Raw genomic sequence first — 144,179 nt, 5'->3', positions numbered from 1 at the left:
TTGTCTCCAGGTTTTACAAGCTTTTCATGATGATGTGACAGCTGGCCACTTAGGCTTTCACAAGACTTACGACCGCATGAAGAGTCACTCTTTCTGGCCTAGCTTTTCACTTAGGTGGCCAAATACGACGGTTTGTGTGCATCATGCCAGCACCGAAAACGTACCACATCTCTTCCAGCAGGCCGTTGCAACCGCTATTGTGTCCGTCCACAACTTCCGAATTCATGGGAATTGACTTATACGGACTACTCACTCTTACTTTCACTGGTCAACGTCACATTCTTTCTGCCGTTGACCACAAATACTCGCTATGCGGAGACGGCAGGTCTTTCATCTGCTGCAACTTCTGAAGTCACCAATTTTATTCTGCGGGCCATAATATTACTACATGTAGGCTGCCGCAGCGCATATTGTCAATATGCGTGTGTGTCCGACGAAGAGAAAACAAGTCCCTTGCTGCTCGAGCTCGGAGCCAGACTGGCCAGTGCTGCAACCGCTCTTGCAAATATATTTTTCAAATATATTGTAAGAATTCATTGGACGTCATCCTCATCTGTCAATAACCATCATCAGTCTTCGCCCGTGCTTCTTCATGATTGGTGCCATTTTGCTGTTGCTTGAATAAAGCGTCAGCTGAACCCGTGGTATTTCAAGTGGTGGAGGTGCTTCCCAATCTTTTCGACCTCTCTACATCCAAAGCCAGCTCCTGGAGCTCCGTTCACGACGTCCCTTACGCCAGAAGAGCACCATGGCGCAAGAGCAAGCCCAACCGAACCACCCGCCGGCTCAACCACCCACCGCCAACCCTAGCCCGGTCAACAACCCTCCTCCGGAGCCTCCAATCTTCTCCGGTCTGCCTGGCGAAGATGTCGAAGACGGGCTCGACAACTATGACCGCGTAGGTGTCTACAACAACTGGAACGAGGCATCGAAATTAGCACGCGTCCAGTTTTACGTCTCTCAGGTTGCCAAGACGTGGTTCCTAAATCATGAGAGCGACTTCCGCGATTGGTCTTCCTTCAAAGACCAGCTCCGACGCATTTTCGGCACACCGGCCATCCGTTCAGAAGTTGCTCGGAAGAAATTGGCAGAACGTGTTCAACATTGCGGTGAGTCCTACACTTCCTATATTGAGGATGTGCTTGCACTTTGCCGCCGTGTCGACGACACCATGCCAGAAGGTGATCGTGTCCGGCACCTTTTGAAGGGTATCGGACCTACCGCTTTCAACGCCCTCGTCGCGCACAACCCTTCGACGGTTTCCGACGTCGTCTCTGTATGCCAGCGGCTTGATACCTTGCAGTCAATCCACCTGCGACCCCACTTCTCTGAGAACCCCCTGTAAACAGTATGGAGCTCCGATCTATCATTCGAACCATAATTCGTGAGGAACTGCAAGCCTACAGTTTACCTCCTTCTCACAACGTTCCCGCTTAACCCGCTTCGGGCGATCTGCGTGGCATTATTAGGGAAGAAATGTCAGCGTTTCAAAGCACCCACCGTGCTCCACCATGCACCCAACCCGCTTCGTATGCACAGATCGCTTCAATGCAACCCTCGCCGTCTCAAGTACCACCACCTGTGCCTGATCACGAACAGCTCGCACCTCTAGTCGCCCGTCCACCGAACCCTACCTACCATTCTTCCTGGCGGGCCCCAAGGCCTATTCGCTACTACTGCGGAATTCGAGGACACATTTCCCGGGTCTGTCGACGTCGGCAGCAAGATGAACGTCGTGGTTATGCCGCTTTTGAACAAGACGACACTTGTGCACGAGGTTACTACCGTTATGGCGACAGTCCTTCCAACCACCGATCCCCGTCTCCTATGCACATTTCCAATACGACCAACAATCGGTGGCTGCCCAGCGATCGGAAAACTAAACAGTGCAGTTTTTGGAGGGAAAACTGCATCGCGGCGAAATGTCACAAGTCCTCCTGAACGACCGTCAAGCATGTTATTGGTAACTGTGAAAGGTGTACGGGTGTTGGCTTTGGTGGACACGGGAGCAACTATTTCAGTTATGCGTGCCGACTTGTGTTCTCGATTGCGGAAAGTGAAGACACCCTACCTTGGATCATCTTTGGTTGGGGCCTATGGAGCAATAATTAGACCATCGGCCCAATGTACAGCGCGTGTCTTCATTGATGGTATTCGTCACCACATCACCTTCGCTGTCTTAATTTCATGTGCTCATGAACTAATTTTAGGTTGGGAATTTCTCTCATCAGCATCTGCATTAATTTCTTGCCGTCAACGTGTAGTCGAGATGACCGAGACCGATCACTGCAGCGAACGTGTCGACGAGAAACCATTGCGTTTTTTCACAGCTTCCAATACCACACTGCTCCCGGGTCAGGAGAAACTCATCGCCATCACTTCTCCGAATATTTCCAATGGTGACGTCCTTATCACCCCTTCCAGCCACTGTCTAGCTCGCGGCGTTGTAGTCCCCTCCAGCCTGGTGCGGTTCAAAGACAGTGCTGCAATAATCCTTGGCCTGAACCTTACCCCGGAGCCTGTCTTCCTACCTCAAGGTTCTGCATTGTCGTGTTATGTGGATACCAAACCAGTATCTTTGGTCTCTCTTGACGCCTTGACAGCTCAGCCACAACAGGCCCGGTCTGTTACTTCCTCCTCCTTTGCTCCCGGTATAAATCCTGACTTTTCGGCTTCTCAACGTGAGGCGTTGCTAAATTTGCTAACAAAAAACCAGGCCTCCTTCGACGCCAAGGCTTCGGCACTAGGACAGACCACAGTTGCGCATCATCGCATCGACACTGGAGGTCAGACTGTTTTACGCCGTCGTCCCTACCGAGTCTCCTTGGGCGAGCGCAAAATCATCGACGAGAACGTGACCGATATGCTAAAAAGAAAGATCATACGACCCTCTACCAGTTCTTTGTCATCACCCGTTGTCTTGGTACAAAATAAGGATGGATCGGCACGTTTTTGTGTTGATTACCGCGCGCTCAACAAGATTACCCGAAAGGATGTATATCCGATGCCTCGTATAGATGATGGATTTGACTCATTGCAAGGCGCCGAATACTTCTCCACCCTTGACCTTCGGTCCGGGTATTGGCAAGTACCAATGAACGAAGCAGAGAAAGAAAAGACCGCCTTTTCTACGCCGGACGGTCTTTACGAGTTTAACGTATAGCCAATCGGCCTATGTTGTGCTCCCGCCACATTTGAAAAGATGACCGACACTGTTCTTCGTGGCCTCAAGTGGAAAACGTGTCTGTGCTACCTCGATGATATTGTCGTGTTTTCTTCCACTTTTGCTGATCATCTGCAACGCCTAGATCAAGTGCTCACATGTCTCTCCAATGCTGGACTTCAGTTAAACACAAAGAAGTGCCATTTTGGCAACACAGCTATAAGAGTTCTAGGACATCTCGTTAGTAAAGATGGCATCCAGCCAGATCTGAACGAAATATCCGCAGTCCTCAACTTTCCGCGACCCTTTCGTACCAAAGAACTACGCAGTTTTTTTGAACTCGCATCGTACTTTTGCCGCTTCATTCGCAACTTTGCCACTATTGCCGCTCCTCTCCACAAGCTCCTTGCTAGTACCTGTTCCTTCTATTGGAATGATCAATGCGAAGCCTCGTTTTAAGAGCTCAAGCAGGCACTCACATCTCCACCGGTGCTTTGTTATTTCGATGAGAAGGCACCTACGATATTACACACTGAAGCTAGTGTACAAGGAATCGGTGCCGTACTCCTCCAGCGCGACCATGCCTTTCGCGAGAAAGTTGTCGCGTATGCAATCCGCACTCTGACCTCTGCAGAGAAGAGGTACTCGGTAACCGAACAAGAGTGCTTGGCTGTTGTCTGGTCCATACAAAAATTTCGTCCGTATCTACAAGGTCGACATTTTACTATTGTGACAGACCACCATGCTCTTTGCTGGTTGTCCACAATCAAAAACTTGTCGGGACGACTTGGCCGCTGGATTCTCCGGTTACAATCGTATGACTTCCACGTCATCTACAAGACTGGAAGACAACACCAAGATGCCGACGCTTTGTCACGATGCCCTTTGCCGCAGTCTTCGGCGCACGTCACATCCCCTTGTCAAATCGGCAATACGGAGGACGCCTCGTCGATATCATCGATTTCTTCTGTACCTTCTGTACCTTCTTCTGTACCGTAGTATTTAAATATTTGCAATGATGACTCGTTACTCACGTAACGTATTCGCGGGAGGTGGAACGTTTCCCGTCCTCACTACGCAACTCCGCAGTGGCCTCATCTTCCAAATTCCTGCCATGGCTTCCAGTGACAACGCGTCACCTTCTCCGTCTGCGACTTCTTCGACAACCTTTGTCGCGGTCACCACACCCTGTGATCCCGGGACTTTCTCTGCGCAACATGGCCTCGATGTCGACTGCTGGCTTCGCCTGTATGAACTAGTCAGTCGAACTCACCGCTGGGACCCAACTATGATACTCGCTAATGTTCTCTTCTACTTGGACGGAATCCCGCGTGTCTGGTGCGAAAAAAAATTGAGTCCGAACTCGCCAGCTGGGAAACGTTCAAGGAGAAGTTACGTGACGTCCTTGAGGGCCCAACAGGTCGCCACGCAGCTGCACGACAGGAGCTGTCTACTAGTGTCCAGTCGCCAACTGAATCGTATGTGTCCCAAATATAAGAAGTTCTCGCTCTTTGTCGGAAAGTGGACGACGCGATGTCTGAAGCATACAAGGTTGGTCGCGTTTGAATGGGAATCGCGGACGACGCTTTCAATTTGCTGGTCTAAACCAACTTCTCGACTATCGACCACATCATTGAGGAATGCCGCCGTTTCGAAACAGCGAAAGTCGTCGGGTGCGCCCTCCTTTTTTTGGTTTGCCAAACATGGCAGCTAGATCCACCTATTTCAATTCCGCCGCCTTAAAAGCTGCAAGTCCAGCCCTGCTGTAGCTCTCACCTTTGAAAAATGCTACGATGCCAACCACCACGGCGGTCTCTGTTATTGAGGCGGTAGTACGACAAGAATTCTCACACCTTGGATCCCTGTCGCCTGCCCCGTCTCTCGCCCCTCCTCCAGACCAATGCCAATCATTGCATCTCAAAGTGACTGATTCGTTCCTCCACGATCTCGCAACCCCGCGGAATGGCGGACTCTCGACGACAAACCAAACTGCTTCCGCTGCCACCGCATTGTACATGTCTCCCGCTACTGCCGTACCTCCTGGACGCCACCAAATAGGAATCTGTCTTTCGCACCTTATCGCCCATACGAACATCTTCGCCGGTATTCGCCCAGCCGTACGCATCCTGCTTTCGACACACCTAACAGCCGCCTTCCTGGTGGTTTTTCGTCCCCTCAACGCCGTCGTTCTCCATCGCCTCAGCCTCGCCGCCATCCCTCCCTGCCCAACTTTCCATCTTACCAGACGGAAAACTATACCGTGCAGCTCCTGGAGGTAGTGCTGCGTCGTCTCCATCTGAATCAAACCCTTCATTGAGGCTTCATATGAACAAGAACCTTATCAATGCGCACGTGGACGGTATTTCTCTGATGGCACTAGTCAATACTGGCGCTCACGTGTCCATAAGCACTGTTCATCTTTGTCGCCACTTTAGAAAAGTACTGATGCCTTTTGCTACAAAAGCTGTGCGTGTCACCGATGGTGGAACTGTTACTGTCATTGGAATGTGTACGGCTCGCATAAGCATCGCCGACCGCTACGTTCCTGTCGTATTCACGGTGCTCCATAACTATCCTCATGACCTCGTCTTAGAGACGGACTTTCTGTCAACCCATTCTGCTCTGATAGGCTGTTCCGTTGGTACTTTTTGCTTTGACCTTCCTCGTTAGCCGGATATTCAACCTGAACTTCAACATGGCCTCTGTGCCGCAGATTTCCTCTGCTTACCGCCTAAAGCCCTCAAATTCACCGTATTAACCATGACCTCACCCTTATTAGATGGGGATTACATCGTCACACCGATTCCCAATGTCCTACTGGCCCGTGACGTCACCGTTCCTCACTGCGTCGTAACTATAGCCGCCAACCAGATACGTTTCCTGTCATAAATTTTGGCCTCACGAAGCAAGTCCTCCCTGAAGGCATCTTAATCGCCACGTCGTGGTGCTTAGCCGATGACCACGTCACCACTTTCGCAGCTGACGTATGCACTAATCTTCCTTGTCGCCCACCCGATGTCACACGTCTCGACATGCCAATACGTCCCATGATCGCTACTGACCTCCCCCCAGCGCAATCAGCCACCCTGATTCACCTTTTAGCTTCCTACCACGACATCTTCGACCTTGACGATCAACCACTCGGCCAAACTTCGCTTGTTCAGCATCGCATCAACACAGGTGATGCTGCCCTTTTTCACCGTAGACCATATCACGTATCCGCATCGGAGCGCCAGGTTATTCAAGCCGAAATGAACAAGCTGTTAACTAAAGGCATAATTGAGCCCTCATCAAGCCCTTGGGCGTCGCCCGCCATCCTGTTTAAAAGAAGGACAACACATGGCATTTCGGTGTCAATTCTGCATCAATTTCTTTGTCAATTACCGGCATCTAAATTAAATTACGAAAAAGAACGTGTATCCTTTGCCCCGTATTTATGACGCTATCGGTTGTCTCCGTGGCACACGCTACTTTTCATCCATCGACCTTCACTCTGGGTATTGCCAGATAGATTGCCGTGAACGAGAGAGACCAAGAAAAGATCGCCTTCGTCTCTCCCAATGGCCTTTACTAATTCAAGTTTATGCCCTTCAGCCTATGCAACGCGCCAGCCACGCTCGAACGTATGATGGACTCTCTGCTATACGAGTTGAAATGGTCAACATGCCTGTGTTAGCTAGACGACGTCCTCGTATTTTCACCTACATTCGAGGCCATCTTTGAGCTTCTGTCAGCCGTTCTCAGCTTCTTCCTCAATGCTGGCTTCTAGTTGAACTCCTCAAAGTCTCACTTCGGCCGCCGACAGATTACAGTGTTGGGCCACCTTGTCGATGCTACTGGTGTGAGGCCGGATCCTGAGCAAATTGGGGCCGTCACGAGTTTCCCACTGCCCCGATCCGCCAAAGATGTCCGGAGCTTTGTGGGACTCTGTTTCTACTTCAGGCGGTTCATGGAACACTTGACACAATCGCTTACCTATCTGCTCAAGAAATGCGTCTTATTTTCGTGGGGTTCCACTCAAGCTGTAGCTTTTTCTCGCCTCATCACACTTTTGACGTCGCACCCTATTCTGGCCCACTTTGACCCATCCGCCCAAACTGAGGTCCGAACGGATGCCAGTGGTCACGGTATCTGAGCCCTTCTTGCCCAATGCCAACAGGTACACGACCGAGTTATCGCCTATGCTAGCCGCCTCCTTACGCCTGCAAAGCTTAACAATTCAATCATGGAGCGAGAATGCCTTGCTCTTGTCTGGATGGTGTCAAAGTTTCGTCCACATTTATATGGCACCTACTTCTCCATCGTCACCGACCACCACCCGCTCTGATGGCATTCATCCTTGAGAAATCCCACAGGTCGACGTGGTCGCTGGACTCAGTGACTGAAAGAATATAACTTTTCTGTCACATACAAATCTGGACGCCTGCATCAGGACGCTGATTGACTTTCTCGCAATCTCGTTGGTGAACCAGCCGGCGTACCTGACAACGACGCCTGCGTGTGCTCCACTTCCAAACTGACCCACATAGCCCACGAGCAACGCGGTGATGCAGCCTTACGGGCTATCATCGAGCGCTTGACCCTTCTCCATTGAACCGATCCCATCGTGCAATCGTACTCCAGAATGGTACATTATACCGGCAAAACTTCAGTCCAGACAGCCCACCTCTGCTGCTTGCTATACCGAAACACCTCCGCTCGGCTGTTCTCCGCAAACTTCACGACGTTCCTATGCCGGTCACCTCGGCGTGTCCTGCACGTACGACCGGATTCACCGTCGCTTGTATTGGCCAGGTCTCGCACGCTCCGTCAGATGATACGTCGCGGCATGTGAGGAACGTCAGCGCCGCAAAATCCCGTCGACGCTTCCGGATGGGCGCCTTCAACCACTCGACACTCCTTCTTACCTTTTCTTTTGTGTCATCTTGGGCTTACTCGGTCCTTTTCACCTGTCTTTTGCTGGCATTAGGTGGATAGCTGTGGCCACTGACTATGCCACACGCTACGCCATCACACGCGCCGTTCCAACAAGTTGTGCCACAGACGTCACCGATTTTCTTCTGCACGACGTGATCTTGCAACCTGGTGTTCCACGCGAGCTGCTCACGGACCGAGGCCGTACATTTCTATCGAGTCGTAGCGGACATCCTACGCTGATGTGCAACGAGCCACAATCTCACTACGTCATACCATCCGCAAACAAATGGCCTGACGGAGCGTCTGAACCGAACCCTAACTGACATGCTTTCAAAGTACGTGTCCTCAGACCACTCTGACTGGGGCCTAGCTCTACAATACGCGACATTTGCGTACAATGCATCACGCCATGACACAGCTGGTTACTCCCCATTTTCCTGTTGTTCGGCGGTGAACCCACATTGCCCCTCGATACAGTCATACCATTGTCAGCAGCTCCGACCACAGAATATGCCATGGACGCCATCAGCCGGGCCACCCACGCACGCGAAGCCACTTGTGCTCGCCTTCTGTCCTCCTAAGAAAACCAATGGCGTCGGTATGATCAACGACACCGCGATGTGCACTTTTCGCCCAGTGCGTTGGTTGTGCTATGGTCTCCGACCAGGCAGGTTGGCCTGTCTGATAAACTGCTCTCTCCGTACACAGGGCCATACAGAGTGCTTCGTGCGGTGACTCAAGTCACTTATGAAATCACTCCTGCTGCCTTGTCGTCTACATTCACCACTCGGGTCAGAAACATCGTACATGTCACACGCCTGAAGCAGTACCATTCGCCCAATGACGTTGACGTCTAGGTGCGCCGAGACGGAGCCTTTGCGGATGGGGCTTCTACTACAAGTAGGCTGCCGCAATGCCTATGTCTAATGTGCGTGTGTGCCCGACGAAGACGAAAACGGAGCCAGACTGGCCAGCGCTGCAACTGCTCTTGCAAACATATTCTCTAAAAATATTTGCAATACATTGACTCGTTACTCACGTAACAATATGGCGCCATGGCGCCCCGCGTGTGCTTCTCAGTGATCGTAGCAAGACACTTCTTTCTGAAGTCTTTGCTGAAGCCCTCCAGGCGTCTAACACCATTCAAAAGACCACATTAGCCCGCCCTCCGCAAACGAATTGTCTGACAGCGGGTTTTCGCCGAACTTTTTCCAACATGCTCTCAATGCATATTCAGCAAGATAAAAAAACTGGGACACAATACTTTTTTTGGTCATACTCACATAAAATACTGCCATAAACGTACAGCAAATTACAGCCCATTATTTGTCGTGTATGGCCACTCACCGACTTTCGCTCTGGACACCACATTTTTGTCTACGACCTCTGCTCCATCTTCGTCTCTACCAGAAGAGTATGCTGCTCGCACCACCCCTTGCCCTGCGATTGGCCGCGCCAACACCGTTACAATTCAGGACAAGACGATAGTCGGTATTGATGCTAAACGACGGGTTGTTACGTTTCACCACGGTGACTAAGTCCCTGTGTGGCCACCTGTTCGTGCACCTGAGCTCTGTGAAAAATTTTCTCACATGTATCTCGGTGCATACATTGTGCTGGAAAAAACTTGTGATGTCAACTATCACGTCACTTCTGTCAGCGCGGCTCCTGATCGTTATCGCCGCAGGACCGATATCACTCATGTATTTCGAATGAAACGATACATTCACCGTTGCACCCTCTCGAACTGTCTGCCCTCTTTTGCGAAAGGGAGGAAATAGTGTGAGTGCTGACTATTGGGTTTATTATCTTCATCTGTGTACCCCAAAACCATCGAATCATCGTCATCATTAGACGCGCGGTGTGCGCTGATTGTGTAGTGGCTAGAGCCTTTATACGGAATGTGGCTCGCGTGCCTGCTTTGAAAAATATAACAGTCGTTCGAACCTGACGTCGTATATATAAATATATATATATATATATATATATATATATATATATATATATATATATATATATATATATATACAGTATAAAAAGAGGTCGACAAACGTGCGAAAAAACACTACTTTTACTAACGTTTCGGCAGGTGGGCCTGCCTTCGTCGGAGTGAATCTACTGGTGTGATATTGATATTGATATAATATAATATTGATTCACTCCGACGAAGGCAGGCCCACCTGCCGAAACGTTAGTAAAAGTAGTGTTTTTTCGCACGTTTGTCGACCTCTTTTTATACTGCATTTGCCACCGGATCCATTGAATATCACCCCACCATATATATATATATATATATATATATATATATATATATATATATATATATATATATATATATATATATTCGAAAACGACGAATCATGGTAAAAAATCAGGGAAGAGATGATTGCCCCTTTTAACGACTACGACAATGACTTCCTCATTACCGACCATCTGCATACAACCACACTCGGCCGTCACAGTCCACGCTTATTTCTCAAGAAACGTGGTGTTCCACCAGGTTTCTCTTCACGAAAGTCGGCATTTCCAAAGTCGTGGCACCAACATACGACACGAGACGTCGCTCACCCTACTGATGCCTTTCATGCTTCGTCTCGCATACATGGTCCACCACCTGGTTTTCTACGACGCAGCTCTTCAAAGGCTCCTAACGGTCACTATTCGTGTCATAAGGACGCCTTGTTCATGGTAGACCAGCTGACACATGGGGAAAATACCAAACAACGCCAAGATGACTCAAAGAGTGAAAATCAGTCTTCACGCATTGGAGCAGCTTACTCCACATCTCGCAGACTTGGCCCGCCTCCTGGTTTTTAATCGCTTGGCTCTTTCGTCGCTCACAACGCGCACCTCACATCTAGCACGCTCACAATGGTCGGGATAGAGCTGCGGAGCTCGGAGAATACTCAGCCAAGCCCTCAACCTACCATCCAGATTCAGGTGTAAGAACCACTCGCAGCGAACAGCGAAAAAGAAGCCCCTGATGATGTATCTATCAACTCTGAAGATTACCTTCGTTACCCGAAATGCAGCACAACAGCCTTGAGACTACTACCTACCCACTCGACACCACATTCAGTTGCTCAGAAAGTCAGTGTCATGATCAAAAAGGGCTGCCACCTCAGGTCTTTTCGCAGCAACATCATCAATGCCAGCAAGTCCAAGAACAACAGAGATTCCAAGGGCTATACGAACAAGGAGGACGACGAATGGAATCATCTTCGGAAGAACACACGTGGTTTATGGAAAGCCGTTTACAAACGTGTCAACCAAACTGACGACATATTCAAGATTTCTCGCTCGAAACAAAGAAAGCATCGAATCTAGGATATTTTCCCAAGGGGCATCGAGTAAGCTTTCTCGAGTCGAGATCAAGACTCAGGCAACACGACATACAACGTCGAGAAAGGCGCCAAACCATACCCGCAAGGACGCAGAAATCACCGCACCAGCCTCGGTCAACAAGCACGCAAACGTGTGACGCTATGAATGGGTGACGTGGCCTGGCTCATACGCCATGTTTATTCCGTTCTCAACCACTTCTTCCTCCTCAGTTTCTACCAACCGTCGCTACCTTCTTACGTCACACACACACACACACACACACACACAAACACACATATATATATATATATATATATATATATATATATATATATATATATATATATATATATATATATATATATATATATATATATATCAGCCATTTCAGTCAGTTTGTTCAAATTTTATTTTCTTTATAATATCACTCTGACTTTTCGGCCATTTTTTTGTATGGTCTGGAAATTTCAGTATGTATGTCGTTCAAGAACAATTTGAAGCTTGTGTTATGTATTGATCTGTCAAATATATACCATGTTGTTTGATAAAGCCTTATATTTATAAATTGTACGTGGATTCTAGCGTTTTGGCTTTTAAACTGAGTTTTTAATATATTTGGTATACTATCTTCATGAAAACACACTTCTGGTTGGTCGTTTTTGTTCTTGCTTCCTATATGCCCTGTTTATCATGTTAAACTTCGTTAATAGCAATTGACTGCTATTTGCCATTGTATGCAGATTATTGATAATGGCAACTCACAATTAAGAGGTCCTCTTCACACTCTTGTAACTCCGGGACGTCCTTCTTAACTAATCGAAGTAGTTATTTGTGATAAAGAAAATAAATAAATAAGAAAACATCCTGCGTGGCTTTTTGTTGTCTCAGATTCGTGGAGGGAAAACTCAAGAACTGCTGTAAACCGTCTGATTAGCATATCTGTGTTTATATGCCAATACATGTTTTGAGACTTCTAACGGCAGCTCTAAAACTTCCCTATCAGTCCCAAACACGTTTGTTTTCTTCCATTTTCTTTTATTTTCGCAATTTATCAACTCTGAAGAGCGTAGCACAGTATCAGTATTCGCTCGCTGCCATGCAAGTATATCGGAAACATAACACTTAACTTCAAATAAATATTTCTGAGAAGTCTAAATGAAGAGTCCTCGGAAAGACGGTAGAGCCAGCAGCAATTTTTTTCTCGCAGTTGCATGATTCGGGAGCCTTACATGCTGATCTAGTGGCTGCTCCTGATCTCCTTAAGACGCTGACTAGACAGTGTCTGGCGACTGTAAAGAAAAAAAATGAAAGAAATAAACAGGCAGATAAGTAACCAAGCCTGTTCTTGTGAGTGCCACAAACGTCTTATTTACCCTTTTTGTTTATGCGAGCGTGATACTTCTAGAGTGGTGCGCGAAAACGTTGTTATCGGCCCCAGCGGTAAAAAAGCATTGGCACGCATATTGCGCTCTATTGTATCGCGGTAACTGCCACGGCTAAGCGGGCAATCCTTTAAAAAGAGCACGCACGTTCGGTGAGGCACAGATCGTCTGCCACACTGCCAACTGTTGCACAGCTACGTTCTCATCGGCAATCAGCTAAGATGAAGGTTCTTCTCGCTATCACCCTTGTCGCCATCCTAGGTGTGGCCAGCGGCACCCAGTTCTCCCTCTGCCGTAAGTGAATATTTTCATTACCACAATCTCAGAAGCCTACGCCGTGTACTTATTATTTATAGCGTGAGACAGCGAGAAAAAAACGTTTGTCAGACTCCGCGAAGATTGACAAGCGAAGTTACGCGAAGCATGTGGAGGGAAGGTGACCGTGCTGTAATTTTCTGTATTGTGCGACAAGTTTTGAAATGACACTAAATATACATACATATATTGCACGTACAGACGTATGTTGAACAACCGCAGATGTTTATCTAACCACCTGTTTGCACTTTCGCAACGATGCCATCAGGAACATGAGTATTAGCAACACCAGAAGAGATGAGCTCATATAAAGAGGTGGCGCTAGCGAGGATGGTAGCCCCGGACGCTGCGACATAAAGCAAATTCAGCAGATGGCATCCAACTACAATTGACGCTAACCTGACATGACGCTTGTATCAGAGGAGTAAATATGCAAGGTTCATAAATTTGATAGCCAGCAGTGAACAACTGACGTTTCACAAATTTCAGGGTCTATTTCTAAAGTAGTTCCGAGGCCTGGTGTGACTGTATGGTAGAATAACTGACTGCCACACAGGACTCTAAGATCAAATTTCTGCTGGGACGCTTATATACAGGGTGTCCCACATAACTTGAGCCATGAATTTCAAAGTAAAAGGCACTTACGATGTGAATTAAACCATACGCATATTACTAGCATTAGCCTGTAGGCATTCGGGCTATTTTTTATTTCTCTTCATAATAAATAATAATATTCCTTAATTACTCTTTTTAATTATGGGCTGGAAACCAAAATATGAACGCTGAGATGTAGAGCGCTTTCAGAAACAACCGACAAAATTGTTGCCTGTACGATAAGTCTCAGGCTGTTATTTTTTCCATGTTGTAAAGAAAGCCCGCGAAATGTGCAAAGAAGCTGTGTGACGGATCGCGAGCGCACTGCTACAGCGCTTACTTTACAACGCCGAAAAAATAATAGCGCTAGACGCATCGCACAGTAAATAATTTAGTCGTGCATTTCTAAAAGTGCTCTACATCTCAGTGTTCATATTTTGGGTTTCCAGCCCATAATTTAAAAATTAGGCAATTATGAATTAAAAATGATTAGTATGGGGAGAAATAAAAAAATAGCCTGAGTATGTACAGGTTAGTGCAAGTGGTACGCGTTTGGCTCAATTTGCCACTGAAGTGTTTTTCATATTGAAATTCTTGGCTCAAGTTGTGGAGGACAACCTGTATATTCTTTGCAATGTGGGGTTAACGCTGCCAGTGTCAGCATTTTCTTTATACTTACGCATCAAAACTATCCTTGTGTGTTCCGGCATAAAGTGTTTCACGGCGTACGCGACGGGATTGTAACATTATTCATGTGTTGACCAGGACGTCATATTTGTCAAACCATCTCATACCCCCGTACTATTCGTTCATGCCAAATTAAGGGAAGGAAGGGGTCTCAACAGTGCTCTGCTGTAAGCGGCTAATTAGATGGATGAATACGTAGATAGACACCAAAGGTTTTTGGTGTAACCAAAGAAAAGAAGGAGCTGTAAATTAGGAGCTGTAGAGCGATCTTATATAGGAAAGGACCCAATGTCACAAAATGACGCCGATCCTCCGCAACACACCCATTGATAACGTCATTGTACTGCTTTCGCTCAAGGTCACCGAAGGAAATTCTACCAACGGTTGTCGTGTTTTTTTTTTTACGAAAACAAAACTGGAAACGAAAGATATTATAAATGCTTGTAACAGCGAAAATTGAGGCATTTACGTAGGGTGGCACGAAGTGATGGTGAGCTTATCGAATGAGCAAAAATAATTGACACGTCGAGATTTACAGATTTTTGTTCATTCGGCTCAAACAGAGGCGGCAGCAATCAATGTTTGTGGAAGCAGAGACGCTAGACCACGTGGTCTGGCATGCCTTGAAAAATGCACAATTTTATAGACACGCTTATGGTAGCGTTCGGCAAAGATGCATTCAGTATAACGTCCTATTCTTGTGCCAACGGTTCCGGGCTTGATTTCTATTAGTGACAGTGTTCTCCTACCGACGGGGGCGAAGTATAATAATTATGGCGTATTAAAGCTTCCGTGCGCGTCAAGAAAGCCATGTGACAAAACGTGACTTAGATTGCCGCTTTACAGCTTTGCCAGGATACAGTTCGAGAACTTAAAACTTGTTGTGTTAGATTTTTGAAAGAATGTGAAGATGAAAGACGAAAAACTAAAGATTAGTCTCTTCGCAATGTCGTTGTTGCAAGTTGAAAGCAACACAAAAGAAAACAGCCATACCACGCAAACGTTGCAATAGGAACATTGTTATGTTGTGTACAGTTGGGAGATCTTCATGTATGTTAAAATAAAAAAATGTAAACCGTCGTGGTACAGTCTGTGTCACAATTTCATGCGTGTACATTGCACATAGTAATACTACCGAATTTAAATCGCTGCGAAGCTTTAGGAGTCGCATTCAATGTGTCCAATTCTTTCAGAGGCGCCATCTGAGCGAAGACATGAACTGGTGAACTGTGTGAAGACTCATCTTAACGAGCAGGTAAGTAAGCAGAGTGGCTTGAAATCTCCGCCGACGAACTTCGAGAAAAAAAAACAGTCATTAGTACGCAACGATTGTAAGGTTACTCTTACTTTATCTCAACTGGTACTCCTCTCCGGCAACCCACGCACCTATAAAATGGGAACAAACCACATAAGCTTGTTTCTGTTGCGGGGCAGCAAAAAGAAAGAAAGATCATTGTTAAAACAATATGAAGATGCGGAAGAGACACCCAAGCGGAAAATATACAAGCGGAAAGAGACACGCAAGCGGAAATAGACACACAAGTGAAACTTTATTTTTAAGCTCAAGAGAACGTTTGCAAAAAATAAGATCAAGGTTACAGAGACTACGCAAGAGATGAGGGGCAGAGGAGGAGAGTACCCAGAAGAGGTGAACCCAGGTCCGTAAAAACTTACGACGCACCACACGAGGCACAAACACAAGGCAATTTTGAGATAAAACAGTCCTTTTTGATCGAAGTTACAGACAGCAGAGTGACGAAAAACTGCGACTGCTTTTGGGTATCTTAACGCGAAAATCTCAAAACACGTCTGCTTATATAGGTTGCACACATCCAGCCAGAACCCTTGAATCTTGGACAGGTTTCGTTGGAGACTAGGACATGACTACTCCAACAGTAAATAACTTACTTAGGAAAAAATCAGCCCTTATTTTTCAGTATCTCTACTCTTAAGAGGCATAGAAATAACTGCACTAACGATTCGAGAAAAAGTGAAAAAAAAACGTTGCACAGGTCCATAAAATGGGTTATAGGGGAAGGAGAGTGAATCACTCTTCTGCGGGTGAATGTCGCACTTATTAGGTAGTGACCATAACTACCACGACACCACATTCTTCAACTTTACGAAGCCACAAGGTCACTTACAGACTCTTGCTTTTATTGTAAATAATCGACTGTCATGTTTTGTTTCATCTGAATTCGAGGAGATTGCAATGCGTCTTCATAGTCAACTTCGTGCTATGCGGTGTTGTAAACAGCCATAACGAGAACTTTAAAGGATTGTCAGTTTTAATGCCACTTTGGGTTAACATGAAAAGCCAAAAGAAAGGTAAATGAAACGGAAACAATATTTGTCATTATGGGTGACGTTGTCAATTGTAAAAAACGAAGGATGAGCCAAGTTCAAAACTGTTGAGTGTCTTCCAATGACATCTCTTTTTATTTATTCTACAGGCTTCCCAGAAGCTGAGTGAGGTGAAGCAGCGCCTTAACTGCGAAGACCTGGATTGCGTCTTCACGAAGATTTGTGAACTGAGCAGTGATACCCACGTAAGTATGCCTTAACTACGTTGAGAATTCATTCACCTGTATATAGATCACCTAGGCTGGCCACAATTGCTTATACTTCTTTTTGAAGTTTTTACTTGGAATAGTGTGTTGAACACGGTATGTTTACTCACAGCGACATCAACTCATAAAATGAGTGTACACGGCGGTATAGCTTGAAGTTACCCCACGGTGTATGAGGTGTGCATTCTTTCAGGTTAAGCATGCATGTTGATCATGTCGGTTTCCGTTCTTTCACTTTAAATCTTGAATACTAATTTCAAACTTCAGAATATTTACTTCTCACGAATATATAAGTATTCGTCATCGCAGGCACACCTTCAAAAATAATGGACTTCGACTCAGATAGGGTTACGCTAGTGAACATGTGAGTGGTAAAAGAGGCAAACGATCGAGGAAAAAAAAGCAGGAGATTTCTTGGTCACCAACATCACACAGCAGAGAAGCATTTCTACTTTCTCACACTGTTTCCGTAGAGATGAGTTTAGAGACAATCGAAATTGGAAGAGTCAGAAAATGTATACAAATGCGCCAGTAACTGTTCGTTTATTCAAAAGAAAGCCTGAATACATAAAGTTGCCACTTAACTCTTGCAGTTGATAACCCTTAGGTGCAAGCGTTTTACATATTGCATTTAAGTTCTCACCTGTGACGCTCAACTATAACGACAGAGCATAGTCAGAACGGCTGAATACAAATTTGTCTATATATGTATCTAACAAAAAGTTATTCCCTCAGAAATTTTATAAATCAAAACTAGAAGATGGTGCATATGATGAAGGAAATTCTGTTTGTTTCAGCTTCAGATATACAGGTCCGGACGTCGGCACATTTCTAGTGATGGCTGCCAATTAAATTCTATCTTGTCCCTCGGGACACTTACACCAGAACTCAGGGCTTTCGGCCTCTTGTTTCAAAAACAGAGCCTCGATGCAGAACCCATTCAAACTCTCTTAGCATTTCTTGGTAGATTTTTAAAGCAAAATGATGGTACAAGCAGCATAGGTCGAAGAATTAACACCGCATTTTTGTCTTAAATTTTTAGGACTGGTTTGTTTTTTGTCAGTGCACTAACCCAAACACTTCACATAGTTGGTGTTGATCCAGAGAAATCTTGATGTTCCCATTAGCAGGATTCTAGTTTTAATTATTCGTCAAACTTTGCTGCAGGCATTGAAATTTATAAAATAAAAAAATAGTCTAAAAGTGAACAAATATCCAGGCAATATGAAAAGATAAGCACGTATCTATTGCACTTTAGTCACTCGTTTAATAGTTTATTTATTATTATTATTATTTTGCAGCAAGAGCACGCCAACACATTCCTGCCGGTAAGTCAATACTGTTTCGCTGTTTCTTTTCAGATATAGTGAAAGAATGAACTAAAGAAAAATTTGTGGGAGACCCTGTAACTGCCAGACAGTCACAAGCAATGCAAAGCCCGAGCAGAGGAAACGAGGGTTGTTTTGCAGTGGCAGAATAATTGGATTTTTATTTTGACAGGTCGTGAAATTAAGTTTCAAAGATAGCATAAGTGGATACTAATTCTTCCAATGTAATTGCCACTCGCCTTTCTGTTTTAATTGCTACTGTTCATTTTTATTTCCTCTTCCTATTAGTTCAATTGAATGTGCCTTGTGAATTATTTGCTGAATACTGAATGAGAATTACAGAAAGGCGAGAAACTAAGAAAAACTTCCGCAATGACGAACATAAATGGCATTGATCTAATTCTCTCTTTGCTGTCTGATTCGCAAACATCCTGAGCCTGTCAATGGAAATGCAGCAGGCAGACGTGCTGCCATATGGAAGTTTCTTGGAATGCTAATATGTGAAGAGAGTGTGTTATCTGCATTGAGGCAGGTTCATTAGGTTGTTTTCAACTTTTTAGGACGACGTAAAGACGGACGTTCGTGCAGCTCTTACGCAATGCCGGCCAAGCAACTAAAGAGCAGCCCTCCAGCATCTCGAAAGCATGTCATCGAAGACCACGTAACCATCTACTAGTAGTAATAATGAATTGTATATTTCAAACGAAATAAAAAACGATGTCTTTTCTTAACTGCTGACCAACACGTTCCTTCATTCATTCATTTTTTTTCTATTCTTGCAGTTGACAATAGCGTGGGGATATAGTGGGATGTAAAACTTGGGCTTCTTGAATTTCCTATACTTACTTTGGCCTAATTAACTGTTATATCTCTAAGATATTTGGTGTAACAAATGAAGCGAGCCCTAAATGTACACTTCTTTTGTTCATTTTCAACAAGGGGATCGGTTTGGCAGACTTGGAGCCTTCAGATAGTATATAAGGTATTGCGCCACGTTACGGCTAAACATGGAGACAAAGGGTGTTCTGCAATCGCCGTCATGGGTACTAGCGGCGCTGCCTGACGCACTGTTTAATGCACATATATACTTCGTGAAGTGGTCGGAAGATTGTCGCCGTGGTAGCTGTAGCTCAGTTGGTAGAGCTTCAGACGCGTTATTTCAAGGTCGCAGGCTCGATCCCTGCCCAAGGCAAGTTATCTTTTCGTCCACTTTTCTTTCTTCACATTTACACTACAATTATTTCAAATAGCATACGCTATAATTTCCTTTATTCATAAGAAAGAGGACGACAAGGACTTGAAAAATTACAGGCCGATAAGCTTGATATCCGTCGTACTATTTACAAAGGTAATGCCTACCAGAATAAGACAATATTATAATTAAATTACCAAAGGATTAGGGAGGACTTTGTATAGACTACTCAACAATCGACCACATTCATACTATCAATCAGGTGATAGAGAAATGCTCAGAATATTGCCAACTACTATACATAGTCTTCATAGATTACGAGAAGCCATTTGAATTAGCAGAGATATTAGCAGTCATGCAGACACTGCGAAATCAGGACGTCAACAAAGCATATATAAACATCTTGGAAGAAATCTACAGAGGATCAACTGCCACCATGGTGCTCAATAAAGAAAGCGACAGAATACCAATACAGAAGAGTGTAAAAAAAGTGGATACGATCTGCTCAATGCTACATATCGCGTGCTTACAGACCTTTTCAGAAGCTTAGAATGAAGTGAGTTAAGAATACGAGTTGATAGAGGATACCTTAGTAACCTGCCCTTCGCTGGTGACTTTGCATTGCTGCGTAACTCAAGGTAGAAATTGAAAGTCATTATTACCGAATCGGGAGAGAAGTAAGGTAGGTCTCAAAATTATTCTGCAGAAAAAGAAAGTAATGTACAACAACCTCGGAACACCGCTTCGAGATAGGCAGCAGTGCACCTGAAGTTGTAAAAAACTGTGTCTATTTAGGACAGCTAACAACGGCGGAGCCGAACCACGACATTGATATAACTGGGAAGAATAAGACTGGGGTGGAGCCCATATTGCAAGCATTCTCAAAATATGAATAGTAGATTGCCACTATCCCTCAAGAGAAAGGTACAGAACCGCTGCATCCTACCGGTGCTCCCTTACAAAGCAGAAACCCGAAGGATTATAAGAACGTTCAACTCAAGTTGAGGATGACGCAGCGAGCAATAAAAAAGAAAATTATATGCACAACCTTATGAGACAAGAAGAGAACAGAGTGAATCGGGGAACAAACCGGGGTTAAAGATAGTTGAAATCAAGAAGAGTAAGTAGACATGGGTCGGGCATGTAGCACGTAGACAGGATATCCGCTGATCATTAAAGAAGCAGCGACACCAAATTTCGAACGCAAGATGAGGCGTTCGTTCAATTGCTTGGTACGCATGGGTTTCTTTATCAAAATATTCGGCTGGTCTTTCATGTTCACATGCAGAGCGCCAATCGTGACGAATTTTTGCTGCTGTTTTGACCTCTGATATGCCGTACCCACTCTTCCAAGGCTTCTGTTTGGATAAATTTTATGCTTCTCCCAACACTCCACTTTTTTTGCTCATATATATAAACTTATAGATTACCTTGTGTACTGTAAGCTAAAACACCATCAGTTCCTTCCTGAATGCAGTACATGTAGGGGTTTCAAAAACTCGGACTCTATCTTCCAGAGCTACGCAAGCAGCACTTGCAAAGGCGACAACATTGGTCACTTACTTTTTGTGGCTTTCTTACGATTGAGCAGCCAAGCAGCTGACCCAACGCATATGTTCTTACTTCTCCAAAGGTAGTGTCTTGACAATGTGTTTGAAGCGGCTTGCAAGCGAGCATGTCTGTTCACGTGATGGCAGAGGCGTTCGCGTTTCTCTTTGGTGTTGTTTTTTGTGAGTGAAGGACGTGGTGTCACACGAGTAAACGGTCTTTATCAGTGTTGGCTGTGAGAAAATGGTAGTCCGTGCATTTTGTCTTATCGCATCGTGCTTACTGCGAGAGTTACGAAACGCAGTGCGGAAGAGGGTCGTGTAAAGGACTGCTCACCTTCACGCAAGACAGAACTCGTTTCTCCATCTACACACTCTGGTTATTGCCCACCCTTGTGGACGCTTTGCAAAGATGAATATTCTCATTGCGCTCAACATTCTCGTCGTCCTGAACATGGTCAGGGCCACACATGTGCCCCTCTGCCGTAAGTGAGCATTGCCATTTAAACGCGATAGCATTCTGCTTCTTTCGCAGAAATTCAGGTGTCAGCGTTGGCGTCATTGGTTGCGAGCGGAAAATCATCTTCTCCGTGACAGAAACATCCAGAAAGATTGAAATAAATTGAATATTAAAAAGTTTTAGGCCCGGGCGTGAAGAGCGAACCCTTGTCATCTGCGTGGTAGCAGGCGTTAAGCAACAGAGACAGGATATTTGTTCAGTATTTCCAAAAAAAAACAATTTGAGATAAGTAAAGGTAGGGAGGTCTTAGTAACGCACCATCTTTTTCGAGGCAGAAGCATAGAATCATGCCAGACGTCAAAACATTCGAATTGAGTAACGAGGGACTGTTACAAAGGACCACCTGGTAAAGCGCTAAGACATAAGGTAGCAGCGTAGCCATGGACAAGGTGAAGAGCTGCGCAGGTTCGTGCGTTGCTCTACGGGTGCGTAGTGGGCCCTTGGCTTATTTGCAAAAGGAATACCAAGGGCGTAGCGGGAACCCTGCTGACGGTAGGCATATCATGATACTTTGAAACGGCCATTGTGACGCGCACAGTCGTTCGTTTTCTTACGGCACGCTTAAGGCATGCAGTCAGATCCGAATCCAGCTTATTCAGAAGGCGATGCTCACGAGACTCGATTACGCTATCGCCATCAGCACGCAAAACTCAAGTGTCCTCAAGTAAGTATTTCATGAACTTGAAAGCGAGTGCCCTGTGATGCGTGAGACGAAATTTCGAGGCAATAACGGCAGCCTACTTTACCAATTCAAGGGACACTGACCAGCCGAGATGACACATTGAATACATACGAATGAATCTGATCAAATAGATGTCGTACTTTCAATGCCAACTACGAAGGCCATATTTCGACGGATGCTGAGACTTGTTCTATTGCAGCGCAAGAACGAGAGTGCTGAAGGAAAGGCGTAACGTAAAGCAAGGCGAAGGACAGAAAGCAAAGAGGGACGATATAAGCGATTTCCCTTCCTGCCTTGCTTTACGTTATGCCTTTCATTCAGCTGTTTATTGTTAGCGCTGCAATTCATTTCAACATGTACTTTCACCAATCAGCCCAAATAACCAATCTGCTTCTTTGTACCAAGGCTGAAGTGCGCGCTGTGAACAGTGTTCGACCATGATGAATCGAGAGCCACCCATCGCACCTCACTGCGCTTTCGACTCGAGCAAGTGCAGCCTTGGTGGCCGGTTTCAAAAGCTAAAGCTAATTGTGGCGTTTTCGGAACGAGAACAGTTATCGTTGCTTCTAAGATGTTCTTATTCAAAGCATGATGCTTTGTGCCCCAGACCCTGACGTCTAAATCTAATTGCAGCAGATAATAGGATCCACCACATATGTTCCTAGTGATAAAGCACTATGCTGTAAATTAGAAAAGAGACGTCAGGGACATGAAAAAAATTGCCCGCAGCTTCCCTCGGGGGAACACTGAGGAGGATGCGGAGCATATAATTGGTTAACGGGGTGTTAAAGTGCGACTTACTTGGGTCGATGGCTAAATTGGTTAACGTGGTTGTGAAATGGGGTGTTAAATTGCGACTTACTTGGGTCGATGGCTAAATTGGTTAACGTGGTTGTAGGAGGGGGTGTTAAATGAGTGAACACGTACACACGTATGCGAAAGGGCGGCGCTGGTCGAAGGGACGTCGATCATTGTGTTTGTGGATTCGTTGGAATTCATTTCACCGCGACCTTGGACGTCGACGCGCCGTACAAACCAACCCACGAGCGGCAACTGAGCGAGCGAGCGCCGACCTTGAGTATATATACAGCTCGACGGCGCATGCACTGTCAGCTGTTGAATGTTCTCGAAGCGCGACGCCACATGCGCGTCCACTGGAGAATCAGGAGAATTGTAGATGTCGAACGTGGTGTGTAGAGGAGGAAGGGTGCACAGATGGTGGAGGAGTGAAGCACGCGCGGTGTGTAGAGGAGGAAGGGATGCACAGATGGTGGAAGAGTGGGCGACGGCGCGACGGCGCATGCGCGCGCGTCAGCTGTCGAATGTTCGAGAAGCGGTGCGGACGGCGCGGACGGCGCACTACAAGGCACGAGTATAAGATGCTTCCACATCTAAAATTGCAGGCCGATCAGCTTATTGTTCGTTGTGCACAACCTATCTACGTTGGTTATAAATCAGAGCTTGGCAAAACGAAACAAGATACTCCGGCAAGAAGCATTAGAGATAGATAGAAAATACTACCGCAATAATTCTATCCGATACTGCACTTTGCAATTGCATCCTAAAATACTTTGATACATTCGCAAACGTGTGGTTATAGACATGCATAATATTGTATTGAACGCCTATGCACAAAAATCTCTGCTGAAAATTACTTGAATGTGACCAATTTCGTTTAATAGTAATGAAATGTCTGCTAGTATGTCAAAAGTTTTGCCTTCTTGCTCGAAACACGTACTTTACTTCTGAAAGAACTTATTAGGGTTTGTATTAGGTAGCTGCCTAGCAGGAAAGCTGTTTATACACTTCGTTCAGAGCACTTCTTTTTGTCAATTTTGTGAATAATGAAAGTCGCGGCTCATCTTGATGAAAAGCTAGAGGTTGGCCATGAAACCATGAGTGCTTCGGTAAGAAGCCTTAGCACGATAGTGCAAATATAGGTGTGTGGTTTTACCTGGTTCATGAAGGACTATTTACGTAATATCTAATCACCGGTGTAAAGCAGCAACAACGTTAGTAGTGCCGTTTTTATGAGTGGGCACATGAAATTGCAAATATTTTTCATATTCTCTTTATCTGGTGGCCTAGATCGTCCGTTATCTGCATACTCACTATTGGGCGCACTATTTTTTTTTTCAACCAGAGCACTTTTGCAAGCCAGAATTTCCTCAGATCTCTTGTATTGTGACCTCGTCGGGGCTATGAAAAAGCAGCATTCTAGCGGTGACGAAACTCCTTATTGGGCTAAGTTGTAATTATGCAACTTCAGTGCGAGCAATGCGTGCGTAGAGGAAGTATTAGTTGTTGGTCGTCGGTAATGTGGTCATCGGCAGACAGGGGCATAGCCAGAAATGTTTTTCGGGGAAGGGGGGGGGGGTGTTCACACCAACCCGACATGGGAAACAGGGGGCTTCGACGCGACAATCGGTGGTAGTGTGAGCAAACTTAGTACATGTATATCAAAGTCATGAGACCCCCCCCCCCCTAATCCCTATGCGTGTGCTTGGAAAGAGTGTCAGTAAAAGTGAAAGCATTCACAGTAATTACAGTAAACGACTGGTACATTGACCATTTGGAGCAATAGGCTCTTGTCGCACCACTAAATGGACTATGGTCGGGGCGAAGTGCGTTTCACAAGCCAAGGACAGCTCTCCTTTAACACGAGTAATGATAGGCATACACAGCATGTTTTTGTACGTTCATAGTTGCATTTTGGTTTCCCTTACTTCGCTGAGCGAATAACTTTTTACGGTCGATGTTTGTAGCTGCTTACCTATGTAAGCAGCTACAAGAGGACCGCTCGGACATCATTTCGATAGAGACGTTTTTTGTTTCTCTTCTGTTCCTGCACCCCTGGTTTTTGTCCCCTAACCCTCCAATCAAACACACTTACAGCCTTAACACAATGGATGAATGTCTCTCTCCTCGACTCCCGGTTGGCTGCCGTTGAAAATACCAGGCACAGAGTCCTTCTTCCTCAGACCTTCCTCGAAGAACCACCGCCTCTCGTAGCCGCTCAAGTTTTTTCATTCTGGTTCCCAGACGGTTCCACGTCTGGCGTCGACGAGCTGAGGGAGCTCACTTCCCGGGTACGTGCCTGAAACGCTGAGCTGACAGGCCATCAGTATATTTGGCTTCTGTGTCAATGCCGCCGCTGCCGCTGGATTCGTATGCATACAGCGGTGCGCAAGTGCACCTTCCACCCTTGCAGCGGGGCTGGGCTCTTGTTTCCAGGGGCACTACCACTAAGCCCATTGGCGACGTGGGTCTTCGCGTCCTTCATGGTCGACAGACAGCCACCGTTCCATCAATTCGGTGATACAAGCCTCCCTCATGGCATGGGCTCACCGTCAGCAAGCCGCGTAACAATATGAAGGTATTCGGCGAACGCACAAAGTTCGAACCTAACACCTCCCCTCCAACTGTGTTGCACTCTATCTATGACATGCAACACAAACACAAACACACATTCACACATGTTCACTGGCTCGATACGTGAGGTACCAATCGTCACTCGTACGTCGTTAACACTGTCGCGCGCCTGCACCGACAAAGCACACAACGCCGTTACCTCGCTGTACCTTTTACGCGTCATTGTTGGGAGTCACCAACCGCGACATTGCGTTTGCATTAGCAATTAGAGACCCCTGTTTGCGTTCAATTTTCAGGCTATATATTTGCAGTGCCAACGTCCAGCATGTCAGCCTCGCGCTCTGCGGAGTGGTTAGAGTCCGAAATTTGAGCGGGTTATGATCGGTAATCACCTTGACCTTAGCGTCAAGCAGCCAAACGTCCAACTTCCGCCGGGCCGAAAGGATTGCATAAGCTACCTTTTCTATTGTGGCCCATTGGGTCTGATCCGGGCTAAGGTTCCTGCTCAGAAAAGCGATAGGGTGCTCCTTGCCCCCCAGATCATGCTGTGCCAGGCCCGCACCAACGGCAAAATCAGATGCATCTGTGGCGAGGATAAATTCCTTCCTCGAATCTGGGGCCTGCAATGCCGGCGCCTGCACTATACAGTTCTTCACTTTTTCAAAAGCTTCTTGCGCCTTTGTATTTCAAGGTAATTTCTGCGGAATACGTCGGCCAGTTAGATGGGTCAGAAGCATGCCCCGCCGTGGTGGTCTAGTGGCTAAGGTACTCGGCTGCTGACCCGCAGGTCACGGGTTCGAATTCCGGCTGCGGCGGCTGCATTTTCGATGGAGCCGGAAATGTTGTAGGCCCGTGTGCTCAGATTTGGGTGCACGTTAAAAAAACCCAGGTGGTCAAAATTTCCGGAGCCCTCCACTACGGCGTCTCTCATAATCATATGGTGGTTTTGGGACGTTAAACCCCACAAATCAATCAATGGGTCAGAGGCATAACGAAGTTCGAACCTCACAGCTCAATTTGTCGAGCATTCCTCATGCATTGACAGCTTTTGGTCAACATTTTCAAATTACTGCATACGTCGTAGCATCCTTGTGACATGATATAAGTAATTTTTGTGTATGTTATCCTACACGTGAGCAACACGATTTCGCACGCGTTATTTTTCGGGTAGACTTTCTCGCAACCTTGGTTGGAAGTGGCCCTGTGACTTTTGATTGCATTGAAGTACTGCAGTCGTAGAGGTTTTACCAGGCAATCTGCGAGGGCAAGGTAATCATTGTAGAGATATATGCACTTGGTCTCAATTGAAAATGTGCCTGGAACCAGACTACAACTACTCAAATAGTAATAGCTTCTTCGCTGCGTATATGCGCTAGAAATCTAAATACGCGCCAAAACGCGTATTGATCTCGTATATTTTTGTTTTCATATCTTTCGTCACTGTGCTGACTGAAACGATAGCGTTACTGCAAACTGTCTTCACTTGTTTGCAAGCGTGTAGCCATGATTCCCTTTTACGTCAGCAAATTCAGAACGGTACAGAATATTTCACCACCCAGCATCGATATGCCATGATTACATTCTCCTAACTAGTACGTGCATTCGTGTTTTCAGCACTTACAGTGGCGCGAACAGGAGCAGCCTCGTGCCACACAAAATCTCGACTCATCAGTTTACAATTGATGAAGGAATGAACTCTGGTCTCATTCAGAGCATAGTGCATCATTACCAATTTCTCAGAGCGCGTGAACTCCGACGAGAACTGCCAGTACATGCGACACCACGTGTTTACTTACGCGGTACTGTGCACCATCCGTGCCTGTCGGTTGTCTGTTTCGGGCATTTTGATGCGAGTCACTGAAACTTCACTGCTGGCATCAACTCGTTCGCGTTTATTCACGTTCGTGATATGGCATCACATCACAACGCCACAAAAACTACCGTCATCTGTAGGGGCAGCGGTGGGTGCGCAATTACAAATTCGAGACGTTTCGCGAAATAAGATACAGGGCAAGCGTGACCTCACCGGCACCTGAAGGCAACCGGAGGAAATGTATACGTGCTAATCTTCCTTCCAGTGCAGAAACGAGTGCTATAGCGTCTAAGGCGGAACTTTACCAGCCGACATGTATCGTCGCTAAAGTTCTCATTTCTAGCATTCAGTGTCACTGCCCAAACATCGCTGGGCGCGTTGCTTCCTAGCAATGCAAAGTCACTTCCTTCAAATATGCTGGCTACACAAATTGCTGGATAGTTCAATCAGCGCTCTTCTATGAGACTTGATGGCCGCGCCGAAACGCCGCAAGATAGCGCCTAATGATTATTTCTCCAAATACGACGTTTGTCCTAGTGACCACTCAACAACTGGCGAAAAGGCTACAACAGCCGCAGAAATGTTTCCCAGTTGTAGTTCTGCACTGCCTGAATACGACTCATGTGCCGAAAAAACTCCTGAAAACAGGTCGTAGCATGATGCATGCTCGAAAACCGCAATTGCTGGCAACGTCATTTGTCTTTACGTGTTTAACGGGCAAAAACGCCAAAAGTAAAAGACGATGAGACTAGCTATTTAATGAGCTGACTACATAAATGACGCCATAGAAACCAAGAGCTGACTATACCTTTCCCTCAGTTTGTAAGCACTAACTGAAGTTCTCACCTCTCTGGCTAGAAATGTTTTCCTGGCTGGTGTATTTCAAATATCAAGGAGCTTTCCGCAAGACATGTGCGCTTTTAAAAACGATAGTCTTTCTTTAGAACCTTCGATGCCGAAATTTTGGTCTGTCCGTCTGTGCATTTGTCTATTTGTCCACTCTTCACAACATCGGGTATTTGAAACGGCCGAACCCATCCGCAGCGCCCACCTATGTTGCTCAAGGTTTAGTGTTCATACTTGTGCAATCTTCGATTAAAAGGCAATTATTGCGCATGTCTGGGGCACCATAGCATTACGTATATATTTTGCATGTGCGCCTTTTACTAGAAAAGGCGTACATAGGTTTTTTTAAGGGCTGTAGCGCTTATCACACTGCGCTTACCATGCAGCGCTTGCAAGGAAAGGTGAGTGTTTCGAAAGCTTTGCTAAAACGAGATGGTGCTGGCACCTACCCGTCGCCTTGCGTTCTACACCTTATCACCTCTGAGATGGTTGCGCACACCCGTCTCAGAGCCATGCGCCTTGTTCTTGAAAAAAAAAACTGCCAGATGGCGTTCATGTCTCACATGTGACGTGACTTGATGCGATCGTTCGACCCGCTGCACGCTTAAGGCACTCTAACGCAGTGCCTCCACAATACCATTCACCGACTTTCTTGAGCAGAACATCAAATAAATGTTTTGTTCACTCTCTCCGCACCCAAGACTATCGTCTTTCGACGACATTTGTAGAATAAATGCAGATACGAGGCCAATTTTTTTTTTTCGAAAAGGAAAGGTCAGGCGAGAGGACTCACCATGTTTTTGGTGCCTTGGTCCTCTTTCCGTTCACGCGTTGAAAGAATGTCCTCAAAAATTTCCAAAGCCACGACGAGCGTGACCATCACAAGACTGCCGTTCTATTCGCATGTCAATCTTCGTATCAATTGAAAAAGATAATCCACACAATTCTGGTATGCCATGTGTCTCTTTACTGCGTGAAGCCCAAGCCTCATAAGCGCGAAAATGCACGCGACAGCGACGAGCGACCCGACGTAGATCGTCTTCGCGCGATCAGTCGCTAGCACAGGCAAACCTCATTCACGCGGCGGCTTCGGGGAGCGACCTTCACTGTTGCTGGCATAAGACAGTCTACTCGCACCAAGAAAACCGCGTAGTGAGCGGTATGCAATTTAAAAATACGATATATTGTTGTGTAATGGAACGGAAAGTGTTTACGAATGCCTTGCAGCACTTTTTTTATATGCACATGCGTAAACATTGCGTCATTTCTTGTTGCGCATACGTGACTCGGGCAGGGTCACATGCATCTATGTAGTTTTTGTCTTTTCCGGTTTTTCGCTATTGGCTGCTTGAGCCCAGCACTTCCGGGTGATGAGCGACGGTTTCCAAATCTGGAGAACCGAGCGATCACGCGAAAACGAGCACGCGACACGTCGCGCCAACGACCTGTTTCGTCACTCATAGCATCGCTCGTCGCTGTCGCGTGCATTTTCGCGCTTATGAGGTTTGCTTTTGAAACGTTGCTTGCAGAGTTGATTTCCCGTGCTCGTTTTCCGGGCTTTTTTCCCCATGTTTCGACACAATGTTATTAAGATCTAACAGACAATAATGCAAAAGAAAGTATAGGGGAAGTTATTAGACCAAATTGTAATATAAATGTGCAGAAAGAAGAGTGGGTGAAGAGATAACTTGCCATGAATAGGAACCGAACCAGCGATCTTCGACTACAGCGCATTCGATGCTCTACCACTGAGCTACTGCGGTGGCATCCTCCCAGCCATGTTATTGGGTATATAAACATGTGTGTGTGTGTGTGTGATTAAAACGTGGGAGTGTCAGACAGCGCCCTCAGTAGCCACGGCAGCGAGTGTGGCACACTCTTTATAAGCCTGTGTGGCGTCACGTAGCACGTGAACTTATTACGAGCTGGCAGCTGACCAATAGTCCCTTGTATACAACCTCACGGCACCAAGTTTGCCAGTGCAAGACCCTCGTTAATGAGTAAGAGAGAGAAGTGTATACTTAAGGGCTCGCTTTTCCATGTTTTGACACATAATAAGGAGATCTAACAGACAATAATGCAAAGGAAAGTACAGGGGAAGCTAATAGACCGAATGGTAATGCAAATGTAAAGAAAAAGAAGGTGAAAAGATAGCTTGGCGTGGGCAGGAACCGAACGTGCAATCTTCGAATAACGCGTCCAAGACTCTACCACTGAGCTACTACAGTGGCTATCCTCCCCGACACTTTAATGGGTATATATATGTAAATTTAAACGTGGGAGTTTCAGTCAGCGCCCTCATTAGCAACGGTGGAGAGTGTGGCCCACTCTTTATGAGCCTGTGTGGCGCGACGTATAGCACGTGAACCCTTTATCAAATATATATTTGTCATGTATTTTTTCAGCTGTATGTTTCTTGTTCAAGCGCTCTTTTTCCACACTGCTGAACAATAAAACTTCTACTTACTACAGTTGCCCACGCTGCATTTCTTATTACGTTGCTTTAAGTTTATTACCATCAGGTCGCGGCATCGAATCCCGGCTATGGCGGCTGCAGTTTCGATGAAGGCGAAAATGCTGTATGCCTGTGTCCTCAGATTTGGGTGCTCGTTAAAGAACCCCAAGTGGTCTAAGCTTTTGGACCCAGGCATCTACTACGGAATTTACCAAATCATGTGGCGGTTTTCCGACAGTAAACCCCCCATTTCAATCTATCTACCAGGTTTATGACCGCCATCGTCTTATTTATCACCTTAATTTACATAATGAGTGTGTTGGGTATTTCTAAGGTTTTGATTCGCCTGCACGTTTGCCTGTGTTGCACTTTCGTCATTAGATACTTAAGAGTACCTTTAGTCCTTCGGGCGCAGTAGAAAAATATCACTATATGGCACGCTCGCATACAAGCGAACTTCTGTGGATGAGCCAAATATTCTCTCACGCGTGCGTGTGCGTGTGCCTAGATGTTCGCAGAATGGGTAGGGTTCAATAGAAATATTTATCTCTTGCTTGAGTTTACCTCAGCACATATAAGCAGAGCCACACTATATTATGCTTGAACGTGGCCTCTCAGACCTTGGAACTGTGTCTGGCTTTTATGATTAAAAAGAATCTCTGCCTAGTGAAAATTATTGTAGTGATCGACTCCGGCGATATCTGTTCCGGTGGGTCCACGTATGACCACCGCTGCAGCATTAATCCATCGCCGAGCCAAATACAACGCTTGCGGCCGATATTCCTGCACAATATCTCACATAGTGCCAAAGCTTTCACAAATACCACGACACGTTTCCCCGTGTCCAGACACCACGCACTTTAAAAGCGCCCAGGGATGATATCGTGATAGCAGCACCGCAAATAGGACTGAATCAGTGTTGAACTGAAGTAACGTAGCAAATTGGCATAGTTGGAACATACGCATCGCGATCAGCGCACAAAAAGGACAAAGAAACAGTTTTTAAGAAAGGGGACGACACAAGCACTGAATCAGTGACCTAAATTTTTTGGCAGTTGCAATGTCAATGTGGGAGCAGAATTTCACGCGCCATATTTTTCTTTCAGAAAAGTCGGCCGATCGACGGCATATGCTAGTAACCTGCGTGAATGACAATGTGAATGAACAAGTAAGTGCTGTAAAAGTGTTGTGACTTGCACTGACGAATTGTAAACTTTACAGACCATTCCTAAAGAACGCCCGTACCGTACGTTCGCTTAATCACCACCAGTACTCACCTACAGCACATTTCACATTACTATAGAAAATGAAGCTTCTTTACATGCATGAGGGTTGTAAGAATGATCTATGATCGAGAGAGGCGTATACTATATCAAAACACAAAAGAATAAAACTTAGGCTACAACACTTTCCCGAGTCAATGAGTTGCACCCACGCTTTTCTGTGAAAGCGCACGTATACTTTGTAAAAGCCAGATGTACAGTTTTCATGAAGTTTCATGGCAACACTCAGCAACCTGAGTGGGACTAGTTTAATTGATGGAAACCGCAAAGTGCTGGGTGCTGTTGCCGAGGTAATACATTGGTGTGCTTACAGAGTGCGTCAGCATACATGAATAACATCTAGGCTGGAGAACTCCAATTAAGACCTTTCAGGACACGCTGCGTAGCATTCGACTTAAGCTTGCCGACTGGTGTACGGAAATTCGCTTGCTTTAGAATGTATGGACATATCATTTAAATGAACAGAATTTCATCGCTCGCTCAACACTCCCTCTGCCAAGCGCTTTACGTTTGTCGCTTTTCTTTTTTGCCATTGTCACTGCGGCGAGTAACGTCTGAATGTGACTACGTGATTTCGTCATGTCCTGTATTCAACCCCCAGACTTCCCAGAAGCTGACCGAGGTGAAGCAGGGCCTCAACTGCGAGGATTTGGACTGCGTATTCACGAGGATTTGTGACATGAGCCCAGACGGTCTCGTAAGTATGCCGGGATAACGTTCAACTGCTGCAAATTTGCTTTTATGAACTATGCTTACGAGGTCTCTGTGGCATGTAATGAAAGGTTTTCCAAATTGCTAACACCAACGTAGACGTGCTATCACGCTCAGCATGAGTCACATTGCAGGAGCGCTCGGCCAAGCACACTCTTCCCAGTGGCACCGATTGGGACGACTTTTCGGGGAAAGGTTTAGCTGTTCCAGTGTGTGCGCATTGCTTCAACTTGCGCTCACGTGTTCTTTTCGCCCTACCACGACATTATGTTCAAGACGATATTTGCCACCGTGACGTGACGCCTCAGATCCATTTTTTTTCTCTCGCTAAATAAATGGCTAACAGTTGGTGATGTAGACACAAAATTATCATAATTCAGGTGTACCCACGTAAAGCTATGTTAAGCACAGGTTCGTCTAGTTAGTTAACCATATCGAAGCTTAATTAAGCCCAAATAGACATGCTATAGCACAATAATCTAGACATAAGTATACGTGACTGGAAGATTATTATGCTTATTCGCGCAGATTGAGATTTTTATTGAGCTTAGTAGCGCCAAGCTCGGTAAGATGAGAGCCGAGCTTATTTTTAGTAACCCAATTAAAGTAACATAGCTGGTGATACTTATGCTAATTGACTAATTAATACCAGTGTCACACGGACACTTTTAATCACGATTACTGTCGATTCGAATTAACGATGATCCGGAATAAATGCTGCTACACGGTCACTCTTAATCGCGATCAGGTGCGATCGGGATCAAGACTCGCGATCCACGCGTCGTGATCTGGCTGAGAGATCGTGATTTTGTGTCATCTGCACCCCCTGGCCGAGCTTGTTGAAAACACAGTGAACAAAAAAATCGAGCATAGTTCAATCAAAACACTTTCAAATAGCAACAGGTTTATAAAAAGCCAGTTCTAAATTGTATAAATTGGAACAACATCTGAAAAATAGCATATTTTAAGATTCATATCAATTGCAAGTTGTTATGGGAGAAGCAGACGACAAGTAGACGACATATACAGTCGACCGTTGCCTTCCGCGCTTAGTTCAACTCTTACACTGTCGGAGCTGTTGGATAACCTTGAAGCAAACTAATTGAGTGTCGCAAGGCTTTCGGCTACGTCGCAACGTGCGCGCACTTTGTGGTCGAATAAAGATACCTTTGAAGTAATAGACCACTGGCAGGAGCGACTGGAAGACTTGAGGCGCCAGAAGTGAAACTCTGGAGCGTACAATGAGATTGACGCTTCGCTTCGACTGGACGGCTACAAGCGGGAGCCTTCACAAATAAAATCCAAGGTTAAGAATCTCACACTGCAATACAGGTAAGTGCAAGAAAAACTCCACCGTATGATGGATTTATGGAAATAACTCTTGTAATGGCACGCGAAGTTTTTTCCATTCGAGTGGTTACTGCACGAATAACATTGCTGATAAAAGGCTCCATATAACTATCATACGCCAAGCTTTGTCAGTGACATGTTTTACGAGACGCAAGTCTCTCCTGGTGCATTTCATCTGACCCAAGCTCGAACTGGCTTAGCTTAGACCGTGTAGCAGTGGTAATAAAGTTGATAACGATCAAGAAAGCCGATCCGGATCACTCTGATCGTGATTAAAAGTGCCCGTGCGACACCAATATAAGAGAACGGTGAGTTGGGTGCAACCTAACCGAATGCAAACCTCAAGTTTGAAAATTAGCCCACGGCAGATAATAAGATTAATTCATTTATAACTAAGCTTTTAGCTTTACTAAGAATGCAGTATAATGCAGAGCACGCGCAGACTATGCAAGCTCTGGCAAATAAAAGAGAAACGGATTTTTGCCGATTTTGATAGTTACGTAATTAACTACTTTTTGCTGTTGTTGCCAAACGGTGTCCAGCTAAATCTGATCGGTACGTAGCCAATAGCCTTTACTGACAATGTGATCACGGAAACACTTTGTGCATTGTCGTGCGAGTGCGCGTGTACCTTGTCAAGCCAAGGTGAGGAACTAGTTCTTCTTTGCCCATGGCTTGCACAATCTAGTGAAAGCTGGGCATATGCTTTTTTTTCTATTTCCTGTGTGTTTGCACTTACGTTGTCACTGTCATGTATTCACCCAAAACATGCTGTAAAAAAAGCGATACTCTAGCACAGCTTGTTAAGTCTGTCCTTTGAGCAACCTGGCACGATTCGAATACCCCGCGCGAATGTTGCTTTCCACATTTGCAGCACGCCCGTTTTTCAATATGAGTAAGACGTCTTTGACGCCGGTGCTCAGTGTTCAGCCGCAAATACGCTGTTTAGTTCGACAAAAAAAAATGACATAAAATCCACGAAGTGCATTGATGATGAGTGGGCGAAGCTCCAGGGGATCATTCGTATAACAGTGAATCCCCCGAACACTGCCCACTCGAAGATCAATATGAGTGTGTAGCATACACAATGTTGTTCTACTGAGCGTCATAAGGGTCAACTCCGCGAGGGCCTTTTGCGGGCTAGAACGATTTCATCATCGTTTTTCTCCATAGCAGAAAGAGAATGTGTGTTCTTGAACACGCTTGTTCTTTATCGTCATTAGCCTGATCGTCATGACGTATAGTGGATACCCTGCATGTGCTGTGTCGTTAAGGATGAAGAAGAATGTGTTCTTTTAGATATGAATTATTCGTTGAATAACTCATCACCATTAGAATAGAAACCTGCTACAAATATACTGTTGCTGAAGAAACAAGATGGAGGGTACATGGTAGGTAGCTACGGTCAATCGCCTTGACGTCAAATCTGGCGAAATTCATTGTGAGAATCATCCATACTCGAATCGATAGACTTATTTATCAGAGGTCAATCCTGAGCGCCTGCAAAATCGGGTTCAAGGGTGGATGTTTATTATTGAATGATCATGTTGATTTAGAGCGTCGTTATAGTTAGCACGGCAGCACAACAAATATATGGCTCCAGTTGCATTGGATATCAATACAGCATATGATACCGTACAGCACTGCATTATGTATGGATCTAGTGGACTTCGTACATAGTAAATAGGAGTCAGAAAATCCTTGTTGGCAAGAAGCTTTATTGTTTTCAAGGCTGCCTTTCATCGGCTGTATAATAAAACAAAAAAGGAGTACCGCAATGCTCAGTACTTTCACCGGTGCTATTTATTGTGCTAATTAGGCACCATTCCGGGTAACCGGGAAATCGCAACTTACGTGTAGGCTGACGACATTGCGTTCTTTGCAACGGCCGCCAACATGGAGACCTTATGTGACTGACTCAGCCTTATCCTAACACACCGGGGACTGGCTGGAGGACAATCACTTTTTACTGAATCCGAGTAAATGTGCCTTTCTAGTCTTCCCTTTGCAATACCCAATGCACATCATATTATGTTTCCATTTTGAGGACACACCATGGGTTAAGTACACGTTGGGGTAATTTATAATGCACTTTTTAACTGGTGACAAAACATCGAATACGTAGCTAAAAAAAAGGTCTACGTGCCGTCGGCATGTTGTGCAGGATAAAAAACTACCGAATAGGCATGAGAAGAAAACACTTGTACTGATATATTAAGCTTACGCTCAAGCTATTTCGGAATTTGGTCACGCGCTTTTCTCTGGTGCTCCATCCTACAAAATCAGACCTCTAATCTTTTTAGAACGAAAATCACTACGCCTATGTCTAAACCTTTCTAAAACGATTTTTAACAGCGCTTTATACACTATTATGGAGAGTCCCTTTTCTTTTGTGCAGATTGCGTATTTTGACCGTTAAGACATTCTTAAGAATTTACGCCTCACCACTACAGCAGTCAGATATATATATATATATATATATATATATATATATATATATATATATATATATATATATATATATATAGATATATATATCTTTCTCAGGCTTATTTTTTGGTGTTATATGGCCAAAATTTCATGCCCCACAAGTTATATTTTTACAACGTTCACTGGATCCGCTTAGTGTACGTACCTGCGAGATAACACCAACTAGCGATAACTCACAAAGTGTGGACATTTATTTTGACAAGATTTTTCATAATAACAGAAAGTTAAAATTATTCCCGCATCACACTCCAGATGATTTATTGCAAAAACATGCAGTGCGACAAGAAAAACGTAAATATTGCTACAGATGCATCACAGTGTAATGAAAAGTGAGGCGCTCGTATATTGACCCCGAACTTGAATCGGTCATATTGTGTCTGAATACTTGATTTCATACCCGTTTTTGTGGCTGAGTTTCTCGCAGTGGTGCTCGGCTTACAAAAATTAAACCCTGAAATTACATATGCTGTTTTAACTACAGATTGTCTGGCTCTTTGCGCTGAACCTTCTGCTGGTGCTGACTCGGGACATAATAAAAGAGTTTCATGCATTGATACTTCCCAATTTGACATAAGTTCTATTACTTTGGGCGCCTGGTTATACAAGTGTTGGAAAATTGCTAGCACGTCCACGATATGCGTCTGTCTTGTTGTGAACAGTGAAGAAGACGCCGATGTCGAAGCAGAAACTCTCGTGCTGTTTGGCCTGTGTGGCTTTTGTAGCCTTTGTGGCTCATGCTTTTCTTCAGTGTTAAGTAAAATATCTTTCTGTTACAACGTATTGTGTGCTTCAAGGACGCCTCAAAGACAACAAAGAGCTGCTCTTAAACAAAATGGCTTATTTTTCGGCGAAGTCATCAGTAGGCGGAGCAATTTTACCGTGTTTTCCACTGTCCACTGATGGGACGGCTGCGCTACTTCGCAGGCCCACATTATGGAAAGCTTTGGACAGGCCTGACAAATTCAACAGAATATCAGACTTAATAAAACCTGGCACGAATCATTTTGTGAAGCACGTAAACTAGAAGTGGCAATTACGACGCTGCGCTGTCAGGGGCCGAAACTGAATTTCTATGAACAAAACTCTGGTCAGGCTCTTTCTCCAATGTGCACTTTTCGTGGCGAGTTACAGTTACCTTTTTGACCTGTAAGAGATTTAACACAGCTCGAAGATTGAAGTTAGAAAGCATTTTGAGTGCTATTGAAATGAATTTATCCACGTCTGTGATTTTGTCTTTTGGAGCCACCATTTCTGGTTTTTCCACATCGAAGGTTTGTATGGAATTATCAGAATGAAACTAAAAGACTAACCAGGTTATCTTTATTGTTATTCTTTGTGTGGACATATGCGCAACTGTTATCTTATTTATTTAGGCTTTTTTGAAAGTCAGGATGTTGATCGAATTTATTATTACTAACAAAAACTATAGAGTTGCTACATTCCAGTCAGCACCTAACTTTCATTTTAATGTTAGTAATGTTTTTATTGTATAACCTCTGTTACTTTAAATCGTAATAACTTTTTGTAAAACCACTCAAATATAAACGAATCCCCCCCAGTCGGTATGAACCACAAGAGAAGGTCAACATCATGTGGTCTGGAACGCACTTTTTGCACCGTCATGGCTTATAGGGGGCACCTTGCAGGTGCTGTGCCGTGATGGCCGAAAGCGAATGCGTGGTCTGGAACGTGCTTGTTCTTCATTCTCGTCAGCGTAATGGTCATCGCCATGGCGTATCACGACAGACGGTAGACATGGCTCGACTCTAAAAAGCTTCGCCCCTAAAAGATAAACTCATAATATGGCACTACAATCATCGAAATGGTTCTCCTATTCCCGTTTCCATGTATATATTTTTCCAAACGTGGAAACGTTGCGAGCGAGCAAAACCAAAATCAGCCGCAAGCTGCCGAAGTGCGTTCGGAGCCCCACGAAGGATGCGGAGGCTCACCTTCATAATACCAATGTCAAGAAAAGTTGTCGCTCAGTATATACAAGCTTATGCCATGTTCTGTCAGTGTCCCTGTGTAGCCGAGTGGTAAAGATGCTTACCTTTGGAATTGTGGGTTCCCCGACCTAAATCCCACTGCCCCGTGAAGAATTATTTACTGCTTGCCCGCTTTTTTTCTAGGGTATCAGTGGCATGTAGTGTGATTCGGCCAATTCCTGCAGTGCATACCGGTTCATGGTGGCAGTAGTTGGGTGGCGAGAAACATCTTACGCCGAGCTAGAACATCATCACTGTTAAAAAAATGAACTGTAGTCAATTACACACACTGCAAATAAACACAGAACATCTTTCCAGAAAGTTGGCATTAAGTTAATGAAGTATTGGCCGCGAGCGCCTCCACTAGAGAGGCCAGCGCTGCGATCGCTTTGACGTCACAGATTGGATGCGTAGTTGTGGAATACGGCAACTTTGCTGTCGCGACAACACTTTCATCGTTCCCCATGGCTGCACTGGTTTTTAGTCATGATTTTACGATGCAAGTTGGACACGAGAGTGCCACCAGGGGCATCGATTCGTAGTTTGCTTGCCCGTATTATCAGGTCTTACCACTTCCTTAAGCGCTGAGCTTGAAAACAAAGAGAAGCACGCATGGCCACAGCAAAAGCCCAGGAAATGCGTACTTCTAGCATACAAAGTCAACCCAGCATCCAATGGGTGACGTCATCACGTAGGTTACGCCACGGTATGTCCTCGAAAGCAATGTGTTCCTGCAAGTGGTAGTAGTAGTAGAAAACTTTATTATGTACATAATCCAGACCGTCTATAACTCCAGTGCCCCGAAGAATATACGGGGTGGAGAACGAAGTCTGTCCGGCAGGGTGGTGCCCCTATTCCAGGGCCCCACTGGCGCGAGCCATCCGTTCAGCTCTGTGAATCAGTCGCAGCTGATCCACCAGGGCTGGGCTAGAAAGCAGCGCCTCCCATTCCTCCCATGTGCCATTGGAGTGAAGTTCTTCGTCGCGCTCTGCACACTTCCACGTGCAAGCTTGTCTGTTCCATCAGCATGCGTGTTTTCGCAGCGATGGGCTTCGCTTTGTTTAGCGTCCCTCATGAGCTTCGTGGTTTGCGCGCGATCCTAATTGTTGTCAGTCAGTCGTTTATTCACTTTATATTTATTGCATCATTGGTGAATGGAAGAGGCTTGGCCAGATGTTACGTACCATTTTCGTTTTTTGACATGCAAGAAAACTACACTCACTCGAAGTCGTACAGTTTCCTAGAAACTGTAGAAAAAGAAAAGCGTTGCTCAGTGGCATATATGCATTAGACCACCAGATTAAAACATAGAATTTCTTCCCTATTGATGATGATAGCATTCCAATTGTTAGAATTCGTGGTTGCATGAAAATAAACACGGAGATCTTTTGGCACTATTTACAATGCGAGTCTGTATTAGTAGCGTTAAACTGTTTTATTTTTGTTGCTGTTCAGCTTGTCGCATGCAATAATTTTTTACTGCCCTCACCACTATTTCCTGCGTGAAGAATGAGTGACGTAAACGTACTAACCAACCAACTAACTAACTAAGAAGCTAGGTAACAAAGTAGCTAACTAAACCCATTAACAAACTCACTAATCTTCTGACCAATAAATTGATGAAAGTTGTACACCGACCTAACATGCATCTTTCTTTTTTTTCAGCAACAACATGCAGACTCATTCCTTCCGGTAAGTGTACACGGTTTCAGTATTTGGCTTTCGTTTTGGTAAAACACAAAGCTCAACAAAATTTCTAGCACACTCTGATTTTACCTGCGAGGTGGTAGTGTTTAATTTGAGATAACAAACAATAAACGCATATAAACAATGCACAAAAGAATACTTGGCGTCTGAAAGATTATATATATATTTACTTGGGTTGTTAGCCAGAATGGTTGTTTAAATGTGCTCTGCAACATTTCTTCAAGTATACATCGAGAAGTTTGACTAAAGAAGTTTATTGCCTCAAAAATGACTACCGCAATCTTGTCTTTTCATTTAGAATTGGTCAAGTACGAGTATAGAGAGAGATAGAGAGATAGAAACAAGTTTACTCAAAACGGCAAGTTTCCGAGGAATTACATAGAAACAAGGTACTCTAACGCAGCGATGGCAGATATCTGCCCTAGATGGCAGATAAGAGTCCTTGGGCCCTAGCGGCATCTTCTGCATGCCTGATAACTTGTAGCTAGCTGGTCCTGGATGTTTGAGCTTAGCAGCATGGTCCCCCACTGCTGTGCGTTGAAATATTTGGTGTTTGGCCCTTTCAGGAAGTTAGGACAAGCCCAGATAATGTGTTTGAGGTCCACCCTCTGATTTCAGAGTATAAATTTGTCGGAGTAGAGATCTGAATAGCAATGACTGTAAGCAATATGGTTTTGGAAGGCGTTTGTTTGTAATAGGTACCATGCGGTCGCCTGCTGTTTATTTAATGAGAAATGTGGTGGAGGGTGATGCTGCCTCCCTAATCGATTGTGTTTAGTAATTTTATTGTATGAGACCATTCATGGAGTTTCAGAGATTTCCCGTGAGCCGCAATTGCTTTCTTGTCTCGTCCCGACGAGTGCACGCTTCAATCTAAGTAGCGACGGGTGGTACGGGAGAAGAAGGTACATCACGCACGCGTCGTGACCACCAGCATTCTCCACCTCCTTTTATTTTATTGCGATAGCAATAATATGGTCACTTTCGGATGAATTTCGCCGCCGGCGTCGGCGTCATGCACCGTATACGTACCTGTATATATGAAAACACAGGAAAGAAAAAAATTCAGAAAAAAAGACTCCGGCGTGCGCAATTTAACGTAGCACCTTCACGTCGTGAGCGTGAGGCTTTAACCACTCAACCACCGAGAGGTTTGCTTTTTCTTTATTGCCTTGCGTACGAAGACTGTTCACATTTAACATATTTACATATTGGTCAAAATACAAGTGCGTCACAAATTACACCCACAAAAATTATTTAAGTACCGTCAGCTCTTAGCTGACTATTGATCAATACTTGGGCATTCGTAACAATGGCTCAATGCGCACAGTCCAGTCTGGTGCGTCCCCTTGGCCCTTAAGCACTTCAAGAAATTGGCACACAGATTCGCAAAAATATTGGCGCACAGATAGCACTTCTACATCCACGTTTAGCGTTCAAGGTTCTCTACAATATGTCCCAAAAAAGACCCCGCTTCAGCAATCTATAAACACGTGTTCAATTGTTTCGGGTTTACTACACAAGTGGCAAAGTGTGCTCCATAGGACGAATTTTCCCATATCCTGAAACCACGTTTCAACTGGTAAGGTACAGGTATGCGATTTAAAGAAAAACGTTTTGACCGTTGGTGCTACAAGGGCATCTGCCCGTCGCTTTGCGTTCTACACCTTATCGCCTCCGAGAATGCACGCATATTTCTCCGCAGGCATGCAGGCCTTCCTTCGTTTTCGGAGATAACTGCCAGATGGCACTCGTGGCTAACGTGCCTTGATGCGCTCGTTCGCCTCTGCTGCACACTCAAGGGACTCTAACGCAGCGCCTCCGAAATACCATTCACCGATTTTCTTGCGCAGAACATCAAATAAATGTTTTGTTCAACTCTCTCCACACTCAAGACTATTGTCTTTCGACGACATTTGCAGATTACATGCAGATACGGGGCCAATTTTTTAACTGCATGAGACGGCTCCATCGCTGCCTTCGACGCCACTGCCCTCTCTCCTTCCTTTTCATCCATCAGCGATTCAGTGTGGTCGACATTTCTTGCTCGACTTGCTGCACTAGCGTAGGAACGAGTACAGTCCACCTGGTCATGCCCAAAAGCGCGACAACCAGTGCACCTGGGCACCCTGCAGTCGCGACGAATGTGTCCAGTGTTCCGGCAACCGAGGCACAGCGGCGCTCTTCCTGGCACGACCACCAGTGCCGTGCCGCTCCCGAGACGCATCTGGTGGGATATGCGATCCGTAGTAACGCCTTCTTTTAATAATAGCCAAACGAGTCTTGTAGTTGACTCAACTCCTTCGAAGCCTTCGTGTCTCCACTTGTCACTGATGACCTCCTTAACTTCATTGTACTCCCGTAAGGCACGCCATACAGTTTCTGCATTGACGTCAAAGGTTATCCAGTAAGCCTGAGATGAATCTCTTATCTCTCTGGGTCGACGACGAGGCAGGGCCGGTCTTTCACGGAGAGTAGGCCAGCGTACAGAAGCGTCTTCTCGGCCTCATCTGTCTTCATGTTAAGAAGCCAGACGTGCGACATTTGATAGGCTGCTATGGCGCTCACCTCTTCAATGATGTCTAGTTTTTTGAGCAGCTTTCGGAAGTCATTAATCCCGCACGGACGCCCTGCAATGTCGCAGTGCAGAACTAACGCGCGCCCGAGTCCTTCTTAAGAGGGCAATGGTGGCAGAGTTAAATGGTAGTCCCTGGGAATTGATGTGCACGAGAAACCGCGGCCAGCGTCAGCCGCTTTCACAGCTCTTGACGAGCCTGCCTTCCTGCATCCGTACGCTTCGGGGACCAGAGGCAGAATGACTCACCGAGAGGTACCTCCTTCAACGATCAAACGGCAAGCTATTTATATCTACCCCTTACCGCTGTTGGCCGGCATCTCGGACAAGAGGGGGGGGGGGACTATTGTGTTTTCAGCATTATCAGCAAGATGGCGCAATGAGAGCGTGGCGGCTCTACCACGCGTACTTTGGCCCATGGAGAGGTAGGTGTTGGACGATCTCTCGCGCACCCTCATCACCCGGTGGGGAGGATCATACGTCTTGGCTGGCGTTGAACTTGCACTGGAACAATTCTGTTCTAGTGACGGGTCGCGCAAAAGTGACTGCAATCGTTACACAGCCTCAGTTTGCGAAAAGGGTGCGCTTTTCAGACACAGCGATGTAACAACTGAGACGCTTATTCGCGTTCATCTGTACCTGAGAGTACGTTTCGTGCGTCATTTTGCGTGAGAAACGCGGGACACATTTCGATCTGCCTGCCATTCTGTGCATCACCTTCCAATTTGTTGCTATCGCATTATTGCTTCACCTCTGCGGCAAAGCTGTAACATTTTTGTTTGAACACGCGGCTTACTTTCAGTGTAATTGCGAGTGCGCGCGCGGACACCTGGTCTAAGTAATCTAGCGACACTCAAGTCAGCAAACAGCTGTGAATTTGGGCATATGGCGTTGTCATTTGGGTATTTGGTATCATTTGTAGAAAGAATAACGAAGTTTTTGTAGAAGACTTAGGCGAGTACCTTAGCCACTATATCACCACGGCGGGGTGCGCCCAAAGCTCATGATACTAAATTAACATTTACGGTTGATCGCTGAAGCCTTTGAAAGGTACGGATGAATTTCTGCAGTATGAGTCTTCCTATTTCATAGCTCTTTTCTTCTCAGACAATCTACTTCAGTTTAAAAGAAACATAATAAAAGCAGCAAAGTCAACTCATTGTGGGATTGTTCTTTAAAAACGCTAAAATACGCCACTACAAAATTACGTACAATTAATGATCACGTGCTTTATTCGCCACTTCTGTATCCAGGATGAGGTGAAAACCAACTTGCGTGCTGCTGTTACGAGGTGCGAAACGACCACCTAATGGATGCCTTTTCAACAACTCGCCAGAACCTTGTGCAAGACTGGAGCGACAACGAATAAAAGAAGGATATCAACCGCAGAACAACACAAAAAAATATTTCGGCTCCCCTGACGGTAGCCTTGCTCACTGCCTCACGAGCAGACCTATATCTGTGAGAAATGTTTCTTTCGCGATGCAATTGTACAATTGTACAAGGAATAAAAAACGATTCGAAATGCGCCTTCCGAACTCTGCTTCATAAGAGCAGACAAAAGGAATAAAATGGATAAGCTCGCACAAAGAGAAGATATACAGAAATGACAGCATACGTTACACTCTTTGTAGCATTCCAAGAGAAAAGTTTACTGGACACGTGGCAATAAATGTGGGATCAGCCTTTCAGGTTCAATTACTTTCACGTCCTCTGTGCATTCCTGCGTACCCACCCGCTTCATTGAAACTTTCTTTACCTGCTCGTGGCATTCCCCGGCTTCCGGAATCAGCACACATTTGATTGCTTGACGTTGTCTATTAGGGACACTGTCATAGCAAGTCAAGAAACGATAAAAAAAAATTTGTGATCTGGTGCTGCCAGTGACAATGATTTGAGACAATCTCGTGCCTTTACAGGCAAGAGGTGCCAAGTTTTGTCATGAATCTGAATCTTTTGCTCACTCTGCCCCAACAACAATACAATACGCAGTATCTTGACTGCGCAGGTCGCGATTTGGACGAGCCCCAGCTCTACATACTTGAGCGAAACCTCCGCTCACCGAGATGCAAAAAAAAGAATATAAGAGGGTCGTGTCTTGAATCGAAAGTTTACCACTCCAGATAGTATAAACCATTCATAGGAAGCTCTTGAATTTTTGTGGTATGGTGGTACACAGTGGCAACTAACGAGATTTATTAGCTTTATCTAAACTTTCTTAACTTGTGTGGCCTTGAAATACTTATGCGCCACTGCTCAAAAGGAAAACGAAATACAAAAAACGTGTTGTTTTCTCTAAAGCACAGCTGATTCAAGACTAAGCGGAATTCCTCCACTTCTAAGAAAATGAACAAAACCCCTGCGCAGGCGTGTACTTTGATTCTTGCCTGGTACTCTAAGAATGATCACGTAATGTGCTGTTCTAGAGCTGCTGAGCTGTTGTAATAGAGCTTTTCTAGAGGCTATAAAACAGTGGAAAAAACATGAAACAGGTTACGCAGATTTGGCCCGATAACAGCGTTCCGGGGACGGCCACTGTATCTATAATAAAAGTGGACGCCTCAGAGGGGAGCAATGTGGAATGCGAAAGAAAAAAAAATGGGCCGAATCTGCATGTTACACTGCAAATGTCGTCGAAAGACGATAGTCTTGCGTCTGGAGAGAGTGAGCAAACCGTTAATTTGATGTTCTGCGCAAGAAAATCGGTGAATGGTATTCTAGAGGCGCTGCGTTAGAGTGCCTCGAGCATGTAGTGAAGGTGAACGAGTGCATCGAGGCAAGTTAGACACGACCGCCATCTGGCAATTATCTTCGAAAACGAAGGCGTGCGCGCCCGCGGAGTAATATGTTCACCTGTCTCGGAGGTGATAAGGCGTAGAACGCAAAGCTACGGGCAAGTGCCGCCACTGTGTCGTCGTATCAAAGCGATGGAAACACTTACCTTTTGAGCATTGCGTTGCACTGTCAGCGTGGCGCGAGAAACGCTACAGTCCTTAAAGTTACTTGTGTGTGCCTCTTGTAGTATAAAGGCAGACATACAATACATCGACATGTTGTTATGGTGCCTCAGATATGCGCAATATTGCTTTTTTTAATTGACAAGCGCACAGCTATGAAGGCTAAACCTTGAGCATTATTGGTGGGTGCTGCGGATGGGGTTGGCCGTTTGGTTCCGTTTGAGGTATCGTTAAAGGCGGACGAACAAACGAATGTAGAGACAGACAGACAGACAGACAGACAGACAGACAGACAGACCAAAATTTTTTCATCGAAGGTCCCCAAGAAAGACTATCGTCTTTAAATAACAACAGAGGGAAAGAAAGAGAGAGAGAGAGCATTGTTTTAATGGGAAGCTGGAAAGTTTTGCCTGGTTTTTCACCTGACTGACTGAGAAACAGGGAGCAAGGCACGTCTACAATAAGAATCGCTTGTCCCCGAAAGGAAAAAGGCTCCTGAACGTTCTTTTGCAGAGTTGTTCCCTCTGACTGGGGCATACGCTTCTCCCCTTAAGTGCTCTAAATGTATTGACGGTATACAGCCAGGCTACCCTTGCTTTACGAACCCGCGTTGCACTTTGCAACATATGCTGTAGCAATTTCCTGCCCTGCGCGAAAGCCCCGGGTCTCCCTCAACGGAGGAAGACTGGCACTCTCTTCCCACTAGCAACGAGAAGGAAGACCAGCTACGGGCTATCCAGAGAGCCCATGGCATGGCCGAGGAGATGCATCGATCTTCCCGTCCTGTCGTGGGAGCAGCTCACCGATGTCACCCTTTAAGGAGGTACATCGTCGTCTCCGGATCAAATAAAGCTCTTGGCCTGCCCTCCTGTCGCTGCACACACGCCACCTTATCTCGATACCCGCCTCCTCTCGCTTCTTTTCTGTTTTTTCAGCACTTTCTCTCTTGCCCTCTTCAATATTGTGGGGAATCGTGGCAGCGAGTACGGTGACGATGGATGTCACGAAGAGATGCCGTGAACACATGCACGGTAATAAATGAGGTTCTTGTAAAACGTTCAAATGGTCTATTTTAACACCAAGTACGTGAAGCATTCGTAACGTTAATGAGTTCAAGTCGAACTGACCAAATGTCGGAAGCGATATTCCCCGCCCAACGAGTGCAGCATTGCTTTTCGTATGTTACAAGAATACAATACCTGCTGAACTTGTTCAGCGTACTTCAAAGTCTCAATGACAAATGAAACCACATGTACATACACAATCAGCCTTTACAATCAGCATAAATTTCACTTTCTACAGCTGAAATGAAAAAAAGTAGACAGTGGATGAAAGGAGCAACAAGGACAAGCTGTCATGCGCCATTTACCTTTTTGCGCTTGAGCTGTAAAAATATGGAATACCAACGAGCCCGCTCCCACACATTGCGTCAGTAAAGATCACACCACCCAGCTTCCCAATTTTCGATTGATTTGTGGGGTTTAACGTCCCAAAACCACCATATGATTAGGAGAGACGCCGTAGTGGAGGGCTCCGGAAATTTTGACCACCTGGGGTTCTTTAACGTGCACCCAAATCTGAGCACACGGGCCTACAACATTTCCGCCTCCATCGGAAATGCAGCCGCCGCAGCCGGGAGCTTCCCAATTTTCGAAAACGGTATTGAGAGTGCGCGTACGTCCTAATATTTTCCACAACTCGCCGGCGCATCTATGCCACGAAAGTCACAACAAAGAAGAATTCAAGGGTCTTTTATGCAATCCCTTAAGACGACTAAAGAGTGAAAGCTATCATTGTCTTTTTAGTCGATGTATTGTTCCTGCTTCACCAACCTTATCAAGCTTTCTGCACCTAGCGTAATTTTGCGTTACCACCATGATCACATTAGCTTTGACTAAGCTACTGTGACATAAGATGACGTAATCTTGTAACGTGACGCTATAGTGATATAATCCTCCCGTAACAAAATTTGGCAACGTAAGACGTCGTCGCGACGACATATGGCGACAAGAATACACAATTTTTTGAGTTACTCGTCCTCGACGATAAAGAATGCCTTCGGTACAATTGCACGTTTTATAAGGCATCTAAGGTTTTCGCGTAAAATGGGCAAGTGCCTTACCTAGCAAACGAAAACGTTTAAATCTCATGAAACTCTCACGTGTAAAAGCTTTCAGCTTGAACTAAAGCAGACTAACACGCCTATAGTTTTTGAAGACGATAGTCTTTCTTGGAGACCTTCGACGCAAAAATTTTGGGCTGTCTGTCTTTCTTCACATTTGTCTGTTTGTCACACCTTAAGGGTACCCTAAATGGCACCAAAGGGGCCAAAAGTTCTCCAACAAACGGCCGACCGCATCCGCAGTGCCCACCAATATTGCTCAAGATTCAGCGTTCATACTTGTGCGATTGCCATTTGAAAATCAATTATTGCGCATATATGAGGCACCATAACAACGCGTCAATATTGCTACATGTATGTATATTGATATTCTAGGGGGCGACGCGTGGTTGTGCCTGACGAGGAAGACAAAGAATTGTCTCCGCTCGATCGCTGGTGAACTGGGCACGCCATTACCGCTGGTTTTGAATATATCTAATTCCCAGCCTCGTCGTTACGGCGTCTCTTCTTTTCCGTAGCATATTTGGTGGAGGTGGAACGTTCCCCGTCTTCACCACGAAGCTTCGAAGTGGCCGCACCATTCAGTCTCCGGCCATGGCTATCAATGACAACAGCCTGTCAGCGTCTCCATCTGTAGCTCCAGCCACTACATACCTGACGATGCCGACCCCCCGTGATCCAGGTACATTCTCCGCACAACCTGGGCTCGACGTCGACTAATGGCTCCGTATGTACGAACGTGTTAGCCACACACACCGATGGGACCCTACCATGATGCTCGCCAACGTAATATTTTACTTGGACGGCACCCCACGTGTCTGGTTCGACGCCCATGAGACCAAGCTCACCAACTGGGATACCTTCAAGGAGCGACTACGCGACATCTTTGGGGACCCGTCCGGTCGCAAAATGGAAGCGCGAAAAGAACTCGCCACTCGTGTGCAGTCGTCAACAGAGTCGTATGTCTCGTACATACAGGATGTGCTCGCGTTGTGCCGAAAAGTTGACGAGCAAATGACAGAGAGTGACAAGGTGGGCCACATACTTAAGGGCATCGCGGACGACGCCTTCAATTTGCTCGTCTACAATAACGTCACGACCGTAGATATGACTATCAAGAAATGCCGTCGCTTCGAAATGGCCAAAAGCCGCCGTGTTCTGCCTCAATTTACGCGGCTACCAAACACGGCTGTTACATCCACTTGCACCAATCTCGGTGCCGCACCACCCATGCAGGACAGCGTGACACGAATAGTTCGACGGGAGCTTGAGGCGTCAAGTCCGGCATCATTTCCTCCACATCCGCACGACCATGGCGCCGCACAAATGCCTCCACCGGTCTCCCTTATTCAAGCCGTCATGAGGCAGGAAAATGCAAATCTTGGTTTTCCTGTGGCCTGCTCTGTCTCCCGACCCGTCTCCAGACCAATGACAACAAATGCACCACGCCATGACTTACACTTAATTCCGCAATCCCGCAATCCGGCGGAATGGAGAACTGCAGACGACAAGCCGATCTGCTTCCGCTGCCACCGAGTTGCCCATATCTCCCGCTACTGCCGCAGCACTTGGAAGCCCTCAAACTGGAGCCAATTTTCCTCCAATCGACCATACGAGGACTCCCGTCGGTATTCGCCCAGTCGTGTGTACCCTTCTTCCGACATCCCCAACAGCCGCTCCACTGCTCGTTCGCCGCCACCTCAACGCCGCCGTTCCCCATCGCCCCAACCACGCCGCTATCCGTCACCGGTCAACTGTGGATCCTCTCGGACGGAAAACTAGATCATGCAGCTCCGGGAGGTAGTGCTGCATCGCTTGCGAATGGTCCAAATCCTCCATTGACGCTCCTCACTGATACGAACTTGATTGAGGTGTATGTGGACGGTATTTCTTTGACGGCGTTACTCAATAGCGGAGCTCAAGTGTCCATAATGAGTACTCATCTGTGTCGCCTGCTCAAAAAAGTCCTCACGCCTGCAGCAACTAAAGCCCTCCGTGTCGCTGATGGTGGAACTGTGGCCATCACTGGAATGTGTAACGCTCGTGTTAGTATTGCCGGCCGCCATGTTCCCGTTTTATTTACGGTGCTTGAAAATTGCCCCCCCCCCCGACTTAATCTTCGGCATGGACTTCCTATCGACGCATTCTGCCCTCATCGATTGTGCCGCCGGTACTCTCTGCCTAGAACTTCCTCTTCTCTCGGATTCTCACCCTGAACTTCCGAACAGCTTGTGCACCACTGACTTCTTCCGGATACCGCCTAAAGCTCTCACATTCATCAAATTGACAACACCCTCTCCCGTGCTCGACGGTGATTATATTGTGACGCCGATTACGGATGTTCTCTTGGCGCGTGACATTACTGTCCCACACTCTGTCGTGAGCATGGCCTCTAAACGAACATATTTACCTGTTATCAATTTCGGTTTCATAAAACAAGTGCTACCCCAAGAAATTTCGGTCGCCAAACTAAGGCCCTTAACTGACGACCACGTCACCAGTTTTACGGCAGACGTATGTCCCGAGCACCCACATCACTCGCAGGATGTCACGTGCCTCGATGCGACCTTACGCTCCATGATCGCCCCGGACCTCTAACCTGAGAAGTGAATCATGCTATGCCGCCTTCTGGCTTCATACCGCGACATATTCGACATCGACCACCGTCCACTCGGCCAGACTTCACTCGTCAAGCACCGCATTAACACAGGTGATTCTCATCCCATTCATCAGTGACCATACCGGGTGTCTGCCACCAAGCGTAAAATAATTCAACAAGAAGTCATCAAGATGTTAGCCAAAGGAATTATCGAACCCTCTTCGAGCCCTTGGGCGTCCCCCGTTGTGCTCGTTGAAAAGAAAGATGGCACGTGGCGCTTCTACGTGGATTACCGTCATCTGAATAGAATCGCGAAAAAGGACGTTTACCCTTTACCCCGCATCGATGACGCTCTCGATTGTCTCCACGGCGCCCGATGCTTTTCCACAATAGACCTACGTTCCGGCTACTGGCAGATTGCTGTCGACGAAAAAGACCACGAGAAGACTGCATTTGTAACTCCAGACGGCCTATATATTCGTTCAAGGTTATGTCATTTGGGCTATGCAACGCCCCAACCACGTTCGAGCGCATGATGGACTCTCTGCTACAAGGGTTCTAAATGGTCAACATGTCTTTGTTATCTTGACGATGTCGTATATTCTCCAACATTTGAGACCCACCTTCAGCGTTTGTCAGCTATTCTCGACATATTCCACACTGCAGGCCTCCAATTGAACTCATCGAAGTGCCACTTCGGACGCCGGCAAATTACAGTGTTGGGCCACCTTGTTGACGGCTCTGGTGTGCAGCCGGACCCCGAGAAAATTCGTGCAGTCACCAGTTTTCCTGTACCCCAGTCAGCCAAAGACGTCCGGAGTTTTGCAGGACTTTGCTCCTATTTTAGAAGGTTTGTGAAAGATTTCGCAACCAACGCTCGACCCCTCACAGAGCTTCTAAAGAAAGACGTCACATTTACCTGGGGTACCGACCAAGCTGCTGCTTTTTCTCACCTAATCACGCTACTGAAAACTCCACTCATATTGGCTCACTTTGACCCATTCGCTCCGACGGAAGTTCGAACCGATGCTAGTGGTCACGGAATCGGAGCCGTGTTAGCCCAGCGCCAACGGGGACACGACCGAGTTGTCGCCAACACTAGCCGCCTCCTTACAGCTGCTAAGCGCAACTATTCTATTACGGAGCGTGAATGTCTTGCTCTTGTTTGGGCAGTCTCAAAGTTCTGCCCATATTTATATGGCACTAATTTCTCTGTGATAACTGACCATCATGCGCTATGTTGGTTTACGTCACTGAAGGATCCTACTGGCCGGCTCGGGCGCTGGGCTCTGCGACTCCAAGAGTATACCTTTACGGTGACGTACAAGTCCGGACGCCTACATCAGGACGAAGACTGCCTGTCGTGCTACCCTGTCGCTGAGTCGAGCACTATGCATGACACCGACACCGAGCCTTACGTCTTTTCCCTTTCGCTAATGACATGCATCGGTGACGAGCAGCGCTATGATGCATCCTTGCGTGCTATCATTGAGCGCCTCGAATCACCATCTTCCAGTCAGTCCGATCGCTCATTCGTGCTCCACGATTGTGTATTATACCACCAACGTTTTACGCCGGATGGACAGGCTCCGCTGCTTGTCATTCCGAAACACCTTCGCTCGGAAGTACATGAACTTCATGACCTTCCGACTGCTGGTCACCTTGGTGTGTCACGCACTTACGACCGAATACGCCGACGCTTCTACTTCCCAGGGCTTGCACGCTCAGTCAGAAGATACGTTGCGGCTTATGACAAATGTCAGCACCGCAAAACGCCATCGACACTTCCCACCGGACGCCTTCAACCACTTGATATTCCGTCAGAACCGTTCTTCCGCGTTGGTTTGGACCTCCTCGGCCCTTTTCCCTTGTCTTCCTCGGGTAAAAAGTGAATAGCCGTAGCCACCGACTACGCCACGCGTTATGCCATCACAAGAGCTCTCCCAACAAGCTGCGCCACAGATGTCGCCGACTTCCTCCTCAATGATGTGATTTTGCTACTCGGAGCCCCACGGCAGCTGCTTACAGACCGTGGCCGCACCTTTTTGTCGAAGGTCATAGCCGACATCTTGCAGTCCTGTAAAACGAGACACAAGCTGACTACGTTATACCACCCGCAAACCAATGGACTCATGGAGCGCCTAAATCGAACTCTTACAGACATGCTCGCTAAGTATGTTTCTACCAACCACACCGACTGGGATCTCGCGTTGCCGTACGTCCTATTTGCCTACAATTCTTCGCGCCATGACACTGCCGGGTACTCTCCATTTTTTCTGCTGTTTGGCCGAGAACCAACATTGCCTCTAGACACCGTCATACCGTCCCCTGGAGTACCGACCAGTGAATATGCCATGGACGCTATCACTCGGGCCACTCCCGCACGCGAAATCACCCGTACTCGCCTTCTGACCTCTCAAGGGAAGCAACGGCGCTTGTATGACCAACGACACCGCGACGTACACTTTCCGCCCGATTCTTTGGTACTGCTCTGGTTTCCGACCCGTCAAGTTGGCTTGTCAGAAAAACCGCTTACTCGCAACACAGGCCCATACCGAGTCCTTCGTGTGGTTACGCCTGTAACATATTGTCACAGGTAATGGGTGTGAGCCATCAACTGTAGGTGGAATCCCTTAAAAGTGAAGAAAGAAGAGGGCTTTTGCGTCCTGGTCTGAGGGCAAGCAAGATGTAGATTCGTCGCTGTCTGTTATTACGTTCACGGCACTGGTGGAGGTGCGGGGTAAATGCGCCTAAATGCGGTAAACACACCGAGCTACTTGGAGACAGCTATAGCTCCCACGACAAGAAGCAGTCACCGCCTGCGAGAACTATCTCCCGAATACGGTCCCCTCTCTCGAGACGAGATGGCAACTTCAACTAACAACCAGGCGAGTCAAACCAACGACGCCTATTCGTTTCTCCCGCATGTTTTTCATGCACCGCAAACACCACGTTCATTTCATGGAGACATTTATGAAGATGTTGACGGCTGGCTTGACCACTTCGATCGAGTTGCCAACATCAACGAATGGGATGAAGCTCGCAAGCTGCGGAGAGTTTACTTTGCGTTAGAAGACTCTGCCAAAACGTGGTACGAGAATCACGAGGGTTCCTTTGCGACGGGGCGTGAGTTCAGCCGACAGTTTCGTGATGCGTACCGCAGCACTGAAAGGAAAGAGAGAGTGGAGCAGGCTATCTCGTCTCGGAACCAACGACCGAAAGAGAGAGTTTCGATGTTTGTCGAGGACATGCTTCGACTCTTCAAGCGTGCTGACCCTGAAATGTCCGAGGAAAAGAGGGTGCGGCATTTAATGCGTGGGGTAAAAGAGCAGCTCTTCGCCGGACTCGTGCGCAATCCACCGACGACTGTGGCAGAGTTCATAAATGAGGCAACAACAGTGGAGCGTACTCTCCAGTATCGGTCGTCACAGTATGAACGCCATGACGTGACCCCTGCTGCATGCTTTATCGGGGCTGACAGCGAGAGGCATGCCCTCGCATAGTTCATAAGAAGCGTCGTGTGGGACGAGCTGCGCCATCTCTAAGCAGTGGGACCCCAACCACCCGTAAGTGCTCTCGCAAACTTAATCCGAAATGAGATCCGACAGGTGGTCACCCCACTCACGCCAACAAGGCCTGAGGCCCCTGTGCTGTCTTATGCGGCGGCTCTGCGATCTCCTGCACCACATGGCCCTGACCCCACCATGGGGACAATGGATCAGGCTAGCCATGGATTCCAGGACACATCTTCGACTCCGCCACCCGCCTCAAGGTTTCCGAGTGCATCAACTTATCGTCCGTCTGGATCGCGGCAGAACGCCACAAAGGCCAGCGTGTGGCGTACGTCAGATAACCGTCCACTCTGCTACCACTGTGGCGAAGCGGGTCACGTCTACCGTGATTGCCAGTACCACCAACTTGGTCTCCGTGGCTTTCACCCTGATGCTCGGTGTCCGCGTTACGGTGAGCGTCCGCGCGACATCGAAGCGTACCTTGCGGGCCAGCAAGCTCCTCGCCTTGGTCAACGCCCCTAATCACGATCACCATCACCTCGCCATCCCACGTCACCTAGCATTCCCTCGTCATCTTATGCTCCTTTCAGAGGCCGGTCACCAAGTCCCCACAGGGGAAACTAGAAACCGCGGCTCCTGGGGGTGAAGCCGCGTCCCAACGAACTGTCAAAGAGCCTCCTTCGACGCAAAAACCCGACGAAGACCGTTCCGACTTTCCAGTCGTTTCCGAAAGTCATAAGACTGTTTCCGCCGACATCACCGTACACGTCGATAATCACGTCGTCACTGCCCTCGCCGACACCGGTGCCGATTATTCGGTTATGAGCAGCGCCGTAGCATCCCAACTGAGGAAGGTAACTACCCCTTGGCAAAAACCGCCGTTGCGCACGGCAGGGGGCCACCTCCTCACGCTGACTGGAATCTGCACAGCCCGTGTTCGAGTCCGTGCTTCGACGCTCACAGGGTCTTTCCTCGTATTACCTGTGTGCTCCCGTCCACTCATTCTAGGGCTGGACTTTCTTCGCGAACACGGCGCAATTATTGACCTACGAGACTTGCAGGTGTCGTTCGAGGACCCGTTTCATCCTGAACTGGAAAACGCCCGCTCATCGAAGGCTGCCCTACGTGTATTCTCCGAATCTGTTACTCTGCCTCCCTGCAGCAGCCTTTTTATCAACATTGAATGTGACCAAGACGTCCCCGATGCTGTTATTGCAGAAGGAAACTTGTCCCTACTTTTTGCACAACAAATCTGCGTTGCCCAAAGTATTGTTCAGCCCAGTAGAAAGCAGGCTTGCCTATTAGTCACGAATTTCAGCGAGGAGTATCGCCATCTTACCAAACACACTGCGATCGCATACCTTGAGGATATTGCCGACGTCCCTGGTCCCGCAACATTATTTGCTCTATAGTCGTGCGATGATTCCGGCATGACATTTGCAAGCACTCTCGACGTAAACCAGGGTCTAACGTCTGCACAACGGGAACGTCTTTTGAAGCTACTCGACTCATTTCGGGACTGCTTCGCTACGACTTCAAAAGTTAACCAAACACCGCTTGCCAAGCATCGTATCATCACCGAGCCTACCGAGAGACCCACTCGACAGCATGCCTACAGAGTCTCGCAAAAAGAACAAGACGTTATACGCCAACAGGTCTAGCAGATGCTCAAGGACGATGTCATCCAACCATCGACCAGTCCCTGGGCGTCCCCTGTTGTGTTAGTAAAGAAAAAAGATGGTACTCGCGATTTTGCATCGACTACCGAAAGTTGAATAAGATCACGAAGAAAGACGTGTATCTCTTACCACGAATAGACGACTCGCTGGACCGCATTCACAATGCTCGCTACTTTTCTTCCATGAATCTACGCAGCGGCTATTGGCAAATATCTGTTGATGAGCGCGACCGCGAAAAGACCGCCTTCATTACTCCTGATGGACTCTACGAGTTCAAGGTCCTTCCCTTCGGCTGATGCTCGGCGCCAGCTACTTTTCAAAGAATGATGGACACGGTTCTTTCTGGGCTAAAGTGGCAATCCTGTCTTGTCTATCTTGACGATGTGGTTGTCTTCTTGGACACGTTTGAGCAGCACGTCCAGCACTTACAGGCAGTTCTTCAGGCGATTCGAACAGCTGGACTTTCTCTCAAACCTGAGAAATGCCACTTTGCATTCGAGGAACTGAAATTTCTTGGTCACGTAGTCAGCCATGCCGGTATACACCCAGACCCTGAGAAAACGAAAGCTGTTGCCACATTTTCTGTCCCAACGAACAAGCGCGACCTCTGCCGATTTCAGGGACTCTGCGCATATTACAGACCCTTCGTCAAAGGCTTTTCTAAAATCGCTGAACCGCTAAATGAACTTACGAAAGACGGCGTACCGTTTGTTTGGGGTCATGATCAGCATCACGCCTTTGACACGCTACGAAACCATCTCCAAGCCCCACCTGTACTCGGTCACTTTGACGATAACGCAGCCAAAGAGCTACACACGGATGCCAGCAACGTCGGACTTGGAGCTGTACTGGTTCAATGGCAAAATCGCGTAGAGCGCGTGTTTGCCTATGCAAGTCGAACACTATCATCTTCAGAGAAAAACTACTCTGCAACAGAAAAAGAATGCTTAGCCGTTGTTTGGGCTATAACAAAGTTTCGCCCTTATTTATACGGTCGACCATTCAGGGTAGTTGGCGACCACCATTCTTTATGCAGGCTCGCCAACCTCAAAGACCCTTCCGGTCGTCTAGCACGCTGGAGCCTTCGGCTGCAAGAATTTGACGTTGCAGTCATTCACAAGTCAGGACGCAAACACACTGATGCTGACTGTCTCTCACGTGCACCAATTGGAAGTACGAACGCGGACGTGGAAGAGGACGATACATTTCTTTCCTCTGTATCAACAACCGACTTGGCTCAACAACAACGCGACGACATGAAGCTAAGCCCGCTGATTGACTACCTCGAAGGCTGAAAACGCAGCCTTCCTCGAAACTTCGCACGTTCGCTAGCCTCGTTCTGCTTCACGGATGGAGTCCTCTATAAAAAAAAATTTCGATCATACCCAGGCTACTTACCTTCTGGTTGCGCCGACCTCGCTTCGGGACGATATTTTACATGCTTGTCACGACGAACCATCATCCGGACACCTTGGCTACACGCGCACATTGAAAAGAAATCGCCGCTCATACTACTGGCCCCGCTTCGCGAAGACAGTCAAGCAGTACGTCCGCACATGCCGCGACTGCCAACGCCGTATGACTCCACCTGTCCGACCAGCAGGACTACTACAGCCTATCGCCACGCCGAAGACACCATTTCATCAAATTGGCACTGACTTGCTCGGCTCATTTCGCACCTCTTCATCTGGAAACCAGTGAATTGTGGTAGCCACCAATTATTCAACGCGTTACAGGAAAACAAAGGCCCTGCCCAAAGCTACCGCAGCCGAAATCGCACAGTTTTTTGTCGCCAGCATCGTACTTCGTCAGGGAGCGCCAACTGTGATAATCACTGATCGTGGTACAGCTTTCACCGCAGAGATGCTTCAAGAAGTGCTGAGACTAAGTGGTACAGAACATCGGAAAACCACGGGTTATCACTCCCAAACAAATGGACTCACTGAACGGTTGAACAACACCATTGCATATATGCCGTCAATGTACGTGGCCGTTGATCACAAGAACTGAGATGATATACTCCCTTGCGTAATTTTTGCTTACAATACAGCAGTCCAAGAGAGTACAGGTTTCACCCCATTTCGCTTAGTTCATGGTCCAGAGGTCACTACAATGCTCGACGCAATGCTCCTTCCCAACAACTTAAGCATGTTCAACGCGAACGCCGCATTGTTCGCTCAACGCACCGAGGAGGCCCGTCAACTCGCCCGATGCCGCATTCAGGCTCGCCAAACTGCCGACGCACACCACTACAACCTTACACACCGAGAGGTTACCTTCCAACCAGACGATGAAGTTTGGGTGTGGACTTCCATCCGACAGCGTGGTCACTCTGAGAAGTTGCTTCGGCGCTACTTCGGCCCTTACAAAGTTCTGCGCCGACTCAGTGACGTTACGTATGAAGTTCTCACCTCAAGACGTTCCCGTCGGTTTCCACAAAGTGATGTGGTGCACGTGTCAAGACTCAAGCCATATTTCTCGCGTCATCCATCGAACGTGGACTAACTTACCATGCATTGACTATTTTTTGTCACTTTGGTTTCTTTTTGATTGTCTTGTGTACTAACTCCTTTCTTTATTGAGTACTTCTATGACACCAGGCCATTTTTTTTCCTTACCACGGAGTTGTTGGGTTCCATGGTAGCATCTTTTCTTTCTCATTTTTTTCTTAACGCTAATTACCAGCATCGAGCCGATGCTTTTCGAGGAGAGGGAGTAATATCACAGGTAATAGTTATGAGCCATCAACTGTAGGTGGAATCCCTTGGAAGTGAAAAAGAAGAGGGCTTTTGCGTCCTGGTCTGAGGGCAAGCAAGACGTCGATTCCTCGCTGTCTGTTATTACGTTCGCGGCAATATGAAATTGGTCCTGCCACCCCGTTGCCTTCATGTGCCCAACAGGCTACCGATATTGTACATGTTACGCACTTGAAGCCCTACAACTCTCCTAGTGACGTTGACATCTAAATGCGCCAAGACGGCGCTTGCGCTGCCGGAGGTTATGCTACATGCATGTATATTCATATTCTAGGGGGTGACGCGCGTGTGTGCCTGACGAGGAAGACGGAGAGTTGTCTCCGCTCGATCGCTGGTGAACCGGGCACGCCATTACCGCTGGTTTTAAATATATCTAATACCCAGCCTCGTCGTTACGGCGTCTCTTCTTTTCCGTAACAATATTATGTATGTGTATTTTTTGCTAGAAAAAGCATACATAAGTTATTATAGGGACCGTAGTGTTTCTCACGTGGCGCTGACCAGGCAACGCTCGCACAAAAAGGCAAGCGTTTCCATCGCTTTGCTAAGACGACACGGCGGTGGCACCTACCCTTCGCGTTGCGTTCTACACCTTATAGGGCGCGCGCGCTTTGTTTTCCAAAATAACTGCCAGATAGCGCTCATCTCTTACGTGTTACGTGACTTGATGCACCCGTTCGCCTCCGCTGCACGCTCGAGGCACTCTAACGCAGCGCCTCCGGATTACCATTCATCGATTTTCTCGCGCAGAACATCAAACGTTTTGTTCACTCTCTCCATGCGCAAGACTACAGTCTTTCGATTATATTTGCACTGTAACATGCAGATAAGGGGCCAAATTTTTTTTTTATTTTGAAAGTTTTCTTGGCTTCGTTACGCAACTTTAAACAACTGGTTATCCAGAACAAATGGGGCTAAACATATCGTTGTGCGGACAACATTTGTACATATCTTTAGTCCCACTTCATAACGTTTCGATTAATGAAAAAAATATAATCCATTAACATTACCTCTACGTACATAAGGTCTGCCAAATTTTAAAAATTACGAACGCCTTCGCTGTGACATAGACATTTATGATAGTCCTGGTTGAAACGGTAGCTGCTATTTTATATATAGCTGCGTGTTAGTGTTAATGCCGAAATCTTGAAAACATTTTTTCATGATGGGTAATCATACTGAAACGCACCACGTTGTGTAACTGTTCTTTACATGTTTGCAATAGCGCATTATCTCCCATGTACATAATTTTTGGCGCGTAGTAAACACTGAGGTTAAATTCAAAATATTTTGGAAGTTACACAGAAGAATTCATGGCCGGTACAAACACAGCAGTGTGTCTACTAATGTTATAAAACTTGTACAAATATAAAAGACGTTCAAATAAGTGACTCCCCAACAGAACTAATGCAGATGAATAAAATCCCTACTTTGGAATCTCGACGCAAAATGAATAGGCTAAAATTTCTTTTCCAATTATCACACGGGAATATCAGACTCGAAACATCGGCCTTCCTGACTCCGTTATCATCGCGTCCCACCAGGAATTACCATTCTGCAAAGTTCTCGCCTATCACAGCGCGCACTAACAATTTTAAGTATTCTTTTTTTCCGCGCACTATAACCGACTGGAATAACCTCCCGCATGAAATTCTTTCATCTGACAATATGCTGAAATCTATTGATCAAATGTTTGACTTGTAAAATTTTGTATTAATATTTTACAGTGTTTTCAAAATATTTTGTATTGTCTTGTTTATTGTTTTTACCTCGCTAAAGATTGTATAATTGTTTTAACGGCTCTGTAACACCCCCACTCCTGCTTGGGCCCATTTGTGGCCTGCTGTATTGTATAAATAAATAAATAAATAAGTATCGTAGTGTAACTGCCATGTGTCATACGGTAACGTTAAAATGTTTTTGGGGCGAAAATCCTCTCAGTCTAACCTTGTGCTGCGTGTGACATAACAGAGAGAAGAACAGGCCAGAAAAAAAAAGGTAGTCAGTATGTCTCGAACAATTTAATAAATGGCGCGCTGTCTCATACAGGTACGTAAAAACTGCAGTTCAGTTAGGATATTCTAGATGGCGATGTGCCGTTACTCTGCGATTGGCTGCTGCTCGTGTTGTGCCTGGGTGCGCGAGAAAGGAGTGTCTCACGCATCTTCCTGGATATTCGCCGTATATACGTGGCGGATCGTCGGTGGGACATGGCCAAAGCAGAGCTGAGGGAGCGTTGAAGACGCTTCCGCTCGGCTTTCTTGGCTCCCGTCTCATCGGTGTTACACGCGCGCCATCTGCATTCTCGTACGTGATCTGACGCATGAACATATGCACGAACGGATGTACACCTGGACCGATGGATGGACGAACGCTTCGCCCCACTTATCATCATTGGCTTCATGTATATGCTGCAATTTTTCATCAGGACTGCTTTTCGATGTAACCTGTTCTTTTCCTCAAGTATTAATAAAGACCCAGCTTGCTTGGTTTATTTATTAGGGCCCATTAAGTAATTTTGTAAATTGTTTCTGTTGTGTGATAAATGAAAGGAACTATACATTACGACTTTCTTAACATTACCTCACTCTACAATGCTCCGCTACAATGTCTTCTCAAGCATAAATACTATTGTTGCTGGGCTTGTTGCAAATGTCTTTTAGCGCAAGGTTTAGCCGGAAAACTACAACTGATAAAATTATGACAAATGAATTGAATTAATCGTGGTTACAACAACGTTTTCTATATATAATTCAGTAATAATATCTTCGTAACGTCCGCACTTGAAACCCTGCCCTTAGGGCAAGTGACACGTTACCGCAAACCCTCACTCACAATGCGGGTCTTCTGTATTCTAAAGATGCAATTAATGCGACTACTTATCACTGGCGTTTCATTTGCCAGCGTTCTCATTTTGTCAGTGAATTGATTTCTACGCGTCGGATTGATTCCTCGCAACTCGGAGGCGCTTATAATTTAGAGCTTGACTATGCGAATTCTTTAAGCGTGGTTTGGCTAGTGGCAATACTCTTGGTGGGCTGCAGTGTGCTCGCATGCCTCGGTGAGCTTGGTCTTGCTCTGCTGACGCGATGGGCATTCGCTGTCAGTCTGATGCACCGGCCCCATGCGCCTCTCTCTCGTGCTTCTTCAAAGCGCTGCTCCGTGCGTACTTTCGACCACACACACCACACGCGTGGTTCTTTTCGCCCGCATGGGTAACTAGGTGCTCTTTCAGGTGGTACCTCCGCGCGAATGTCTTTCCACATTCGGGACACCGGTGGTAGCATTCAGTGGGGTCCAAGTGCTTGAGCTTGTGGTCCGACAGTGCGGACGAGCTGCGGAAGCGTTGACCACAGACAGCGCACTCGTATGGTGTCTCCAAGGTGTGCGTGTTGAGGTGCGCATACAGCAGGTCCGAACGGCCGAATCCCCTCAGGCAGACCTGGCACACGTATGGCTTGTCGCCGGTGTGTGACCTTTCGTGCCTGGTGACCTTCGTCCTGTAATGATAAATGCGGTGCGTTTATTCGTATTGCACCTCATATCCGCTTTCCCGAATTCTTCACGCAGAGTTTGGAGACATCCAGAATGGAGGAGGAAGGAGGAAACGAGTTGCAAGCAGGGTGACAACGAACGCAGATCAAAGGCAGAGATCACTGGAATGCAAGCGCTGCCTCAACTCCTATGTTGCTCCTCTTTATCTGTTGTTATTTTCGCACTGCTTTCAAGTTTCGGAAGGCGTTGCTTTTTTTTCGTTTCTGGTTTGTTCTACTCATACACTTTATAACTAAGGGACTGTTTCTGTTCACAACAACGCATAGAACTGTTTATATTCTCAAGCAAGTTCTTTAGCAATAGCCAAACACTTGGAAGAATTATCATTATACACATTATTATAATTTGTGCAACACTGAAGCCTTTCCGAAGAATATCAATGGACTGCTACTGTAACAGCAATGACTGCAGCCTACCTGGGCCTCTTTAAAAGTCTTTAGGCACTGCCTCATGCTTAGCACTCTGCTGCCGCCTTTTGTGGTATTCATTTTATTATTGCATTAGACCAGCAGTTGTGAACTCTGAGTCACACCAGATTTCCTTATCTCGCAACATGCTTTTTAGGTCAAGCAGGAAATCAAGTTGTTAGATTAAGCTATATCGATACATTACAAATTAGTTATTGAAGGATCCCAGTTTAGTTCCATCGTCATCTGCAAGCTGCCGAAAGCACTCCTTCATGTTCCAGCTTCTTAAATTAGTGAAGCTAGAAAGAAGCATGTGAGCATTTTGAAGATTGTGAGTGAATGATAAACAACCACATTTATTTCAGATGCATGAGTGAATGATAAACAACCACATTTATTTCAGATGCACGACGAAAATTTTCGTACGTCCCGAAGCTTCCTAACGAAACCATTGTTACCCTTGCTAAGATTCCTGTCCGACATGGCAACTTGAGTGCACTTTGAAGGAGCGTACTTACGCCCACAAAGTGGCATTTTTGGCGGTGTGCTGCAACCCCAAAAAAGTGGAGGGTATTTTGGAAATGACGGCAGTGACAATTGGCGGACTTTAGCGCAACATATACTTGTTATTTTTGCGCCCGTGTCTCATCGTCGCACCACGTTGTCTTCGTAGAAGTAGCACCTGTAGCACATCAGCGCTAGTGTTTTGCAAGTGTACAATTGTTTTCTACTTCTCCAAAGCTCACAATTAGAATAATGACTGATGCTATGCGAAATAATCTTATGACCTTTCTATCTGATTTAGTGATGAAGCATCAGGAGAAGCTGTGATAATAATCAGAGTATTTCTTTTCCAACTTTTGAATATGCATTTTCTTCCATTATTGATCAATGGGCATGTGACTGCAACATTTGCTCGCTGTGTATAGTGTCTTTTCCTGGATGTGTAAGGAGAACTTTTATATAGGCTGTTTCATGTAATTCCAATTGAAGATGTGCTACGTTATCAGCGGAGGCCAACAATGTCTTGCTCATCTTCATCCTTCCGCGTGTTCGAACGCATATTATTGTGATAAGAATCTACATGCATCTAATATGCCAGTCCTGAGCTGACATATATTTGACCATAAATGGCTTTTGAACGCTTATCATGTATATATGCTTGAAAACAACGTATTCCATGTTTTAAAAACGTTTTAATTCAAGTGGTACCTATTTTTTACCTATACAAAGAGGGCCTTTCACCTAAAACAATTGCTATACTGTGTTGAGTTCCTCCAGTGCACTAGCATTTTACTTACTAACTTATTAACTAACTAACTAGCTAACCGACGACAGCTTACTAAATGCACTTTTTTATTGTTGTGTCGACACGAAGATGTATGGTGACATGTAAACAAAGCAAAAAAAATGGTGTACAGTGGTGGTCCATCAGAAGTATGCGAAATGGGAAAAGACTACTGGACACAAAAGTATAGCTAGAGCAAGGCCAAAGTTAAAGGATGAAACAGGCTTGAATAAGTAGAGAGCAGGAAACACTCAATGCAAAGACACAATAACTGGTACAGTCAAGAGAGGCACTCACCACACATACTTGTGTACTAAACAATTCCTATAAATCCTACGCATTGCGGGAATCGATTTGATTAGAAGATTTTCCAGATTTCAGATTTTTTATTTATACGAATACAAGAATGTTACATGTGTTTCGTAAACAAAAGGAGGTCTCAAAGTAAAGCAGTCCAAGAAGCTTACAGTTCCGCATCTTCGGCCTCTAAACCCTGCATTACAAGTAAGAAAGACGTCTTCGAGCAAAAATTGTTCTTTGGTGATCGTAAGCTCCCATGGAACATCGAGTACATTGCTGTATAAATGGCAGCTTCTTCCCCAACTCAACGTCGGCCCCCAAGAATAAGCGTGGGCACCTGTTTTATCGAAATAAAGCCCATTCTACGCTGTGTGCTCACCCACATCTTAAGCTGCGTTCGTTGAAGGTTATTTGTGAGGACAAGCAATGTTTTGATAAAGCTTGTCGGCTCGTAAAAGCAAACATGTAATGTTTATTAGTTTGTCACAGCACCTCAATCGTTGATGCCTCAAGTGAACTTTTCATGCTTACTAACGTCATCACAGGCAAGGAATGAATAACTTCTGCTTAGAACTCGTCTACTAGCTTGAACATAAAAATAATAGCTGTTACTCCTACGACTTCCAAAACGTGCGTATGTCAGATTCATTAGGCATTAGTTGACACATAACCGCCTCGGTGGAACAGTGGATACGATACTCAGCTGCTGACCTGAAGGTCACGGGACCAATTCTGGTCACGGTGGTCGAATTTCGATGGAGACTAACTGGTAGAGGCCCTTGTACTGTGTGATGCCAGTGCACATTAAATAACACTAGATGGCCCAAATTCCCGAAGTCCTCCACTACCACGTCTCTCGTATTCATCTCGTGATTTTCGGACGTGAAGCTCCAGACATTACGTCACATTGTCCTACACTGCGCAATCTTGTGCAAACCACAAGGAGGACACAACAGCAAAGTACATCAGTCTACTTGGTAGGATGAGGATAGCGGCATGACGTTAGGATTGTGATGACACCTGAGCCAGATGCATTAACACGACGACGTGCGCTGCTATGAATACAAGAATAAAAATGGCACTACCTCGTTTTGCACTTTATTCAGATGTGTCGCTAGACAGAAGACTGTTTACTGAACTGGCAAAACTAACCTGCACCGCTGGGGATTATTGAGAGCAGTAGTATGCGTCAGTTATGACTCAGGAAAGGGTAAAATGATTCTTCGTTAAAAAACAGAAGCCCTTACACTACCGGCGAAATGGAAGCAATCGTGGCTGGAGTGAATGCGTCTTGAATAATAATAATAATAATAATAATAATAATAATAATAATAATAATAATAATAATAATAATAATAATAATAATAATAATAATAATAATAATAATAATAATAATAATAATAATAATAATAATAATAATAATAATAATAATAATAATAATAACAATAATAATAATAATAATAATAATAATAATAATAATAATAATAATAATAATAATAATAATAATTATAATAATAATAATAATAATAATAATAATAATTTATGTTAATATAACACTATTATTATTCTATATTACTTTTACTTCCCAACGTAACGATATAATTATGAGAGAAGCCATAGTAGAGGGCTCCGGCAATTTTGACAATCTGGTGTTATTTTGTTTGCGCTGACATCGCACACAACACGTGCCTCTACCACTTTGTCTCCACCGAAATGCGACCGCATTGGTCAAGGTCGAACCCGTGACCTTCGGGTGAGCAGCCGCGTACCATATCCACTGTTCCACCATGACGAACCAAATAGGCCTTCGCCTCTCTCCTAAGGTATCCTTCGCCTCAGCGGACCCTTTCTACGCACCAGCTGCGAAAAAGGAAGAACACCTAAACGAAGTGTTACAGCCAGCGCGGAGATCATCAATCTCTTCCTTTCCTTTGGAGCGGAAATCCTTTCCAGATCTGCACAGCGATAAACTGGGTGGCATCAGATAGATCTCAGACTCCTTGAAACTAGCTCCATCCCGTCGCCGGCCAGTACAGTCCTGTATACGAACATTTGTCCCAACTGCCCAACTGCTCCCTCATTTCATATGGCGGTGCTCCCACTTGCACGTCTCAACAAGGAAGCATTACTTCAACGAGACGGACTTCTCAGAGTTCATCGCAAGTCCACACCTTGCGCAACAACTCGGGGTGGTCCAGGAACCCTGTCAAGCGACCAAGAAGCTTTGGTTCCTAACCCGTCGCGGACGCTGCCCTTGGTCTGTTTTTAGGACACGCCGAGGACCCTAATGAAGTTCTTCCCAGGACTTAAATAAAGTTCATCTGTCTGTCTGTATATCTTTGAAGCTTTCAGCACTCCGTGTGAGGCTGACTTCCATGGCTCCCGTCCATGTGTTCTCTTTCTCGTTTTTGTTCAACCCGTGGTGCAAGTATAGGGCACATACGTACAAAGGCTTTTCTTTCTTTTTGCGAACACACATAACCCTGACGATGACACAAGTAAGTCAATACAATCTTCCCTTAAAACCAGTTCAAACCTAACCTGTCCTTGCCGATGTATGGACAGTAGGAGCACTGCAACCTTTTCTTCCCACGAGGCGTTTCTAGGTGCTTGTACTGGCGTTCGGCATTCGCCTCCAAGGAGAAGAGACCCTTGCAATGATCGCTGCTCACGAACGGCCTACTCCTGGATTCATTTGTTGCTGAAAATTAGGAGAAGTGAGGCTGTTTTCAGCAATTATATTGGTGGAGATTTGTTACATTCTTGCACTAAACGCAGAGGAGAGGCGTGCGGTAGAACCTCGCCTCGACTTGCTCAGCATGGCATGAAACTTCGGAGCACTCGACTTGCTCACTCCACAAATGGCTCTTTCACTTTACAAGAAAAGACCCTTTTAACAATTTACGCATAAGTAAAAAAAAACAAAGTGTTCACTCAATTATGTTTATGGCATATTGGTACTAAATACTCTACATTGCGAAAGGGAAGCCAAATCATGAGCGAAAGTGCTATTTTTATCAAATGTTTTAGTTTTACACAACTCACCTGCTTTATTTCTTCTTACCGTGTTGCACTGCCCAGTGAATTCACATGTAAGCTCCATAATATAACTAAATTAGTCATGTGAAAATAAGCACTTGTTATCATAATAAACATTGAAAATATGTCATTTTGCGACATTGGTCAAAGTACGAGACAAGAATAATAAGCTGTCAACCGAATGAAAAACGTCGTCTTGAGGCTAAGTAAAAAAACATTTAAGAAATGAAAGCGATAATTTTAAACCTATTTTGCATAACACATTTTCATCCTTCAAGGAACACTAACTAAAAATTTTAAGCTCAATATGTGGCCTTCCCTTGGTAGCTTCCAATGCATGACTTTTTTCTTTGAGCGATGCTTCAATCGCGTCCGTAACGAGGAAGTACGGCCAGCGTACGAAGGCTCAAAGAGCCGTTCAGCACCCTGTGACATCGACAGTGCTGTGACGCGTTGAACGAGCCCATGACAACAGCCATGTTGTCTTAGTGGTGATGAGCTTGCAACGATAACGTCGACGATCTCGGTGTTCTCATCGTGGTGCAGACCGGTGTCAACACCTGGCAACGACTTCACTATCATGGTCGAACTTGGTTCGTCTCAGTACCTCGTCTTCGACATTATCGCGTGCCCATGTCATTCGTTCAGGCACAAAAGTTGCGTAAGCTATCGCACGCAATGGTTTATTCTCGATATAAGTACCAGAGAACGAACTCCGTGGATGCGCGTGATAACGTAGCCACGAGCGATACGTAGCAAGTGGGATGCAAACTGAATGCATTCGACCCGCCGGTCAGGCAGACTGGAAACAGAAGTTTACTAGTGAAACCGACGCGCGCTACAACTATCTCGAACTGCAGCAAGCGTATCATTTTCAACGCTCGGTGGCATTGACCTCAGTCTAAGCGAGCCGAGGACACGCGTTGGAGCGTTGAAGTTAAAGGTGCTGACAGCTGTTGATTGATTTGTGGGGTTTAACGTTCCAAAACCACCATTTGATTATGAGAGACGCCGTAGTGGAGGGCTCCGAAAATTTTGACCACCTGGGATTCTTTAACGTGCACCCAAATCTGAGTACACGGGCCTACAACATTTCCGCCTAGATCGGAAATGCAGCCGCCACAGCCGGGATCCGAACCATGCTGACAGCTGTACATCTGTTTCAATTACCGCAAGAAGCAATGTATGAGCCGCCCACAGCTCTCAAGTTCGTTCATAAGAGCTTTGAAGCAGAACTATCTATTCAATTTACATTTCCGGCGCACATGCCTCAGCGGTGGTGCATTCAATTGGCCTTAAGCGGCGAGAGGCTGGGCTGTTGTGACGTTGATGGGGACGTTGGGAAATCGCGCAAGCACGGACACCTATATCCTCAAAACACCGAAGATGCGCGGAGCGTCAGTGTGAAATAAAACTGCCGGAAGTCCACTAAAAACAATTATACGCGTACTTTTTTTTCTAGCAAAAGAAGTTGACGTGCGAGAAATGTTTGGTTTCACCAATACGCTGAGTCATGTCGCTGTTGGTTGTCGCAGCGGTAATACCTTCACGACTTTCATAGCCAAATTAAAATGTAATATATTAGTCGTTTTCATTGGACAAAAGTGTGCTCATGACCACTGATGAGAGAAGCCACTGTCGCATTCTGGCCGCAATTGAAACACATTTTTTTCGAGTGGTCGATTTTCTCTTTAACTATCTAATTAGTGTTGGTTATCATATTTCCTACGATGTATTGCAGTGCACACATCTGTCCTTTTTTTTTCATTCGTGTACTCAAGTCTACTTTTATAAGCTCCCACTAGGAGCATAAATGTTAGCACTAGTTCACTCAAGACTCCTTCCTCATATGTGTAACGTAGCGAAAACAACAGTAACCATAGAAATTAGGCTGACACAAAGTGTGCACTAAATCTTTCGTTAGCTTCTGAGGTTTAACAGTCCGAAATGCAATGATGTTAAGGTTTCATGCGCTAAAACTTGCGTACTATTGTCCATTGGCCATATCATCCAGTTTAACTGAATTCATAGCGAAATTTTCGCAAGGGTACTTTTGTTTGTAGCACGAGACGCGCATTTAGAGATGCGGATTTTCAACCAGCCGACTGTGCGAAATTGGGACGACACTTACCGAGCTCTACCGTAAATGCGTTGTTCTGGGAGGAGCTAGAGCTGGGACGTTTTGAGCTATCCAGGTCTTCATCTCTGTCCATTTCCAGGAAGCGTTCACGCTTTGTTTGTTTGTTAGTTGCTTGTAAGCACTGGCACATACCCACTCAGAGGGCTTGGCCATGAGAGCTTGTAGTAGCCTGTATGTGCTACACTGATTGAGAGACTATTATGAAACAACAAAAAAGAATAGCAAATTATCTTTCAAAAATAAAATAATAATAGACTAAAGATGAATTATTAAGAGAAAAAGAGAGCCAAAACTATATCAGAAAAGAGAAATTTTGAGTAGACCAGACAGTTCAGTTTACCTCATTCTATCGAAATTGAATGAATGTGGGAATTTTTTTCACGTTATCGATCATATCACGAGAATTCGTCAAGAATATATTTAAACAGGCGTTAAATTGACATGCGTTTAGATTCTTGAATAAAATTGGATACGCATGAAATACGTTTTTGTGGCAATGTCCCAAGCCGGAGGCGCCGAAAGTGAGAACATTATCTGCAGTCAAATTTACACCATTTATAGAAAGCGAAACAGCTAGAAGTATTTCCTAATTAATAAGTAGTTTCTACATGATATAAACTAATGTTCTATTGTTCCCGTTTCTTTGCAAAGTGGGCACAGGGAAAATATCGCCAGACCAGCTCTGTGTAAATAAAAGTTTAATGGAGGAACACGACAGGAAAGTTTGGTCAAAATAAGTTCTAACTTCCTAAATTGACGCCGCTGAAGTTTTGCAGGGATATCTCATGTGCTGACAGTCATTTCATTGAGTAATATTTTCTATATTATTCGTATAAATAGCTAATTTTGTATATCTCATCGACACTATGTATTCTCTTTCTGGGAGTACCAAGATCAGAGAATCATCAAGCGAAGCTTGGGCCAATGAATCGGCCATTTCATTCAATTGTATGCCACAGTGCCCTGGGACCCATACTAACTTAAGGAGCTTCGGTTAGCTTGGAACTAATGTGCGCAATGTCACTAGGGCTCTTGATTGTTCTGAAGCTGTGAGAGGAGTACACACCAAAGATAATCTGTAATGATGATTGCACTGTCTTTGTTTGAAGACAGTTTTCGAGGCGCCAAAATAATAGCCAAGAGCTCAGCTTCGAAAGCCGGAGTGAATTCTGCCAGTCTTACTGAGAGTGACCAACCGAGGTAATCAGAGAAAATGCCTACTGCTGCTTTTTCATGATTCATAGAAGCTTCTAGGGCTATTATGTTCTTTATTTCTGCATGAACTACGTAATCTTCTAACTCGTTATTCAGGAAACTTGAATATTGAAAGTTAGATTGTGGGGGACGTTTTTTATCATACTCTTTCGTAATATTGTGATTTATTGCTTTAGTTTCAAAACCAATCTGATGTCCACCTTTAGGCTTTTCAGTATTCTTTGTACAAAAACAATCTGGGGAGTACTAAAGCGTGGCCAATGAGAGAGAAAAAAAGCGTCGGGTCACTAATAAATGCATATTAGGGTCGTTTAGCCGATAAGCTGTAAAATTTCAAGAATGTTTGTATGGTTAGGATACGGAATCGGCAAAGACTACTTGGTATGCGAGCTTCCTGACACATTACAATAATATCGACGTACTTGGGGAGTCTCAAACACAAACGTATAGCGCTTCTCTCTCCAACGTGACTAAAGAGTTTGTTTTTTACGCAGGGTCATCCAAAAAAACTATGCCCCCAAGTTCTAGTATTGGGCACATGTACATTTTGTATATCATTATTAAGGTGTGTTTGCGTAACCCATATTTCTTGTTACTCAACCTGCGCAATAAGCCTGAAGGTTGTTGTGCCTTTACCACGATGTATGTGAGGGCTCCAGTTAAGTTTCTCATTATAAATAATGGCCAAGTATTTGATAGACTCCCCTTGTGGAATTGGTTCCTGCTTATGCAGTACAGAAATCTGAATAGAATCTGCTAGTGGAAACATCGATAGAACTTTTACTGATGTTTAGAGACAATTAAATTGGCTGCAAGCAAAGTTTGAGGGAACACATATATCTTTGCAACTTTTGATGGAAAGAATAAATGTCACTGCCTGCAGCGAAAATCGCGATATTGTGAGCATATATGTAGACAGTGATATCTCGTTCAATGGCAACCGAGCTCATCAGAACATTGAATACTAGCGTAAATAGGACAGCCCCTTGAGGAACTCCGAGTTTCTGTTTGAATTAAGATGAGTGGCATCCATCCGTTACACTCTAAAATGCTCTTGATTTTAGAAACTCTTCTACCCACTCAACAACATATCGCGGAAAGTTTAAGTCCTCTAACGCATTCTATAAAATTGAGGGCTCGACGCTGTCATAATCTTTAGCAATGCCTATTGCTCACCACGTAGTGCCGTCTTTTTCGGGCAAGCTGTATTCGGCTCTCAAAACCAGCATGAGCCGACCAAATTGAACACTCGCTACGAAAAACAATTTGGTTTGGCTTCAGTATTTGCTTCTCTCTCGGACTGTTTTTTTTAGGCATCAGCAGATACGACGAATACGATCTATTGAAGAAAGCGTCAATCGCTGTAGACAAGACTTTTGTCTTCTGTTGAATGACCACAAGCTATAGCGGTGCTCGGTTTTTGTTCTTTTTCACTATTAACTATGGCGCGCACCCACTTTAGGGGAGGGGGGGCTGACGAAGAATTAATGGTTTTATAAATAGTATGACTGAGGTTTTTTTTTTTCAATACAAGGCTTGTATCCACTCGGGGCCATTGGCCAAGTGTTCGAAGTTGAGAATAGTTAATTTTCTTCCTCGCGACTAGCTTCTACACTATCTAAGGAGAAACGATGTTTGAGGTTTCGAATGGGTGCCCTTCGATGACTCGAATTCTCGGCGGCAGTGCGAAGAAAGAGCTGTAGTCCAGTGGAGAGACACCTCATTGGAGCCTCAGGCGTCTGCCCAAGCCAAAGCCTGAACTTTCGCTTCTTATTTCACATTCAAACATCCTTCTTTCAACCATCGGTTGAACAAAAGGTCTCGACACAAGCCAATTACACGTTGGGACCCGCATCATCACAACCAATCGCAAAAACACTTTCAAGCCATTGGTGAAAACCACTTTACCAAATACGGTGGTGGTAGTGGTTAGAAGAGGAAGGCACCTAATTTCTGCCGCCCGGTCGGGAGCATGGCGCAGTGCCTTTACCAAACACGGCACGCGAAGGGACAGATTCTCCGCGTGTCACACTATCTCCCACGCCAGGCAGTGTATCGGACGACCTCCGTGCCATTCTCACGGTCGAGCTCCATCAGCCACTCATTAAACATCGCTTCGTAGAAGCCTCCTCCAGCGTGGAGAGTACCCCATCTGGCCCTGTGCGTTGACGAGGTGTGCACGCGACAGCGAGGTGCTCCGCCATCCTAACAACTTAGAAATGCGGCAGTTTGGGCTAGTTGGTATGATATAACGATAGTTATAGATCGAGAACACAATGACGACAAAGAGATGACAAAGAGAGATATCCTTCTTGTCTCTTTGTCCCCAATCTGTTCTCGTGCTCTAACTATCGTCTCGACGATAACTCGGGTGCGCTCATCCCTGTGCTTATACAGCGTCACTGTGTCCTTGAAAAGGGTCACACAGTTGCACTCAGTGCAGTGCTGACCAAGAAAACCATCTTTCCCGTTTCTAACATTGTTAGCGTGTTCTCTCAGTCGATCGTTCAAACAACTTCTGGTCGTTCTGACATAACAAGCACCGCAGAAAAGGGCGACCCTATAGGCAACTACCCGAGAGCTTGCCACATACCTGTTTCTATGCTTAACTCTACATTCATTTGATGACTGCGTTTCAGGGGGTTTGTAGGTTTGGCAAGACTGATTAATTTGAACGGTGCAGAGAACAGCACACGAACTCCCGCACGTTTTCCGATTTTCTTGAGCCTGTGTGATATCTGGTGTTTGTACGGGACAATGGCTATCCTTTCACGCTCTGTATTCGTGTTGCTCGGACCTTGTCTCTGCCCCTGCTCTGCCCTATTGGTCCGCAGGATAGCCTCAGCAACAGAAGCGGTAAACGCCTCAGGAAAACCCGAAGCCATAGGCCGGGACATTTGAGCTTTGAAGCACCCAGAGATGTTGTGAACGCATGACCTGTTCAAGGCATTCTCAAGACAGGTCCGCGCTATGCCTCGCTTTACTAACTTGTTGTGAGCGGAAGAAAAAGAAAGTACAAGTTTCTACGCACGTGGTTCCTAACACCAACAAGTATGCTGTGTGCTAAAAAAGCACTCGTGTCCTTCTTGTCTCTTTGTCCTCGTTCAATTTTTGCGCTATAACTTTAGTCATCCTAACAACAATCGGTAATGACGTATAGCGGGGCAGGATAGGCTCGTATCCATGCTGCAATCGTGTCTTGTTCAGCCCAGAGCCGTATATTCTCTTTTATAGGGCTCTGGGTCAGCCCAGTGGTCGCGTCCCGGCGACATTCTCAATGGCACACGTGCATGCCGACAATGACTTAAACTCGGACGGTGGCGCTTGGCCTGGTTCTTGCAAGACACTCTTCCGAGTAAGCTTACCCCTTCGAGAAAGTCCCGAATGGGGGCGACCTTGACGGCTCTCCTCGTGAGCCGTGTGAACGAAGGAGTCTCCTTCTTTCTCGTGCACGCGTCTTCCGCGTTGGCCTTCGCGGAACCGATCAGCTTCCTTAGTTGATGGTCGGGAACTGGCTCCACGTTCTGCATCAGCCACATTAATTGCACTATGCACAACACGCCACTAATGGTTGCCTCATACTAAATAGAATTTTTAAAATTTAAGTCCCAGCTGCCCTTTTGTTTTCTTCATCATAAGAATGACACCTGATAGAAAAAGTAAGAGATTATAGGTAATTTGGACGAATAATTGCACGAGGTTCAAACTTGTATACGTTACAAAAACAAGTAACCATTTAAAACGTCAATTATTCTCTTTGAAGTTGTAAATGATTACAGTGGTCAAAATTGATCAGTTGCAGAAATGTAATTACTTCAAAATAACTTTCCTTTAAAATGTTATCATCATAAGTTCATAACACAGTAAAAGAGTTCAGGCAGGTCACATATTTCTCGTAACTATAAGTGCGTAGAAGACTGGTTGCAAGACGGTTTCGCTTAAAAATAGGGTAATGAAACACCGAAAAGCAGTTACAAATAAATTTAGGCCACTCACCCCGAAAGTTACCCTTTTTGAAAACATTATGAATCATATTACAAAATTACGGGAAAATGCAACGGATTGCAAATAATTTATTACTTGTAGCGTGTTAAGTACAACTCTGCTTAAATTTTACAAGTTACATTTGCTCCAATATTGCATTTACCCCTCATCTGACAAAATGGTGGTTGGAAGGGGGGCGTAGGCGTAGTCCCTTCAGACAGGTGATGTACTCCTCGAGACTATATATGCGGTAAAAAACTGCTTACAACATGGTTTTGGGGAAAAAAAAGAGGATAGTAATCACGAGAAAGCAATTACAAGACAATGTAATAGATTCGCCTGGAAGGTTACAATTATGAAAACGTAATCAATGGTATTAAAAATCTACAAGGAAATATAAAGCGTTACAATTCGTTTATTGCTTCTAGAGCATTTTGTACAACTCCGATTATATTTTAGAAGTGAAATGTAGTGGACTAATGTATTTGAAGATTAGGTATTTTGAGTGACAATTATCAAGAATAATGCCTTCCAGGCGGACAACTTTGGGACACGGGATTCAACTTGAAACACGTGGTGTGATCATGATTATTTTGTGATATATTCTATTATTAGAGCCTTCCAACAGGGCCCATTTTGGACAAGTAATTGGCCTTAATTTACCTCATACCCTACACTCCACTTCATATATCAGGTGCAACGCTGTGGAAGCTTTGCAAAAAGTTCGGCCAGCAAAACCTATAAATCCGCGCGTTTCGTGGCGCTCCCGTGACATCCAATTAGTGCCGGTGCACCTTCGCGTTTCTTCGCACTTCCCTTTAGTGCGACTGGCGAACAATCGAAAGTGAGGTGAGCACAAAATAACGCAGGTACTGAACGACCTTCTGGTGTCCTAATCTGCGCTGACGCTGTAAGTCTAGGTCGCCGCCGTCGTCACGTACACAGAGTAGAGAGCCTGTATGTGACGTCACGGGAAACTAAGCTATACAGTCACATAATAACAGACGTTCGAAGGCCTTTTCGTTTGTAAGGCACATAAGATGTTCAATTACGTCTCGCCCTAACAACAAAAGAAAAACTAAGTTTTGTTGATGAGAGCATCGAACTACTTTTTGTTGAGAATGCATCGACTGCAAGAAGTCTCGCTAGCTTCTGCAACGTTGCACATGATGTGCGAAACAGAGTATAACTGTAAATAGGCGCGTAAGCCATACAACCGACCTGTTGCAGTGGAGGCAAACAGAACCAACGGGGAAGATCGATTCAGCCAGCAGAACTCCACACAATAATGCATGCGAAATCTGGCAAGGGTACTACCGCGAATACCACCGAAAAAGAGCAAACCACCAGCAGTTCATTAACACTAAGGAGGCTCCAGATGTCTTAGTTCTGCAAGAGACGGGAGGACCCGCAACAATTTCGTGGTACAAAACATACAGTGCTATTGACAAAAAAAACCCTTATTTGAAAGCGCGTTGAGTACACCACTTCGGCTCTTCGACAAACAAAACGCACGTCGTGAAAGCCAACACCTAGAAACATCGGGAGAATTCGAGAAGCCAACGCGGCTGCCACCGGCGCACGTCCGTCTGCCTAGTAGAACGTACTAGAAAGATCGCCGTGTTTCGTGGAAAAGGAGCGTTCGGGACTCTAATCGAGAGTTTTTGAACTAGCAGTATGATTGGTGAATATTTCAAAACCATAAGTATCGTATGATTTTGTATTGCATGGGATTGAACTTTGAGCGCGCTTGGATTGATTGCTCACGTTTTATTGAATATCATCTCAACTATAAGTTATATAGTGGATTAACTAGCCGAGTGCTCATGTATGTATGTACATGTGCAAGTAAATTTGTACTACCATAACTAAGAATATGTTTTGGTTCTGTTGTTAACGCTTGGGTCAGACTTGGTCTTTCGACCACAACCGGTGTTCGCTGACGCACTAAAGGGGTGTCTCCTCAATTGCCAATGCTTTCGTGTTGTGTTTCGGGGGGCCGATAGGTTGGACTTTAGAACCTGCTCGGCGATTGCCATCCCTGTCATGGGATTAGTGACAGATCAAGATCACCACACAAATTAAAGCTTCAGAAACATTGCCGCGAACAGATACACAATGTGTCCAGATACACGATGAGGAAATGAAGTACAAGTACTTTTAGTCTTTAAAAATGATTGAATCACTATAGTTCACAATTCCAATTCTTACCGTTGTTCTTGCCATATTTGCAACTAAATTTACTCTATGTAGACACCCATTTTTACAAAAGACCTAACATAGGGCAAGTTCATCGTACGTCACAATGACACGGCAGCGAAACCACACACAGATACAGTAAACAAGGTGCTTCATGTACGACTTTGTACCCTTTGAAAGTTGAAATTTTGCAGCAGTATTTTTCTTGTTATTTGCGGAGCCACGTTGAAGCAGATCGTGCAAGCTCCACCAGTTTTTCTTGTCTACGTCTTTGTTATGTTCTGAAAAAGACACATTGGAGCGCCGCAAAAATATTTAAAGATCATCCAGTGTAGTAGGTTATAGCATTTCGGTAGGATAGGACATTGAGATCGAGGCATCGTGTTTGAGGTGCCTCTGTTACTCAAGTAGGCAAAAGGACAAAACAAACGCTACGACACCGCGATATCAACAGAGACAGATATGAAGTGAAGTGAGGAAAGGCCAGGGGGTCATCCCGAGGAGCTCCCACTTCACTGTCCCACACCGAGTGTAAGGGGGAGCTGGAACACGTTTAGACCACACAAGAGCAGACGTGCTACGCCGCAACAAAAGCTCATTGAGATTGGCACACTTCAAGAAATCGGCCTCAGCCGGAACATCAGACCACTGCTGCAATCGACCACTGCAGAGATGGAAGGGAAGCACACAGGTATTCTTTCTGAAGGACTCTTACACGGAGAAAAGCGATGACAGGGCTGTCGCTGTGGAATTTGATAAAAATGCTTCAGAAAGATTAGATGACGATATTAATCCACTGTTTATAACTAATTAATAAACTGAACGCTGATTTCCAGTGTTTTGAGGCCTTAAAGGAGCCATGACAACCAGTTTTCGTCATAATCTGTGTCATGTGTGATAAAGGACACCTAACAGGTAAAGTTTTGTGTGGATTTTTTTTACTATAACTTGTAGCTATGCGCCTGATAATGCCGAAATTGAATCGTAAACATTCTAACGTACCATGTACTTAACGCTAGAGCCGTTAATTCAGAAAGATTTTGTGCCAGTTCAAAGCGCCCGCCTAAATGCTTGAAGAAACTACCACCCCACAGTTGAGAAGCGCCTGAGGCATTAAGCGCTGAAGCTTCGGCGACGATGAAACCGCCGTTTTTAAATAGGGATACCCGTGGATAGTAAAGAACGAAACAATGTGGGTGCTTTGAGCGTGTCGCTATCATAACCAGGGAAGACATTCCTGGTGGGAGCAGCGAAAACCACCTGGAGAGCAGCTAACAACTGAGCAACATGGGTGACGAACAATAGTCCTCGCCGGGTGCCAGTCGGAGTATTGTACGCGCCCAGCAAAAGTTCTCTGACGCCACAAATACTTGCTTAACTTCTGCACAGTCACATGGTGCCCCCCCCCCCACCTTCATCAAACGACATAAAATGTCTATTGAACCTAAATACTCACAGACGAGCACACACCCTTACTTCAAAACCAAATTGAAATATCTTATAGCTAGGCAACGCTTGCCGCTAGTAATTGGTCAGAAGTGACCCACCATTCATGCAGGACTATCAAAGAACACAAGCATCTCCAGTTCACGAATTTAGTCAGAGGTCCGTTAACCGTTGTGCGTTCACAAACAAGCTGCCGAAACTTTAGCGCATTTGGCAGAGCGCTCAATATACAAGCAAATTTTTTTTAATTTGCGAGCAGGCCTGTGAGTTGGCTAACATCGGTGCACTCGCGTACAGAGGCGTTACGAGCTAATTGCTGTGTGAGCGTGTGAAATCCAATAACCTTTTCTATTTCATGGCCATCTGTGCTTGAAAACCTGCTATTTCAACCCTTTTTAGGCTTTGCCGCTAAATTTAATGATATACAGGGGCTGAAACTTTGGTAGAACATGATGACTCCGCTCCATGAAACGCATGGCGTCACACATTCCATGCAAAATGGCGGTCGCCGGCAGTGCGCGAAGGTTTTAGCCGACGGCTTTTAGGGCTTATCTTGGTTTTAAGTACTCATGTACTGAGCAGCTTATATATAATGCCACCTTCTATTTACCAAGTTTTGTTATCGTACAAAACATTACACAATTCTCGGCACAAACCGCGCCTGCAGTTTTCGAGAAGATTCCTGACTGTAGTAGATCATTTCGATAAGATCACGCCTACTCTGCGAACTGCACAGATTATTCTGAAACCTACGCCAACGCCAGTGAAAACGCTAGAACATTCGACGGCAAGAGTATAAATGCCGACGCGCTTCACCGCTTGTCAGAAGTTGATCGATGGTCAACGCTCCATTCGCCGCTATCAGTCCAAGACTGCTACTGTAATCGGACTTTCCGTTTACCGGGCACAGGTTCGCCCAAATAAACAGTTAAATTCCAACACAAAGCCTCCTGTCTTTGGCCACGTCACGACCCCGTGACATCTGGTGGAGGTGCTGCTTTTTTGACGTTCCGGACGCCCCCTTCAAGCCGCGACCCCAGCCCAAGCGGCAAAGAAGACACGGACGCTAACCCTGAACAGCGAACAAGCCGCCGGCAGAGGGGACTACAACCAGAGTACGGGCCCCTTCTTGAAGCTGCCAGACAGACCCGGATCCCGACATCAACTACTGCAACCATGACCGCCCCCGTGCAGCCTGCACCACTCCTGCTCCGGCAACCCAAAGAGCCACCAACTTTCCGCGGTTCGCCACTGGAAGACCCAAAACGCTGGATCGAAAGGTTCGACCGCGTCGCCGCCTTCAATGACTGGACAGACGATGACAAGCTCCGGCATGTGTGTTTCGCCTTGGAAGATGCTGCTCAGACCTGGTTCGAGAATCAAGAGCGAAGCCTTACAAGTTGGGACGTCTTTCGTGCCAGGTTCCTCACCACTTTCGCAAGTGTGGTGCGCAAGGAGAAGGCGCAGCTCTTCTCGAAACCCGCAAGCAGATGTCAAACGAAAACTTGGCGCTATTCACGGAAGATATGATTAAACTTTTCTGCCACGCTGACTCCGACATGTCCCAGGAGAAGAAGGTTCGTCTGCTCATGCGAGGAGTAAAGCAGGAACTCTTCGCCGGGCTGATCAGAAACCCGCCAAAGACGGTCGCCGAATTCATTTTAGAAGCATCTACGATAGAGAAGACGCTCGAGATGCGCACGCGGCAATATAACCATAGCTTCTCGTCTACAAGCTACGCCGGCATTCAAGCGCTTGAAACCACTCACTTGCGTGAGACGATCCGAGCGATCGTGCAAGAAGAGCTGCGAAAATTACTTCCTTCAGCGCAGCCTCACGTGAAATCCATCGTGGACGTCGTACGCCAGAAGATCCAGCAATCGCTGGGCATTCGTCAGCCTCAGGAGCCTCAGCTGCAAGTCATGGGCTATGCTGCTGCAGCCCGCCGCCACGCCCCTCCTCCACGCACACGCCAAAACGCTGCCCCATCGCTCTTCCGTCGCCAGACGCCACCGCCGCCACCACCGCCACCACCCCCACCGACGTCCTACTGTTCATCGGCGGCCCAGCGCAGTGCGCCGAGGAAGACTGACGTCTGGCGCACCCCTGACCACCGCCCGCTCTGCTACCACTGCGGCGAGGCCGGGCACACATACCGCCGTTGCCAGTACCGACAGAAAGGACTGCGTGGCTTCGCCGTCAATGCACCACGTCTGGAGCCAGGAGAACGGCCACGTGACATCGCCGACTACCGGACAGGAACTCAGTGGACACTACGAAGCCCTTCCCGTTAACCGTCGCCCAGCCACCGCACGTCACCGCTCCACCGGCAGTACTCTGGCCCAACGCGGGGCCGGTCTCTTAGCCCGTATCCGGCAAACTAAGGGCAGCAACCGATCGAGGGGCGGTTGCTGTGAAACGAACTACCGAAGATCCTCCGACGATGACGACGCCGCAACGGAGCTTTCCGAACACAACGCCAACCAGGCAAAGCCCTGACGGCGAAACCTCACTTACCGAAGGTGACCTGACGACGCAACATGGAAGCAGCGGCACAAGCCGACGCAGCCGTGACCCGACGACACGTCCTAACTGTAATGCGAGACGGCGAACTAGCGACCTCGACGTTCTTATCGACGGCCACAGTGTGACCGCTCTCGTCAATTCTGGAGCCGACTACTCCGCCATCAGTGGGTCGATCGCCGCGAAGTTAAAGAAAGTTAGGACAGCTTGGAAAGGCCCTGAAATCCGCACAGCCGGAGGTCATCTCGTAACGCCTGCAGGAAGCTGCACAGCGAGAGTAACCATTAACGGCCGTATTTGTCCTACAGACTTCGTAGTCCTACAGCGTTACTCGAGAGATGTCATCCTTGGCATGGAACTCTTATGCCTTCATGGTGCTGTAATCAACCTAAAAACAACGTCGATAATGTTATCCACAGAAGAAGCACTACCGCCGCACACGCCGTCAGGAAACCATGCCTTGAATGTGCTGGAAGAACAAGTCACCATTCCGCCTAGCTCAAGCGTCATGATTTCATTCGATGCTCCTAAATCACCTGACTTGGAAGGCGTCGTTGAAGGCAGTCAGCATCTGTTGGTCACCCGAAATATTTGCGTCGCAAGAGGAATTGGAGGGCTGCGGGGAGGCAAAGCAACGGTTATGCTCACGAATTTCAGCAATGAGTACAAACATGTGAACAAAGGAACAACGGTCACATACACTGAAGAAATTGTCGAAGCCACCAGTGCTTTCGCCCTTGCCGATTCTGCGGAACCTGCTTAGAGGAACCAAGCCCCTCCCATAGCTTTCGATGTCAATCCCAGACTTCCGAACCATAAGCAAGAACAGCTCAAGGCCCTGCTCCTGCAATACGAAGATTGCTTTTCATCGTCATAGAAAATTCGGCAGACCCCAATCACGAAACATCGCATCATAACCGAAGAAAATGCCAGACCCCTCCGTCAGAGTCCGTACAGGGTTTCGACGCGAGAACGTGGGGCCATGAAGAGACAAGTTGATTATATGCTGCAGAATCACATTATCCAGCCGTTCAAGAGTCCATGGGCATCCCCCGTGGTGTTAGTGAAGAAAAAGAATGGGACCCTACATTTCTGCGTCGATCATCGCCGCCTGAACAAAATCACAAGAAAGGACGGGTATCCTCTCCCACGAATAGATGACGCGCTTTATCGGCTCCACAACGCCAAGTACTTTTCGTCAATGGACCTCAAGACTGTCTATTGGCAAATCGAAGTCGACGAAAGAGACCGAGAGAAGATGGCGTTTATAACACCGGACGGCCTCTTTGAGTTTAAGGTGATGCCCTTCGGTCTTTGCTCAGCGCCTGCAACTTTTCAACGCGTTATGGATACAGTACTGGCAGGGTTGAAGTGGCAGACTTGCCTTGTGTACTTCTACAACGTCGCTGTGTTTTACACGAGTTTCGACGAGAATCATCGGCGCCTTGAAGCTGTACTTCAAGCCATCAAAACGTCCGGACTCACACTGAAGCCAGAAAAGTGCAGATTTGCGTACGAGGAGCTCTTGTTTCTGGGGCACGTTATTAGCAAGTCTGGAGTTCGTCCCGATCCACGGAAAACGCCACCATCGCCGACTTCCCGCCACCCACTGACAAGAAGGCGGTGCGCCGATTTCTGTGCCTGTGCGCCTGTTATCGGTGGTTCATGAAAAACTTCGCCCGCATCGCCGATCCTCTCACTAACCTTACCAAGGCCGACGTGGAGTTCAAGTGGCAAACGCCGCAGGAACACGCTTTCCAGGAGCCTAAAAATCGCCTCCGTTACTTGCCCATTTCGACAAATTCGCCGAGACAGAAGTACACACTGACGCAAGCAGCGTAGGTCTTGGCGCCGTTCTTGTGCAGAGGGCTGACGGACTTGAAAGGGTTATTAGTTACGTCAGCCGATCGCTATCCAAAGCAGAAGCCAATTATTCCACAACAGAAAAGGATTGCCTCGCCATCATATGGGCTACGCTGAAATTGCGCCCCTATTTCTATGACAGGCCCTTCAAAGTTGTGAGCGACCACCACGCCTTGTGTTGGCTAGACACCTTGAAGGACCCTTCAAATCGTTTCGCACGATGGAGCCTGAGACTTCAAGAATATGACATTACTGTCATTTACAAGTCCGGCAAGAAACACTCCAACGCCGACTGTCTCTCTCGTACGCCTGTCGACCAACCACCACCCGACGACCCGGATGACGACTACTTCTTGGGAACGATAACTACCGACGACTTCCCTGAACGACAGCGGGCCGACCCGGATCTTAAGGCCCTAATAGAATACTGTCACGTGCGTCCCGCGAAAAAGACGAAGGCGACAGCGCATACACGCATCTGCACGCTTTAATGCAGAACACAACAACGAGAAAGATGAGGAACTCGCTCGCGCACGCGGTTAATAAAAAGACCGACCCTCTGCTCTTTTCTCAGCGTCTTCAAATACGACCTCTGTCTTCACGTCGCGACACTGGTGGAGGTGCTGGGGCCTGCAACCTTATGCAAGACAGCGTTGTTCGGGACGCACACCCAGTCAGGAGCCTCAACATCTTGTTACGACTCCAGTACAGCGATTCAGCCGGCGCCTACTAGGCCTAAGTCCAGAACACTTGACGGCATCTCCTGTTACCAACATGGCGGCCCCTTCCACATCTGCGAATCTTCCTCGGGCCCAGACGACTCATCCTTACCAGGTAACTTTTGAGACTCTTCGTGTTCCCGAAGTCTTCCGTGGTGAACCGTATGAAGATGTCGAGGACTGGCTCGACCAGTTCGAGCGAACCGCTGTGGTGAATCGTTGGAGCGTGCAAGAAAAACTTGGCCAGGCCTACTTCGCAATGGAAAATAGCGCTGGCACATGGTACGAGAACAGGGAGCCTACTTTCCAAACCTGGGACAATTTCTGCCAAAAGCTTCTCGAGACGTTCCTGAGTGCGGACCAACGGGATCTCGTACAACAGATGATTGAAGCCCGCATGCAAACAAAAGCGTCGCCATGTTCGCTGAGGATATGGCCCGTCTATTTCGCCGCACTGACCCTGACATGCCCGAGGCAAGAAAAGTTCGTCACCGGATGCGGGGAGTTAAGGAACCGCTTTTCGCCGGCCTTGTACGAAATCCGCCAACAACAGTGGATGAATTCATCAAAGAGGCGACTGTCATTGAGCGGGTGCTCCGCCAACGATGCCGCCACTTTGACCGCCTGCCCGACCAAACGCCTGTTGGTGCCATCGCTCAAAACGCTGCCGTTTCCGAAAACTCTTTACGGCAAATGATTAGACAAATCCTGCGGGAAGAGCTGCGGGCCCTCGGTCTTTCGTCTACCGAGCCCCCAGTTGCTTCTGTTGCAAAAATCGTGCGCCAGGAACTACGACAAGCCTTTCCATCACCGGCGCCACCACCCGAAAACCCGAAAAACCGCCCGAAAAAGACGAAGGCGACAATACCTTGAAGGCAGGACCGCCGAAGTCCCGAAGGTATTAAAGCGCGCACTTGCGTCATTCTTCCTGCGAAACGGTCTTCTACAAAAGAAAAACTTTTCACTGCTTCAAGCTAAGTACCTCCTTGTGATGCCTTCAGCTCTGCGACCAGAACTCCGGCGGGCCCTGCACGACGATCCGACGGCAGGGCACCTCGGTGTTTCTCGCACGCTGGCGAGGATACAAGAAAGGTACTGCTGGCCACGTCTTACCACCGACGTCACTCGTTATGTGAGAACATGCCGGGACTGTCAGCGACGCAAGACACCACCGACAAGGCCAGCGGGACTTCCGCCGCCAATTGAACCACCTTGCCGACCTTTCCAGCAGATTGCTATGGACCTACTGGGGCCGTTCCCGCGTCGGCTTTCGGAAACAAGTGGATCGTGGTAGCTACCGGCTACCTCACCCGCTACACCCAGACAAAAGCCCTTCCCAAAGGCAGTGCGTCCGAGGTAGCTAAGTTCTTCGTTGAAAATATCGTCCTACGTCACGGCGCCCCAGAGGTCCTTACCACCGACAGAGGAAGGGCATTTACTGCCGACTTAACTCAAGCGATCTTGGCATACAGCCAGACAAACCACCGCCGGACGACAGCGTACCACCCACAGACCATGGGCCTCACCGAGCGGTTTAACAAGACGATCGCCGACATGCTGGCAATGTACGTCGATGTCGAACACAAGACGTGGGACGCCATTCTTCCGTACGTGACCTTCGCATACAACACGGCGGTGCAGGAGACAACGCAGATATTGTAAGCACAATATTGACAACGTTTCACCTTCATCTTCTTCATCTGTATATAATCATCATCACAAAAAACGTCGTCGTCGTTCGAAGGGTTGATCAGGCGATTCGGCCTAATAAACGCCGTCGAGACTCCAACGCTGCTACTGTCTTACAGAGTGGTGGAGGTGCTTTGATCCCCAAGTCCTCTCCGACGTCACGTTCCCCTGGAGCTTCGTTCGGGTCGCCGCTTGCTTTCCCCGTCCGCTGTCATGGCTCAAGAACCGCTGCCCGGAACATCCAGCATCCCTGTCCAACAAACCATTCCTGCGTGGATCGTCAACGCCCGGCAGCGCGACCCGCCCATCTTCTGTGGTCTTCCACGCGACGACGTCGAGGTATGGCTAAAAGAATACGACATGACCAGTGTTTATAACCAATGGTGTGAGCCCCAAAAACTTCGTCACGTTGCCTTGTATCTGTCTGATGTCGCGAAAACGTGGTTTTTTAACCACGAGTGCAGCTTCCCGGATTGGCCTACTTTTGCTCAACAAGTCCATAGGATTTTTGGAAAACCGAACATCCATTCCGAAGTGTCGAAACGAAAGCTCGATTGGCGTGCCCAACTTTCCGGGGAGATGTACACTTCGTACATTGAAGACGTCCTTGCCCTTTGCCACCGCGTGAACTCGGCGATGAAAGAAGCTGCTCGTGTTCACCACATCATCAAAGGGATAGGCCATGTCGCGTTTAACGCTCTGGATGTTAAAAACTCCACCACCGTTGAGGACGTCATCACGACATGTCAGCATCTTGATGAACTTCAAGCCATTCGATTGCACCCAGACTACCCAGACGCCAGTGACAGCCGGCCTTCCTCGGATGCGGATTTGCGCGCGCTGATTCGCACTCTGATTCGCGAGGAACTTCAAGCGCAAGGGTTATCATGTACACCCGCCCCTCGGCCTCATTCTCAATCTGCTGTTCTGTGCGACATCATCAAAAATCAGCTCTCATCCATGGCTGGCGCTCTCCCATCGAACACTACGGCGCCACCAATACCACCCATGCCGTATGCGCAAGTCGCTGCCATGCCACCTGCCTTGGTTCAGCCCGCGCATCCTGTTCCTGCGCAGTCCAACGTAGCAGCATTTGCACCACACTCGCCTGTCCCAGCGCCAGTAGCAGCGCCTGTGACAGCTCCAGCACACTACGCCCCTTGGCGCTCGCCTCGCCCAATATGTTACTAGTGTGGCATTCGGGGCCATATTTCACAATTTTGCCGCAAGAGCCAGCAGGATGAATGCCGGGGCTACGATGTTTACGAAAGGGATTCGGAGCCATCCCCGAACCAGTACCAGCGGCGCCCTACGACACGTTCCTTCTCTCCGACTTCTCCTTTCGCCGCACCTCACCCCTGCTATCCCGGACGCCGCCGGTCCCCTTCACCTCTATGACGCTCAACATCTCCTCTGAGACTGGCTGTACCTACTTCTGACTACCACTCGGAAAACTAGCTGGTGCAGTTTTTGGAGGAAAAGCTGCATGGCTCGAACAAACACGAAGACCTCCAGAGGGCCCAGCCAACTTGTTATTAGTGTATGCGGAAGGGGTACCAGTTCAGGCATTGGTGGACACGGGGGCTGCTATTTCTGTTATTCGTGCGGATTTGTGTACTCGTCACGTAAGGTTACCACACCTTATACTGGCACTCTCTTACGTAGCGCAAACGACTCGCTGATACGGCCATCAGCACAGTGCACCGTTAGAGTTTTCATTGATGGGATCCGGCATCATATTCAGTTTGCCGTGCTGGATTCTTGTGCTTTTATGCTTATTTTAGGATGGGACTTTCTTTCTGATGCTGCTGCTTCCATCTCTTGTCGACAATGACTCATGCATATGCGAGAGACGGATGATATTTGCCCGAAATTATCACGTGACCGGCTACGAACAGCCAATGACTTCCTTTTGCCACCTAACCTCGAGCACATTATCACGGTTATGTCTGACTCTATGTCTGACTCTAGTCAGTCCGTCAGCCCGTTGTCTATCCAGAGGGATTGCACTTTCATCGAGTCTTGTCCGCTTCTCCAACGGCACCGCATTTCTCGCAGTACTGAATATCACCAATGAGCCGATTCTGCTGACCAAGGGCACTGTTGTAGTTTCCAGCGTGGACACACAACCTATCTCTGTAGTGGTTTCGGATACCAGTCTGGTGGAATCACGTTCAATACCAACAGATACTCCACCTACTACGGCTCTCGTCAATACCATCAGCACGGATCTCACTCCCCCGCAAGCAGATGAACTACTGGCGTTGTTGTCTAAGCATAAATTTTCTTTCGAAGTACATTCCACTGCTCTAAGCCAGACTTCTGTGGTGGCTCATCGCATACACACCGATGGAACTTCTATTGTATGTCGTCGACCATACCGTGTTTCTTCCAGCGAACGCGAGATCATCGACAAGCACGTTGCTGATATGCTCAAGCAAAACATCATCCGCCCCTCCTCAAGCCCTTGGTCGTCACCTGTCGTTCTCGTAAGAAAAAAAAGACGGTTCGGTGCGATTCTGCGTTGACTACCGCGCATTAAACAAAGTAACCAGAAAAGACGTATATCCCTTGCCTCGCATTGATAATGCCTTAGATTCCTTACAAGGAGCGGAATATTTTTCGAGCCTTGACCTGCGCTCTGCTTATTGGCAAATTCCAATGCACGAGGATTACAAGAAAAAAACAGCCTTTGCCACAACCGATGGGCTTTACGAATTTAACGTCATGCCTTTCGACCTCTGCAATGCGCCAGCAACGTTTGAACGACTGATACACACTGTATTGCGGGACCTTAAGTGGAAAACATGCTTATGTTACCTTGACGACATCGTCATATTTCCTTCAACATTCGAACAGCACTTGCAGCGCCTGGATGAATTTCTGACGTGTCTCGCAGCTGCTGGCCTTCAGCTCAACACTAAGAAGTGCCACTTTGCTAGCAAAAGTAATTAAGTACTCGGACATCTCGTCAGCAAAGATGGAATCCGGCCTGATCCCGACGAGATTACCGCCGTTCTTCACTTCCCGGTGCCTCAACGCGTCAAAGAGCTCCGAAGCTTTCTTGGCCTTGCGTCGTACTTCCGGCGCTTTATACGAGACTTCGCCATCATTGCTGCGCCACTCTACCAACTCCTTTCTTCAGGAGCGTTATACGTATGGTCGGACGAATGCCAAATGGCTTTTGACACCTTGAAATGTGCCCTCACGTCTGAGCCAGTGCTTTGTCATTTCGATAACGCCGCACCCTTTCTCCTCCATACTGATGCCAGCGGACACGGACTCGGTGTTGTACTTCTGCAACGAACAGAGCGTTATGACGAACGTGTGATCGCATACGCAAGTCGCACCCTCACAGCAGCACAGAAAAACTACACAATTCACCGAGCAGGAGTGTCTTGCCGTTGTCTGGGCCATCCAAAAGTTACGACCATATCTTCACGGCCGCCACTTTACCGTCGTCACTGACCACCACGCTTTTTGCTGGCTGTCGACGTTGAAGAATTTGTCTGGACGTCTCGGTCGCTGGATACTGCGTCTTCAAGAATACGAGTTTGACGTTATCTACAAATCCGGCAAGAAACACAACGATGCCGATGCCCTTAGCCGCTGTCCTTTACAATCCTCATCAGGCACTCCTGGCCTGTCGCTAACTGTGAGTGAACTCATCAAAGTTTCTCCGTCAGTTCATTCACTCGCCGCTGTCAATTCTCTTTCTACCTTCAACAACGACACGTTTGCATCCCACCAACGCAGCGACACTTACTGTCGCTCTATAATGCAGCGCCTTCAAGGCTCCTCTCGTCCTCCCAACGCTCGCGCCCATCGACAGCTGCGGAACTTCAAGACTGAAAACTCAATTCTTTACCGCTTTGTCTTGCACCCTGAAGGACAGCGCTGGGTTCCTGTTGCTCCTCGTTCCCTAAGGGCGCAGATTTTGGAGGCGTTTCACGATGACCCCAAGGCTGGTCATCATGGTTTACAAAAAACCTATGAACGCATCCGCATCCGTTTTGCCTGCCTGGCCTTTCCAACTTCGTAGCGCGATATGTTGCGTCATGCACGCTATGCCAACGCCGCAAGCGACCCACTTCCTCCACGGCCGGTCTTCTACAACCTCTGCCGTGTCCTGACGCTCCCTTCGATGTCATTGGCATTGACCTCTACGGACCGCTACCAATATCAGCTAGCGGCAAGCGCTGGATTGTCACAGCCGTTGACCACTTAACAAGGTACGCCGAAACAGCTGCACTTCCTTCAGGATCAGCAGAGGACATTGCCACATTTTTTCTGGAGGCAATCTTTCTAAGACATGGTGCACCACGCATCTTATTGAGCGATCGCGGCAAGGCGTTTTTCTCGAAACTACTCGAACAAGTCCTCCACGCATGTAATACGATTCATAAGACGACATCCAGCTACCATCCCCAGACTAACGGCCTCACAGAGCGGCGATCGCGGCAAGGCGTTTCTCTCGAAACTACTCGAACAAGTCCTCCACGCATGTAATACGATTCATAAGACGACATCCAGCTACCATCCCCAGGCTAACGGCCTCACAGAGCACTTCCATCGAACTTTGACCGACATGATATCTGTGTATATCAACGCCGACCACACCAACTGGGATACCATCCTGCCATTCGTGACTTTTGCATACAATACCGCTACGCAGCGCACCACGGGCTATTCCCCATTCTTTCTCGTCTATGGCCGTCAACCAAAATCTCCGCTCGACATCTCCTTTTTTGACGTCCCTGTGAACTCGTCATCGTCATCGAGGGAGCACTTAATCTCTCGCCTGGCCGACTCTCGCCGACGCGCCCACCTCAATACACAGGCAAGCCAACAAGAGCGGAAGACTCGCTACGATGGCGTCTACCGCGTGGTTCACTTCAATACTGGAGACGAAGTACTTTTGTGGACCCCAACGCGGGTTCCCGGCCTGTGTGATAAGTTTCACTCACGTTTCATCGGCCCCTACGCTATAGTCGAGCAGACGTCTCCTGTTAACTATCGAGTAACCCCTGTTGTCGTGCCTCCCGACGGCCGTTTTCGTGGTACGGAGGTTGTTCACGTGTCGCTCTTAAAACCATTCGTGCGCCGTACACCACCGTCACCAACAGCGGCCTAATTGGCCGCTTCTGCGCGAGGGGGAAATTAGTATAAGCACAATATTGACAACGTTTTACCTTCATCTTCTTCATCTGTATATAATCATCACAAAAAACGTCGCCTTCGCTCGAACGGTTGATCAGGCGATTCGGCCTAATAAACGCCGTCGAGACTCCAACGCTGCTACTGCCTTACAATATCTCCATACAAATTGGTCTACAGAAGGAGCCCGGCAACTACGCTCGATGCCATGTTACCCAACGTCACCGACGAAGAAAAGCTCGATGTGAGTGAGTACCTTCAACGCGCCGAAGAAGCCCAACAACTCGCGCGTCTCCGTATCAAGAATCAACATACAACCGATAGCCGCCGTTACAATCTTCAACGACGCTACGTGGAATACCAGCCCGGTGAACGTGTTTGGGTGTGGACGCCGATACGCCGACGTGGACTAAGTGAAAAGCTTCTGCGATGGTACTTCGGACCGTACAGGGTGGTTCGACGTTTCGGCCCACTTGATTACGAGGTTGTCCCCGACGGCATCACGAACTCTCAATGACGCCGATCGCGACCTGAAGTCGTCCATGTCGCACGCCTCAAGCCGTTTCATGCGCGTTAACAAACTGAAACAATGTTTTTTTTGTATTATTATTGTATCGTAATTTATTCATTGTACTTTCTTGCATTATTATTGTACCTTCATCTTTAGTTAAAGCATCGGGACGATGCCTTTTTCAGAGGGGGGCAATGCCACGTTCCATTTACCAAGTTTTGTTATCATCCCAAAACACTACACAATTCTCAGCACAAACCGCGCCTGCAGTTTTCGAGAAGCTTCCTGACTGTAGTAGATCATTTCGATAAGATCACGCCTACTCTGCGAACTGTACAGATTATTCTGGAACCTACGCCACCGCCAGCGATAACGCTAGAACGTTCAATGGCAAGAGTATAAATGCCGACGCGCTTCACCGCTTGTCAGTAGTTGATCGATGGTCAACGCTCCATTCGCCGCTATCAGTCCAAGACTGCTACTGTAATCGGACTTTCCGTTTACCGGGCACAGGTTCGCCCAAATAAACAGTTAAATTCCAACACAAAGCCTCCTGTCTTCGGCCACGTCACGACCCTGTGACAATAAGTATTGGTCCAACAGGCCACCAACTTCTATTTGTCTTGAAAGAAAAATTGTTGACTGCCTGTACGCGATCCTGTACATCAACGCGAGTTGTAAGGCTTTTACACAATGCACTGGTCAACTTTTGCAAGATATATAACAAGATGAAACAAGTGTCTGCTAAGTGACTATACTTATCAACTTGCAGAAAAATATCAGATAGTGTAACTAAAAGAACTAAACATCAAATAATGAAAAGGATTGAATATGGCCGGTGCTTTTATGACACGTTGATGCACCACTCGTGTTAAAAAGACGATCATTTTCGCATATTGAAGTGCGGTATTGTAAGTGGGCTTGCTCGATTGTTTCTCTGGGTAAGAATCATTATTGAGGTTTAACGTCTCAAAACCATATTGTGAATATGAGAGACGCCGTAGAGGAGGGCTCCGCAAATTTCGACCACCTAGGGCGCATTAACGTGCACCTAAATGTAAGCACACGGGTTCTCAAGCATTTTCGCCTCCATTGAAAACGTGGCCGCCTTTGCCGGGATTCGACCCCGTGACCTGCAGCTCTGCAGATAAGTGCATCAGCCACTAGACCACGATGGCAAGTCAGCGCTTCACTAGGTAGCCTATTGTTTCTCTGGAATTGTTTTCCTTGGTAGGAAAGGCCATTATCTCTAAAATGACACTAAATTCAACCATTAGGTCGATGTCGATTGTTGAAATGGCGGTCCAGAAACCTGGCAGTGCTACTTTTGTGTCACGGAAGAGCCTACTTTGAATTAAAATCACGTTTCAGTGTTCGGCATCGGGTTAGCGCACTTCAAATTACCCTCCTCAAGAAGCGATCTGAGTGGACCGACTCACGTCACTGTTGCCATGCACAACGTTGCCCAGCTTTACTGCGCTGGTACCAGCAGAGGGAAAGCAGCGGAAGCCACAGCACCAACAACGGCCATTGGCCGTTGTTGGTGCTGTTGTTGGTGTTGTTGGTTCAGTTTCCCGCCATTGGCGTCGAGATTGCAGGCGCTCTTGTTTCAACTGCGCCCCGCAGAATGGCACCACCTGTCTCGTGTTACCCCGTGAAAGTTGAATTTTCGAACAACTCAAGCCATTCCCTATAGCAACGTCCAGCGGTGTTTTTTTTTTTTTCATGAACCAAACAGAAACGAACAAGTAGCAATTTATTGCGTCTCTTGTGGTACGAAAGGTTTTTTTTGTCCAGTTAGATTGATTACAAGTGATTAATTGTAGGCTGTCTGTCTGATGTCCCCGGGATAATTTTGAAAATGTCCTACTGCAGCGCTTGTGTTCTTGTGCATTTACCTTAATTTCTTGGTAAGTAGGGCACTGTTGTTGATAATATTGCTGTATTAGATGTCGCCACACATTAAGCTTCCACACTGATGTAAATTGTTATTCGACTTTAGTGTCCCTTCGAGTAGCTTACAATATTTCCGGCTTAAGAATCATGAATGATGTAGTCGCTGCTGTTGCTAGCTGTACGCAATGGCCATCCCTGACTTTGCTTTTAGAGAGCACCTTTCCGCTGCCTGTTTCTGTTTTCAGTGGCCTCGCCGGTGGCGTAGCCGACATATCGAACGAGGACTAAAGAGAGCGCAAGCGGAGTCAGTCGAATTGACGAGCCACTGGCATCTACACTCATTTCTTTAGCCGTCATGCGCACTGGCTCCCCGATTGGAGCTTGTGCGCATGCAGGGGTAGCTTGTGCACTACGGCTCACTTTATATATTGCAATGGGACTGTCACCGTTGAGCTTGGTTAGCGACGCCTACAGTGTACAGAGTAAGGCGTGTAACACTCGAGTGCTGGAAGTTTTTTTTTATTATTGCACGAGTTTGCCTCACGGTATAAATACTTTTTACACCAGTTTTTTAGCTGCGTTTCCTCCAAAAAGCCTAGAATAGACCTATTGGTCGAATCATATGTATATATGGTTCGACCGGTCCAATCGCCGCAACTCAAGTGGACTGAAGGGCTAAAATCCCGCTATTCGCAGGTGGCGTCGGCGAGCTGTTTGAATACTCGGGACTGCTTATATGGTGATTCTGGTCTACTACCCACACCGGCGCGAAACAGAGCGCTGGAAGTTCCTCCAGCGCTCTGTAAAAACTTGTAATGAATGTTACGGTGCTTCAATTGTGGATCACCAAATCTTCAAACACAGCTGGAGCCCCGCTGTGGTGGCCTAGTGGCTAAGGTACTCGGCTGCTGACTCGCAGGTCGCAGGACCGAATCTCGGCTGCGGCGGCTGCATTTCCGACGGAGGCGGAGATGTAGGCTCAGATTTGGGTGCACGTTAAAGAACCCCAAGTGGTCCAAATTTCCGGAGCCCTCCACAACAGCGTCTCTCATAATCATATGGTGGTTTAGGGACAATAAACCCCACATATCAATCAATCAACCAATCAATCAATTAAACACAGCTGGCGTTGCGCAAACACGTAGTTGCACTCAGGATTTGCATTGGACTATATTGTAGTTTTCAGTGAATTATTAACAGTGGAGTTCTTTAAGCAGGACGTAAAGTGTCTGCTGAAAACTATCATCGTCATAAACTGGCATGCACCCTCTTTCAAAGTTGGGCATAGGTGTTTCGTGTGTAAGCTAGCCAGAAACAGAGCGCTATAGCACACTCACGAATGCGAAGCAGAGTTCAAGTTTAGTGTACAGCTTGAGGACACACTTTGATAAACATTGGCAAATGTTGGGGTGTACGCTCTATAAGCAGGACGAATGAAAAAATAGCCTTTGTCTAGCTATATTTAACCTAACCGCTGTATTATGCGTGTTAAATCTTGCTATGACTTGCCGAGCTTAGGAGCACTTCATATAGCGCAACACACCGAAACTATAACAAAGCTATAGAAAAACATTAGCAAAACCAGCGAACCACAGAAATAACAGTTCCGCTATGCCATCATCCTTGCACCAGCAATGCTAAGCAAAGCTGTCTGAGGCCCTTTTTATTGGTATTATTTTGACGTTCATTGTTCTCTTTCCTGAGAAGATAAAATCAGTTACTGTTCTGACTCGAAAATGAATAATTTAATTCTCATAGCTGGCCTAACTATCACATGAATGCATAAAGCCTATTGATAGACATATTGCTCAGTGTATATAACCGATTGTTCAGTGTTTGAGAAGCTTAGATCGGCCAGATTCTTCAAGTACTATTAACATTTTGCCGAGTCAATCGGCTTCTTTCGGTACGACACCGTGGAGACTAGCCAATGTACAGGCGTAGATTAGCGTGTTCCACGTGCTGGTCTGCTCGAGTGTGGAGGAGGCCGCAGTCACTTAGCGGAAGGTCGTGCGCCCTGAAGAAAAATACAAGGATCAACGACGAAGGCAAGACTCCCAATCTGCCGCGACGCCTCTCCAATTCTTCCTGCGCTACAAGTGGTGGCCGCAAAAGGGCCTTATCTAGCGGGCACCCTGTGACGATTGCAACCAGAGCATTTCGGGCCTCGGCACTCGAGTCGCCCAGAGGCCCCAACGACAGCCGCCACACTCGAAGCTCCTGCGGCCAGCTGGCAGGTGAGAATGGGATCGGACTGAATTTTGTTGCGACGGATGGTCGAGTTCATTGCACTGGTGGAAATTCAATTAGCACAGCATAGCGCTCGCATTTGGTTCTATTATTTGAGCTCAGAATGCATAGTGTGAAACCAAAGTCAACAGGTACGGCATTATTTACTGTGAATGTTTTTTTTTTCTTTTTTTTCTTTTCAGTGTGAACTTATGGCGCTGTGTAGCGTTAGACATCTTCTGTGGCTTAGCAAACCTCCATCAAATAGGGATTACTCGGCAGATGCACTGTAACAGTGAGAAGTGCCTTAAAATGCATTCTCAATAGATTAACCATCGAGAAAGGAAGAAAGAAAAAGGTCACGAAATTAGGAAGGAACCACAGATATTCAAGGAACTCTATTGATGCATGTGCTACAGTAAAGTGATTTCATATGCAGGGTACCACAGCATAGAAAAAAACAGCACTCAGAACAATAATGTTGCTTTAGCAGTCACAGTTATGTGAGTATTCAAGTAACCATAACTATGAACAAGCAGGGGTAATAAAAATTCGATGGTAATGTCCCGGAGTTAATTCTATGAGGGAACTGTGTCTTAGCGCACCTAAATATTAGACTCGCTATCAAAACTACAAAAAGCAAGGGCTACATGCTACTGTCCTACAATTGCGAAATCAAAATGAATGCTTTGGCACTTACTTCCCGGCATGATAGATGTCGCACCAGTGCGTTTTCTTTTTGTAAGGCGAAGGTAGCAGACTTAACAAAAAAAGACTGTAGCATATAGTTACATGCACGGTTAAACACAAAATTGTGTAATTATGCGTGAAACAGAAAAAACAACTCATCAAGGCCTTTTTCATTCACACCACCAAATGTAGCGCTAGCCTACGTTCTATCACCCTATCTCAAAAAGAAATTGATTTTTTTAAAGCAAGCCTTGATTACTTTGCGAATGTTTACCGTAGACGGTTTGCTGTTTAACTGATCGTGCAACCTGCACTTCTTGCTTTTTGTTTCTCTCTTATTTCCCTCTTTGTTTCCGAGTCCTACATAAGGATGTGTTCGACGTAAAAATAAATTAGTTCTTTGTACGCACATCACCTTGTGCGTGTCTTTTGTGAAGCGTCCTTTCATCAAGGTCATGGCAGCGTGAACAGTAATCAAGTCGTAGCCCCTCAATCCAGTTTTACTTGATGTTGAATGTTTTATGTTTCTACTGCGCCATGCCACACTGCAGCGCTGAATGTTGATCGTCCTACCACGGAAATCAATGCATAATTTTTGGAATCTATCATTTATGACTAAAACCGTTTTCGGTCCATACTCGCTGCGCTGCATTAACTTAATCCCACAGTGGGCACCTTCAAAGTGAGCAATGCCTCGTCATGATTTATCACAGTAGTGAAGTTAATATTAGCGGAGAAAACTCCACAGCGAGAACACAGCCTTTCCCGCCCAAGACATACCATTACTAGAATTGTGTTAATGCCTCGACGACCAGCGTTATCAAACATTGCAAAATACCAAGACACGAAGAAAACTCGAGCTATATCCTGTAGTGTGTACCTTCACACTGCACGGCGATATGCAAAATGGGTCCGAAAATTTCGAAGAGCTGTTTTCGACTTTTGCGGCTTTTTTCACATAAAAGTATATGCGCTTTACTATTGAAATGGCTGCCTACCTAATACTGCACAAGCAGAACGGACAGTACAGCTCGAATGTTATATTTAAGAATCCTTTTCACTTTGTTGCTCAGCCTGGAAGGCTTCCGTGGAGGCAGTTCAATACAAGTTCTCTGTGTGTGTTTTGCACAGGAGTCAAGATGGCGGCCCGTTTGTTGGTGCTGCTTGCGGGCTGCCTGCAGGCCACAGCGGCAGCCCGGACACCAATTTGTGGCACGCCAGAAGCGTGGACCCTGGGTGGGCAGGACCCGCTCGCGGCACACAGAGGAAACGTCACTCTCGTGGCGTTACTCAAGGCGTCCTGATCTTTGTGTAGGCAGCAGGCCTCCGGGTAAGGGACGCACCATGACCGTTTTAGTTGGAGGCTGTGCCTGGGACCGAGAAGCGTGGTTTGGGGGCTAGTTGGTAAGGCATAATATATAATAACGTAAACTGCGCTGTATAGAGACAAGACACCAGAGTGGAAGCAGACAGGACGAACGCAGACTAACAACTCATTTGTCATCTATCAGATGACAGTGCGAAGCGCCTGCTATCTCCTTGTAGCGCATTGCAAGCCCATCTAAGCTCTTGGAACGAGCTAAGAGGCAAATGACTAGTATAGCTCTGAATGCCTCGTGGATAGCTAGACATGATCCAGACAATTGCATCAGCGATGCATATGTGTACTCCTCTGGAAATAGCTTTATTTTTTTCTGAAGATAGCAGTTTTGGTGGGCGGTGTAGTCATTACTGTCAATGTGCACGCGCATTGTTTCAGAAGGGCAGTTAATGTGATTTCAACAAATCAGTTCTTAGTTCTGGTGCCTCGTCTCTAGCGCTGTTTAGGCTATAATATGCCTTAGTTGTTATCGTGATCTGAGCTTCAACGCGGCTGGAGCAGCCTAGTGTTCGGGTGTAAACCCGGGTTACACAAGGTTTCGAGTGAATGAACCAGGCTGCTGCAGTTATATAAAATTACCTTAACAAGGCAATGCTGTAACTCCAATTTCATACAAACAAGTACATCTCAGAACATCTCTTAGAGGCGAGAGCTTCTGTATTGGGCAATTATTCAAGGTGAGCGAAGTGACGTTCCAACACACACACACCTATATATATATAAATATATATATATATATATATATATATATATATATATATATATATATATATATATATATATATATATATATATATATATATATATATATATATATATATATATATATATATATATATATATATATATATATATATATATATATATATACATGATTGACGAGCACACAAAGCGCGCCTCAAACAAATACGATTTATCGATCGCAGGAAACAGACTGCAACGACTTCTTCGTCTTTTACCCTCGGCCAAAGACACTCGCGCTCCTTCGTTGTCCTCACCACTGGCACATACGCGCGTCATTATTCCCCCTTTAAAAAAACATCATCCCGATGCTTAACGTTTGAGAAGCAAGGCGAAACCAAAACTGCACAGTTAGTCACTGAAAGTAAGGCTTCATCCGAAGCACGTGGACAATATCTGGTGAATGTCTGCGCCGCTTTGAACACTGCACGCCGTCCGGAACAACCTCGTAGTTGATGTCACTAATGCGTCGCAGAACCTTGTAGGGTCCGAAGTATCTTCGCAACAGCTTTTCGGAAAGCCCACGCTGACGAACAGGTGTCCAGACCCATACTTTGTCGTCCACGTTGTATATGACGGGTCTGTGCCGCAGGTTGTAATACTTGGCATCGTCGTCTTGCTGTTTGGTGATTCGCAACCTGGCAAGTTGTCTGGCTTCTTCTGCTAGCTGGGTAAACTCTTGGGCGTCTGTCTCATTGCCATCATTTTCATGAGGGAGCATTGCGTCTAACGTTGTTGTAACCTCGCGTCCGTAGAGGAGACTAAAGGGTGTCTTCCGAGTGGTCTCTTGACGAGCCGTGTTGTAGGCGAACGTGACGTAGGGCAAAATGATGTCCCAGTTCTTGTGCTCTACATCTACGTACATGCTTATCATGTCAGCCAGGGTCTTGTTGAGGCGTTCGGTGAGCCCGTTGGTCTGGGGATGATACGCCGTTGTCTTCCTGTGGGCTGTACCACTTAGTAGGAAAATGGTGTTCAAAAGCTAGGCCATGAACGCAGTACCTCTGTCGGTGATTACTATTGCGGGGGCACCGTGTCTTAAGACGATGGCTTCGATGAAAAATTGCACCGCTTCAGCTGCCGTTGCCCGTGGCAGAGCACCTGTCTCCGCGTATCGGGTCAGGTAATCCGTGGCGACGATTATCCACCTGTTTCCAGTGGCAGACTTTGGGAAGGGGCCCAGGATATCCATGCCAATTTGTGCTAACGGTGTCGCCGGCACTCGAACAGGCTGCAGCAGGCCAGCTGGTTTGATGGATGGTGGCTTGCGGCGCTGGCAATCTAGACATGCCTGCACGTAAGTTTTGACAACTTCGGCAAGTCTTGGCCAGTAATAGTTCTGCCTTATCCTCGCCAATGTTCTTGCGTAACCCAAGTGACCAGCGATAGGTTCGTCGTGACAGGCTTGCAGTACCTCACGGCGAAGCGAAGAAGGAACGACGAGCAAGTAGCTGCTGCCGGTGGGTGAAAAGTTCCTCTTATAAAGAACGTCATTTCGAAAGCAGTACGACGGCAGCCTTCTCACAAATAACTTCGGAACGCTATTCGCTCGCCCTTGTAGGTAATCTATAAGTGGTAGCAGCTCAGCATCGCCACGCTGCTGTTCAGAAAAGGTGGCAGTGTCCACAATTCCGAGAATGGCCGTGTCGTCATCGTCGTTGTCCGGGGATGCCGTCTCAAGAGGAGACCGAGAAAGACAGTCGGCATCGGTGTGTCGTTTTCCCGACTTGTAGGCAACAGTGAAGTCAAATTCTTGGAGCCGAAGACTACATCGTGCAAGGCGGCCAGACGGATCTTTCAAGTTGACTAACCAACAGAGAGAGTGGTGATCGCTGATAACGGTGAATGGGCGGCCGTACAATTAAGGACTAAACTTCAGGACTGCCCATACCATTGCAAGACATTCTTTTTCCGTCGTAGTGTAATTAGCTTCAGCTCGGGACAGCGTCCTGCTGGCATAGGCGATCACGTTTTCATTGTTGTCCTTCGACTGTACGAGCACTGCTCCAAGAGCAAGACCCACATTACTAGCGTCTGTATGAAGTATTGTCGATGCGTCTTCATCGAAGTGGGCCAGCACGGGGGGTGTTCGCATTCGCTGACGAAGCTCGTGAAATGCCTGCTGTTGGTCTTCGCCCCATCTGAAGGGGGTATCTTCCCGAGTAAGCTGTGTCAATGGCCATGCGATGCGCGAAAAATTAGCAATAAACCGCCGGTAGTAGGCACAGAGACCTAAAAAACGTCGCACTGATTTTTTGTCTGATGGTGTCGGGAAGTTTGCCACGGCGGCAATTTTATCCGGGTCGGATCGGATCTCTTGGCTGCTCACGACGTGACCGAGGAATCGAAGTTCGTGGAAGCCGAAGTGGCACTTTTCTGGTTTTAGAGTAAGACCGGCCAAGCGTATTGCTTCAAAAACTGCTTCGAGCCTTCGTAAGTGTTCCTCGAAAGTCGCCGAAAAGACAATCACGTCATCGAGGTACACCAAGCAGGTTTGCCACTTAAGTCTCGACAGAACCTTGTCCATGAGACGCTGGAATGTTGCTGGCGCCGAACACAAACCGAAAGGAAGAACCTGAAATTCATAAAGTCCGTCGGGCGTAACAAAGGCGGTCTTCTCACGATCTCTCTCATCCACTTCAATTTGCCAGTAGCCGCTTTTTAAGTCCATAGACGAAAAGTAGCGTGCGTTTCGTAGTCTATCCAATGAATCATCAATACGCGGCAGAGGGTAGACGTCCTTCTTTGTGATCTGATTAAGCTTACGGTAGTTGACGCAGAAACGCAAGCTACCATCCTTCTTTTTGACGAGTACTATAGGTGATGCCCAAGGACTGTTGGACGGCCGAATAACACCATCTTCTAGCATCGTATTCACCTGTTTTTGAATTACCTCACGCTCCTTTGGGGCGACTCGATAAGGATTTTGCCGGATGGGTCTGGCATCGGAATCCGTGATGATGCGGTGTTTCGTCAGTGCCGTTTGACCAACTCTTGATGTCGATGAGAAGCAGCCGTGGAACTTGTTGATCAGCGTGAGAAGGCGGTCTCGCTCAATGGGAGATAACATTGGACCAACGTCTACAGGTGTCGGTGTAGTGATAGTAGACGCTGCTGCTTCCTCCACTAAATGACAATCTTCTGTTTGCGAGAGTTCGTCAAAATAGGCAATAACCGTGCCTTTAACTATGTGTCGGCGTTCTCTGCTGAAATTTGTCAATAGCAGTTCAGCGCATCCGTCAATAACAGTGTTGACAGCCCTGGCAACAGAAATGCCGCTAGTGAATTCGAGCTCCTTGATGTGTTCAGTGACGCCAGTACCATTTCGTAATTTGTCACAGTGCACGGATACGAGAGAACAACTTCGTGGCGGCAGTATGACGTCGTCATCGGCAATACGGAAGTGAGGTGGCTGGTGTTCCTCATCTGTAGCAGTCTCCGAGCTTACAGTGAACGTTACGCTTCTGTCACGGATGTCAATCACAGCCCCGTATTCGCGCAAGAAATCTATTCCCAATATGAGCTGTTTACAGCACTCGTGGAGAATGACGAGGGTGGCGACAAAGGTGGAACCAGCAATGAAGAGTCGGGCCGTGCACTTTCCAACCGGTGTCATCAACTGACCTCCTGCAGTTCTTATATTGGGTCCCTGCCATGGCATTTTAACCTTCCTGAGTCTTTCGGCTAGCTGTAGGCTTATTATAGAAAAGTGGGAGCCAGTGTCCACAAGTACCATCACTTGGTGGCCGTCAATGTGAACGACGAGGTCAGCGCTGATAACGTCGGTTACGTCGGCAGTTGTCTCATTCGTCGAATTAGTGATTGCTGTCGTCTTCTTCTGTATCGATGGCTTCCAGCTGTCACTTGTCTGCAATGGGGGCTGTTCGGAATTTCGAATATTGGCAACCCCACCCCCCGAGGTCGCTGCGTCTAGTTTCCCCGTCGCGGGCTAGGGGACCTGCCCCTGGTGACGTCGGCAAAACTGCGACGATTAGGTGAACTGGGCCACGCAGGAGATGGAGAACGTGATCTGGGCACTACTGGATTCTGCGGCGGTGTGTTCACATGGGCGTAGTTGTACATGCGTTGATCGTCGTACGCAACGTAATCAGGGTAGCGAGGAAATCTCGAGTACTGAGCGTCGCGATAACGGCAAACTCTGTAGACGTGCCCAGATTCGCCACAATGAACGCATACCGGTCGACGGTCAGCAGTACGCCACAAATCGGTTTTCCGACTCTGGTAGGTAAGTGGAGACTCACTATTGGGCCACGTTGTGGGGCGACGTTGTGGGGCATGTTGGTTATACGGCATTCGTCTTGTCAGAGGAATCGGTGAGGTTGCGAAAGTGGTCGGTGCTGACAGTGGCTGTGTTTGCAGTGTTGGTGGTGGTCCAGTCATTGGGGTCTGCTGTGCTGAAGGAGCGACGACGGGGCGTCGGACTGCATCAGCATAAGTAAAATGTCGTCGCACACCATTATAGCCGGATGAAGAGAGAGCATGGCGGACCTCATCCCGGACAACATCAGCGACAAAAGACAATGCCGGCGTCGGTTCAGTTGCTGGAATTAAACCAAGCTGCCGAAGCTCCTCCCTCAAAATCTCCCGGATGACTTCCCGCAGAGGCCTGTCGTTGTCGCAGAGGCTCGCCGCGATCGTGACAGGGCTACTCGCTCGAACGTTGACCGGGTTCTGCTGGCGGTACCATTGCTGTAGGGCCCCCGTTCAATAGCTGTGGCTTCTTTCGTGAACTCAGCTACTGTTATTGGCGGATTTCTCACAAGCCCAGCAAACAGTTGCTCCTTCACGCCTCGCATTAGATACCGGAGCTTCCTGTCTTCCGGCATCTCGGGATCCGCCCTGCCGAAAAGACGGGTCATGTCCTCGGCGAACATAGCGACGCTCTCGTTTGGTTTTTGAATTCGAGCTTCCAAGATGCGTTGCGCATTCTTCTTTCTGTCAAGACTACTGAAGGTGTCAATCAGCTGGTTGTGGAAGTCATCCCACGTAGCCATGCTTCTTTCCCGGTAATGTACCACGTCTGGGCGTGTTCTTTCAGATAGAAGTACACATTCGCGAGCTTGCCTTCTGGGGTGGCCCACTGGTTGTACTTCGCGCAGCGTTCGAACTGGTCCAGCCAGTCTTGTGCATCTTCATAGGTCTCACCATGAAAGCAGTCAGGAATCATGGGATTCTGAAGTGTCATGTGCGATGTAGCTGCAGTGGCCATGGTGGTTGAAGGAGGCAAGCGATTGCTGGCAGTTTCTGGAAAGGGATTGAGCTCGGGAGCTAGGCCTCGCAGACGGCGGCTGGAACGGTGGACTGGTGTATCGACGGGTGGTAGTGATTCCGGGCTTGAATGTCGGGTCCGCGAAGGGGTGCCAAGCATGAAGACGTACCCAGCATCTCCACCAGTGTGACGACGCGAGATTGATGAGCACACAAAGCGCCTCAAACAAATACGATTTATCGATCGCAGGAAACAGACTGCAACGACTTCTTCGTCTTTTACCATCGGCCAAAGACACTCGCGCTCCTTCGTTGTCCTCACCACACACACACACACACACACACACACACACATATATATATATATATATATATATATATATATATATATATATATATATATATATGTGTGTGTGTGTGTGTGTGTGTGTGTGTGTGTGTGTGTGTGTGTGTGTGTGTGTGTGTGTGTGTGTGTGTGTGTGTGTGTGTGTGTGTGTGTGTGTGATACAAAGTTGGCGAATTTTGCAGTGGCATCGGGCTAAAGAAAAGAACCAAAAACACACCATGCCTACCCTTGCCTAGTCTTTCAATAGCCGGATATCATGATCGCACGACATTATACGCCTACACAGTTATAGACATTCATGTGAAACACATAAATTCAGCAAATGTTCTACTTAAGGTTTCAATTGGTAAATTAACGTCATCATCACGAGAAACTGGCCAAACGCTTTCTACTTTACCATCTCAATATGCTCTCAATGACTGATCGACACATTTCGGGGAGCATCCATTGTGCCGGTCAGACATGCGAGGTAAAACCAAAAAAGCACCCCGCGTCAATAATATATAATGTACAGACTGCTTATACATAAATATATATATAGCAAAAATGACTCCGTATTTGCATGTTTCACTGCAAATGTCGCCGAAATATGATATCCTTGCGTCTGGAGAGAGTTAAGAAACTGTCATTTCATGTTTTGCGTGAGAAAGAACGGTGAATTGTATTCTAAAGGCACTGGGTTAGAGTGTCTCGATCCGTGCAGCGAAGGCGAACGAGTGTCTCGAGGCACGTCTAACACGAGCACTATCTGGCAGTTATCTCATAGAGAAAAAGAAGAAAGCCGTGCGCGCCTGTCTCGGAGGCGATACAGTGTGAAACACAGAGCGACGGGCAGGTGCCACCACCGTGTCGTCTTACTAAAGCTTTGGAACCACTTTCCTTTTTGAGCATAGCGTCCGCGCAACGTGATAAACGCTGCGGTCCTTAAAATTTTTTATGTATGCCTTCTCTAGTATTAGGACACACATACAGGATACTGACGTGCTGTATTGGTGCCCCAGATATGCCCGATTATTGATTTTTAATTGACAATCGCACAAGTATGAATCCTCAAACTTGAGCCATATTGGTGGGCGCTGTGGATAAGGTTGGCTGGTTGGGGTATTGTTACGATGGACAAACAGACAAATGTACAGACAGACAGACAAATTAAAACTTTTGCGTCAAAGTACCCTAGGAAAGACTATCGTCTTCAAAAGGGAACAAGTATTTCCTATCAGTGGAATAATTCATTCTCCGGGAAAGCGAAAACTGGATTCACGGGTGCCGCATAGTTTCTTGGACGCCGCGTCGATGAAGCTGCAGCTCAAACAAGAAATATGAGCTTTTAAAACTTATTTGGTCACCCCATTGCCACTTTTCCAATTTATTTAGTCATGCGAACACCGCAAAGTCGAGGTCAACGCGCAGCCTGTCATCATTGCGACCTTTTCGCTTCATTTTTCACATGCCAGCTTTTTGTTCAAGTTCGCGTTTACCTAAGGCTTCTGAGGCTCTCGCCATAGAATTGGACGCTTACGCTTTATTGGTCTAACTTATGCTAGCAAAGAAAATGAAACTCATACTGCAGTGAGAGCTGCGAGCACATACTCAATTCGGTTGTTGAAAATCTGTGACTAAAGGGAAACTTCTCAACTTTCATTTATGCGTCGTCTACATTCTAGCCTTATCCCTGGTAATCGCGTAATTTCTATAGAATATGCTCGACTGTTTGCGTTGCCGGAACAGCATAATTATGTTGAAAAAAACACACACACATAGGCACTTGCAGCAAAGAGTTCAGTGCACGGGGGCCGCCTCACACCAAGCTGCACTGTTCGCAGTAGATTTAGCTGATAAAATCATGTAACAATGAGATACACAGGCTATAGAAGGCGCATGAGCATGGCATTGACAGTAGCAATCGCAGCTTAGTGTCCGCTGTGAATGCATGCAACGCATTTTAACGCTACAGGATACGCGTGCTTGCGTTTATTTAGGAAATGAGAGCGAATGCCTATTGGGGAAATTGCTTAGCCATATAGCTCCTCAATTCGGTAGCGTGGTTCAGTGGGTCAGTAGTGAACTTCCGTAGCGTGGCTCGTAGGGGTGAAGATGCTCATTCAGATAGTTCAGTCAATGCGAAATTCACTGGCACGATAACATCATGACGCGCATCTTGCTGTGCAGTCTGGAGGCTCTGCTGCAGCGGCTTCGGCCCAACATGACCGAGCTGCAGTTCCTGGTGGTGAACGACCGCAAGTCGGCGCACTTGCGCGACCACCTGGAGCAGCGCGTGTCATTCGCCGTGCACCAGGAGACCACGGAAGAGCCAGTCTGGACCACCATGGAAGGTGGCAAGGACGACGTCTTTATCTTCGACCGCTGCGGCCGGCTCGCCTTCTACGTGCCGTTTCCCATCAGTCTCGTGTTGCCGGGTCACCTGCCCGTGGTCGAGGACTCTCTGCGGCGCGCATACGACGGAGAGCCGTGCGGGCTCACCTGCGAAGAGCCGACCGAGCGGAATCCCCGAAACACGGACAACCCGGCTCGGCGCAATTCGCTGGGCTGGCGCATACTGCACATGTTCCTCGGCGGCGAGCAAGACGATGAGTCGCACGAGTGCGACGAACGCAAGCAGTCGCAGATGAGAGTCTGTTGCCACCCGAATAGCCACACGGAGAGCCCCTATTGCAGGCAAGCGCCCAGCTGTGAGGAACTCGGAGCCGCCTGCGGATCCTGATGACAGTAGAGCCATCCGTCCGAGTTCTCCGGTCACTGCGCGTCCGGGCGGTGTTTCTGACAAGGGCTGTGATCCCACATGAAGATGCTGGGTCAAACCAGGGCACATTTGCCCAAGGCTCACGCGTCAGATGTCGCCGATGCGCGAGACGCGGCCCGAGGAGGCCTCGCTCGCGACGCGTAGTAAAGGAGGGCCGGGGGTGGCCCCACTTCCGTACGACCTTGTGGTAGTTTCTTTTACACAGCGCGTAAGTGTTCTCAAGCAAGCTAAAGCAGTGCAACATTGAAGAGCACCACGCATTTGTATACACAAAAGCGTGAATCGATGTTGAGTATAGTGTTAACGATACGTGATCACGTCAGTTGAAGCAAACAATATTTAGTGACTTAGATCATCTATCTATTTCGGCATGTTTTTATAGAAAGATCCTCGCCACTACTTAAATTGACAAGAAACCACATTTATGGTACTAGTATCCTTGCCTTCACATAGCATTTCAAGCTGCGGACAATTAATTATTAGAGACAAATAAATACTTCGTTTGCTATGATTTAAGACAATCATTTCACAAATACCGGCTCAAGAAGTTATTTCATGACATAAAACTGCCACCGAAGCTTCGCACATGCGAATAAAGTTCCACGAGCGTCAATTACACGGTATAACAACAGTGGGTGACTCTTAAACCTGGCGCATAGGAGTCCACTCAAGTGCGCAAAGCATACATGGAATGGTGAAGACTTGTGCTGTAGTACAATTACAAAAGAAAGATTACAACAAGGGATTTCGTTGTGCTAAACTCCTGCCCTATTGTTAGGAAATGAAGGTGAGCAATGCGTACATTATCGTGGCATAACGTTCATCATTACCCATGCTAGAGTTTGGTAAACTTCTCCAAAATACAACTGCTGTGTGGAGCCTCCCCTTTCAACACCATCATGAAGATGGTGTCGTCTTTCTAGTGACGCTTACCCAAAAATGTGGTGGGCCATGAACAGCGTTGCAGGATCAATGTTTCAGGTAATGACATATGAAGCTTCAAAAACATGGGTAATCTATACGAGAAATAAAACATCGAGTGAGAAAACATACTTGATGACAAGTGCCCAGGTCACCAGAAGGGATTAATGATGTGGGTGATGAAAAATTTAGAGTGACGAATATGAACCAAGAAATGAAGACAGGCTCAGAACATGATCTCTTTGTGTAATTTATAAAATTGAACACACCAGAACAGGCATCTATGTGGTAATACCACGATGTAGTACTGCCAAAAAATAAATTACTGCAACACTTATTGTTATTCTCGTGCTCTTAAGTGGAGCTACAGGGTATCTTTCTCCGTGTTTAGAATATTGGTGTACGTTAACATAAGACTTACGGTCGGCAGATTAAAAAGAATGATGGTGAAATAAAATTCAGCCTATATAGGAACGGGAATGCAAATCAAGTTTATTTTATGCCTGCTTGCCACAAGTTTGAAATACTGAAACATAAGCTCAGGGAGAAAAACCTGTTGGAGGTCAAAATCGCCATGTCGTTCTTCAGATATATATAGGAGTGACCAGAAGAGGGGAAGGACTTGTCTTTCTACCCGGGGCTGCATATTGCTGCCATAAGGGCTCCAGGATGCGGACCCCTGGTCTATAACTTCAATGCACTTTCACTTTTCTTTAGGAATATTGAAGTTAGTTGGCATGAAAGCACTACAAAAGCAGGAAATTTCGTCTATTGGGACTTTTCTCACATTGCGAACGCAGAAATGCCTCCGTGCCTTAATCGAAAAGATGCCCCGAGAAAAATCCGGCAAATTCCACGTACCTTGGGATTAGTTATACGAAGCATACGGAGGGAACGTGACTGTGTTGCAATTTTTTAGTGAGCGAAACATGCAGCAATGACATTAAAGTTATGTAAAAATATTACACTCACAGATATATTCTAAACAGTCGCATGCTTACTGTTCCTAACGATGCTAACAGGAACATGGGTATTAGCGAAAGAAGCGCTAAGCTAATATGCAGCGCTTTTGCCTGCAAGGATGGTGGCCCTTGACGCTGCTAGATAAATAAACTTCATTGGATGGCCCTTTACTACAACAGCAATTAACTCGACGTGATGTCTTTAAGATATGAGTACGTATGTACTGTTTATTGAATTTGATAGCCAGCACTACAACCACAGTTGACATTTCATGCACATTACGGTCTACTTGAAAAGCATTTCTGGGAACTGGCGTATGTACGTGGTAGAATGCTTCATGCCACGAAGAATGCTTGGGTTCGATTTCTGCTGAGACCATGCATGATATTTTCTATGCATTCGTTGGGTCAGCGCCACCGATGACATTAAGGGGCTATGCTCCTTATGTCTGACTTATTTGCTGGCCATCAGGCCAAACAAAACCCAAACTGAAATTGAGCACTTGAAAACAAAAAACGAAAACATATGTCTAAACAACTGACTTTGTGAGTAATTAGCTCTACGACAGCACAGTACATGCTCAACCGCGCCATCCGTCTCTTGATGCATCTGTCTGCTCGTCCATCGATCTGTCTCTCCATCAATCCGTGCATCTGCCGTCCTTTACAGTAGCCGTCGACTTCAACGTAAACATTACGGGCCTTAGGACCTATAGCTTCGCCCACTCGTCTTTATTCTCTTCATGGAGATGCACTGATTTTTTCCTATGTCCTCGAATTTAAATTACCGATATCTGTTCGAGCTATTCCCTGTTTTAAAAAAAACGGTTATTCACCGTCAATGCCATGCGCTTAATCGTAGATCTTCTGAACCCGACGTGACGGCTTTGTCATGGTAGTACTAATTTAATGTTTATACAATAGAATAGCCATCACTACATGCCCGATTGACGCTTCACGAACGTTATAGCCTACTTGAAAAACAGTTTCGAGATCTGACGTGGCTCTGTGGTAAAATAGTTGGTTGCCAGGCGGAATGCTGGGGTCCAATTCGTGCTGGAACCCTGACAATTATTCCTTACATTCATAGTGTCAACGCAGCCGATGTCAGCTTTTTCTTAACTTTCTCGCGTTAAAATTACCCATGTGTGTTCTCGCCATTCTTGGTTACTAATGAAGTGTCAACCACCTATGGCACATACCTAGATACTAGTGGCAGATACCCACCCGCGGGTATGTGCCACTGTATGGCGGAAAGCGTTTGAGGAGGTAGGTGACGAGATTATGACTTTATTCATGCAACGATCAGGGAGTCGTATTAGTCAGACTGTCTTATCTTCTCATACTATTTTTGGTGTACCCCACACTCTGAAAAAAATATCGAGTATTTGGGAGTGTTTCTGCTACACAGGTTTCAACGTCTTTGATAGTCGAGGTATAGTAAGTGTTGCTGATGGCCATACCAAAACGATACACTTGGTCAAGGACAATCCAGGAGTCGATAGTTTTCTCCTTCACTTATAGGAAGCTCGGATATCACTTATCAAAAGATGGTAATGGCAAAAACTCCACCGAAAGCTCAAGCGCTGCATCGCCATACTCACCAGGCAAGTACAGCAGTACGTGGAAAACCTTGCGAGCCAGAACTGGCGGTTCTTCTGAGAGCAACTTCAAGGGACACTGAGCACAAAGACTTTGCACAATCTTCGAGCCCTGACTGACGACACCCACACCAAAAAATATCAAATATATACAACTCAGCTGCTCATCCACAACCATGAGAGCACAGAGCACCAATTCCTCCAAGAACTTCAAGCCAGGCTGAGTGGCTCTGTTAACCAGCAAGCTACCTCCATCAACACTCCGACACCCAGAGAGTACCGAGCAGCACCGGACTAAGCGCTAGACTAGCTTTCCACGCAAGCAAAGCCACACGCGTCCCTCGCTAGGCCTACGTGCAACACGAGCCCAGCAGAACACAGAGTGACCAATAAGCACCTACGACAGCTACCGCCCCGGCCATTGACGGCACTCCTTCGGCACTTTAACGAATGCTGGAGGAAGGACGAGCTACCCCAAGCCAAAGACCAAATACCACAAATCGACACACTTCAAATCCTTGAAATACGTGTACATAAAGATGGGTCTGGCTCCGCTTCACTACCCCGACTGCAGAACACCATGACACGGCACACTCACCTAATCCTAGGGGAGGTTAACCGCCGTAGTAGCTTCAAACAGCATGATATCCTGAAATGAATACAAGCTCTTCTTTACAGTCGCATAACGTCTGGAACTTCCTACCTCAACCTGAGGACAGTGGAGAAGCAAAAACAAAAGCTGCTGATAAGAAAGGCTACATAGCTTGCCCTAGGACTGCCACCAGCCGCCTCCACTCAACCATTGCTTCGCATGAGAGTTCACAATACGTGAGAAGAACTCGCTGAAGCACAGCTCATCAACCAGGTCGAGACTCGATCTGTCATCCAGAGGAGAAGCCGTCCTTCAACGCTGAGGGTATGAAACCACCCTAGAGCTCGACGAAGAACGCAAACGCAAAATACCGTCACAGCTTCGAGAACGCCTTGAAATTCAGCATATCCCTCTAAACATGCATCCTCAACCTCCCCGAGCAAGGCGGCTCGCCAAGATCAACATGATTCGAAATAGCCATCGCAATGACCCGCAGGCGCGATGCGTGGACGCAGCCAAGTATCTCGGACGTAATGCCTTTGCGATTACCGCCACAGCCACCACAGATTACAAGAGCATGGTACTGGCATCGATGACTATCCTCGCAGAACGTGTGGAAAGAGCTGAAAAGGCTGCTGTAGCACTCGCCACCGTTACGAGTGAGGATCCCATCATAACTTTACCGACTCACAAACAGCGTCACGGAACTACCTGAAAGGCAGGGTCTCCACTATGGCGCTTAAGCTACTAAAACGCGTGGACAATCTCCCCCCCCCTTCGCATGCATAGTGTGGGTTCCATGTCAAGAAGGTCTAGAAAGAAATGAAGCGGCACACACCGCAGCCCGCGAATGCATCAACCGGGAATTCTCGTACCAGATCCGAGGCACCTCCCACTTCACAACAGAAGCAGAAGCAAGAGCACCCGTACCGCTAACGTATCGTGCATAACTGCAACATTATCGGCTCGAACGCAGGTCATAACCTTCGCCACATTCAAAACTCACAAGAGACAAGGCGCTGGCTTTAAAGCGCCTCCAAAGCAAGACGTTCACCCACGGCGTACTGTTGCAACATGTGAGGCCAACGTTGCATAGCTACATCTGTCCTCACTTCAATGTGGCAGACGCTCTGGCGCACCTCCTACTGCAGTGCAAAGTAAGCGCCCCAAGGCTACAAGCAGCAGCACCAGATGTGCACCAAGACCACCTCATGTTGTATTCCAATGGCGGAGTCGGTGCAGCCAACCGACTTTGCGAGCGAGCACTCGACTCTGGCGTAGAGCAAATCCTCCAAATTCGCCATCGGAACACAACCCGCCCTGCTGGAGCAAGGCAGAAGCCGCCACGTTACCCAGGATACCTTGCACGTGGTATCTTCCGCTGTCTCTTTTCCAGGTAATTTACCAGCATCGCCGCATCGTTCGTTTGCTTGTTCAGCGCTATGCACCTGTGTGGAATGGGTATCACGCCAAGCGTGCAACAGCTATTGTCCACGATGTCTGCGATGGTGACCACACAGTATGCGGAGCAACATGGTAAGTGTCTCCTCAATTTGAACACTGTGCTGTAATTGTTAGTTGAATGCAACACACGTGTTGCGTGGAGTGATTGTCTGCACGCGCTATGTTCATGTTGCAACGTTGATTTACTGCTGATGCGATTGTGTCACTGAAACGCATCGCATGCGTCATACCGTTGTTCGTTTGCCTGTATCCGTGGAGAACGAAAACCTTCGCCACATTGATTGCACAAACAACGCTGTAAATATACAGCCAAAAGTAAACGTGCGCGCGACACCGCTGCTCTTGCACGGAACGGCGTCATTAGTAAGAAGTGACTTCCTGTCACTTTAGAATGTAGCCACACGAATGGAAACGAACCGCGTTGGTGACAAGCGTGTTTGATATAAGGGCAATTCGACCAATCGTTCAAAACAATTTTTTTCTGCCTCCTACTCCGCTCCCGCGGAGAGTCTCCCAATTTCAGAAGTCCCTAGGTTGGCAGGTGCTCCAAAGATACCTCCAAAGTAACGCTTTTACCGTACAAGCACAACGCAGCGCGAGCGTTTCAGTACTGCACTACTATGTGGCAAGTTCCAGTACACTCGCCTTTCAGTGGAAGCGGCGTAGAAGCAGTTGTCTGCCTTTATATGTCTCGAAGAATCTGTAAGCCAGTGTTACGCACCCGAGAATTTGACTCCCAGGAAATTTTAGCTGCAGAGGTAGCAGCGTGAGTGCATGTTCTGCTATCTAACGGGTTGGCAATGTTACCAAGGTCAGGACATTGAGCACATCCAAATTAGGAATCGGTCTCAGTCCACAGAAATTAAGTTGCTTTTCCTGGAGTGTCACTGCCTGTTTCAGGCCTGAAAGATCGTGCCCAGGATACCTTGCGCGTGGTCTCTTCCGCTGTCTCTTTTCCAGGTAATTTACCAGCATCGCCGCATTGTTCGTTTGCTTGTTCAGCGCTATGCACCTGTGTGGAATGGATATCACGCCAAGCGTGCAACAGCTATTGTCCACGATGCCTGCGATGGTGACCACACAGTATGCGGAGCAACATGGTAAGTGTCTCCTCAATTTGAACACTGTGCTGTAATTGTTAGTTGAATGCAACACACGTGTTGCGTGGAGTGATTGTCTGCATGCGCTATGTTCATGTTGCAACGTTGATTTACTGCTGATGCGATTGTGTCACTGAAACGCATCGCATGCGTCATACCGTTGTTCGTTTGCCTGTGTCCGTGGAGAACGAAAACCTTCGCCACATTGATTGCACAAACAACGCTGTAAATATACAGCCAAAAGTAAACATGCGCGCGACGCCGCTGCTCTTGCACGGAACGGCGTCATTAGTAAGAAGTGACTTCCTGTCACTTTAGAATGTAGCCACACGAATGGAAACGAACCGCGTTGGTGACAAGCGTGTTTCATATAAGGGCAATTCGACCAATCGTTCCAAACAATTTTTTTCTGCCTCCTACTCCGCTCCCGCGGAGAGTCTCCCAATTTCAGAAGTCCCTAGGTTGGCAGGTGCTCCAAAGATACCTCCAAAGTAACGCTTTTACCGTACAAGCACAACGCAGCGCGAGCGTTTCAGTACTGCACTACTATGTGGCAAGTTCCAGTACACTCGCCTTTCAGTGGAAGCGGCGTAGAAGCAGTTGTCTGCCTTTATATGTCTCGAAGAATCTGTAAGCCAGTGTTACGCACCCGAGAATTTGACTCCCAGGAAATTTTAGCTGCAGAGGTAGCAGCGTGAGTGCATGTTCTGCTATCTAACGGGTTGGCAATGTTACCAAGGTCAGGACATTGAGCACATCCAAATTAGGAATCGGTCTCAGTCCACAGAAATTAAGTTGCTTTTCCTGGAGTGTCACTGCCTGTTTCAGGCCTGAAAGATCGTGCTTCATTTTGATTAACAGTCAGCTGATCAGAAACTCTGTGCATCATGATGAGAGTGTGTAATTCAATCAAGAATTTGCGCAATGTGTTGAGCTACTGTTGAAGAGCTTGCATACCGCCATGTATGCTTACGTGAAATTGTTATTCAAAATTTTGTGTCGTGATGAGATAGCATAGCAAACATAGAGTTACTGTTTTGTGAAGCTGTGTTAGGAAGCCTCACATGGCTTAGCTTAATTGCATACATAGTTGCATGAAATTCACATGGTGCTGCAATGTAGAGCAATTTGTGTCACAGAACACAAATCGTTGGTCGTTATGTCACTTCATGTATGCCAGCTGCATGAATAACAATGCATTTCGTTTTTCCATTCACAGTGCCGGAACACAGCCAAAAGAGCGAGCAACGCAGTGAGTCCATTTATTTATTTATTTAGAGAATACTGCAGGCCCATTTAGAGGCCCTAGCAGGAGAGGATACAAATGCATTCAAGTAATGAATTATACATGATATATACAGTTAGATCAGTGCAAAGAACACCAAGCACTGTAACGACAAAAATCAAAGTAGAAAAATCGATATCTAGACAAACTAAAACAGGTTGGTGCTTATATATGCCTATAAGCTCTACAATTAACCAACACAGCAGAATACCACAACTCTTTAACACCTGTGTCGGGTGACGTGCAACTGGTAACGTCTGTACAAATGTCACAAGCGCTTTTTCTTTTCAGGTACAGGCTGTGAGTGGACGGCGGAAGAAACAAAGCTGTTGCTCGACTACTACCAGCAGTATTTTTCCCAAATAGGGCCAATGAAAAAATTTAAAAATAAAAAGGCAATGTTTGCCAATATAGCGGCCAACATCACAAAGGCTGCCGGGGTCCCTAAAACAGGGCACCAGTGCTGCAGCCGCTACAAAACAGTCATGTGACGAAAAAGAAGCGCTGCAGCACATAACAACAAATCGGGGAATTCTCCTTGTGACGTTCCCTTTGAAGACGACATAGCCAAAATACGTTGGCTAGATGAGAGCCTCAAGCCAGAAGAGCTCAGGGACAGCTCTGGAATAGTTTCTAATAAAAGACCGCCCAGCCGAGCGTCGACGAGCCAATCGTCGACAAGCCAAGCATCGAGGAGCCAGGAGCTGAAGCCAAGGTTCAACTAGCCAGGAGTCGACCAGCACAACGAAGGAACCTGAGCCCAAAAAGCCGAAACTCTCGGCTTCTAGAATGCTGGAAATGAATCACTTCTTTGATGAAATGAGCGAAATTCAGGAAGAAAAAGAAAAAAACAAACTGAACGCGAGAATGAAAGAAGGAAGCGTCATGAAGAGAAGCAAGAACAGTTGGAGTGCATTCGGCAAGAAAAAGCAAAACAGCATGAAGAAAAATGAAGCTTTTGAGCCACTTTCTTGGTTTAGACAATGAATGATTCCAGTGGCCTAAAATACAGTTAGCATGTTGAAATAAACTGTACAGTGCAAAACATGTGCTTGTGTATATAAAGAGGGCTGCGCATTGGTGCACATACACAGCCTCCCAACTACTGTGGTGAACTAAAGGGCTAGTTCAGAGAAAACAGAGAATTATGGTGTTATTTCCCACAATCACTTCGCAAGAGCTTAGTCAAGACCTTTGCCCGCTTAATTTCGCCAAGCTTGTGCAGAGCTCGCTCCTCATCCGTTTTATCACTGTGGTTATCAGTGCAGTTCTCCCACTTAATAGTATTGGGTGCTCCATCATCATCATTATCATCATCTGGCTCTTCATCACCGTAATCGATGCACAAGTTATGAAGGATACAGCAGCTTATGATAAACTTATTGAGCCAGTGGATAGTGTGCAACTCAAGGTACAGGAGCTGCCTGAAGCGCTTTTTGACTGTGCTGAATGCATTTTCAATGAGCACTCGTGTGCCTGAAAACTTAAAATTGAAGCCTTTTTGTTGCTTATTCATTGCACCGTAATCCCTGTATGGTGTCAACAGGTACTCCCGCAGCGGATATGCTGCGTCCCCTAATATATGATAACGGCCCAGACATACTGAAGCTATGTTCTTTGAAAGAGGCGATAAGCTTAGCACATGAGAATCGTGCATTTTTCTGGAGGTTCCAGTGAGCGCATCGAGGAAGCGCCTCTTGTGGTCACAGACGGCTTGCAGCGTTAGTGAAATGTAATGGTTGGTGCCTGTTGCAGTATGTGGAGGCAACCTTGTTGGCTGGGCACTGTATCTTGACATACGATCCATCTATACAGCCAATAACAGCAGGCATTCCAGACACCTGCAAGCAAGTTGTACTCTTCTAATGAGTGATATCATCCATGCCTGAGCAAGAAATGAGCATTTGCGAGGAGTTTTAACAGGAAATATTGGTGCTCAAGCCCATTAACTCACAATCATAGCATACGCTTCATGACTAAGCACAATATATTTAATGTTAAAGATACAAAATGCAAACCAAATTCAACTTTGAGAACTAGTTAAGATAACATACATTGCTGTCCACACCATATACTACACGTTTTCTTGCTATCCACCTCTCTTTTTACAATGGTAAAATGGGAGAGAAAACAAAACAAAGCCTGCGTATGTTTTTCCTAAAGGGAGTTGCAGTACGTAATTGGAATTTCATTCTTAAATTTAAATCCAAACCACGTTCATATTGTATCGTACATCTGAACAGAAATGACAAAGCATGCAGCATCATCCCTATGCAAGGAATCGACTTTGACTACAGGAGAGACATAAGTTGAATATTTCGAACACAACTGGCTGAAGCTCGGTATTATCATCACGACCTATCACATTTTTCTTAAAGTGCCATTTTAGCGTAAAATTGAGCTTGAAAAAAACCCACAATAAAATGTGCACTCGTGTTTGTGATATGATCAATACAGCTTAGCCGGCCAATACTATTGGTCCTCACGATAAATAAAATCAAAACAAACCTTCTCGAAACTGCTAGTGAGGTTCTCCAGGTCTGCGGTAAACTTGATAACCCATGATCCCAGCGTCATCAGGAACTGCGCTACTCTCTAAGAACTCTGTGTACGGGGCTTTCTGACAAGTCGAAACGGCGTGCCACGTCTCGAATGCAGGTTTTGTTGGCCACCTTCCATTCCCCGGGGGTTTACAGGTACCCGAAAGAAAAAAAAACAGCTTCAGATCACACTGCACTGTAAGCAACGGGCTCACAGTCAAATGCGTTCTTGTGCAGGCATCCAAACAAAGAAAAAAAAGGGGGTGAAGGTGGGGAGGTGTAACTAACCAGATAAATGTCAAGACATGCTGTGATGTGATTGCGCGCGTTTAAAAAGTGCGCCACTCCATCAGCCAGAAGAAGATGAAGATAACGCTTGGCTGCGGCACGTGGGGGCGTGAACATTTTTCTTCAATGAGGTCCTTCCACGGAGATTTCAATGCCCAATGGCTGGGTACCACGAAAGTACGGAATCTCCAATCGGGACGAGACAAGTGGGCCAGAGCGGCAGCAGAAGCCTGAGCAGAGGAGATGAAAGGGAGTTTGAAGAAGACGGGGCAAGCAGAAGGTCGTCACCGGACCGGGCGCTGAAGATGGGCCGTCGGGCGTCAGACCCGAGCCTGCAGGACTTCAACCGGCCGGGCTGCCGTCGTGTTCCCGCTCGAGAGGACCGTGGCCATCCGGTCCTGAACTCCTTCCTAGGACCTGCGGACTTTGGTTTCAACAGGCGAGCAACAGCCGTCGGGCTACGGGCCTGAGCTGTGCGCCCAGCTGCTTGGCCAGGTGGACCCTGGTTCGCTGACGCGTCGCCACCAGCCTGCGTTCTCTCGTCACCGACGGTTCCACAGTCCTAAAGTCAGGCAGACGTGGCCGAGTCAGGACGAAGTGAAGAAGGTGGCCAGGGCGTGGGAGTGGCGGCCAGCAGAGCTCCTGCATCAAGGTCTCAGCAGGCTCCCACCTGGACACAGAGCTTCTTCTCGTCACCTGACGTGGGCCAGGCTTGTTCTGGTCTTCTGGCGTTGGCCAAAAGAAAACGCCTCCGACTTCGTGTGCGAGCTGCGGCTGCCGAACGCCGGAAGGTCACTGACTTCAACCAGCCCGACGCTTCCTTCCGTGCAAGTCAACCTCGTGAGCGTCTCAAGCTAATCGCCAGTCTTTCCCCTGTTGCACGAGTGCGTGTTCACCATTACTCAGTCGCATCGGTTGCAAGCCCCGCATCACCACTGTCATCGTTTACGTGAGTGCGTCCATGCCTTCCTTGGTAGCACAGCCTTCGCTGCAAGCACCGCGTCCCGCTATGTTGTGACAAGGCTTATTTTACACCGAACATTTATGTCCATGCACTGCTCACGTCTTTAGCCGTTTGTTCTTCTCACTAACCTCTTTCTAGTTATGTATGCTGTGTTCTTTGTCTGCTATTTGTTGTTAGGGGTTTCTAAATATATTGAGTGTTGGGAATTAGGGTGGAAGCAAATGGTCTCGTCAGCTCTTTTCCCGATGATGGTTATGTCATCGGTGGTTTTTGCTTTACACGAACCTACACGAGAGCTTGCCCGTTAAACGGCCTCGTGACAAATTGGCGTCCGCGGCAGGACGAGACCATTTTTACCACTTACCTCTCCAGACTAGAACACGACCATGAGTAGGGCAGACCTAGAGGAGTTAGCAAGACGCATGGGTCTAAAAGGCGATGAAATGGAGGCTTGGTGTGAAGAACGCGAGAGGCGCATTCGCAAAGAGAGGGAGGCGGAGATTGAGTTTGAAAGGAACAGTTGGAACGGGAGACGCAGGCCAAGAAGGAGCAGCTTGGGTTCGAGACGCGCGAGAAAGAAAAACAGCTCGAATTGGAGACACGCACGAAGTAAGACAAGTGACATAGCAAGAAGCGTATGCCTTGTAGACAACTCTGAGGCGGTAGCCGTATAGTCATCCTGCGTAACACTTCCAGATGTAAGCAGTGGCACAGGCAAGATTGAGGAACATAGTTATCTCGCCTCAGCATGGCGCAATGATTACGTCATGTCAAAGTAAATATTGTAGCGTTCCGTTCAAAGAGCAGGAAACGACGACGAAATCATTGAGTTTGCAAAACTAAAAGAAGTTATATGAAGGAGCATGTGACTTGTTTGCAAGCCAAATAAAAAAAAAAAACTCGGAGGGGTCTGTAGCAGCGTCTGTCTGCATGGCGCCAGCTGTAGTGACAGATGCCGCTGGCAGGGCTGATGTCCATGTGGATAAAATTCTGAGGCCGAAGTACAGGCAGATCTCTGATCGGAAATGTGCAAGGTTTTCGTTTTGCATTCATATGAAAGAAACAATCATTCTATTCGTCTGGTGTGGGATGCTATAATCTGAGAGTCGAGTTTAATAACCGGTCGCTACCTCTAGATTTAGACCATATGGACAAGGACACGCATAGTTTGTATATATTCTGGATTTAAAATACTAACTTCACAAGAGTTGTGATCTTCTTAGTTTTGGGCAGGATGTTGTAGCTTGGCTGTGAATTATCTAGTGGGCTTTAGTAGATTTTGTGTGACTGCGCAAAATGAGTGGATTGATTGTAAGATTGTAGTGAACATTGGGCACGATGTGTGTTGTGTGTGGTGAAACGCGCACTTATCTGCAGTTTTTTCATTACGGAAAAAACTTTTCGAAAGGGGGGCTTTGTGATGTGATTGCGCGCGTTTAAAAAGTGCGCCACTCCATCAGCCAGAAGAAGATGAAGATAACGCTTGGCTGCGGCACGTGGGGGCGTGAACATTTTTCTTCAATGAGGTCCTTCCACGGAGATTTCAATGCCCAATGGCTGGGTACCACGAAAGTACGGAATCTCCAATCGGGACGAGACAAGTGGGCCAGAGCGGCAGCAGAAGCCTGAGCAGAGGAGATGAAAGGGAGTTTGAAGAAGACGGGGCAAGCAGAAGGTCGTCACCGGACCGGGCGCTGAAGATGGGCCGTCGGGCGTCAGACCCGAGCCTGCAGGACTTCAACCGGCCGGGCTGCCGTCGTGTTCCCGCTCGAGAGGACCGTGGCCATCCGGTCCTGAACTCCTTCCTAGGACCTGCGGACTTTGGTTTCAACAGGCGAGCAACAGCCGTCGGGCTACGGGCCTGAGCTGTGCGCCCAGCTGCTTGGCCAGGTGGACCCTGGTTCGCTGACGCGTCGCCACCAGCCTGCGTTCTCTCGTCACCGACGGTTCCACAGTCCTAAAGTCAGGCAGACGTGGCCGAGTCAGGACGAAGTGAAGAAGGTGGCCAGGGCGTGGGAGTGGCGGCCAGCAGAGCTCCTGCATCAAGGTCTCAGCAGGCTCCCACCTGGACACAGAGCTTCTTCTCGTCACCTGACGTGGGCCAGGCTTGTTCTGGTCTTCTGGCGTTGGCCAAAAGAAAACGCCTCCGACTTCGTGTGCGAGCTGCGGCTGCCGAACGCCGGAAGGTCACTGACTTCAACCAGCCCGACGCTTCCTTCCGTGCAAGTCAACCTCGTGAGCGTCTCAAGCTAATCGCCAGTCTTTCCCCTGTTGCACGAGTGCGTGTTCACCATTACTCAGTCGCATCGGTTGCAAGCCCCGCATCACCACTGTCATCGTTTACGTGAGTGCGTCCATGCCTTCCTTGGTAGCACAGCCTTCGCTGCAAGCACCGCGTCCCGCTATGTTGTGACAAGGCTTATTTTACACCGAACATTTATGTCCATGCACTGCTCACGTCTTTAGCCGTTTGTTCTTCTCACTAACCTCTTTCTAGTTATGTATGCTGTGTTCTTTGTCTGCTATTTGTTGTTAGGGGTTTCTAAATATATTGAGTGTTGGGAATTAGGGTGGAAGCAAATGGTCTCGTCAGCTCTTTTCCCGATGATGGTTATGTCATCGGTGGTTTTTGCTTTACACGAACCTACACGAGAGCTTGCCCGTTAAACGGCCTCGTGACACATGCGTTTCCACGGATTTCGCTTGAACTCCTCCGTGTGTGCTCGAAGGGCACATTGACGAGACAGCAAACTCCGCGACCAACTTTTCGGCCACAGGTCGAGCCAGCCTAAAGTGCCTCCGGAACTGCTCAAGAAAAGAAAGAAACGAAAACACCACAACGTGCTAAACCTTGAGCATAATGCTTTCCTTCTTTTTTTCTATTTCTTTACCTCGTGGTCCGAGTACTGCTGAACGACGTCCTCGATGAAACCGACGACTTTGGGCCTCTTCGCGGGAATTCGTAACAACTTGTTGAATTCCCGCTCGTAAGCGCAAGCTTTAGCGTCGCTGTCACTGTCCGACGAATCACTCGTGTCGGTACTTGAGCTTTCCGACTCAGAGCTGTCGCTATCGAGTAGCAGAAGCATTGCCGCACGCTTTGCAGAGGTAGCCGATCCGTCCATGCCGTCCGCCATTATCAACACAACTCGCGCCGCGCCAGCCGCGCCCCCAAGCAGGCAAACGTCTTAAAGGAAATGCGTCGCGCTGAGTTCAGGTCCACTCCACCGATTTCGGCGGAGCAGTTTTTTCTGCTCCACGGAGCGACTCCCGCTCTGAATCCCCTCCGGCTCTCTCATTGGAACTTTTGACTCCCGCTCTCACTCTGTCATTGGAACACACTTGCTCTGAAAGGAGCAGAATAACTTGCGCCGACTCCGCCATTGGAATTCAACATCAGTCAAGCGTGGCCGACTGATATCTCCCAGCTAGACATGCGACCAACGTCAATTCGTCACTCGAGCCCATCGGACTGTCCAGGACAGAGGGTTCCTGGAATAAGGGACCCTCCCACCTTCACTCGCAAGCTTCACTCTATAAATGCTCTCTCTCCCCCCCTCTCTCTCTCTGCAACACAACAATAATAGCCATCTACGTCGGGTACTTTCCTCGCGCTCTCACCTCGGTTCCGGTAGTTCACGGTCGCGAACTGCGTGCGCTTTATCACTGTGACATAGTATTCTCGACAGGAAAGTGGCCAGCACCGGGTTTTCAAGATAGGAAACGTGAGCAAGTCGGATCACATTATTTTAAATGTGAAGCATTTCTTAGCGAACTCACATATTTTGAGCGTATCTATCTATCTATCTATCTATCTATCTATCTATCTATCTATCTATCTATCTATCTATCTATCTATCTATCTATCTATCTATCTAGCCACCTACGACGTTTAGCTCTCCTGGCTGTTTTGATAATGGCGTCGATACCAAACTTGGTGTGACATAACATGACTGTATGAAGAACATGTTTGACTAGTCATAACATAAAAATTATGACATGTATGTCATGGATGTCATCATTTACATGCCATGGTCCTGCAGCTCTTCCGGTGGTATCATTCACATGGCATGTTGCAAAACTGGTATGGTATAACATGATTGCATGGCGGACACAAGCGACAGACCCTTACATGAGAATCATGACATACGTGGCATGTAACAACATGACTACATACTAGGCTCATGATACGCTCACGGCCGTTTCGCTAGCGTCACATGTACCAAAGTTGGTATAATGGCACATGAATGGATTACGACGGTATGTGACTGGTGCAAACATGATAATCTTGAGATGCGTGTCATGTAACGACATGAACCCATGCTACGCTCATGATGCGCTCGCGGCTGTTTAGCTAGCTTCGCTTATACTGAATTTGGTATTACGGGACGTGAATGGACGAGCAAGGTATAATACTGGTGCAAATATGATAAACATGAGACGCGTGTCATGTAACAACATTACAGCATGCTACGCTTATGATGCGCTCGCAACCATTTCGCTAGCTTCATATGTACCAAACTCAGTAATACGCGACTCGTACAGACGACTTAGGCAAATGACACATCCAAACATGATAATCACGACATGCATGTCGTGTAACAACATGGCTACATGCCACACTGATGATGCGCTCGCGGCCGTTTCGTTGGCTTCACATATGCCAAATTTGGTATTACGTGTCGCCAATAGATGACAAAGGTATGTGACTGGTGCAAACCTAGTAATCATGAGATGCGTGTCTTGTAAGAACATAACTACATGCCACAGTCAAGGCGCCAATACATTTCGACGTGTCGCGATGCGCGTGCTCACCGGCGTTCATTTCGTCGCGTCACGCCGCCATTGCCACGCTCGGTGCCGGTCCTGCCATAAACTCGCAGGCGTGCGCCGCGCTGTGTTGCTTTGGCACATGCACGTTTCAGAGCGTCCGGCGTCCCTCTGTCACGAAAAGAGGGAAACGCAGTTGTGTCTGGGTTATGCATCGGCGCGAAATGCGGCATGTCGCATTTCGCGCCGGTAGCCGTCGGGCCGGGCGGACGAACGGTGGTCGCACCCGTCGCCTGTGGCGTCAGACTATAGAATTCTCGTGTTTTGCTAACGTAGTGGCGCTGCGCCCAGCGTGCGCCAACGTTGGAGTGTATTGGACGCTTCGTGATGCACTCTCAGCCGTTTTGCTAGCTCCACATTTACCAAATTTGGTGTTAGGTGACATCAATGCATGACAAAAGTATATGACTGGTGCAAACAATATAATCCTGGTACGCGTGTCAGGTAAGAACATGACAACATACCACGCTCACCGCATGCTCACGGTCGTTTCGCTAGATCCACATATACTAAATTTGGTATCACGTGACGCTAATAGATGCCGAAAGTAAACGACACATCCACACATGATAATCATGACACGGAAGTCATGTAGGGCATTAATCACCTCCACCTCGTAACGTTGTGCTGATTCTAAAGCGACATATCAACCTTTCTAATTCGGGTTTCACATATCATTGATTCCCACTGTACGACGGATCTACCAATTTTTGTGTAGAAGAACTACTCCACGAATACTCAATATTTTCTTAAAGTGCAAGGGGGTGATCACGAGAGCACCCAAACGTAGGCGGGTGGATAGATAGATAGATAGATAGATAGATAGATAGATAGATAGATAGATAGATAGATAGATAGATAGATAGATAGATAGATAGATAGATAGATAGATAGATGGATAGATAGATAGATAGATAGATAGATAGATAGATAGATAGATAGATAGATAGATAGATAGATAGATAGATAGATAGATAGATAGATAGATAGATAGATAGATAGATAGATAGATAGATAGATAGATAGATAGATAGATAGATAGATAGATAGATAGATAGATAGATAGATAGATAGATAGATAGATAGATAGATAGATAGATACCGGAAATGTTTGCAGTAGGCAAAGAATTCTTCGCATTTCAAACGTGATTGTGCGTGGCGGGCACACCATTTTTAAAACGCGTGGTTGTTTCGGCTGCCCGAGAACGCCATCTTCGTGTTTTTTTTTTGTTTTTTTGCGTCACATATATGTGGCACTCCTTGCTTTCTTGCTTGTTCCTTAGTAGCGGCTCTTACCCACAAAGGGGAATTGGCTGAAAAGCCGGCGATTAATGTAAGTGAATTGGTTGGACCCAATAGGATATTGATTACTTTGTTTACTTTAACAGCATAGGGTAATAAGGACACAAAACGGAAGAAAATTTAGAAAAGAAATTATTAGAATGTTTAGAATTATTAAGATATATTTCTAATACATAACTCTTTTGTAGGTCAAATAATGCAGTTTAATAATGAAATACTAAATTTAATTTTCATTTGGAAAGAGAGCTGATCATTGACTCAACAAGGTAATCTATTTTTGTCACATAGGAATTCACAGAGAGCCCTGCAGACGTTCCTGTTGCTAAAATCCAATGAGCAGCCCCAAAGGACAAAGTATTCGGAATATAAATGAAATGTCCAGTTTTTTCATATAAAAATTTGAAGCAGTTTTTTCTTTGAAATTTAAAAGGGCGATATGTTACAGCTAAACTCCAATGAGCAGCCCCAAAGGACAAAATATTCAGAATATAAATAAAATATCCAGTTTTTAATATAAATTTTAGAAGCTTTTTTTTAATTTAAAAGGGCGATATGTTAGTAGGCGATGGTCGATATCATCAGGCTCGTTACAGCTAGAGCACAAAGGAGGTCGTACGAGACCAGAGCTGTTTAAGTAGACATTAAGCAGTGGTATACGACGTCGAAATTTCGTTATTGAGACTTCCGATTTACGTGTGGGAAACCATTTATTATTCGATGCAAAGTGCGACCACGAGAATTCTATAGATTTGGTATAGTAATATCTAATGAGTCCTCAACAAGCAAAGGTTTCCTGAACCTCGGTGCTGTAACATAAGCTGTTAGAGGAGAGGCATGATTGACACAATCGGACAATTAAGGAATCCTGGTGCGAGGCAGTCAGCAATCTCTTTTATTATTATGATACCACGATGACCAGGCGCCCATATCAATCACACTAAATGAATTTTTGCTAGGATATGGCTTATATGTATTTATTAGAGCTTCGCGAGCAGCGTCTTGCGCAGATCGTCCTAATCGACCGTTTTGCACCCAAATATGGCCAAATTAGGTAGTGCTTGACACAATAAACAGTACATAGAGTAACCATGACCACAGAAGCTTGAATTATCCCATATTTCGTATCAGCGGGTGTCGAACGAGTTAAGAAAAGCAGTGTTAGACCGCGCACTGTAGTGAGAACTGAAACATGCTTTGATACTGAGAAAAGCCACGCTGTTTTATAAGTAATGCATGAATTTTCGTTAACATCTTCAATATGCATGATTGGCGCATTCGCGGTGAAGAAGAAGAACGATCCGCGTGAGCACCGAGCGCGTGCCACAACCGTCAAAGATTTTCGCTTGCAGCTCACGCATTCAGCAAGACACCAAGTCGCCTACCCAGAGAAATGTCGTCCGTCTCCAGCTCTTCCCGCGGCAGCCGGTCCACGCTATCCGAGGAGACCGAGCAGATGGTTTCCTACTGGGAACGCTTCATGCCGGGGCTGAACCGTCAGCCTGAACCGCCACTCGACGACTCCCAGTACGTAGCGGCCACCAACCGCGGCACGGCTAACAGTGGAACCAGCGCAACCGACCAGCGATCACGGAAGACGAGGCGCTCGTCGCGACCGGACTCCGGCGTTAACCAGTACGGCGTCCCGGACACGGAGTCCCTGATCGCCGACCGCTCCGTCTCGCGCGAGGGTGATGTGCAGGTGCCCAGCGTCCACTGGGTGCGCGCCCTGTGCCTGGCGATGATGGCGCTCTCCTCGGCACTCTTCATCGGCGCTGTCGCGGTGGCGCTGATGCACTCGCTGCCGTCAACTTGGCCGCCACCGCAGCCCAGGGATGCCAAGGCGCAGGTCACTGCCATTCGAGGTAAGCACAGTCTGTCACGACTGCATCTCGCTAGTAGGAGTGCACGAGTACTCACTTTTCAAACCGAGGCAATGCCAGCATAAAATCGAATATAAATCAACGCAGTGTCTATTCTCCCGGCTACTGAGATAAATGTTCAAAAAATTTCTCCCGGCGGTCGTCTCCCATTGGCTCTCATATGTTACGTGACTAACTGCCGTGGGGAGAAGAGAAAAAGCTGCCTGCTGCGGGAAAGACGGGGCATACGTAGCCTACCGTGCGTCAGACTACGTTAGGTTAGGCTGCGAGACAGACTGAACAGACGTGGCCCAGAGTGCGTTGTGTTAGGTTAGGTTACGTTAGGTTATGTTGAATAGGTAAGGTTAAGTTTTACTGGCTGCCGGGAGCATCATACAAAAAATTGATCCCAGCAGTTAGTCACGTGACTTATGAGAGCCAATGGGAGGCGACTGCTGAGAAAAACTTTTTGATCAATTATCCCGGTTACCCAAAGAACAGACACACCCTAATATCACATACTTTTTGGACAATGGAGAGCTGCCCCACCACGGTGGTCTAGTGGCTAAGGCACTCGGCTCCTGACCCGCAGGTCGCGGGATCAAATCCCGGCGGCGGCTGCATTTCCGATGGAGGCGGAAATGTTGTAGGCGCGTGTGCTCAGATTTGGGTGCGCGTTAAACAACCCCAAATGTTGGAAATTTCCGGAGCCCTCCACTACGGCATCTCTCATAATCATATGGTGGTTTTGGGACGTTAAACCCCACATATCGATAAAAAATGGAGAGCTGTTTATCAGTTCTTTGACAGCGAGTTTAGATCCTGGTATTCATAGGATAGCAATAAACTAGGTATCAAGCATCAAGGATATATATTTCTCTGTTTATTCGCATCTGCACAACTTCTCAAAGCGAAGTTTACATTGTTCGTTAGGTTATTTGCGCGATCGTGCTAACCGGCTGCCCTTTGTAAGGTATATCATCTCTATATATCATCACTGAACTCATCATTTGCACCAATGTCGAGTTCTATTTTCAAGAAACTGAGATGCACAAATATTAGTCACCTATTCGAGAAATGTTTGTATTTACGAAAGCGGCTAGTTGATTCGATATTCAAGTTGTTTTTTTATGTTTGCACACAAGTCTAATGTTATCTGTGTTTGTGCAGATGTTTAAAAAAACGAGCCCCTAAAAACGGTGCCGATAAGATCACAAAGCAAGACGACACACGACAATTCGACGCGAAATACGCAAATATTTGGGACAGTAATAATCGCTTTGCCCCTCCTCCTCACCTTGAACACACTAATATCAGTGGTTTTACGTCCCAGAACCACGATATGATTATCAGAGATGCTGTAGTGGACGGCTTCGGAAGTTTTGACTGTCTGGTCTCATCTAATTTGCACAGGCATCAAAAACTACACAGATCTCAAGCATTTCGCTTTCATTCAAATGTGACTGCCGCAGCCGAGATAGAACCCGCAACCTATATACAGGACATGTGCGGATCACCTTCGACATCATCAACTACCAAGCTCAAAAATATTTTAAGACAGGGTTAATTCAATGAATAACACGCAGCACTTTATAACAGTGCCGGAGCTTCGATATTAATGGTAGACATTCTAATATACATAATCACGTGGCGTTATGGAGCCACTCACGGTGTTTAAACTCGTAAATGGCACGTAATCGATTGGGAAGCCCGATACTATTCGTAAAAGTAACCTCATAGCTGAGCTGTCGGTATTTCCTTCTTCTGCAGCACAGTGGCATCTATATTACAGTAGTATACTTCCAATGCATTGTGTTCTTAATCCGCTCAATCACTATATCATATTACTGGATGAAAAATAATTTTCCCGACGCCTAAACAAAAAAGTGCGTTTATCTCCGCCAACGGCTGGCAGCCACACTTCTTGCAATATGCTAAATGTAAATGTTGTGTTGTTCATAAGCTGCTATTGTCATGCGGGTAGGGGGGAGGGAATATAGATTTTATGCAAAACTTCTGCCATCTGTCGGTCATCGTCTGCATACCGCCATGTTACAGGCGCGGCGCAGTGCGCACAGTCTGCGTGTGTTGACGTATACGTAAAGCGTAACGACATGAGGCATGTGTTGGGTGATAATCGCAATGCCGGCGTATTTCTGCGTCCTTTGCTCCACGCACAGAGGAACTTGAAATGCTGAAGAAAAAAAGGGAAGCCACGAACTTTGCCCCTTGTTATTTTTTCTAGCTGAGGATTTTTCCAGAATGTACTACGGCAACTGCTCCCGAAACACGTGTTTGCGTTCTTCTTTCCAAACGAGTGCTCACCGAAGTGAGGCAGTTTTTGCAACGTTTCCGTCATCAGCAGTTTAACACGTGAAGGCGACTTGTATGCTTCACGCAGCAGTCACGTTGCCGCAACGAGCTTGATCGCGGCTAAATGCGCGCGCCTACATTTCGTTGAACGTTTTGTTTCTTCTCTTTTGTTAAGTTTTGGTAACGGCATACGCTAAATTCGAAGCGAGTGCGTGTCACCGCTTTCTTTCGAGAAGGGAGCCACGGTGCTACAGCACCTTCATTTCATGTTGTTTCGTTTTCTCTTCTGAAGTGTGACAAGTTTCCGTTTAGTGGGCTCACTTGCGCATGACTGAGAACGTTTTTCAGGCATTCGATAGGCTTGGTATATTCAACGAAATGCAGCCACGTGCAATTAGCCACGATAAAGCTCGTTGCGTCAACGTGGCTGCTGCGTGAAGTGTACGAGTCGCCTTCACGTGCTGATACTGATAATACTGATAGCGGAAACGTTGCAAAAACTGCTTTGCTTCGGCGTGCAAAAATTAGAGGGAACACGAGTGCAAACGCTATGGCACGTCTTACTCGCTTGTAAAGGAGAACGCTAACACGTGCTTCGGGAGCAGTTGCCGGAGTACATTCTGGAAACATCATCAGCTAGAAAAAATAACAAGGGGAAAAGTTTGCGGCTTACCTTTTTTAATTAAGCATTTCGAGTTCCACTCTACGGGGAGCAAGAGACGCAGCCCCGCCACGGTGGTCTAGTGGCTAAGGTACTCGGCTGCTGACCCGCAGGTCGCGGGATCAAATCCCGACTGTGGCGGCTGCATTTCCGATGGAGGCGGAAATGTTGTAGGCCCGTGTACTCAGATTTGGGTGCACGTTAAAGAACCCCAGGTGGTCGAAATTTCCGGAGCCCTCCACTACGGCGTCTCTCATAATCATATAGTGGTTTTGGGACGTTAAACCCCACAAATCAATCAAATCAAGAGACGCAGAAATACGTTGGCATTGCGATTATCACCTAACACACGCCTCAGGCAGTTACGCTTTACGTATACGTAAACACACGTGCACTTAGTGTACTGCGCCGCGCTGAGCCTCTAACATTGCGGTATACACACGACGGCCGACAGATGGCAGCAATTTTGCATCAGGTCTACAGGACCAACCGGGTGGTGCATCAATGCTAGACTAAGAAAACACTCAGTCTCATTGACGACTACTGGCGGTTTGTACTTAAGCCAGCTCCGTTTTCAGGGAGTGTGGTGGACGGAAGCACTTGTTTGTTGGGCCATCCGTACAAATGCAGTAGAGAGGTGATGAAGGCTTCTTACATTGAAAGGGAGAAGGAAATGTACGCGGAGAACCGTCTGTGTCCCTTGGTAAAAAGGAGGTTAGATACCTGGATTCAGTGATGTCAGGTGAAAATGATTGTTAGTTTTTTATAGACTGTCACGCATTTTTTTGCAGTAGGTTTTTTTTTTCTTTTTTTCTCGGTTTTTACAAATGTGTCGCTTTTCACCATGATCAAATCTTTTTTGTACCCTGTTTGCTGTGCTACTCAGACGCTATGCTATGCCATGTGTCTAGGTACTCTGCCTGATTTATGTGTGTGTTCCTTCTAAGAAATTTAAGCTGCGAGTTCAGGGCTTTGTCGTCTGCTCGTCTGTATTTGTCTGTATTTTTTCGCTGTTTTTACATCTTTGTATGAACAACCAACTAGCTAAATTTTTGCTTTTAGTTCTCCCTGTGCATATGGAGATTCGTTTTTGTACACATGGCACCCTGTAGTATACGTGAGTTTTACGAACAGGCTGATGACCATTAAAACACCGTATGGTATACGGGGGCTTTGACAGGCGCTTGCTAACACGAAAGATTTAGCGCCGACGCTCTAAGGCAAAACGATGTTAAAAATGTGTGTGGTGCGTCATTTTGGGCACTAATGGGGCTGCCACATCCATTAAACTCTGTAAAGACTGACGGTAGCGGATCTAACAGTTAGCCCCACAGATTAGCTTGAGGGACTAACATTTAGTCCCCACAGTTACACCTTAACGGGCAACTGTTAGTTCTTCCAATCACCTCAATATACTAACATTTAGTCCTCACATTTACATCTTATCGGGCAGCCGTTAGTGCTCACATTTACACCTTACCGAGCAACTGTTAGGGGGTCATGTCCTGTAAAGTTAAGCTGTCGAAAAGGCTATTTTATGCTTCAAAAGTCATAGTATAGCCTCGTTAGTCTCAATGCCTTTATGTCACGTCTCATGGAAACGCATTCTTACTTTGACCAAAACGCATTCTAACTTAGTCGTTCAAATTTCTAGGATGGCTATATTCGTATACACTCATTGATCTCGTCACCTCAATGCTTGAATTCATTTAGAGGTTAGATAAGTGCTGTGCGTAAGAACTGTCACTTATTTTGATGTTTTAGGTATACCTATTGCAAACTATCATGGTTCGCAATCACGCGAAAATTTCAGCAACTCTTGTTTTTGAACAAGCTACTATATAGGGATGTCGCTCGAATTTGGCCGATCAGGTTGGCTTTGGGCCGGAGAAGAAAATTGTACCAAGGTCGTTTTTGACAGCACTCGGTGGTGCAAAAATGAACTAGGGAAGCATGGTGGATGGCCTCTGAATTTTACTGTGCGCCTGGCTCTGTCCTTCTGAACTTCGAACTTGGACACGACTGCTCAAGAAATTTCAGGAAAGACAGAGCATAACTTCAGAGGAGCACAACCACTAATTACTCGCGGCTCTGCGGTTACAAGATAAACAATGGCATGAATAGTCTACTTCTGTTGTCTACAAATGGCTTATGTTTTCCATATTCTTTTTCAGGGGCCCTTTAAGCTTTTCAAAGACGTCCTTGAGTTTCGGCATAAGAGACGATAAATATCAATTGCTGCATTTTTTCCAAACCAAGAAAAAAATATGATGATGAAGTTGACTCTCGGCGAATAGAACACGTTTGCTTTTTTTTCCCTTTAACGCAATGGTATACATTTGTGCTACTCGGCAACATAAAAGCGACCAATAAATCAAGATATCAGATTTTAGTGCTATTGTGGAAAACTATGTGGCACGCTAATATATGTTACACAATGAAAGCAAGCATACTGACAGCATTTCACTCTGAGGCGATACCAAAACATTGATCTATAGCGCAAAGAAAGCATCCGTTTTCCAGGGAAGACCAACTTTTTATGTAATTTCATTTATTGTGCTGTCTACACGCACATCATTACAAATATACACCGAAGGCCAGCCACTGAGACGGTTAAAACATGGAGCTATCTTGTCTTCCATATAATAGTTTCCTTTATATTATACAGGCTGGTCACTCAACAGAATGTTGGAATTTAGTAAGATGAAAAAAACAATGAAGCATTGCTGACAGCCTCAAAAAAAATTAACTGAAGGTTTGCAAGCAAGTCCTGCATTCATAATTTTAAGAAAAATAAAGTATTGCTGACATCATCAGAGATAATTAACTGAAGGTTTATAACCAAGTCCTGCATCAATAATTTTATGAAATAAGGTGTCCTGATTGACGGGTATTTGAACATAATACAATGACGAGCAGCATTTCTTCAAGTTTCGTCCCTTCCTCATGTTTCTAATATTGCTAGCGAGATACGCTAAGTTTTCTAAATCAGACGGTGTTGTGTTACGCAAATCATTCGGAGTTTATCAGTTTAGGAATGGAGAACTTGTTTACATAATGAGATTGTGTAGAAGCTATAGTGTCTCGCGCCTTTTTGGGCTTTTCACCATGGCAAATATTTTAGTTCAGAGCAACGTAAAGGAGCTTTTTGTTTTTTCTTGAAGCCTGAAAACTTAAAACAATAATAATAAGGTCTGCCTAGTGCGGCACTTAAATGGTTATCTCTTAGACCACTCCACTTTTTCTTGGTGATCTACTGTAGCGATATTGAAAACTTCCAGTAAGGAGGCAGCTCGCTTAGTATTCGTCGCTTTGCAAATTTATCCACTCAAACGCGTTCCCTTTGTAGCCAATCCTGGTAAGGGCAACGCGGAAGGAGCTCCGGTTATCCAGAATGCGGCAAAACTGGAAAATGCACTCAGCGGGCCCGTCCGGGTAACAACAAAGGCCGCCACGAAAACCCGTGCATCTGCGCCTGCGTCTGCTGGCACTGTCCTTCCTGAAGGCGCCGACGTGCCGGGCCCGGTCGCTGAGCCCCGTTCTCGGCACCAGGTCAGACGCTTGAGCTCACCACTCTACCCAGCGTCGTCGAAAAATGCAGTGAGCAATAATGCTGCGCAGTTCGTTCTTATCGCGATTAAGTGACTTCCAACTGCCCACATCGAGAGTTGCTTTCGGAAACTTACGAGTTATGAAATGCAATGCAACGCGTTAGGTGATTGACTTTATAAGTGTGGCCGTCACTTGCGCAATAATTGCAATGACTACTTACTTGAACAATATCATTTACTTATTTATTTATTTATTATTCAAAACGCCTCACGGGCTCCTACATCAAAGTATTGTGTGAAGGCGGGTTAATAGCTAGAAATAATAATAACTGGAGCACGGAAACAACTTTATGCAATGCTTATAGAAGTAGTACAGAACAATAAAAAAGCAAGAGAACGAAAAAAAGCCAGTAAACATGCTTATGCAAGAAGTAAATAACTTATCAATTAGAAAATATCGCCACTACTTCGACCCTAAATTTGGTTGCATTTCAAATGCTAACGATGTGCTCTGGAAGACCATTTGAATGAGTATGTAATTGCTTGTAGCAAGGCGGACGAATCAAATACCATGGTTCCAGCTGAAATGTGATGATAGCCTTATGAGTTATTCAAACGACGTGAAGTGCGTAAAAGATTTCCTGGTGGCAGCGATGACTGATGGGTACAATAGACAATCCTACAGAATAAGCAAAGCAATGCAATTAGTCTGCGTGATTGCAAGGTAGCAAGACAGAGCAATGATTTATAGCTTGTTACGCTAGAGTGACAGTTGTAGTTCTAGAAATTGAACGTACGGCGCGATTATAGCCACAAATACTCCACTCCTGCTGTTAGTATTATGTTCAGTTGTATTACATGTGTTAAGTGCAAAATATAGACGAATATCAGCGAAGACAATCTTGCGTCTCGAATATTCTTAGATAAAATATGCCTGTAATTTTATCTGAAATGTTAGTTTGATTAGAGATGGGGGTTTCAAAAAACGTAGTTTCCATACGTCCACTTTTCTGAAACTTATCTGGGTGGCACTTTGTTTGTTTGTTTTTCTATGGCGAATCACGCGTAGGGGAAAGGCTTGACTTATTATAATTCACGAAAATCGTACACTTTACATGCTTTATGAATGACATGTTCGCTGATTGAGTTTATTCTCCTATAATATTGCGCTCAATGATCCTTCACTGCCCATTGTTACAGTCCATTTAAAAACTTGCGTGCATGGTCCCTGGAAGTGAATGCAGCGATCCTTGTTGGTTAAACGTACAATGCAGGAAAAACACTAACGAAAGCGCTCTATATTGTGATTCCTATAAAACGGTTCTTTTAGTACTATTATCAAAGCTTTAATTCCATCCTGATTGCTTTCGTGGCAAGAATACCCTGGTGTACGCCGCGAGACCCAATGTTGATCGAGCTTTGTTGGGTTTCGCGTCCTTTGCAGAACATGGACCTATGCCAGCGCGTCTTCTTCAAGTTCTGCACTGAACCGCGGCGCGAGTTCTACTTCAACCCAGCGACGAACGCCTGCGTAGCGCTGAGTGGCCTTTCCGTGGTCGAGGTTTGCAACCGGAGCCCGAACCGATTCCCCACGGCTCTAGGCTGCTCGCGGCAGTGCATCCGCACCAGATACCCTGCCGAAAAGTGCTTCAAGGCCGCTCTGCTGTCCAAGTGCGGCAGGTATGCAAACGTCTTGTGCAATTTGTCGGGCATTCGTTCAATGCAGTGCACCAATACATGCGTCGCGCATATGAATTTCAGGTTTTTTTTTTATTTTTCGCGTGAAACAAAAGCATAGACGACATTTCGGTATGTTCTGCTTTGTGAAGCATTTGCGGTTAAGCACTGAGCGCAGTGGGTATACAGCAGCAGAATTGGGATCGTACACATTCTATGTTTGCGTGTCGCATTATAATGCAAGTGCTTGAATGAACTGCTACTTGAAAAAGTACAAAGAGTGTTTAAAAAACAATACAGACAGTCTATGAGAAATCTATGACAATCAGGCACTTAGTTGTCCCTGCACACCCACTGTATAAGATGGCACAAGTAATTCAACGCATATAAAGAAAGCATTGTCAAAGGTAATAAACAAATAAGCATTTAATTTACAATTTTCAACTTCAGAGCAGTTGTTCATATTAGGAAGTTGTAGCGGTGCTAATTTATAGAATCCCAATTTCTAGTAATCACGAAAGTTGCATGTCATTCGACATATTCGACACAGACATATGCATTGAGAATAATATTAGGGCTTTTTCTAGATTTGCGAAAAGTAACCATAGTATATTACTTTCCAAACTGAAACGTTATGGCTATGTGTACCACGCATTTATAAGTAACCGTCTCGAAAAACGCTTACAGTTTACAAATGCAAATAATTACCCCTCCGCACAAGTAAATGTAATCAATGAAGTACCCACCGGATCAGTGTTCGGTCCTACGCTGTTTTAGTTATACATCAGTGATACAACACAAATTGACAGAACACTCGATCTGTTAATGCTCGTGGGCGACTCAAGCATATTTTCTACTGCGCGGACACAAAACGTGAACTTCTAGAAAAGAATAATGATTATCTGGAGAAGTCTTCCGAATGATTAAAAGAAAACTGTCTACAAAGAAATGCTTGTAAAACTAAGTGCATTATGTTTTCTCCCCCAATTGCACGCGACTAACATGACATGCATGTTACATACGGCACGCAGAATGTTAGGCACGCAGAATATTTCTGTTCTTTATCATTTGAACCATGCACTTGGCAATTGATATAGCTCCATCTTTTGGATGCATTAAAAAGATTTTTACGTTATTACCTCTTCGCCTAAGAAAAGCTCTTTATTACACTGTAGTCTACTCAAAGATTGCCTATTGTTCACTAGTATGGGGTACTACCTCTCAAAGTAACTATGATAACTATACGGGATTTACAAGATAAGTAACAGTACGGGATTTGCGCACCCGGGAATAATTCATGCGACATGACGTGCTTATGGCCAATCAAACTTACTTTTATAAGCTAAAACAGCATATACATATCACAGGCATCTTTAAAAATATTGGCATGGTAGCTGAACCTCAGTACGCGTTTAGGCAGCAAATGAGGAGGCTTCCGAAGCTTAGGACAAATTACGGGAAACAACTAATATCCTATCGAGCTATACAAATTTTGAACAAACAGGTAGGTATAATAAATTGGACAGATAGTCTTAGTAGGATCAAAAGAATGTATAATACATTTCACGTGACGACAGCATGCGTGTTGTAGGCTGGTGTGATATTTGCTTTGTTGTATACTGGCATTTGCGCTTTCTGTTATTTATCTACGTGTGCTGTACTAACGCACTGAAGTTCAAAACGTATCTGTAACACCACACAAAGCCTCGCACGTGTATACAGCGTAAGTAAGCGAAAGATCTCTGTGAACCACTTGCTTATGTTATATGCATGTATAATGCTTAATGTGTGTTAATTATGTATAAACATACATTGCGTGTTTATTGTGTAATTAAGTATATTTGCTATATCTGTAACTGGAAAAAGTCAATATCAACTTTTCAGTTTTCTTGGAGGCATATTGAGTGCAACTCAATTCTCTTCTTATTTAACGTGCACAGTATTGTACATGCTTTCGAAAGCGCTGCACGAATTCAACGGGGGCCGGGGTCTCGTCAGGCTGTTTAAGTCTTTAGCCGCTGCCTCCGCAGGAAATGCCCCGAAGTGAAGTGATCTTCATTCGACTTTATTTGAAAGACAAAACTGTAGATCGCACTCAGTGTGCAGACGGTGCGCTATCTCTGTTATAAATCAGACTCAAACTATACCTGTGACAAAGCAGTAAAGAAATATCAAGGGTCGCGGCAGTCGAAACAAAAACTGGGGGACCCGTAAACTTTGCCCTTAAGAGTTGACCGTGATAGCGATATTCTGGTCCCAGTGCAAACTTCATACAGTGAATGAAATTTTTTCGAACTTGCTATGCACCCAACGTCGTGCAGTAGCGCTTTTGTAGTGGGTGAGTGGCTTTAAACTTGGAAGTCATTATGATCCCATATTCTGACGCCCGATGGCGATGTAGGCTTGTACGATGCATTACTACGCCAAAATTTAATGTTGTATTGGGCAGCATGTACACAGGACGCGTGTGCTTGTGAAGCATGGAAATAACATGTTAACAAGTCGTGTACACATTTTTGTGCGTAGCGTGTCGAAGGGCTGAATCACCCAACGGCCGGTGGGAATTTAGATATATGGCGTGGTTATGTGAGTGTATGGCATTATTTGTAAAGAGAAAAGTAAGCAATTTTTATCGAACTTCAAAAATTAATTGCGAATTCCAGTCTCCATACGTCACCATAATGCTGGACTCGCTTGTTGTCAGGAGGCTCGCCTCCAAATTCAGAGTTACTTTCTCACTGGGCTAAACCTGTAGCGGGGCACTGGCTTCTGATTCTACATATCTTTCATGTGCAGTTTTTCAAGAATCAGTTTCATGAAGTGGCGTGAATGTGACGTGGAAAGCTACGTTCAACGCAGAAGAGTGAAATCTTGTTCAATTAGAACAATTTAATTATTGATTTATTTGTAGCTACGGGGAATTTTCGCCCACAGACAACGCCTATATTTGATATCACAACCAACGACGCCATCGACAACGCCGCAATATCTGCGAAGTGGGCTTAAGAGCCCATTTCGCAGGATGTTTAAAAGCGAAAGATGACTCAGACAACACTATAAAGAAAGAGAAACTTGGTATAGAGAGTACACTTCTATGGAGCCACGCGGCCGAAGGAGATCGAGGGAGGGCTTCCACCTCTCCTGAAATGCATTGGGATACCAAGTGGTTGCTAATGATGGCTTGCGATCTCCGTGATCATGGTCCTTGTGATTTTACTCGAAAGTTTCGAGGGATATTTGTGCGAGAAGGTGGCGGCGAGAGCTCGATCTTCTTATCGCTGAGTGTACGATCTTGGCTGATTTCCCTCTCTCTATGGAAACGCGGCCGAGATTCTTGATTGTTTTGAGTGATCCGTAAATGTCAGTGTAAAGTCACCTTTGTTGAAGGACAGTTCAGCGTCCTTAAACATTTAAACATCAGAAAAATCGAAAATTACGATAGCTACCGACATTGTACCTTCAATATATCTTCCTTTCAGCCTCCCTGAGTTCTGAGCAATAATAAAATAACTTTTATCTACGCTGGCACGCTTGTGCTGAAGATACTTTCCAGTTTTGGTGTTTATGTTAAAATTTAAACGAGTTTTCTTTCGATCTTTGTTATAAGCCACCAGCGCCGATGCGAGGCGATTGTATCGCCTTTTCAATAACGATCATCCTGTCTTTTCTCAGAGATGACGTCGTTAATGGCAGCAACCTGTGGTTCTTCGACGGTCGCGGCTGCCACCTGTGGAGCTTCCCATCCGGCAAGTGTCCCTCCAGAGACGGTCAGCTATTCTCCAGCGCCGGACGCTGCCGGGACGCGTGTGCGAGGCGGCGCGCGGGCTCCTTCCGCACCTGTCGGACGCCCAAGCCGGCCTCGTGCGACTCCAGGCAGCTGAAGTTTCCTTTCTTCGCTGCTGACTTCGGGCGAGACGTCTCGCTACGTTGTCTCAGCACGACGACGATTGGCGAGGCGCCTCAGCGCTGCCTTGCTGGCGCCAACCGCTTCCGCACAAGGGCGGCCTGCAAGGAGGCCTGTGTGCGCGTGGTTGGAAAGCGCGCTTAACACCCCCCGCCTTAGAAGCGGCTTCACGTCGGGTCATCTCATTGTTCACACCGCGGGAATCGAAAAGCAGTTTTATGAAAATGCTCCATCTTATTAAAACATAGATTTTTATTAAAATAAACTGCTTAGCAATTCGAAACTGGCTGAATGTATTATTTGCAGTGCCTGTTTTAGATTAGGTAGAATCCAGATTACTTTCGTCTACTTTAGTTCGTAGTGGGGTCGCATGGATCATGCACACTCTAATGGCTCGTTCACGTCGAAGGCAGAACGCAAAACCAGGAATGCGAGCTTTTTCTTGCGACAAAGCGGCATATTCATGCACCTGTTCAGACTATAGCCGCCTTCTTTGGCGGGTTGCGTCGGACGTTCTCTCGCACAGCAGCAGAACAAGCGGACATCTAGAGCTTCTGCGCACGTGCCACTATTACGTGACAATAATTCTCAAAAAGATGTAGCCGTGCCCCCACCGCACCCCCGCCTCTTGGTGTTCTGAGTGGCTGCGGCAACGCGGGGAGCTTTGGAGCGTGGTAGAAAATTTGTCCGGGCACAATAGGACCAGCCACCCCTTTTTCTGGCTGCTTTTGCCACCTAGCGAGGTTTCTACGTTTGCCGCTTTGCCGTTTTGACGCTTTCGCTTTCGGCTTGAATGAGCCTGAAGATGCCAGTGGCAGATTTTTGGCTAAAATGCTATTGCTCTTGGCTTCTACACCAACTACTAGTTCGTATGAGTTTGCAAGCATGAGTATCCGTCAACAACTAATGATTTCAGAGAAGCATGTTTGGAGTGGCACGATAACACTGGCTCCAACTTCAGTGCCCAATTCAAATTGAAATCCGTATTCGAATTGAAATGGTTTGCGAACTTCGATTGAATTGGTTTAGATTGCGATTGTAGCATGGCCAGGAATCATGGAGGAAAAAAAATATAGAAGCCGTGACGTCATATTCATAAAGCCGCCGCATCGCAAACATTCGCACTACCTCCTGGCGGAAAAGCAGATAAACACTTCGCGATTTCCACTTCGCAGCTGCTTTCGAAGGGGCGTTGGCGGTGTGGTAGGTGTCCTCTGCCGGCAGCGAGTCAATGCACGAGTGCTACTTCTTTAGCGTGTTTTAGAAAAGTTGTGCGTCCCAGCTGTAGTGTATACTCGGTGCGAATCGCGTGCACCGCCGGGTGTACCTGGTGGCACTTCTTACGTATGTTCGCTTCACTGTTGATCAATAATGCGTGCTATTTTCATTCAGAGCTCTCAGCTGTACGCTCCGTTGGCTCTTACTCATTGCGTCAACTGAGCCAGAACACATGCGAACTTTCCTTTTTGGTGTTGTAGGCGTCGTGTCGTGTTTTCAGAAGTTGTGTCGTTAATACGGAAGGACAATAAACTTTTCTTGTTATCGGACTAAATGTGTATGTAATGTATGGTGTGCGCTCGATGCATCTTGTGTGTGCACGCACTGCAATTACACACTTTACGTGCCCGATCACGTATACAATACAGTAGTGCCTTCTTTCCGACGTGAAGTACGTCAAGTACTACGATGGCGTTGCACGGATTAACTACGAAGCAAGCTCTCAAAATCGTGCATTGCCACATTGACACTATATACGAGCAAAAAACTGCTAATCGGCCCGAAAATCGGGAAGTCTTGCTAAGAGAAAAAAAAGGCCTTACGGCGAATAGAACGCGTAAGTCACTACCGGGTGAGTTCGAATTCGATGATGTGGAGGCTAAATGATTTTCAATCCGAGACGTACTGGTGTTTTCTGTGGCGTTGCACAAAAACACTCCACAAAGTACTTCAGCATGCCGCGCTCGGGCCTGCCATGCACGAACAGTCTCGGAAAGGTGTGCTCGCAACATTTTACTGCATGCAAACCATACAATACGCGTTAAGTTTACGCTGGGGCTATAAGTCCGCGCAGAATTGAAGCAGTGCTGAGAGCATGCCGCAGAGCGTCTGCTGTTTTGTTTGTCCCATACCGGTTTGTTTGCCCCATAAATTTGACGTCACTTCCGCCACACTTCTTGCAATGCATTGGGATAGGATAGGGCCTCTTCTTAGCTTTTTTTTTTCTCCACGCCAGAAATCATAGACATTGAGGGAGTTGAGGAAGTGTCCCACTAGGTGTCACCAATGGGTCGAAAACTCGGCCCATGCTGCGCCTGCCAAAGCACTGTCGAGGGGATCTCATAAGACATTGTACTCTTCCTCGCTCTTGGCCTGCCACATCCCCTCCTGAGCATTGTGTCTCCCTTCGCTCGACACACGCCTCGGAAGGCACCGTCGCTTTCACCGTCGCTATCATCACCGCTAGTTTGAGTATAGTGTACTAGACCATGGTGCACCCCATATAGTGTACTAGAATAATAGTGTACCCCATATTCTAGTACACTACAGTTTGGAGCACAGGCTAGTAGGCTGCCCAAGGGCAATTTTTAAGGATCACATCGTCACGTGCTCGTACTGCGATTGCAGGTAATTCAGGGGCATCTGTGAAACTTATTAGCGTATGAATAAACAAATTTTTTGTCATGGTATGATGCCGGCCATGTAAAAAAAGCTTTCAGTATTTATTCAATTCTTCAGCTGTACTGCTGTTACTTATAAAATTATTAAGGCAAAATGCGAGTGCAAAATTGCTGAAAAAATATTTTAGTTCTACTGCACTAGGTGTCAAACTGCAAACGTACGCGACCTTCACCTATTCTCATAAGACAGTCTCTCGAAGTATTGGCGCTTCAAAATTGACTCATGCCCGTAGCATCATTTATTTATTTCCAAGCGCTAGATTGATCGTCCTGTGTGTCCGAATTCACGTATGTATAAATATTTAATTGATTAATTCACTTTCTGTTTTTCTGCGAGAGGTCGCGAAGGCACGTCAGTCATCCGGGACTGTCGTTAATTCCGTGGCTGAGCAATGTTAATTTGTTTATGAAGTATGATGCGGCCTTCAGAACACACAGGAGCGCGAACAGCGGGAATCATACTTCATAAGCTAACTAGAATCACTCCTCACGAATTGATGAAAGTTCTCGGTGACTGATGCTCCCTAGAGTTTCAAACAAAATAGAATTATTTATTTTTTTATTTAGTTTAATTGTTCATATATACATTGATTCGGACACAAAGGACAATTGATCTAGCGCTTGAAAATAAGCGCAATCGGTGCTACAGGCGTGAGCCGGCGCATGTTAGTATCACTAATATATATATTATTCTTTTTTATGCTGTCTTTATGCTCATGTGCTTATTTCTTAAAGATTCTCTATTCATTTATTTCTAGTTTTATTGTGGCCAATTCTTTCCTAAAGCTGGAGCGGGTCGTGTGTATGTATCTACTGTGGTGTGTACGGCTCGGCGTTGCGGGTGAACCACCGAGTGACCAAACCACCTGAGCTTGAACTCAGACCATGTGTGTGATGCGAAGGAGAATTTTTTCAATTTTCTCTTCCTTTTTCAATTTAATATTTACATTTTTTATTTGAAGACACTCTCCTAGGCGCTGCGCCGTGCTTCCTAGTGGGCTGTAGAAATTAGGCACCTTCTTGCTTTTTTAACCACTACCACTCTCATAGTTTTAAAAAACTGAACACTTGTTTTAGACATTCTATTTGTAAACACGCACCAGGTACCCAGGAAAATCAGTTTGTGTCTTTTGGAGAACTTTCGCATTTTTCGTAAGCTTTTCTAGCTTGTCTTGGGAATTGCCTGTTCAAAGCTTCGTCTTTGGCATGACGTACAACACTTCAACACGGCTTCTTCGTTCCAATCATCCTTTCCTCTGGGTTGTTGCAAACAGACCTCTTTCCTTCTCTCTCCGGAACTGTACAGCGTAGGCATTTTGTCAAAATGTTCCACAGCAATGCAGTGGCAATAACGTCCATGAGCATTCCCTTCCTGATTTCCAGTTTTTCATTTCTTGTACGCTTTAAATTTGCTAGTTCGCAAAATATATACTATGTACACATGAGCAGCTGTGTTTATCACACGAAAAACGTTGACCCCAGAGTAGAAGACATACTATTCTTTTCATTCAACACGAATTCCTAAGTTTGCTTTCTAACACATGTCCCTACTTCATTTTGCTTCTCTCTATACTCCAGGATGCCTGTGTACAATGAGGAATGACTTTCCAGCAGTAACTTTTAAAAAGCGTTTGTAAAGGTCAGCAACCTTGTCGTATCGGGGACGGACGATCGGAGGAGGAAACCTGTTCAAGAAAAAGTCTTGATAGGAAAATATCTCAAATAAAGCAATCTTACAGAAGTTTGTAAGATGCGCTTTCTATTTTTCGAAGAAATATTTGTCGCTATAATAACATTTTGATCAGTCCGGCTGACACCTTTCTACGTCAGGTGGGAGGCATCGAGAATTCAAAGCTGCAGAAATAGTCACATTGTTTTAAATTAGTTCTGCTTATTTTTTTTTGGTTAATTTCCATGAAAGAATCAGTAAAGCAAACTTGTTTCTAACTTATTACCAACACGTGGACGCTTAGGGACTGTACACGTGCTGTCAGTACAGCCCGTTCCACGTGTCGGGACACCTTCCTCACGCAAGTGGAGGGTGAAAAAGCGACGCCGATCAACACCGACTGAATTTTAAGGCCGGAGGGCTGCCGCATTGACGTCAGAGGGTGGGGGCCTAGTTATCTTACTGAGCATGCTCAGTAAGATTTTTTTTTCCACATCTTTCATTCGGCCCAATCTAGCCGCAGCAGCTGCGACAGCGGGAGCGCTAGTTCTCCTAAAACGTGAACGAAACACTGGCTTTCCGCCGCATTCGGGACGTAACTGGGCCCACACCCTCTGACGTCTTTGCGGCAGCCCTTCGGCCTTGAAATTTAGTCGGTGTTGCGCCGACACCCTGTTTCGCTATACTCTTGTGTGTGGCAGGTGTGCCGCAAGGTATACATACGGTGCAGCTGTGCAGATAACACATGTACAAGCCTCTGATTACGTCCCCAGATTCCTCATTTTTACCTATGCACCGACCACCGCCTCCTCTCTCGACCATCTGACACGCGAAAACGGTGTCTGCCATCATGCTCTTCATTTCATGACGATGTTAGCGCTACAAAAGGCATACACATGTGAAAGACAGAGAAAACACAGGCACCACTGTCAGCTGATTTATTGCAAATGTAGCAATGAAAGATAAGTACAATGGTGTGAAGACGCAGTGAGCACATGTCATGGTGAACCCACTTATAAGGCTATAGGCGTGTACGTAATATAAAAAAAAACGAGTTTCCTTTTTGGTTGTCCTGTTTTTAGGTTTTCGGCTATAGCCGGTTGCCTAGAGAAGCTGCCTAACAAGTCTAACGCAACGGCGTCAATGTACTCGGTTCGCAGAAATTGTGGTATCGGTGTAGTCCGTTGTGAGTGGAGCAGCATCTCGCCAAAGTCGAAAATTGAGAAACGATAAAAATAGAGTAGGCAGTAAAAAACTTACGTCCTAGTAACACACACAAACTACCGAACCCAGGCTTCCGTCGTGGCAAGCAGGTATTCTACCACAGAACCACGCTATTTCTTCAAACTACTTTCGAAAAAAGAAAACAGTATATAAACGTGTAGCGCGCTAGTGTTGACTACAAGAATACGACCAAGAGATGACAATGACGCACCAAGCACAAGTTATTTGCACCTGTTCTTGTTAATTTTTTTTCTTTATATGAACCACCGGGCTAATGGCTTATCCACATTGTGATCCCGGCTGTGGCGGCTGCATTTCCGATGGAGGTGGAAATGTTGTAGGCCCGTGGGCTCAGATTTGGGTGCACGTTAAGAACCCCAGGTGGTCAAAATTTTCGGAGCCCTCAACTACGGCGTCTCTCATATTCATATGGTGGTTTTGGGACGTTAAACCCCACATATCAATCAATTCATGCATATTGTGAGTATGAGTCAAATGTAAAGGGTCAAGCAAGCAAGAAAGTCGCGTCTGCATAAATAGCTTCCAACTAAATATATAGCTTGGGGTCTCACATCCCCGATATTTGTGCCTGTTTCCAGATGTAGGGAAGGGAGCTTCCTTAACGCCTATAATATCGCCTGGCAGAAGCATAGACTCGCACTGGGTGTCAAAACTTAGTTGTGCAATGAGTGGGTGCCTTAAAGGGCCGTGCATTGTAAAGTTCTTAGACTTGTTTAAAAATCACCAGCTGCTAAAGCATCTACAAAGTGATCGTCTGCGTAAGTTCGTGTGTTGCCTTTCAGACGCGTGGTGACGGCCTCACTATTTCACAAAATGAATAATCATGGCGTACCATGCACTGTACTTGCAGCAGACATTCTGGGAAATTTTGACACGCACCAAGCAGTTGAGAAGGCGAAAACCTGATTACGCTACCGTGGTCTACCCTCAGAAGCGGAGCTCAATTGACGTCCTCGAAGTTTTAGCTTTTCCTTTTTAGGAGCACACCACACCACGTCTTCGTCCATTCCCTCCGAACAAATAAACCTT

The 144,179-nt window shown here is 46.4% G+C and overlaps 5 protein-coding genes and 1 non-coding gene across 9 annotated transcripts; 5 read left to right on the top strand and 1 right to left on the bottom strand.

Annotated features, from left to right (window-relative positions):
- The first annotated feature begins 12,921 nt into the window (after positions 1-12,921).
- On the top strand, positions 12,922-19,011 carry LOC119170783 (uncharacterized). The gene is made up of 5 exons (XM_037422041.2): positions 12,922-13,080; positions 15,576-15,637; positions 16,836-16,931; positions 18,254-18,280; positions 18,841-19,011. The coding sequence occupies exons 1-5, from the start codon at positions 13,008-13,010 to the stop codon at positions 18,895-18,897; spliced, it is 315 nt and encodes a 104-aa protein (XP_037277938.2). The 5' UTR covers positions 12,922-13,007; the 3' UTR covers positions 18,898-19,011.
- A 2,314-nt stretch (positions 19,012-21,325) lies between these two features.
- LOC119169437 (antimicrobial peptide microplusin) lies at positions 21,326-44,341 on the top strand. The gene is made up of 5 exons (XM_037420505.2): positions 21,326-21,504; positions 31,814-31,875; positions 32,592-32,687; positions 40,195-40,221; positions 44,065-44,341. The coding sequence occupies exons 1-5, from the start codon at positions 21,432-21,434 to the stop codon at positions 44,119-44,121; spliced, it is 315 nt and encodes a 104-aa protein (XP_037276402.2). The 5' UTR covers positions 21,326-21,431; the 3' UTR covers positions 44,122-44,341.
- Positions 44,342-61,267: 16,926 nt separating this feature from the next.
- Positions 61,268-67,156, bottom strand: LOC119169798 (uncharacterized). The gene is made up of 2 exons (XR_012893746.1): positions 66,528-67,156; positions 61,268-61,936 (listed from the first exon to the last, which is right to left on the bottom strand). It is a non-coding gene; the product is annotated as an uncharacterized LOC119169798 (transcript).
- A 9,862-nt stretch (positions 67,157-77,018) lies between these two features.
- LOC119169800 (uncharacterized) lies at positions 77,019-139,110 on the top strand. 2 transcript variants are annotated; one of them, XM_075886671.1, is made up of 5 exons: positions 77,019-77,254; positions 124,943-125,455; positions 131,776-132,026; positions 133,422-133,657; positions 137,327-139,110. In XM_075886671.1, the coding sequence occupies exons 1-5, from the start codon at positions 77,236-77,238 to the stop codon at positions 137,700-137,702; spliced, it is 1,395 nt and encodes a 464-aa protein (XP_075742786.1). In that variant the 5' UTR covers positions 77,019-77,235; the 3' UTR covers positions 137,703-139,110. The 2 variants fall into 2 exon arrangements, with proteins under 2 accessions (XP_075742786.1, XP_075742787.1); XM_075886672.1 differs by having other exon boundaries at positions 77,021-77,254; positions 131,776-131,978.
- Positions 94,449-105,924, top strand: LOC119170785 (selenoprotein P-like). 3 transcript variants are annotated; one of them, XM_075886675.1, is made up of 3 exons: positions 94,449-94,604; positions 96,418-96,616; positions 105,153-105,924. In XM_075886675.1, the coding sequence occupies exon 3, from the start codon at positions 105,187-105,189 to the stop codon at positions 105,703-105,705; it is 519 nt and encodes a 172-aa protein (XP_075742790.1). In that variant the 5' UTR covers positions 94,449-94,604; positions 96,418-96,616; positions 105,153-105,186; the 3' UTR covers positions 105,706-105,924. The 3 variants fall into 3 exon arrangements, with proteins under 3 accessions (XP_075742790.1, XP_075742791.1, XP_037277939.2); XM_075886676.1 differs by lacking the exon at positions 94,449-94,604 and adding an exon at positions 94,612-94,748; XM_037422042.2 differs by lacking the exons at positions 94,449-94,604; positions 96,418-96,616 and having other exon boundaries at positions 105,115-105,924.
- LOC119160051 (uncharacterized) lies at positions 110,645-114,714 on the top strand. Its single transcript, XM_075886677.1, has 3 exons — positions 110,645-112,384; positions 113,604-113,636; positions 113,961-114,714. The coding sequence occupies exons 1-3, from the start codon at positions 112,291-112,293 to the stop codon at positions 114,158-114,160; spliced, it is 327 nt and encodes a 108-aa protein (XP_075742792.1). The 5' UTR covers positions 110,645-112,290; the 3' UTR covers positions 114,161-114,714.
- Positions 139,111-144,179: the final 5,069 nt, after the last annotated feature.

This window comes from Rhipicephalus microplus, chromosome 2 (assembly GCF_043290135.1).
Source record: "Rhipicephalus microplus isolate Deutch F79 chromosome 2, USDA_Rmic, whole genome shotgun sequence".
Lineage (NCBI taxonomy): Eukaryota > Metazoa > Arthropoda > Arachnida > Ixodida > Ixodidae > Rhipicephalus > Rhipicephalus microplus.
The sequence above is the reverse complement of the archived record's forward strand: the minus strand, read 5'-3'. Positions and strand labels throughout refer to the sequence as shown.

Bases quoted from the DNA above. Each gene is read 5' to 3' on its own strand.
- LOC119170783 (XM_037422041.2), top strand. From the start codon at position 13,008: ATGAAGGTTCTTCTCGCTATCACCCTTGTCGCCATCCTAGGTGTGGCC. The intron at 15,638-16,835 runs GTAAGTAAGCAG...TTTATTCTACAG, and splicing joins AGACTCATCTTAACGAGCAG to GCTTCCCAGAAGCTGAGTGA. The intron at 16,932-18,253 runs GTAAGTATGCCT...ATTATTTTGCAG, and splicing joins AACTGAGCAGTGATACCCAC to CAAGAGCACGCCAACACATT.
- LOC119169437 (XM_037420505.2), top strand. From the start codon at position 21,432: ATGAATATTCTCATTGCGCTCAACATTCTCGTCGTCCTGAACATGGTC. The intron at 21,505-31,813 runs GTAAGTGAGCAT...TTTTTCTTTCAG, and splicing joins CACACATGTGCCCCTCTGCC to AAAAGTCGGCCGATCGACGG. The intron at 31,876-32,591 runs GTAAGTGCTGTA...TTCAACCCCCAG, and splicing joins ATGACAATGTGAATGAACAA to ACTTCCCAGAAGCTGACCGA.
- LOC119169800 (XM_075886671.1), top strand. The intron at 125,456-131,775 runs GTAAGCACAGTC...TTCCCTTTGTAG, and splicing joins GCAGGTCACTGCCATTCGAG to CCAATCCTGGTAAGGGCAAC. The intron at 132,027-133,421 runs GTGAGCAATAAT...CGTCCTTTGCAG, and splicing joins CAGCGTCGTCGAAAAATGCA to AACATGGACCTATGCCAGCG.
- LOC119170785 (XM_037422042.2), top strand. From the start codon at position 105,130: ATGACGCGCATCTTGCTGTGCAGTCTGGAGGCTCTGCTGCAGCGGCTT.
- LOC119160051 (XM_075886677.1), top strand. From the start codon at position 112,291: ATGCACCTGTGTGGAATGGATATCACGCCAAGCGTGCAACAGCTATTG. The intron at 112,385-113,603 runs GTAAGTGTCTCC...TTCCATTCACAG, and splicing joins ACAGTATGCGGAGCAACATG to TGCCGGAACACAGCCAAAAG. The intron at 113,637-113,960 runs GTGAGTCCATTT...TTTTCTTTTCAG, and splicing joins CCAAAAGAGCGAGCAACGCA to GTACAGGCTGTGAGTGGACG.